The sequence below is a fragment of the Megascapheus bottae genome, chromosome 15 (genome assembly GCF_031878675.1).
Source record: "Megascapheus bottae isolate mThoBot1 chromosome 15, mThoBot2.hap1, whole genome shotgun sequence".
NCBI classification, from domain to species: Eukaryota; Metazoa; Chordata; class Mammalia; order Rodentia; family Geomyidae; genus Megascapheus; species Megascapheus bottae.
In genome coordinates, this window is record NC_143523.1 from 26,300,615 (window position 1) to 26,429,489 (window position 128,875).

The 128,875-nt window shown below is 38.5% G+C and overlaps 2 protein-coding genes and 1 pseudogene across 4 annotated transcripts; 2 read left to right on the forward strand and 1 right to left on the reverse strand.

The window, feature by feature from the left end:
* Positions 1-3,674: 3,674 nt before the first annotated feature.
* On the reverse strand, positions 3,675-29,576 carry LOC150054035 (cytochrome P450 2C9-like). The gene is made up of 5 exons (XM_090345524.1): positions 29,385-29,576; positions 27,652-27,814; positions 27,324-27,473; positions 25,008-25,168; positions 3,675-3,854 (listed from the first exon to the last, which is right to left on the reverse strand). Exons 1-5 carry the CDS (start codon positions 29,568-29,570, stop codon positions 3,675-3,677), a joined length of 840 nt encoding a protein of 279 aa, XP_090201650.1. The 5' UTR covers positions 29,571-29,576.
* Positions 29,577-41,943: 12,367 nt separating this feature from the next.
* Positions 41,944-66,032, forward strand: LOC150054036 (cytochrome P450 2C5-like; annotated as a pseudogene). The gene is made up of 9 exons (XR_016537817.1): positions 41,944-42,140; positions 43,436-43,598; positions 43,783-43,932; positions 49,026-49,186; positions 50,783-50,959; positions 53,946-54,093; positions 58,211-58,398; positions 61,643-61,784; positions 65,493-66,032. The product of XR_016537817.1 is annotated as a cytochrome P450 2C5-like (transcript).
* Positions 66,033-73,801: 7,769 nt separating this feature from the next.
* Positions 73,802-107,027, forward strand: LOC150054037 (cytochrome P450 2C19-like). 2 transcript variants are annotated; one of them, XM_090346213.1, is made up of 9 exons: positions 73,802-73,998; positions 75,489-75,651; positions 75,835-75,984; positions 78,592-78,752; positions 80,391-80,567; positions 83,559-83,706; positions 96,412-96,599; positions 100,174-100,315; positions 105,608-107,027. In XM_090346213.1, the coding sequence occupies exons 1-9, from the start codon at positions 73,831-73,833 to the stop codon at positions 105,787-105,789; spliced, it is 1,479 nt and encodes a 492-aa protein (XP_090202339.1). In that variant the 5' UTR covers positions 73,802-73,830; the 3' UTR covers positions 105,790-107,027. The 2 variants fall into 2 exon arrangements, with proteins under 2 accessions (XP_090202339.1, XP_090202338.1); XM_090346212.1 differs by lacking the exon at positions 80,391-80,567.
* Positions 107,028-128,875: the final 21,848 nt, after the last annotated feature.

Consider the following 128,875-nt stretch of genomic DNA (forward strand, 5'->3'; position numbering starts at 1 on the left):
CTTATTAAGAAAGTTTCGACCTGTGTCAAGGAGGCCTAGTGTATCTCCTATTCCTTCCTGTAAAGTTTTCAGTGTGTCAGCTTTTACCTCCTGCAATTTTTAAGCCATTATGTTAGGGTTTAAATGCACACACAATGTATACATAAATCAGTGAATAGTTTTTCATATTTATATACATAATGTGTGCTTGTTCAGGATATAAATTGTTTATATAGGATATAAATAGACATTGTGTGTGTTTTTAATATAAAATTGGGATTATTATAAAAGTATATTGAACAGATACTGGTGGCTCATGCCTATAATCCTAGCTACTAAGGAGGCTGAAATGGAAGGTTCATGGTTCTAAGTCAGCCTATACAGAAAGTCCATAAGATTCTCATCTGAAATTTATTAACAAGTGCCAGAAATGCTGTTGTGGCTTATATGATAAAATACTATCCTTGGGGGAAAAGCTCAGGGACAGTGCCTAGGCCCTGCATTAAGCGCCAGTGCCTACACCTCAGCCTCTGAAAAAGGATCTTGAAGAACTTATTTTCCTATTGAAAAATACAGTCAAACCCTCAAGATATGGAAAAATGGGATATGGTCATTTTATATTTGAATTAGCTAATACATAAAAATATAAAATGTATTTATGGAGCACCACATTTCTTTTTTTGGTGGAACTGGAGTTTGAACTGAGTATTCCACACTTGCTAGGCATACTTTGGTGGTGTTCTATCATTTGAAGCATACCGGTAGCCTGGGTTTTTGTTAGTAATTTTTCAGGTAGGGTGTCCTTAACTTTTCTGCTGGGGTTGCCTTCAACCTATAACCCTCCAGATCTCAGATTTCTGAGCAGTTGATAATATAGGCAAGAGTCACTGGCTCCAAGCTCCATGTTTGGTTTTAATAATGATATACATAATATTGAAATCAGGTAAGTATATATACATTTTATGGAACTTATAGTACTTTGTATATCATTTATCTATTGTAAGGCCTTCCAAATACCCTTCTTTGCATCGTGACGTGGAAGAGGAGAGTGGGAACAGTCATTGGGAATAAAGTAAATAATCTACAAAAGAGCCATCTAGTTTAATTTATCCAAAATAAAAGACTTTGGTCTATTAGTATTAAGTTAGATTCCAAAGGTTAGAGTTCAGAGCTTTATCAATTTAATGAGTGAACTCAAAAAGTTACTGTTTACTTATGTCCTGGAGAAAAAGTTCATCCATTAAAAAGTGTTTGCAATTTCCCAAGAATAAATATACCTAATGTTCATAACCCCATTTTAATCAATGGATACTGTAATTGTGAAACTCTTATCTATTTTGAATGTCAATGATTAGCATGAACACTGAAAAACAGTGAGAACTCAGAGTATCTATCTTGTTTGAAATGAATGTTTTAACTATGGGGTAGATTATGAGATGGTGGTGTACTGGATCTGATGTCACTTCTACAGCTTGTAGTAGTATATCCTTGCCCAAAAAAATGAACCTGAGGTCTGGGTTATAACAGAGGAATGATTTTTCTTTAGATAAAGGTAGATTGAAAGTAGCATTCAAATGTCTAGATGTATTCTTTTAGTGTGTGTGCTGAACCTGATTTGAACTCAGGGCCAGACCAGTGACCCTGAGCTTTTTTGCTCAAGGCTAGCACTCTACAACTTGAGCCACAGTTCTATTTCTGGAGTTTTTTGGTGGTTAATTAGAAGACAAGAGTCTCATGGATTTTGCTGCCCAGTTTGGCAGAGGGTAGCCTTAGCCTCTTGATTAGCTAGAATAGAGAGGAAAAGGAATAAGCTTCCCAGCTACCAAGTCTAACTAGGAGTCCAAACCAGGACCATGGCTAGCCATGCCTCACCTCCATCTGCCTCTGCATGGAGGGGACATAGCAGGCCAGAAATCCCAACTGGATGCTAGAACTTTGCCTCCCTGAAGATAGAAGTATTTTAAAAAATGAAGAATGACACAGAAAAATGGATCATCTAAAACTGGTATCAATTCGTCAGAAAACAGAAGACAAGACCAAGACAGAAACACAAAGACCTGCTGTGTAGGCATGATTCAGAGATCTGCCCTCTCAGTAACACCCGAAACTTTCTACAGTATGAAAGCCAGCTAGATAGGCCCTGATTTTAAATTTTAGTATTTCAAAAAATGAAGAAAAATATATGTTCAAAGTACATTACACATATATGAAACATTTTAAAATCTACAAGTGATGTACGCCAGTTAAAATAATAGAGCAGATGACTAGCAGTATAAAAACATACTTTCTTATCTGGTTTTCACTTGGAATCATCAATTGAGAAGACTACTTCCAACTTACACTAACACTAAATACATGAACACTAGCCGTTAGTGTTTATTCCTATCTAAGTTTGCACCTCTCACTATTTTCCTACAGGAGGAGCTGCTTCTGGATAACACTGTTATTCATTAAATCCACTCTCCAGATATGACAGGTGACATAGCCAAAGAGCTTTCCTACCATCTTCCCTTCTCTTTTCAAATGCTTGCTGTAATGTGGACAACATGGGTCTTTGGTTTCTTTCATTGCTTCCCTGAATTTTGAATAAAGTAGGACAATCCAAGAATGACTCCAGCAATAAAAAATCGTATTTATTATTGTGAACCTACAGAGAAATGAGTCTGAGATGTCATGTGGTAATCATTTTATGGTTTTGTGGCACTAGCATATTAGTAAATCAACATTGGGTAAGTACAGTATTAGCACTTGTGGTGTTGAATAAAACTGTTATAAATCATAGGGAACTGTAGGTATGATTGTGCAGTGACACAATTTGGAGAATGGGACTTCTGGATCTGGGGGCATAAGGGGGTTGTGAGAAGGGAGGTCAGGAAGGCATTCTTGACAGGGGGAGGTGGTGAGTGGGGTCTCAGAGGAAGGAACTGCAGATTGCTGCCCAGCTGGAGCCACACAGCAGAGCTCTTCTTCAGACTGGAATGAAGCAGACCTTGAATGGAGGTGGCAGGGAGGCAAACTTATTCAGAAATGGTGTGGTATCGAGGTCCTGGGGATCTGCCAGAGATTCCAGGTTGAAGTTCTGTAAAATGGAGGTCAGGAATATAAACAGCTCCATGTGGGCCAGGCCTTCTCCAACACAAATCTGCTTTCCTGAAATGTTGTTTAAAAAATAAAAATGAAAGCAGGAAATGAGTCATTGTATGTGTGAGCACATGGGGCACTGCATTTGTAACTGGCAATAGAAAGTGTCACTGTTCCCTCAATGAATTGCTGAATGCCTGGCAGGTGGATGCATGGAGAGGAGGAAAGCTGTACAGGCGTGTTGTGTTGAGACTTTATCTCCATCTCTGAGGCCTGTTCATCATTCTGGCTCAGTGGAAAGGGTTTGGGCCATGCATTCCTTGGGTTCCTTGCATACTGCTCTTATCACTGTGCAAGTGATTCGACTAGCCACCCCCATCCCGTCCCGTGTGCTTTCCTGCACTGGTCCCGCCCAGTACCTAAAAGTTTGCCCCTTAGTGATAGCACGATGGCTCTCTTCCTATTGGCTAGCTTCCCATTTCCCACCTTCTCTTTCCCCAACAATACATAACTAAGTGCCTGACGCAATAAAGGAGAGATCTGCTGCAGTTTCATGGCTGACACAGCTTCTGGCTCGGTGTGGTTTCTTCCCCGGTAATTGGGGGAGGGCTGGGTCATCGATAATTACCATCTTGCTCTGCTCCCAGGACTTCAGGCTGGCCCTGGGTGTCCCTCTCCATACCCGTGTTGCTCCACAGTACAACACAGGTGCACCGGCAAGGTGTAATAGTAACGATTACATCATTAAAAGTGTGTTGTTGTTTTGCTAAAAATCTGAGAAGGGCAGCACACACCTGAATTTCACCATAGGAGGCTAAGACGGAAAAATTTTCAGTTGGTAATCAAGTTGGGCTACATTTTGATGACACTCTCTTAAAAAATATTCAAAGGCAAACCATTCATTATTTTGACATTATAAATCCTTTTGTTTCTTAATTTTCCTGCTCTCTTTCTACCTCTTCTCTTTCTCTCTGTGCCAGGTTGGGCATTGCTGAATTATTATGTCAGTTACTCTAATATGTTCCCTGCTCAACATAGTTCTGGAAGACGATTTTCCTATAGTATTATTTTTTCCTGTGGTTGAGATGCGGGCTTAATACAGGTTGTCCTCAACCAGGAGGCCAACTCCCATCCCTTCTCTCTTAGTATTATCCCTGCTTATCAGGAAGACCTGTGACCATGTACTTGGCGATTCCTCCAAACTTATGGGTCTATGGAGTGACATACATGCAGGGGTGGAGGAATTAAACCTACCTTCGACTCTGAGTGGGATTCATCACACGGAGAGATAGTGATGAGAAACACTGCTTTTGAAGTCAACTCACAAGTCAGATCTGGACTTTGGCACATATTACCCATGTGGCTGTGTTATGCAAACAATCTGAGCCTTAGTTTCCTTATATATTAAATGGGGATACTAAGAAATACTTCATGAAGTGTTGGTGAGGGATTAAAATAATAATAGATTATTATTACAATTTTAATTAGAGTTTCATTATTCTATTTATAAAATTTTTGAGTTTTGGGTTTCTATGGCAAGCATATATGTTCTAGAGACACCTGTTTCTTTTCTAAGAAAAGACACTCATATTGGTCAATTGATCTTTTCCCTGAAAAATGGTCAGTGAATACTTTTTGTTGAATCTCTGTCTGGTTTGGGGATGAGGGTTATACTGGCTTGGTAGAATGAGTTTGGCAAAAGCCTTTGTTTTAAATTTCGTTGAAGAGCTTGAGGAGTATTGGTGTAAGCTCTACTTTGAAGACCTTATAAAATTCAGCTGTGAAGCCATCTGGCCATGGGCTTTTCTTAGGTGGAAGGTCTCTTATTGCCATTTCTATTTCAGTGTTTGAAATAGGCCTGTTTAGTTGGATTAGGTCTTCTTGGTTCAGTGTGGGTATGTTAATATTGGCTTTTCATTAATCATGTTTACTGTTTGCATGTGTATAGCACTTAGGGCACTCTCCTCTAGTTTTGCCATTGACTGCTCTATTGCCTGTTTATATTGAGTTGGAGATGCTATTCCTTGATTTGACATTTTTCTTGAGTTTCTTGTTCTGCCCATTTGAAAATGGGAGCAAGATTAATACTGCACTCGATTACAATTTTTCAGATATAACCAAGCTAGACCTCTTTAGCTGGCTGACAATAGATGTTCACAAACTAAGATTGGTATTATCACTCTCTCTTTCTTTTTGTGCACTTACAGACAAGTCTAATACCACCACTGATCACCGATTTTTGACCAAAACAATAAACACCTCAATCCAATCTCTTAAATACAATCTTGTATTTAAGACCCTCTGGACCTAGAGCATAATTGAACACCTAGTATTGCTCAACAACCATTAACTGTAGATCCATGCATTGTAAGAGTTGAAAGATGAACAGAGGACCAGCGATAGAAAAATAGTATGAAAGACAACAGGGAGGTAAGGAAAGAATAATGTAGGAGTGTAAGATTAATATAGTAATAAGAAAAGGGATATTGTAAGGATAACTGAGGTAAGGTGATAGACAGAATATTTGAGAACAAGTTTAGAAAAAAATAAGATAAAACTTATGAAGATAAGAAGAATGATAAGAAGAATATATAGAGAAAAGAGGGAGGTATATATAGGGGATTTCAATGATAAAATTTTTTCCATATATTTTTTATTGTAATTAATAGAAGGGTTACATGATATTTGCCAGATAGATGGTGCATTAATTCCCATACATTGATACCTTTTCACATGTCTTGGTCCCCATTTCCCTCCCCCCCACCCCTCATCTTGTTTTCCCCTGTTCCCTATCCAATTTCGGATAACCAAATATATCCGATATATCAGGTAACAAAGTGAGATAACAATTTGAGATAACCAAGGGACAGCAAAAGTGATGAGAGATAACAAAGTACCTTAAGAACAACAATAATTCATTATATGGCTTATGTTTACATCATATTTTAAATGACAAGTTTAACAAACAAGTGTTCAAGGAGGAAATCTCTAATTACAATCTCTGGAATTTAGTATTTAGAACTTAATCAAAATTAGGCTAAGGGTTTGTATGTCATAGGAACATATCAATTTATGAAATAAAATATTATGTCTATAGAGTCATAGGTTTTTATGTCTATATAGTTATGTTTGTATTTCCATTACCATGTCCATAGCTTTGGGTATGCAGTTATTGAGTCCTCGCTCTTGTACTCTTTGGATTTAATAGCCGCATATTAAGGATACCATGTGCCTTTTGTTCCTTAGGTCTTGACTTGTCTCACTCAACATGATTCGCTCTAGATTCATCCACTTCCCTGCGAATGCCATTATTTTATCTTGTCTGTTGGCTATGTAGAATTCCATTGTGTATATATACCACATTTTCTGTATCCATTCATCTGCAGTAGAGCATCTGGATTGTTTCCATCGCCTGGCTATTGTGAATAGTGCAGAGATGAACATAGCTGAGCAGGTGTCTTTATAATACCCTGGGTCATGCTGTTCAGGATAGATGCCCAGAAGTGGTATGGCGGGATCATAGGGAAGGGTAGGATTCCTTTTTCTCCACAACCCTGCCAGCAACTGTCATTGTCTGAGTTCAAAATCTTGGCCATTCTTGTTGGGGTAAGGTGGTATCTTAGGGTTGATTTTATTTGCATTTCCTTTATGACCATAGATGATGAACATTTTCTCATATGTTTTTCTGCCATTTTAATCTCTTCTTTTGATAAGTCTCTCTTTAGTTCCCTTGCCCAATTAGTGAATGGTTTATTGGGTTTTTGGGGGATTCGTTTCTTGAGTTCCCTGTAGTTACTAGATATTAAGCATTTGTCAGATGTATTGTTGGTGAATATCTTTTCCCAGTTGGTTGGCTGTCTTTCTACTTTGTCAACTATGTTTTTATCTGTACATAAACTTTTTATTTTTAGGTAGTCTCATTTATCGAGTCTCTCTCCGATCTGTTGTGACCCTGGGATTTTGTTCAGGAATCTGTTGCCTGTGCCTATGAGTTCCAGTGTCTCTCCTACTTTATCATGTAGCAGTTTCACGGTTTCCAGTCTGACATTGAGGTCTTTGATCCACTTTGAGTTAATGCTTGTGAGTGGCAAAAGGCTAGGGTCAATTTTTAGTTTTCTGCATGTGGCTGCCCAGTTTTACCAGCACCAATAATTGAATAGACTGTGTTTGTTCCACTGTATATCTTTGGCTCCTTTGTCAAATACAAGTTGCCTATAGGTATGTGGTTCTATTTCTGGTCTTCTATTCTGTTCCACTGATCTTCTAGTCTGTTTTTGTGCCAGTACCAAGCAGTTTTTGTTATTATGGCTCTATAGTAGAGTTTGAAGTCTAGTATTGTAATACCACCAACATTGCTCTTTTTGTCTAGAATTGTTTTGGCTATTCTAGGTCTTTTCTTGTTCCATATGAATCTTTGGATTATATCTTCAATTTCTGTAAAGAATGTCTTTGGGATTTTGATGGGGATTGCATTGAATTTGTATATCAATTTTGGCAGTATAGATATTTTCACTATGTTGATTCTCCCTAGCCATGAGCATGGGATGTCTTTCCATTCCCTAGTGTCCTCTTTAATTTCTTTCATTAGGCTTTTATAGTTTTCATTGAATAATTCATTTACATCTTTGGTTAAGTATATTCCTAAGTATTTTATTCTTTTGGGGGCTATTGCGAATGGGATCATTTTCTTGATTTGGCCTTCTGTTTGTGTATTGGTGTACAAGAAGGCTACTGATTTCTGAAGATTGATTTTGTATCCTGCCACTTTGCTAAAGTGGTTTATTAAATCTAGAAGTTTGGGAGTGGAGTTTGTTGGGTCACTCAAGTAGAGGATCGTGTTGTCTGTGAATAAGGATAGTTTAATTTCTTCTTTCCCTATGTGGATCCCTTTGATGTCCTTTTCTTGCCTTATTGCTCTGGCTAAGGGTTCCAGCACTATATTTAAGAGAAGTGGAGAGAGTGGACATCCCTGTCTAGTTCCTGATTTTAAGGTGAATGGTTCCATTCTTTCATCATTTAGTATAATACTGGCTGTAGGTTTTTCATATATGGCTTTCACTATTTTGAGGAATGTACCTCCTGTTCCTATTTTTTCTAGTGCTTTCAACATGAATGGATGTTGTATTTTGTCAAATGCCTTCTCCACGTCCAAAGAAATTATCATATGATTCTTATCCTTAACTCTATTTATATGATGTATTACATTGATTGATTTGCGAATGTTAAACCAGCCTTGCATCTGTGGGATGAAGCCTACTTGATCATAGTGTATGATTTTTTAAATTTGTTTCTGGATTCTGTTGACTAATATTTTATTGAGGAGTTTTGCGTCTGTCTTCATTAGAGAGATAGGTCTGTAGTTTTCTTTTTTTGTTGGGTCTTTCCCTGGTTTGGGGATGAGAGTAATATTAGCTTCATAAAATGAGTTTGGTGTTGCTCCTTCTGTTTCTATTTCTCGGAAGAGTTTCAAGAGTATAGGTGTTATTTCATCTTTAAATGTCTTGTAGAATCCCGCAGTGAATCCATCTGAACCTGGGCTTTTTTTTGGTTGGCATTTCCCTTATTGCTTCCACAATTTCGTTGTAAGAAATTGGTCTGTTCAGTTTGTTTACCTCATCATTGTTCAGTGTGGGTAGCCTATATTTATTTAAGAAATCATCCATTTCTACTAGATTTACTTGTTTCTTTGAATATAGGCCCTGGTAGTACCTATTCATTATGGACTGGATTTCTTGGGAATCGAATCAGTTGTGATTGTTCCCGTGGGGTCTCTAATCTTGTTTATTTGAGTCTCCCCTTTCCTTTTTTTGATTAATCTTGCCAAGGGTCTGTCTATTTTGTTGACTCTTTCAAAGAACCAACGTTTTGATTTATCAATTTTGTGTATAGTAAATCTTATTTCAATCTCTGAAATTTCTGATTTTATTTTTGTTTTTTCTGTCCTTGTAGCTGTTTTAGAATTAACTTTTTCTTGCTCCTCTAGGTGTTTCAGTTTTTTTAAGGTTATTTATGTGCTCTTCTTCTGTCTTTTTAATATGCACTCCTAGTGCGATAAATTTGCCTCTTTGAACTGCCTTTGCTGTGTCCCATAATTTCCTTTGTGATGTTTCTTGATTGTCATTACATTCAAGGAAGTTATTAATTTCATTTCTGATCTGATCTGTTACCCAGGAGTTATTCAGAAGTGTGTTGCTCAGTTTCCATGTGATTGAATGTTTTTTGACTTTGACTGCATTGTTCAGAATTATTCTGACTCCACTGTGGTCTGATAGAATGCATGGGATTATATCAGACCTCTTGTATCTGCTTAAGTTTTCTGTATGAACTATTATATGATCTATTTTGAAGTGTGTTCCATGTGCTGCTGAGAAAAATGTAAAACGTTTCGCCCTTGGGTGGAAGACTCTGTGTATATCTGTTAAGCCCAGCTGGGCTATGGTGTCATTTAAATCGATGGTGTCATTGCTTAACTTTTGTTGAGTTGACCTGTCATTTGTTGAGAGTGGTGTATTGAGGTCTCCCACAATGATAGTGTTTGAGTTTATCTTGTTCTGTAATTCTAAAAGAGTTTGTTTGACAAATTTGGGTGTTGGGGGAGTAGATGTTTATAACTGTAATATTATGGGCATGGATCATATCCTTTACTAATATATAATGGCTGTCTCTATCTTTATGTACTGATTTTACTGAGAAGTTAATTTTGTCAGAGATTAAGATTGCTACTCCTGCTTTTTTGCATTTGAGTGGAAAATTCATTTCCATCCTTTCACTTGGAATTTGTTTCTGTCTTTGGCAGTGAGGTGGGTCTCTTGGAGGCAACATAGGGATAGGTGATGTTTCTTAATCCAGTCTGCTGCTCTGTGTCTTTTGATTGGATTGTTCAGCCCGTTCACATTTAGGAAGATTATGGAGAAGTGGTCAGTGTTCATTGTCGTTATTTATTTTTACTTCTAGGTTTCTTTCTCTCTCTTTTTTCCCCTTTTGTGTTTAGTGAATTATAGATGTTTGCTTCTTGATGGGGGTTCTTGATGCCCTACAATTTGTTCTCGATTAATTAGTATTCTTTGTAACACTGGTTTAGTGTGCACGTATTCATAAAGCTTCTCTTTGGAGTGAAATATTCTTGTTTCTCCCTCAAATGTAAATGCTAGTTTTGCTGGATATATCAGTCTGGGTTGGCAGTTGTTGGTCTTCAGGACATCAATGATGTTTTTCCAAGCTTTTCTTGCATTTAGGGTTTGCATGGAGAGATCTGCTGTAATTCAAATTTTCTTCCCATTATAATATAGCTCCTTCATTGTTTTTGCAGCATTTAAGATCAATTCCTTGGTATTCACGTCTAGTGTCTTTACTATGATATGTCTAGATGAGTTCCTTCTAGGATCTTGCCTGTTTGGGGTCCTGAAACCTTCAATAATGTGAGTATTTTCCCTTTTGAAGTTGGGGAAGTTCTCTGCTATGATTTTGGTGAATAAAGGTTGAATACCTTTGTCCTGAAATTCGGCCCTCTCCTCAATCCTTATTATATGAATATTAGACTTCTTTGCTGTATCTGCCAGTTCCTGGAGCTCTTTCTGGTAGATTCTGACTGATTTTTCCAAGGTGGCGATTCTCTGTTCCAGCTCTTGTGTTTTGTCTTCCGTTTCTGATGTTCTATTCTTCATCTCTGTCAATCTGCTGCTTAATGCCTCCATTTTTGCTTGAAGTGTGGACACTGAGCTGATCATGTCTGCTGTGAGGGTATTAATCTTTTCTTCCATTTCTCTTTTGAATTCAAGGAGCTCTTTGGTGATTTCCTGCTTATGTTCCTGGAATTGTTTTTGGAGTTCTGTTTTAGTCTCTCCTTGAATAGGGTCATGTTTCGTGTCTCTTCAGGTGTCATTTCTTTGGATGGTGACATCTCTCTCGTCCCTTCACTCTTGTTACCTTTTGGGCTTTGCGTGGGACTTTGATTATTTATGTATGTCACAATTCGCCTTTGCACTCTCCTCGGCATCGAGAACTGTTGTTGTAGTTTGCTCTGTGTTCAGTAGGTAGCGGTCTTTACTTGGATTGGGACCGGTGGTTCTGGGAATATGTGAATACCTGTGGTTCTCAGCCAAATTGATTCCTATGCTGACTAGGTCAGAGTTTGCAATTTTTGCAGGTGTTTCGCCTGTTCCCAGAGGCTGTGTGCTGCTGCACAACTAGCTCTCAGCCTGACCAGTGGCCACACAGTGTGTTGTGGGATGGATCTGCGAGTTTCAGTCTCAGTGTGTTGGGCGGATGATTGGTTTTCCTGTGCTGCTTCTAGGGGCAGGCCCCCGGCCAAGGGTCTGGGGTTTGGGAGTTTTCAGGGGCCCTCAGCAGGACCAGCAGGTGTCCAGTCTGTTCCCAGGGGCGGGGGCCCAGCTGAGGATGTGGGCTCCAAGAGCGGAGCCGCACCTTTCTGATTCTCAGAAGGCAAGCATGGCTGCTGGTCGGCCCTTCAGTTCCCTGCTGCTTTGTCAGAGAGTCTGTCACTGTGGGGGGCCCCTCTGTGCTGTCTTGCTCAGGATTCCCAGCTAGAGGTTGCCCGGCTCGAGATTTGAGGGGGACAGAAGCTGGTTCCTATTTTCCCGCACACCCCACCCGCTGTTGTAAGGCAGAGTCTCAGCACCCCCCACTCTCCAGACCCAGTGGCCTGGGAGAGGAATCAGCTGGGTGGGTGGGAGCTGGGACACCTCCGCCTCCCCTGGTGGGGTGCTGGGTCTTGGCATAGCCTGCCTGTCAGTCTCCAGTCAGAGGCCTGGGAGAGGAACCTGGTGGGCAGGTGGGGGCTGGGACACCTCTGCCTCTCTTGGTGGGGTGCTGGGTCTTACTGCCGCCTGCCTGTCAGTTGCCAGTCATTGGCCTGGGGGAGGGGGCTGTTGGGGGAAGGGACAGGATTCTAAATTCCTTGCCCCCCTGCTCCTGCCAGTCTTTCTCGGCAGGGTGGAGGGGTCTGAGTTAAGTACTATTGCTTGGCACCAGCTCTGCTTTCCCAATGGGTTTGGGGACCCGCTGCGCTACTCACGCCTCTGCATTCGTCTGTGGGTGCTGCACAGTGTTGGAGAATCTTTCACTCCCCTTGGATCTCGGCTGCCGCTTGTGGTCCGCATCTGGGTTCCGCTGCTTGCTGTTCTGGTTCCTCATCTGGGTTCCACTGCTTCTGCGGCTTGCTGGCCCGGTCCTATGCTGGTTTCTGCGGGTCAGGGCTGCCCAGCCTGGTGCTCTCTGCCGCAGCTTTTCGTGGCTTGGAGCCAGCAGCGAGGGGGGGGGGTCCTCGTGTTCCGAATTCTTTGAGAAAGTTGGATGTGAGCTTTATCTGGATTTCTTTTCCAGTTTGAGTCCTTCTCCATTGCTTCTTGAGTTTGTTGTTGTGGATTTCTTAAGGTAATTGACTCATGGGACTCCCTGGTTCTCTCTTTTTTGTGAGAGAGAGCTAGGCAGCGTCCCTACTGTCTCAGCACCATCTTCCGCTCAATGATAAAATTTTTAAAAAGAAAAAATAAACAAAACCAAACAATGGCAACCAAAAAAAATGAAAGAAGAAAAAAGGTGGGGGGAGATTCCATACTACTGTGAGTTCTTACGATGCATTTATATTTGTCGAAATTCATCTTTGCGCTTTCTGTGGCATTGAAGACTGTTGCTGTATATTCACTCTGTGGTTGGTAGGTGGTGGAGGGTCATTTGCCTTGCCTCGCCTTGTCTCAGGTCTCCGCGGCCGCCTGAGCTGTCCACGCCAGGTCTGTGTGGGTTCCTGTGTCTGGATTCTGTCGCTTGCTGGCCTGGTCTGTGCTGGTTTCTGCGTCTGGATTCCGCTGCTTGCAGGCATAGCTTTTGGTCAGGACTTCCTGGCCTGGCGCCCTCCTTGGAGGCTTCTGCGGTTTAGAGCTGGCAGCGAGGCATGGGGAGGGGTCCTCATGTTTTGGATTCTTTGAGAATGTTGGATATAAGCTTTATCTGGATTTCTTTTTCAGTATTTCTCTGTTGCTTCTTGAATTTGTAGTTGTGGATTTCTTAAGGTAGTTGGCTCGTGGGATTCCCTGATTCTCTCCTTTTGTGGGAGAGAGCCAGGCTGGGTCCCTATTGTCTCAGCGCCATCTTCTGACCCCTTTTTATCAATTTTGATAAAATAAACTTGTACATTAATTTGGAAATAGAAACTAAACATAGCCTCTCCCTCCAAAAAATGACACCCTAAAACTAAAAGAATTTAAAGGGCAGAAAAAATTGGAAAATCCACAGTGGCAGACCAAGGCCATTCTTGCATGGATGTATACTCCAAAATTTCCCATAACACAGTCTCTTGGGCAGCCAACTGTGAGATTTTGCAGCTCTATCATTGGTGTGGAGGAGCAGAATGCCACAGTGAACCCAGAAACTCAGGCTGCTATGGAGGCTCTCAGAGAAGAAACAAGCCCACCTTGGGAAATACGCAGCCTCTGAACTTCATGTCATGGGTCACTGCATGGGGTAGGTTCATGGTTATGAGACTGATGGATCTCTTGACCTCATGCAGCACTGCATCTGTGTAGGGCATGTGGCTCCTGTCCTGCATACAGGGGCTCTGGGTGCCTGCCAATCACTTGGTCAATCTCTTCCTTTTCTTTAGCTAGTTGAGATACAAATAAGAAATGGTGAGGTAGGAGGAAAGTGAAACTTGGGTCACAGTCATTCAGTGCTATATAAAGCATTGTAATGTATCTCTACAAGATTGGAGGTTAAAAAATAAATATATGTGTGCATATACACACATCACATTCCTACTGAGCAATGCTATAATGCATTAATATAGCCATAGAGTTTAACTACTTGCTTAAAAAAATTGCAAAAGGCGAAGAGTGTGGCCTAGTGGTAGAGTGCTTTTCTAGCATGCAGAAAGCCCTGGGTTCAATTCTTTGGTATCACATCCACAGAAAATGCCAGAAGTGGTGCTGTGGCTCAAGTGGTAGAGTGATAGCATTGAGAAAGATCAAGGACAGTGCCCAGGACCTGAGTTCAAGCACCAGGATTGTCCAAAAAAAATGCTTAATGTACATGTAGTATATTTTATACATTGAAGTAAAATGCCTTTATATAATATATGAGAAGTATAAGAAATATATTTTCATATGTACTACATATTTGCAATACTGTGTTATGATAGAACAATATAAAAATGGAATAAACTATTAACAATAAAGTAATATTTGAGGGAAACAATGATTTTCACTTATATCTCCATATTTCACTGTTCTCCACAAATATGAATGGAAATTCATGTGCCAGACAATAATATAAATGAATCTAAGGCAACAGTATAGCTTTTAAGATGTTAATAAAAGGAAGTGGCACTGTGGCTCAAGGGGGAGGGCAGTAGTAGCCTTGAGCTGAAGAGCTCAGGGACAATGCCCAGGCCTAGAGTTCAAGTCCCATGACTGATTAAAAAAAAAGATGTTAAAACTATTTATATTTTGTTCTAATTCAGAAAATTTTGGTATATATATAGCAAAATATATAATATATTCATCATATATTTTATCATAAAATATGTTAAAATCTGAATTTACCATAACTTTTTTCAGTCTCTATTAATATGCAGAACAAGTGATGTGTCTTTAAAAAAGTTTTTAGTTTTGTGACTGTTGTTGTCAATGTACTGTGTGAAGCTATTTCCTTTTTCTGCTTTTCCCCTTAAGGTTTATCTCATGTTGTTACTGTTGGTACTTGGTATATTCTTTATGTGTTTACTTGTGTATTTGAAAAAGGGAAGGGAAAAACAAGATGAGTGAGATGGAGTGTGGGGGGAGGGAAAGTAGGAGAAAAACATGGGAAGAAGTAACAATGATTAAGAAGTAATGTACCCATTACCTGATGAATGTAAATGCAACCCCTATTTATATTACCCCAACAATCAAATAAAATTTAAAAAGTAAATTAAGTTAAGCCCCACGACCACCAACAGCAACGAAAAATAAAACAAACAAATAAATAAAGTTAAAATTAAAAAATGTTTAGCTTCTGTAGATGATGTGAGTAGAAGTAAGTGTGCACTTCAAAATATAAAGAAAAAATAACAATATGGATTAAAGTATAGGGTGTTATAATGATCAAGATGAATGGTAGCTCAAGAATTGATGTGTTAAATTGAAACCCCTTCATATAAATACTTAATAATAATAAAAAAAGAAAATATATTGTGTGCATTTGTGGAAGTATCAGCATTAAATGCTTTTGCACAGTCAATGTACAGTAATAAAAATTCAGAAAAAATGATAGCACTCACAGAAAACTACGAAATAACTATTCATTATTTTTATTTTTTAATTGTGGTCATTTAAACATTATACAAATAGTATGTGTCTTTGTGTATGGTGTATGCATATCAGCAATATGCACTAATGCTATCCAACTGGTTTCTAATGATAGTCATATTGGACATCACAGAATCTGCTACTGAAATGGCAAAGGATGTAGGTAGCAAGTTAAATAGAAAGCCCTTAGAGTGGGAGATCTTCACTAGCCATACAGCAGACAAGGTCCTCATATCTAAAATATATCTAAAGCCAAAAAATTGAATCTCTCCAAAACAAATCTTCAAAGAAACAACCATCCCATTAAGAGGTGGGCTAACGACTTAAAGAGAGACTTCTCTGAAGAGGAAATAAGAATGGCTTATAGACTCATGAAGAAATGATCAACATTTCTGGCCATAAAAGCAATACAAATAAAAAACTTTGAGATTCCACCTCATTCCAGTTAGAATGGCCATGATCAAGAAATCTAATAACAACAGATGATGGTTGGGATTTGGCCAGGAGGGATCACTACTACACTGTTGGTGGGAGTGTAAACTTGTTTAACTACTATGGAAAGCAGTATGGCAGTTCCTCAAAAGACTAAACATAGAGCTATGATCCAGCAATTCCACTCCTTGGCATTTATGCAAATATCCAGAAACAAGGATATACTAAAGCCACTAGCACAATGATATTCATTGCAGCATAATTTACCATAGTGAAGGTATGGAACCAACCCAGATGCCCCTCAGGAGATGGATGACTGGATCAAGAAGATGTGGTACTTATACACAATGGAATTCTATGCTGCCATCAGAAAGAATGACATCACTGCATTCCTAAGGAAATAGAAAGACGGGAAAAAATATCATATTAAGTGAAGTAAGCCAGACCCAAAGGAACATAGGCTCAATGGTTTCCCTCATTTGTAATAATTAGTACACATCTAGAACTCTCCTAGCAGAGGATTACAGTACCTCAAAACTTAGGTACATAAGGTCATATAAGGTGAGTCTAAATGAAAGGATTGCTAGGATATGGAAACAAGAACTTTATCTTTTGTGATTGTTCTTAATATACTATGTTATTTCTCTTCTCTTTTTTTGTTCTAATGGTTAATCTCATATTCTTACTCTATCTGACTTTGTTACATGGTATATTGTATATACGTTTATTTGTTTATTTGAAATAGGAAAGGGAAGGGGGGAAACAAGATGATTGGGAGGGGGTCAGGAGGGAAATGGGGAAAAAACATGAGAGGGGGTAGCAATGTGTGAGAAGTAATGCACCTATTACCTGACAAATGTAACTGTAACCCCACTATACATTATCCAAACAATGAAAGAAATGAATCTGCTCCTGAAAATTATCTTCATATTAGTAAACAATTATTCTTTCTTTTACCTTTTCTTTTTTTCTGGCCTTGGGGCTTGAATTCAGGGCCTGGACCCCTGTCCTAATGCCACTAACACTTGAACCATTGAACCAGTTCTAACTTTTTCTGAGTAGTTTATTGGAGATGAGTCTCATGGATTTTCCTGCCTGGGCTGGCTTCAAATCTCAATCCTCAGATCTCAGCCTACTGAGTAGGTAGAAGAATAGGCGTGAGCCAGTGGGGCCAGGTGCCCAGGTGATTATTTAATCATTTTTAGAAAATATTTATTGATTTCCTAGTATGTGAGTTCAAAATGTGCATTCACATCTCCATTTCATACATGTAGGCAAGTCTGCAAATAGATGCAGAGATACACACACACACACACACACACACACACACACACAAACACACTCACACTTCCCCTCACTTCATTACCAACAATATACTAGGTATAATATTTGAGTATTTAAACCAACAGTCATAGTTTCAATCATTTTGGCTACAGAAAGTTTGTTCTCTGGGTGGAAACTAGGATTGTCGGGGTTTTTAGTCTTCCATCCTTCCCGACCTGTAAGAGGGATAGAGAGAACACGCCCCAGCCAGGAAGAGCCAAGAAAGGAGAGGGAAGACTGACGGCCCCCACCCAACCCTCCCTCGCTGGAGGACAATCAGTCCTGTCAGGGAGACCAGTCAAGACAGGAACTTGTTTATTAAGGAAATACATTCAGCTAATAGAGGATGAAGGAGCCTATCAGCACAAAGGTGGGCAGGGTGGGGAGAGGTAGGTAAAGAAGGGGAAAGTGTTCCAGGCCTATCCCAAAGGTAGGCTTATTTTACATCACAAGCCACAGCCACGCCTTCCAACCGGGCGATTGGCAGGTTGGGTCCCAAAACCAGAAAATGAGCACTGGGCCAAGAGTTAGGCCTCCTTTTACAGCATAGGTTTCCATTTCCCTGATGTGATGTGCCCCACATAGGATTACTTTTCATTTATTTTACTTCTTTCATATCAGTTTATGGTTTTCGATTTCTTGAGTTAGAATTTTTTGCAAATGTACAAGTAGGTACTTAAAACTTCTAGCAGTAGTAAGTGGGAAATTGGAGATTCTTGACCATTCTGCTTCATTCACAGCGGCCTCAGTGACAGTCTCAGTGTAACCTATCACCTTTCTTTCCCAGATTTGGTGTCCATGATTTTCTTTGACTTGGTTTTAGGTAACTAAATGAAATGTATTATGCCATATTTTGTGCCAAAATAGAAAATGGGATATAAAATTTGTGGTTTATATGGAAGTCTAATTCTCCTACCTTCTTCATCATACACAGGTAGTAGTTACTCTTAAGAAATCTGATGCAATGCATAGCAACTTTTTGCAAGTTGTGATGATCTTTCTAATGTTAGTGGTCTAGAATGCTACAACTTTATATTGAGTGAATGCTTTTATTCTGCTGGACCTTTGGAGAAAATTTTCTATTAAATTGGTAAAATATGGAGGTTCTTACAATTCTTCACGCTGGAGGTAGTACATGGCTGATAAATTTGAGAAAATGAATCAGATAAAAATTTGTGCATCACAAACAACAAAAGGGCTTAGTCGGACCTTTTGTCTTAATGTTTCACCATCTTTACTCAAAATTTCTGAGTATACAGATTCCAGTATTCAAATTTCTCTTGACAGAGAGCCTTTGTTTTCATCATATGAATGGAGCTGTGGTGGGAATTTGAGCATGGAGAATCTGTTTGCTAATTTTTTTTTACTATCTTTTTTGGCATTTGTTATTTCTAAGTAGGAAATTTTCTGGGAATTTTAGAGACATGGCTTGGTTTTTCTGCCCTCAGAACATTTCTTGTTGCAACAGTTCCATGAAAGCATCATGTGTCTGGCTCAGTTATTTCATCACTATCATCTCTACTCTGAGTCTTAGAATTTTTGTGAAGACTTCTTATCTGTTTCCTCTTCTCTCTTTTTTTGTCCTCAGAGGCTTTATTCTCATTTAAAATCATTTTATCATTATTTCCTAAATCCTAACACAATATTTCCACAAGTAAAACTCTTTGAATGGAAAGCAATGTTGTAAAAGAAAAACATTATGGATGCCTTTGTAAAATTTTTACTTTATCAGTGGCAAATCTAGAGGAGAGTCTTCCAAATGCTACACAAATGCAAATTGATAAACATCATTAATGAAAAGTGTGAAAACATAAAGAAAGAGATAAGGGAGGAAGCCACAACTAAACAAGAGGAAACCATAAACAAGGTGATATGTGAAAAAGGGGAAGCTATAAAGGAGGCCATAATAAAGGTTTTTCAAAAAAAAATGGATGAATTCATAGAATCCACCAACAAAACGGTGACCGAACTCCAACAAATGTCCAAAGAGAATAAAGCTACTGAGCTAACCACTCAAATGGAAATCAAGGAGTTAAAGAAATCCATACATGATCTAAAACAAGAGATGCAAGGCATCAAAAATGAGTGAGTAGAAGCAAGAGAGATGAAGAATAAAGTAGATAGCTTTGATAGCATGTTAGGCAATGCAGAAGAGAGAATTGTCAGGGTTGAAGATAATTTAGTCATTATAGAGAAAGAATGGAAAATGAGTCAAACCAATTCTAGGAAATATGAGAGAACGCTACAGGAGGTTCAAGATACAATTAGGAAGCCTAATTTAAGGCTAATTGGTATTGAGGAGGGTCTAGAGAAAGAGGTCAATGGTATTGGAAATATACTTCAGGAAATCATCTCAGAGAACTTCCCAAATATTCAGAAGGGCAGGCCCATCCAGATACAAGAAGCTTTTAGAACCCCAAATAGACCTGACCAGAAAAGGACATCCCACTGCCACATTATAATCCGAACTGAATCAATAGAGACCAAAGATAGGATCCTAAAAGCAGCCAGGGATAAGAGAACAATCACCTATAATGGCAAACCAATCAGAATAACCATAGATTTCTCAGCAGAGACCATGCAAGCAAGAAGAGATAGGAAGCATATATGTCATGCCCTTAAGTCAAATAACTACCAATAAAGAATACTGTACCCAGCTAAGCTCTCATTCATAACTGAGGGAACAATAAAAACATTTGATTCCAGAGAAAAGCTGCATCATTATGTAGCAACAAAACCAACGTAACAGAAAATTCTCAAAGATGCTCTACACAAAGAAAACCAACACAAATGTAATACAGAGAAAGACATGGCACCTAAAACTTATAACATCTAAATACCAGAAAAACTACCAAGACACAGGCCCTAATGAAAGCTTGTAAAAATGGCAAGAACTAATAAATATTTCTCAATCCTGACTCTCAATATCAATGGACTTAACTCTCCAATTAAATGACATAGATTATCTAGTTGGATCAAAAAGCAAGATTCATCATTCTGCTGGCTTCAAGAGACACATCTTACCCAAAAAACAAACATTTTTTGAAAGTGAGAGGTTGGAATGAACTCTATCAAGCTAACGGCCTGCCCCCATAAACAACCTGGAGTTGCCATCCTCGTATCAGATAAAATAGACTTCAAACTAAAATTAGTGAGAAAAGACAAAGAAGGTTACTACATACTACTAAAGGGATCTTTCATCCAGGAGGACATAACCATCCTAAATATCTACACACCTAATCCGGAGCACTGAACTTCATCAAGCAAACTTTACTTTAACTGAAACCATACATAGATTGAAACACAGTGATTGTTGGTGACTTCAACACACCAATCTCAACTATGGACGGATCAACAAGGCAAAAACTCAACAGAGAAACCTTAGAATTGAACAACTATATAGACCAACTAGATCTAACAGACATCTGTAGATTATTCAACTCAGCAACATCACAATATACATTTTTTTCAGCAGCACATGGAACATTTTCCAAAATAGACCACATTTTAGGCCATAAAACAAACCTGGACAGATTCAGAAACACTGAAATTATTGCCTGTACTCTCTCAGACCACAAGGGCATCAAATTGGAACTGAACACAAACCTCCACCAACTAAAATTTTGTAACTCATGGAGATTGAACAACACATTGTTGAATCACCAATGGGTCATCGAGGCGATTAGAACAGAAATCCAACAGTTTATGAAATTTAACAAAAAGGAGCACACAAAATACCAGTTCCTTTGGGACATGGCAAAGGCAGTACTCACAGGAAAATTTATAGCTCTGAGTGCCTACAATAACAAATTGGAAAAATGGCAAACCAACAACTTAATGTGTCACCTTAAGCTCCTGGAAAAAGAGCAACAAACCAACCCTAATCCCAGTAGAAGAAAGCAAATTATTAAAATCAAAGCAGAATTAAATGAATTGGAGTCCAAAAAAACTATAGAAAGAATCTACAAAACAAGGAGGCGGTTCTTTGAAAGAATTAACAAAATTTACAAACACTTAGCAAATCTTACCAAAAAACGAAGGGAGCATACCGAAATAAACAAAATCACAGATGAAAATGGTATTATCACGACAGAAATTACCAAGATCCGGAGTATTATGAGGGAATTATGGCAATAAGAGACCTTCCACCAAAAAAGCCCAGGGCCAGATGGATTCACAGCTGAATTCTATAAGGTCTTCAAAGCAGAGCTCACCCAATACTCCTTAAGCTCTTCAATGAAATTGAAAATGAAGGTTCTTTACCAAACTCATTCTATGAAGCCAGTATAACCCTCATCCCCAAACCAGACAGAGATTTATCAAAGAAAGAGAACTATAGACCCATTTTTTTCGATGAACATCGATGCAAAACTTCTCAACAAAATACTGGCCAACCATGTACAACAACTCATCAAAAAAATTATACACTATGATCAAACTGGATTCATCACAGGGAGGCAAAACTTGTTCAACCTATGCAAATCAATTAATATAATTCAGCACATCAACAGGAGCAAGGACAAAAATTACATGATTGTCTCAATAGATGCACAAAAGGCTTTTGACAAGATCCAACACCCTTCCCCCATGCTAAAAGATCTGGAGAAACTAGGAATCCATGGAACATTCCTCAATATAATAAAGGCTGTGTATGACAAACCCACAGCTAGTATTATACTTAATGGCGAAAAGCTAAAGCCATTCCCTCTAAAATCAGGAATGAGACAAGGATGCCCACTCTCTCCACTCCTCTTTAACATAGTATTAGAATTCCTAGCCTGTTCAATAAGGCAAGAAGCAAGCATAAAGTGAATCCAAATTGGGAAAGAGGAAGTAAAACTTTCCCTCTTTGCAGATGACATGATTCTGTATTTAAAGAACCCTATAGACTCTACTCCCAAGCTCCTTGAGCTGATTCAAAACTTTGGAAGGGTAGCAGGGTATAAAATTAACCCTCAAAAATCAACTGCCTTCCTCTATGCCAACAGTGAGAAGAATGAGGCAACAATCAGAAAAGCAAATCCATTTTCAATAGTCTCAAATAAATTAAAGTACCTAGGAATTATCTTAACTAAGAATGTAAAGGACATTTGTGATGAAAACTTTAAAACCCTGAAAAAGGAAATTAAAGCAGAACTGAGGAAATGGAAAAACCTCCCACGCTCCTGGATTGGAAGAATCAACATCGTGAAAATGACAATCTTGCCAAGGGCTATCTACAAATTCAACGCAATACCCATCGATATCCCAATGGCATTCTTTAAAGAAATAGAAGAGCAATGCAAAATTTCATATGGAATAATAAAAGACCCCGTATAGCAAAAACACTTCTTAGCAGAAAGAACAGCACAGGAGGAATTTCAATACCAAACTTTAGACTCTATTATAGAGCTATAGTGACCAAAACAGCTTGGTACTGGCACAAGAACAGGCCTGAAGACCAATAGAATAGAACTGAGGACCCAGATATTAAACCACAGACCTATTGCCACCTAATCTTTGACAAGGGAGCCAAAAAAACAGAATGGAAGAAAGATAGCCTCTTCAACAAGTGGTACTGGCAGAACTGGTTAAGCACCTGAGAAAACTAATGTTGGATCCTTCTTTGTCACCCTGCACTGGAATTAACTCCACATGGATCAAAGACCTCGAGGTAAAAGCCAAGACGCCAACCTAGATGTCTCTCAGTTGATGAATGGATTAACAAGGTGTGGTATTTGTACACAATGTAATTCTATGCTGCTGTGAGAAAGAATGACATTGCCCCATTTGTAAGGAAATGGAAAGACTTAGAAAAAATCATACTAAGGGAAGTAAGCCAGACTCAAAGGAACTTAGGCTCAATGGTTTCCCTCATTTGTCATAATCAGTAGAAACCTTGGGCTCTCCTAGCAGAGATTTGCAATAAAGCAAAACCTTGATACATAAGGCCATACAGTATGATGCTGAATGAAACGACCTCTAGGATATAGAAACAAAAGCCATATAATGAATGATTGTTGTCCTTAATGTACTATGTTATCTCTCATCTCTTTTGCTGTCCCTTGGTTATCTCATATTGTTACAGTATCTCACTTTGTTACCTGATATATTGGGTATATTTGAAATATTGGGTATATTTGAAATATTTGATATATTGGGTTATTTGAAATTGGATAGGGAAAGGGGAAAACAACATGAGGGGTGGGGGTAGAGGAAATGGGGATCAAGACATGTGAAAGGGTATCAGTGTATGTGAATTAATGCACCTTCTAGCTGGCAAATATCATGTAACCCTTCTATCAATTACAATAAAAATATATGAAAAAAATATATTTGTATATACATAGTATACACACACACACACACACATATATATATATATATATATATATATATAATGTGTAAATAGAAATGTTATATGGATTCCATGTTGAAGTGAAATACTTTTCTTTGGCCTGTCCTATGGCTTCAATTCATGGCCTGGGCTCTGTCTCTGAGCCACATTGTGTTAAAGACTAGTGCTCTAGACTAGAGTCACAGTGTCACTTCTGCCTTTTTCTGAATAGTTTATGTAAGAGACTGGAGTCTTGCTAACTTTCCTGTCTGGGCCAGTTTTGAACTGTGATCCTCAGATCTCAGCCTACTGAGCAGCTAGGATTACAAGCATAAGTCACTGGTGCTCAGCTTGAAGGGAAATTCTGATGAAACATATAAAGTGAAAGGGGTTCAGGGATTCTCTAAAACTCAGCCTCAGGGCTGATCATCTAGCTGACTTCTCCATAATCACACAGTCGTTAGTTTTTACAGAGTGTAGGGCATGCCAAACCAGTACAAGGGAAAACCTTGTGAGGATGCTTCTATACAAAATAACTCATTCTCTAGGTCACAGCAGAATCAGCAAACTGACTCTATTCAATGATTCCTATTAGCTTCCATTGTCTCAAATATGCTTCCTCTGTGAGGAAAAATACTTCTGCCCAGTTATAGCATGAACATGAGATGTCTGATTGGAAAACAAATCTGTGGGAAATGTACGCTTTCACTTGGACCTGGATATCCACTGATCTACTTAGGCATCTTTATGGAACTGAACAAAGCAATTTATAGAAAAATCCCTTTGGGATTTAATAAGAAATATCAAATTAATTGCTTGAGTTCATTAGCTTGAGTCAATCTTGTATTTTCACTATTTTCATAGGTATAAAATATTGGCTGAGACATCCTTTTCAGATGTTTATATAATTTTTTTCTTTCACTTCTATTAGCATCAGTTACTTATCAAAGGCTTTCATTTTTGACATGTAAGTATATAAATGAAATGCATGTTTCTTTTTGGTGCTCGTACTAGGATTTCAAACCAAGGCCTCAGGTTCTTATTTTGCTTTCTTATGGCTGGTGCTTTAGTACTTGAGTTCCATTTCCTAGCCTCCTTTTTTGCTGAATATTTGGGAAATGGAGTCTGGCAGACTTCTCTGCCCTGGCTGGCTTCAATCCTGATCTCTTGAGTGATTTTAGTCATTAGCCAACAAGTCCTTGCCATATACTATATCTAGATGAGACTCAGCTCCTCGACTACTCTCTCTCATCCTTCCCTTCACTGCTTCCCAGTCCAATTCCAGGAAGCTTTATTGTTCCATTTTGAACAGAAAATGAACTAGATCTCTGTTTCTAAACCTGTAGTAATTATCAACTCAATGGTGATCACGAATCTTAATATAAAATAGGAAATTTTCAAACTAGTATAAAAATATAATAGGTAAAACACTGGAACAAGTTGGCATAGGCAGGAACATCTTACATGGCACTCAATGATTCTTTAGGTAGAAATGTCATGTTCAGGTATTCACCTTCCCTGTTGAAAAAAATAAAAAGGCAAGTATTTATTTAGGAAGAAAAGGGGGTTGGCTTAACCTGTAGCCTTGCTGAGCTCAGAATTGTGGAATTCTCATTCAATTTCTCCATCAAGTTAAGGAAGGTCTGGTCTTTATAATCAAAACGATTCCGGAAAACAATGAAGCAGATCACATTGCAGGGAGCACAGCCCAAGATGAAGCTGGGGTCATGGGGTGAGCCTGAAGAGTTAGAAACAAATGTAGTATATATATGAAACACTTAGCCTTTGCTATTTTTACCAATTTATATTATTGTTTTACTTACAAATTCCTCTAAAAGCCAAATTATTCAATCTGAATAAACTGGCCTATCATTTTACCTGAAGCCTGACTTGGATAGTACAAACTAACTAGCAAAATAATATCAGTTCATACTAATTGACTCTATAGGCTAAATCTTCCAGTCACAGATGTAGGCTATTTTGTAAAAATATACCTAAGTGAACCATTCTGAGTGGTAATACATCTGTTTGCCAAGCCAATAGATAACCCAGCACTAAGAAAGGGAGAGATTATCACTTAAATGTAGCTTCTTGAATCATCAATGGAGAAAAAGTAAAGTGTGTTTGTACTCGAGTTCAAACATTAGAAGGAACCAAATTAAAAGCAGAATGCATTCATGTTATTTGAAGAAAAAATTGATGAAATAAAAAATAATGAAAACATAACATTAATAAATGTAAGCCTTCTTATTCATTTCAGTATTTAAAAGTGAATTTCCCCTCCTTTAGAATAGTAAGTCTTATCAAACACCAAATTTAATTTATGGACAAGGCTAGATCTTTTGAATTTGGGGATGGATACTATGTTACATATGGTTTATTTGTCTATCTCTGAGATTCTATCATTTGACAGATAAATATTAAAAGGAATTATTTTTTGCATTGTCTGAAAAGTGATCGTCATAGGCAAATGATGAATGTGTAAATTGTTACTGAGTTTACTTCAGAGACCCTAAAATGTCATGAATCAAAGGCATTATGTATTGGTGTGGGTCATTTGCTTTATAGAATAGGTTCCATGCATGAGATTACTTAATGATTGGAATGAGTCTAAGCTCTCAGAAAAAGCTTTATTTTAACTATGAAAGGGGTGCTATTTGGGAAGTTATTTGAGATTTTCTGTGACCACATGTGTGTGTCATTCACAGGCTAGGTCTGGTTTTCAATCTTATATCCTATTGAAAGAATCAACTTTAAAAGCCAGATCATTTAGAATCCAAACAGAGTGGAGTTGGCTATAGGAGTAATTACTATAAGATTTTATCATAAAATGTAATTAAACATGAAGAAAAGTGAAAGACTAAACTGATAATTAAGCTGATACTAAGACTGGAGATAGTATTAATTGTAATAGATGAAATCTAACTAATGAAATAATTTAATAAATTTGTATATTTTGCAGGTTCATGATAGAGCACATAACCACTCAAAATGTTTAAATCAGGGGCTGAGAATTTGGCCTAGTGGTAGAGTGCTTGCCTAGTATGCACGAAGACCTGGGTTCAATTCCTCAGCACCACATACACAGAAAAAGCCAGAAGTGTTGTGGCTCAAGTGGTAGAGCGCTATCCTTGAGAAAGGCCAAGGACAGTGCTCAGGCCCTGAACTCAAGCCCCAACACTTGCACATACATAAAAAGTTTAAATCAAAATTCTAATAGCTAATTTGATACATGGAGATTGTACTAAGCTCACAGAGAAATAATTTTTGCTGTGAATTATATCGTCAATAAAAAATAAAGTCCTATATTATATCACACCATGACAGTCCAAAATTACAGGCATGGATATTGAAAAAAATCACTGAAACGTCAAAGAAAATGAGCATACCATATAGTGACATCTGTGTGGGGGTCTAGGGAGGGTTGATAGGATCATTTCCACTCTGTAATGAGTCTCATGTAAAGATGATACTAGTTACCTGGAATTATATTAGGAGGGAAGCATTATTACTTGTCTTCTGAAAAGGAATTCAAAACATCCATATACCATTTAGTAGTTCCTCACTATAATGCTTGCTACCACTGAGACTGAAATCTGAGGGTTGTGGTTGGAAGCAAGCCCAGGAACCTAAACTCTGCAAATCTAGGATACCTATAGTAAAACACTAGAAAAAAAAATCCACACATGTAGCTCAAATGGTAGAGCAACAGCCATGAGGTAAGTAAGAGTTTAAAGCCCAGAGTTCAAACCCCAGTATCAGTGTAAAATAGCAAAGAATATTTACATTCATGATTTCAGATGTGAAAACTAAAGAATCTACATCTGGACAGAAGGGAATTAATGGAACCTTCTATATCCCTGTGTAAAGTAGACATGTAAAGCAGCTCCCACCCTTGGTTGTCCTCAACTCCTCCACCAGACAGTAGGCTTCCTCTTGCACACGCTCTTCAATGCTCCTCTTCTCCATCCCAAAGTTCCGCAAGGTCATGAGAGAGAAGCGCCTCATCTCTTTCCATGTGTGTCCTTTGCTAAACACAACTCCTATATGAGGGGAGGCAGAAACATGGAGGAGAACACAAGCAAGGAAGAGCAAGCCAGCAGATGGCAACCAAAAGGATGGGCAAGGTAGACAGAAGAGTCCTTGAGGCGTCTTACTCCATCCTCTTTATCACCACATTCCCATTATACAACTATCATATACACACATATGTACACAAACCAAGACCTTTATTAAGTTTTTCAGACACAGGGAACCTGCCTCTTCCAGAGAACTCCTTCCCATGGTCAATCAGAGCTTCCTTCACTGCTTCATATCCATACAACACCACAGTGGGCTTCATGCCCAAATACAGAGTGAACATGGGGCCATAGACTTTGGACAACTGGAAATGAGAAGGAAAAAAAAACTAGCAAATGAAGTCACCATTTGCTCCTCAAATGGATCCTGGGAAAAAGTGAAGCCATTGGATTTTTTTGTTGGTTTTTTTTTTTTTTGCCAGTCCTGGGCTTAAGCTCAGGGCCTGAGCACTCTCCTTGGATTTTTCTCAAGGCTGGCACTCTACCACTGGAGCCTCAGCCACATCTGGCTTTTTCTAAGTATGTGGTACCAAGGAATCGAACCCGGGTCTCCATGCATGCTAGGCCCGCACTCTACCACTAGGCCAAACTCCCGGCCCCCATTGTTGTATTTTTATAAATGCTTCCTTATTTTTCCAACACAGTGTCAAACACTTCCAAAGGACATTTCTTATAGCTGTCATATAGAGATGGCCTACAATGTGCCATGCAGTAGACCAGGCATTACACACCCTTGTAATTCATCCTTACATCAAATCACACAGCAGGCATGTCAGGTTTCACAAAGAAAAACAGGTCTACAGATTCTAAATTCATTTCTAGAGCTCCATGGATAATGAATAGAAGACATGTAGTTGAGCCTCTGCTTATTGAATGTTCTGTGTTTCAGGAAATGTGTGTTTCTCCTTTGCACACCTAATAAATTTCCAGATTACTGCTTCTGGATAACCTGTGAAGCTCTTACTGAGGAGAATCTCACTTTCTGAGACAAGAAGAGAAAGTGGCATTTTGAAGTCAGCACAGGTGCTTCTATAGTCAGGTGCAGTTGAGATTTATTGACATTAGAAACAGAGGGTGGGCCCCACAGAGGCTGCCCCAGCACATGAGACATCTTCCTAAACCATTTCTCACCAGCAGCATTCTTGGCCAATGATAAAACTTTTTATGTAAAAATCCGAGTGGATTCTAACACTATCAGTATTCCCCTGAATGGTCTTATTTATGTTATCTCATCTTGACAGATATTTTCTTTCAACCCTCCACAACTTTTCAGAGAAGTTAACATTCATGATGATTTTGAATCAAAATCTACAGCTTATATGCTACAAGTTATTTTTTGATCAGTCGTGGATCTTGGATCCTGGGTCTGGATGCTGTCCCTGAGCTGCTCAGCTCAAGACTACGTTCCTTTCCCTGGAGCCACAGAGCTACTTCCAGTTCTCTAGTGGTTAATTGGAAATAAGAGTCTCCATCTTCAGTACCCTGGGTGGCTTTGAACCACGATCCTCAGATCTCAGTCTCCTGAATATTTAGGATTGCAGACAATGAGTTACCATACCTGGCAAAAATTTTTGAGTTGAATTTTTTGTCACAAAACTTTCCTTAGCGAAGATCTTCAGAAAAAAAAGACCATAAATACAGCTGTTAAATTACGATGGGGAAAACAATCCACAATATTTTCCAATTTTGTGACTGCAACTGAAATGGACAATAATCCACTATTATAATACATTACTTCATTTCATGATTAACTTACAAACTGGAGAAATCACAGGCATATAAGACTTTATACAGGATTTTGCTTTATGATTATTATACTATAATACCTTCAGCAGTAGATTTAAAACATGGTTTAATTTCTCTCTTGTCAGAAACCATTGGCAAAACATAAAGAAAGATTAAAGATTTAGTGATGTCTTTAATATGAACCTGCAGGATTTTTCCAATGATTGGGGAAGGGGTGGGGCCAGGAGGGAGCTTCCTTCTCCCAGAGTTCTGTCTCCATATGGAAAAGAGAAGCAGACAGGAGAGACCCAGCACCAAGACAGCTACTGGATCCATGGAGGTCTTCTCTCCTTGCTGAGAGTTCTGTGAGCTTGCAGCGCAGAACTTTCATAATGCTTCCTGAGAATCTAGTGGGCAACTTTTTAATGTATTAGTGATGAATTAGGTAGACACACTTTCCTATACTGATTAGACTTTGCCCTGGTGATAGAGATAAAGATGGAATGGTCAGTACACATGTTCCTTTTCCCAGAGGGCACATGGGAGATTGTGGTTCATTTGCACTTGTTGGAGATGAAAAAATTGCTATTTAAAATACAAATATACATGCTTTCAAAGCATATCCATGATTGAGAAGTACTGAAGTCAATGAGTTCATATATAAGAGCATTACTTCAAAAATGGTTTTCCTTTCATTCATTTAAAAATTATCCTTATAACCAAGAAACACAACAACTTAGAGAAAGGCTGCATAAGTGGGACTGCATTAAACTGCAGAGCTTTTGTATGGCAAAGGACATAGCTAGTAAATTAATTAGGAATCCTACAGAATGGGCGAAGATCTTCACTAACCATACAACAAAGGCCTCATATCTAAAATATATCAACAGCTCAAAAAAATTGAATCACTCCAAAACTAATCTCTAAAGAAACAACCATCCCATTAAAAGATGGGCCAAAGACTTAAAGAGAGTCTTCTCTGAAGAAGAAACAAAAATGGCCTATAGACACATGAAGAAATGCTCAACATCTCTGGTCATAAAAGAAATGCAAATCAAAACAACTCTAAGATTCCACCTCACTCCAGTTAGAATGGCCAGGATCAAGAAAAGTAATAACAACAGATGCTGGAGGGGATTTGGCCAGGAGGGATCACTACTTACACTGTTGGTGGAAGTTCAAACTCATTCAACCCCTATGGAAAGCAGTATGGCAGTTCCTCAAAAGACTAAACATAGAGCTCCCCTATATCCCAGTAATTCCACTACTTGGCATTTACCCAATAGTTCAGAAACAAGGACAGACTAAATGCACTAGCACAGGGATATTCATTTCAGCACTATTTACCACAGCAAAGATATGGAACCAACCCAGATGTCCCTCAGTTGATGAATGGATCAACAAGATGTGGTATTTATACACAATGGAATTCTATGCTGCAGTCAGAAAGAACAATATTGCTCCATTTGTGAGGAAATGGAAAGACTTAGAGAAAATCCTATTAAGTGAAATAAGCCAGACTCAAAGGAACATAGGCTCAATGGTTTCCCTCATTTGTCATAATCAGTAGAAACCTTGCGCTTTCCTAACAGAGATTTACAATAGAACAAAAATCTAGAGGCATTAGGCCAAATAGTACGACACTAAATGTAAGGTCCTCCATGATAAGGAAACAAAAGCTATATAATGAGTGTTTGTTGTCCTTAATATACTATGTTATCTCTCATGTCTTTTGCCATCCCTTGGTTATCTCATATTGTTACCATATTTCACCTTGTTATCTGATATATATTATATGTGCTTAATCGGTTATTTGAAATTGGATAGGGAATGGGGGAAATCAATATAAATGGAGGAAGGGTGGGAGGGAAATGGGGACCACTCATGAGAAAGGGTATCAATGTCTGTGAAGTTGTGCACCTTCTATCTGATGAATATAATGTAACCCTTCTATTAATCACAATAAAAATTATAAAAAATGACAACATTTAAGTAGAAAGAAAGAGAAATCTCTTCTGCCAATCATAAATGAAACGAAGATCACCACCACCACCAGTTGTATTTTACGCCTCCTCCATCCTCCTGGTTGCAAGTGTAAAAAATCAGCAAAGCAAAATTATATGCATAAGAATTGGTCTAGTGAATTTACCCAAATGTCTAGAAACAAGCACATACTAAAGCCACTAGTACAGTGATGTTCCCTGCAGCATTATTTACCCTAGTGAAGATATGGAACCAACCCAGATGCCCCTCAGTAGATGGATGACTGGATGAAGATGATGTGGCATATACACACAATGGAATTCTATGGTGCCATCAGAAAGAATGACATTAAAGTTAGAATTCATGACCCTGTTTTGATGTTACTGTGAACAAGTAAGAAAACTTGAAATGTAATTTAGCCAACCGGGAGTGATGTATGAATTTCTGATTCTGCATTTGAGTACTATTCTTCACTTTTTTGTGTGCCAGTCCTAGGGCTGGAGCTCAGAGTCTAAGCACTGTTTTGGGGCATTTTCCTCAAAGTTAGCACTCTGCCACTTGAGCACAGCACCACTTCTGGCTTTTTCTATGTATGTGGTAATGAGGAATCGAACCCAGGTATTTGTGCATGCCAGGCAAGCACTCTACCACTAGGCCAAACTCCCGGCTTATTTTTCACTTTTTGAGTATTCTTTCTCCCCAAGAACACAAAAATCACAGAAATCATCTTCTTTTCTATTATTTTTCTATATTCCACATATTTTTACAGTCAATTTAAATGATGAGGGCAAGAACCTAAAGTCATTTTCCTACAAATCTGTAGACTATGTGCAAAATGTACACCTTAAACATGATGGCAATTCTTTTCCTTTTCTTTCATCTTGAAATATTAAAATCAAACTAACTTCTTATTCTATTTCCTCCTCCATCTGATGAGAACTACACCTTCAGACAAGTTGCAATTATAACTTCATTCTATGTAGATATGTATATCTGGACCTATATGTGTACACAGACACAGATCCATATATTACACATATTCTTTATAGTTATGGCTTAATAAATATAATTCCTTACAGAATTCTTTAGAGCATCAGTTTATCAACTTTGGGAATTTTTTTCAACTTTGGGAATTTTAAAATATCATAAAGTATTAGAAACAAGTAAGTGGATCACCATAGTTCTCTTTTAAATGATTTTTTTTACTAAGTTAATATGAAACTGAATGTAGAAGATATCTACATGTAGATTGAAAAATGGGTTTCCAATTATACTCACTATCATAATCCATGTTTTTAAAATACAAGTACTATTGCAGATTATTTTGTATGGGAATGTGTTTTATTATTATGTCACTTCAATATTCTTTTTATAATAAATAAAGGTAAAATGAAAAAAGAAAAGGAATACTTTACAGCCAGCATGTAGTTCCTTAGTTTTGTATGACATGTTGTTGGGCTGCTAAACTACATGCCAGAGAAACCATGAAGATTATAAAAATATGAGATAGGATTTTTGGTGGGACCTGGGGCTTGAAGTCTGGGCCCGGTCTTTGAGTTTCTTTAGCTCAATGTGAGCATTCCACTACCACCGCATGGCACCAGCACCAATTCTGAATTTTTTTTTGTCTTGTTAGTTTGTATTTAGGAGGGTTAGGGAAGGCACACAGCAGGTAGACCCAGGATGAACAAAAACAACACGGATACACGTTATATAGAAAATGAAGTATATATCATATGGGTGGAAACAGGAAGGAAAAATGGGAGAATGATGGAGGGGGAGATATGGTTCCAAAAGAATTGTACCTGCTTCATGTAACTGTTACCCATCTGTATATCAACTATACCAATTCTGAATTTGTGAGTAGTTTTTAGAGGTAAGTGTCTCAAAAACATTCCTACCTGGGATGCTTCAAATCCAAACCCTCTCATTTCAGCCTTCTGAGTATCTGGGATTACATGTGTGATCCACAAGCACCCAGCACGATATGAGTTTTTACATATTTTAAGTTAATTTCAACTAGCATATTAAAATGTTGTGTAAACATGTCATATTTCAAGATGCATGAAGTTCCCATTAGATTAAGCATATTCATAGCTTTACATTTTATAATTTTTGGGGGGTTATACCATTCACAGTGATTTCTTGTATCTATGGAAAATAGACATAATATAATCATAACCAAGTTCATCTACTTTGTATTAGACATTACTGGTTTTTATCCAGGGTTTATTTTGTGGAATTGTAGAGGAACTTGAGCTCAGGGTTTGGGTTAGTGTCCCTACATTTTTTGGTTCAAGTGTAGTGTCACTGGCTTTTTGGTTGTTAATTGGGCTGAGAGTATATGATACAAGCACCCAGACTCGTGTGCACACACATACACACACAAAGAAGAAATAAGAAGGTAATGAGGTGTCATTGCTCACTATTTTCCATATATATTCTAATCATATGTTATATTCTCACACCTAATTCTTTTTTTTCCAGTCCTGGGGCATGAACTCAGAGCCTGAGCACTGTCCTTGGGCTTCTCAAGGCCCAAGGTCTTTCTGTGTATGTGGTTCCAGGAAATTGAACCCAGGTCTTTGTGCATGCTAGACAAGCATTCTACCACTAGGCCAAACTCCCAGTCTCTCACACCTATTTTTTTCCCCTGTCAATCGAGAGGCTTAATCTTTAAGCCTAGTCGCTGTCCCTAAGCTCTTCAGCTCAAGGCTACCAACACCTTACCCCTGGGCCTGGGCACTGTCCCTGAGCTCTTCAGCTCAATGCTACCACCTACCCTTGAGGCAAGCCTCATTTCTCGTTTTCATTTTCGGGAGGTTAATTGGAGATAAGAATCTTAGGTCTTTTTGTGCCCAGGCTGATTTGATCATTGATCCTCAGATCTCAGCCTCCTGAGTAGCTAGGATTAGAGGCATGAGACACCGCGTCTGGTGTGTTGCTCTTAATGTACTATGTAAAGTTATTTCTTTTCTCATTTTTCCCCTTTATGGGTAACCTCATGTAATTACTATATCTGACTTTTTTACCTGGTATATTATATATGTTTATTTGTTTATTTGAAATAGGGAAGGGGAAAACTAGAGGATTGGGAGGGGGTTTGGGCAGGGAAAAGGCAACAGAAACATGAGAAGGGGTATCACGTGACCATACACTCATTACCTAAGGAGTGTAACCTTAACCACTCTAAACACTATCCAGAAAATAAAATTAAATAAGAATAAAAATGATAAAAAAGAATATAATGTAAACATCTGAGAAGGATGTCTAAGCCTATAATTTACTCCTACTTTAAAAAAAAAGTATAAATAAGGCTGGGCCCTAGAGTCTCACACCTGTAATCCTAGCTACTCTGGAGGCTGAGTTCTGTGGATCTCAGTTCCAAGCCAGCCCAGGCACCAAAGTCCATGATATTCTTATCTCCAGTTAAGAACCAGAAAACCAGAAGTGATGTGGCTCTAGAGGTCAAGAACAGCACCCAGGCCCTGAGTTCAAGCCCCTCAAATCACCATGAAAAAATGAGAGAGAGTGAAAGAAATAGAAAAAAAAAGTAAATATACAATTCAATCCACCTAATGAACTCAAGCAATTACTTTGGTATTTTCCATTAAATCCCAAAGGGATATTCCGATCAACTTCTTTGTGAAAACTTCCATTTCCCACAGGTTTGTTTTCCATTCAGATATCTCATGTTCATACTATTATTGGGCAGAAGAATTTTTTCTCAGAGAGGAAGCATATTTGGGACAATGGAAGCTACGAGGAACCACTAAATACAGTCAGAGAATTTGCTGATTCCTCTGTGACCTAGAGGACAATGCAGCCTGGATAGAAATGACAAAACTGAACTATGAAACATCCTCACAAGGCTTTCCCTTGTACTGATTTGGCATGCTCTAAACTTACTTAGGAAGGAAAGGAAAGAAAGAATGGAAGGAAGGAAGGAAGGAAGTAATAAAGAAAGAAAGAAATTAAGATGGATCTGGGGGTCTAGTTGGTGCCATGTTGGCATCATGGCAGATGATGAGAACTATCCAAAAACTCTTTGAGATGACACTCATTTTCCAGCCCTGCCCTTTGGTAATATGAGTGTCTGAATTCCTAGTAGCAGCTGGAACTGCTAGACCTATACCAGGAACTTAAGAGACTCTTTGAACTATCCTGTGTCCCTGCCTCACCCCTGCTGGCATTGTGCCATGCCTTATGTCTCCTGACTCTCCCTGGGTCTCCATGGTATCCCTCTCCAACTCTCCATTACAGTGGATCTGGTTTGTTGACATTGTTTTCCTGCTCTTTCTTTACTACATATCTGATTCAGTTTCCTCACAGTCTAAGTAAATAAGTTAGTTGAGAATGTAGAATTTTCATCAACCTTCTTGACTCAAATGACTAACTTTAATACCTTCCAGGCATGTACATACTTGTATTTTTAATGACCAAACATGGACACTGCCAAGTAAAATGATGTAACTTCCAAGTGTGCCCTAAACAGAAGGATAAATCTGAGAACGTTTTGTCACTTATTTCTGTGAGATATTAAAGTACATCAAACAGGTTTAATCAGTTGTTTATTGAATTTTTAAAATTGTATTTTATTGTCCGGGTAACATACAGAAAGGTTACAGGTACCTTCGTCAGATAGTAGGGACATTACTTCTTGAATATTAACACCATTTCTCATGTTTTTCATCCACTTTCCCTCCTCCAACCCCTCCCAATCATCTTGTTTTCCCCCTTCTGTTTCCTATTTCAAATACACAAATAAACATATGTACAAAATACCAGGTAACAAAGTCAGACACAGTAACAACATGACATTAACTATATGGGGAAAAAAAGAGAAAAGAAATAACTTCACATAGTACATTAAGAACAATAACCACAACAATTCTCCTCTGCTAAGAGAATCCTAGATGTGTACTGATTATTGCAAATGAGCGAAACCATATTCCCTCATTTACGTGCATTTGGGTAAATGTCCAGGAGTGGGATTGCTGGATCATAGGGGAGCTCTATGTTTAGTCTTCGGAGGAATCGCCATACTGTTTTCCAGAGTGGTTGAATGAGTTTACACTCCCACCAACAGTGTAGTAGCATTCCCTTCTGACCAGATCCCTTCCACCCTCAGTTATTAGATTTCTTAAAAATGGCCATGCACACTGGTGTGAGGTGGAATCTCAAAGTTGTTTTGATTTGCATTTCTTTTCTGGCCAGTGATATTGAGCATTGTTCCATAAGTCTATGGACCATTCTTATTTCCTCTACAGAGAAGTCTCTCTTTAGGTCTTTAGCCCACCTATTAATGAGATGGTTTTTTTATTAAAGAAATTATTAATGTTCCATAGAATTTTCAATAATGACTCTAATACATTCTATTTGCATCAACAAAAAATGAATGTTTTTATGGACTTTTTTATTGGCTTACATTAGATATACAGGGGGATAGTGCATTGTTTCATTTCCACATAGGTTTATGTCAAATTCTAATCATTGTCATCCCTTCCGTCACTTTCAACAAGTTTCATTATTCTATCCCTTGACTTGCAGATGTGGAATGCTGTTTAGCTCAGGAAGGTTTGCTACAGAGAATGCTTTCCCTTACATATTCCCTTTTGTTGGGCCTGAGTTGCTACCCCAAACATGCAGTTCTTTCCTTTGAAAGTTTTGTACAGGGCTGGGAATGTGGCTTAGTGTTAGAGTGCTTGCCTAACTTGCATAAAGCCCTGGATTTGATTCCTCGGTATCATATAACCAGAAAATAACAGAAGTGGTGCTGTGGCTTTAAGGGCTAGCCTTGAGCAAAAGATGCTCAGGGTCAGTGCCCAGACCCTGAGTTCAAGCCCCAGGACTGACAAAAAAAAAGCTTTGTACAAGTTGTATTCTGGGCTGCAGGCCGTTGGGCCAGAAGTCCACCTGCAGTGGCTGGCTTTGTGATCAAGTACCCTTATTTGACCTCTCAAAATGTGGCTTCTCTGTCACAATTTAATTTCTGTATAACATTTGGAGGCCCCAGAAAGTACCCAGTGCTCCCAGTAAGGGGGGCACCTGTGTTCCTTGAAGCCACTGGGAGGCTGCCTATATGAGCCAGTTGCCAAGGGACAGGAGACTGCAATGGGAAGGCACAGTCTGAGACATTTCTGAGGGCCTGTTGGCTTTCCACCACTCAGACAGCCAGATCATGGCCACAACATTTCTTTGGAGTCACTCAGCAGAATAACTTTCTGGTTTTCTCTGTTTTCTGATTAGTATTCCTTTTGTTCTGTGGATTGGTCCCTCTGGAACAGTTGGGGTGGGGAGTACATACTTATAAGACCCACCATCAGGCTGTCAAGTTTATTGATCACACAGATGGTTTTGGGTTCTGCTGAGGTAGGATATCTCAGAATCAAGTTTGCCCAGTTGTCTCTCCTTCTCTAGAAAGTTTTGAGACCTGCTGAGATGAATGATCTCTGGATCAGTCCTACCCATCAGGCTTCAGTGGTTGTGTTTCTGTTTGATCTTGTCTTGTTCTCTTTAGCATTGGTACCAGTTTGTAATGTGCATCCTTGTTTCTGTGTCATGATTTTTTCTTTCTTAGACATCTTTGGGGGGGTTCATTAAATTTCCAATGTTCAGCTGGGGTCACAGGCCCCCTGACTTGACAAGTTTTTGCAATGCCTGAATTAATTGAAAGTCCAATATGGTTTTATTTTTTCTCAGAAATTGTATATATTTTTAGTTTGTGTAAATAATTTTAATTGTATTTTATTGTCCAGATATGTATAGAGGGACTATATTTACATCTGTTAGTTACAACCCCATTGATTGGATCACCTGTATCATTAGAATGTTATTGCTGTTTCTTTGGGGAACTGTGACTTTGTGATTTCCAGTGCAACTCTCAGCTTCATGATTTATTACTAACCTGGTTTCCATATTGACATCTGTGCTACATGATAACAAGGAATGTCCCAACCCAGAAATGTTTGACCTTGGCCACTTTGTAGATAAGAATTGCAACTTCAAGAGGAGTGACTACTTCATGTCTTTCTCAACAGGTAATCAGCTACCGTTAGTCCACTTGCCTGTGTAACAACCAATCCGAATTCCACCCAACAATCATATTCTCTGAGGCAGATGTAGGCACAGGAATAAATATTGTAAAAGTTATATACCAAGAGTAACTACACTCTTGTGTTTTTGTTTCTATAGGAAAATGGATTTGTGAACGAGAGGGTTTGAACCAAATGCATGTTTTCATTCCTGATTACCATTTAACAAAACTTTATACTTAAACCTCTGGTTGACCTGAAGACCTCAACACCATCCCAGTGGCCAAGGGATTTGCTTCCCTGATACCCTCATACCAATTCTGCTTCATTCCTGTCTGGGGAGGTGCACTGTCTGTCTGATGCTGTGTGAGCGCTTCCTCTCAGACACTGGCTGTCTTCTTCACCCATGCAGGATGCCTTTCCTTCCCTCAGCACTCCTGCCACCTCCTGTGCCCAAGATCCAGGAAACCTATGCACCACTCTGTAGAGTTTGTGGGGGCCCACTACACAAACACACCTGCTATTCCTCATGTGTTCCTACAGTTGTTTTGACTGTGCCAATTTCCAGTACACAGCTACAGCTGTGTGCTTAGTATGTTATCACTGAAAAAAATACCAACATGATTCACAGATGCTATTTTGGAGTCAATTCTGCTCTGCTGTGGTCTTGATAATAAGTATTCTTGATGGTTCTGATCATTCTCAGATTTTCCTTTCCTCTGTCAAGGAAGATGAAAGAAACTGGAAATGCAAAGAAGCTGCTATTTGACACAGATATAAGCACAGAGAATTTAAGGTGGGGATGGTAAAAGATAGAATCAGCTGAGTGTCACCCCGAGTTTCTGGTGGTTTTAATTCATACCAGAGTGATAATTCTTAGAAGATCTAGTCTGTAGGGAATAGAATAGGAATGAGTGATGGGAAGGAGAATACATACAGTAAATTTAGAATTCATGGCTCTGTGTTGATGTTACCATGAACAAGTAAGACTCCTTGAAATGTAAGTTAGCCAATGTAAAGCAATGTGTGAATTTATGCTTCTATATTTCTGAATGTTTTTCTTCACTTTTTTTTGAATATTCTTCTTTCTCCCTAAGGAGACATAGTCCACACAAAACATACCATTTTCTTCATTCTACATATTGTTTTATATTCAGTCAGTCAGTATTTCCAGAAAGCAGGTTAGAGGAATCCAAAGATGCAATGATATGGTCAGCCAGATTGTACTTGCAAGATTGACATTTCTTTTCTTTCTATCTTTTGTAAGTCATGGGGCTTGAATTCTGGGCCTGGACACTGTCCCTGAGCTCTTCGGCACAAGGTTATTACCATAACCAAGGGCCTGGGTGCTGTCCCTGAGCTCTTCAGCTCAAGGGTCCTGTCCTATCCCCTGAGCCACACCACCACTCCTGGTTTCCTAGTGGATGATTGGAGATAAGAATCTCACGGACTTTAGTGCCTGGGCTGTCTTTGAATCGTCATCCTCAGATTTCAACCTCCTGAGTATCTAGGATTACAGGCATGAGCCACTGAGCCCTACTCAACAAAATGTTTTTAAATTTAGACTACTTGACACCAACAGTTGTTCATATCTTTGTAAGATTAAAAGTTCATGTGGTGAAAAGAAAAGTTCAGCAGAAAGCGGAGAAACACAAAAGGGACAACTATTTCTCCAGTCATAAAAATGTGCTATTTTCCCACCAAAATACTGAGATTGTTTCATTGAAAATTAGGTGGTATGATTGTTTTTGTATCTAGAAATATTTGGGCCAGGCTGCAGGTTACTATTTATTTCTTTTGACAGAATGTGTTTACCAGAATCTGACATGAATAAAACTCTACAGGTTATAAATTCAGACTTGTCTAACCTCCATATTAATTATTAACTCAATGGGTATTTATTTGAATGTCACAGATTAAGAAAATAATCAAGTATTTAGCCATAGTACATAGTCAGCAAGTTATGTGCAAACATAGTTGAACTGAATGTTTTCCTCAGGGCAAAGGGTGTAAGATGAAGTAAACTTGTGTTTTAGCCTTAGCTCTACAAGCTAGAATCATATGTCCTCAATATCTAAGACTCAAGTTGCTAATCCCTAGTTGGAAACTGTTTTACTTTAGAGAAAAGAATACTGAAACAATACACATGATGATTATAGTAGGCATATAAGATCTCCAAAGTTCCATATACCCGCACAGAAACTTGTAACTGGATGTTAACAAGTCTTAAATTTCCATACCATTGACAATAAGAGGCCAAGTACAGCTGCTCAGGTCTGTCAGGTCTGGAGGCAATTGGCACTTAGGAGGCAAAGATTCAGAGGACTGCAATGTAAGGCCAACTTGAGCAAATAGCAAAGCCCTGCCTCAACAATCAAGCCAGGCTTGCTGGTTCATGCTTTTAGTTTTACCTTTGGTGGGGGGCTAGGTGGGGAGACTATATTCCAAGATAGCTTTAGGAAAAATAAATTGAAGACTGTTTTTAAAGGAATAGCTGAAGAAAGGACAGACATATAGGTCAAGGGTTATAGCACCTTGCAGTACCAAGTGTAAGGCTTTGAGTTGAATCTCTAGTACCACCACTATTAAAATTTTAAACTACCCGTGGGACTCAATTTAGAACAAATCTAACATCCTAAGTAACATACTTTTATATAAACATTAATTTTCTAACCACTGTGTTATTTCAATAGTATTTGAACCTTTCAGTTTTGCACTCTGTGGTAGATTTGTAATTGAGTGTAAACATTGTTGTGATCCATTCTTGATTATCTGTGCATATTTAAGTAATGCTTGTTCTAAATACTGCCCTTCATTACTGTATTTTTATTGGTATCAATTAGTTATACAGTAGGACATTCATGCAAACATCATACATGTTTCATTTCCTTTAAATGAGAGACCAAAATCAGCATAACAACTTTTCTGGTTTTGTACGTAAAGTAGAGAACGCATCAGTCCTCATACCTCACCACAGAATCACATGGCAGGGCTTTCCATGTATATATGGAGTTCCAAAAATGTATGACTGATGGCAGGTATATTCTATCTAGGTACAAATAAAAATAGGTGAGTCTACTAACTGTTTGAAGAGTCCAAATACTTAGAACAGATCTCAAAATATTATATACAGCGAATGACATGTTTAAATATTCATTTCAAAAAACATTTAGAATAATCACACATTCATAACTTCCCCATTATTCACTAATCTGAGAATCGATATATACTCTTCATCTGACTTTTGTAAGTCCTTTATACATCACATTTATAAAAATAAGTTGATTTTTGCATCATCAATGTTAGTAAATTCTTTAATAAAGAAATAATAATAATTTGAAAAATGCATGAAAGGAAAACCATTTCTGGAGTAATGCTCCTTTGTAGGATGTCGTTAACTTTAGTACTTCTCAATCATGGCTGTGCATTGACAGCCATGGATGTTTGTATTTTAAGGATCAATATTTGATCACCATCAAGTACAACTAAACCATAATCTCCCGTGTGACCTCTTGAAAGAGGGACATGTGTACAGGTCATTCCACCTTTATCTCTATCATCAGGACAAAGTCTAATCAGAAGAGACAGGAATGTGTGTCTACCTAATTCATTACTAATGCAATATGCATTATTAAAAGTTGCCCACTATATAATGCTTAGGAAGCATTATAAAAGGTGTACATTAAGCTCACGGGACTCTAGGAAAGAAGAGAAGACCTCCATGGATCCAGTAGTTGTCCTGGTGCTGGGTCTCTCCTGTCTGCTTCTCTTTTCCTTATGGAGAGAGAACTCTGGGAGAAGGAAGCTCCCTCCTGGCCCCACCCCTTTCCTAATCATTGGAAATATCCTGCAGGTTGATATTAAAGACATCAGCAAATCTTTAAGCAATGTAAGTACTCTTCACGGTCTGCCAGTGGTTTCTGACAAGAGAAAAATTAAACCATATTTTAAATCTACTCATGAGGGTGCAATAATATAATTGATTCTTATAATGTAAAACTACTGTATAAAGTTTTATAGGCCTATGACTTTTCTACTTTGTTTTTTAATCATGGAATGAAATAATGTATTATGAATGGGTTATTGCCCATTGTAGTCTGTTACAAAATTGCCAATGTTATGGATTGTTCTCCCCATCTCAGTTCAAAAGATACCTTTTTAACAGATCAATTAAAAAAACATGTAGCATACCAGACATGGATTTTGATTCAGAAGTTTCCTGAAGGTGAATTTCTCTGAGAACTTATGGAGGATTGTGAAGATGAGAAAACATAAGACCCCTTTGAGGTCAGAATCTCCTCGGATTTTTGCATAAAAAGTTTTTTTCTGTGGCCAGGAATGCTGCTGGGTGAGAAATGGTGTAGGAAGATGTTTCCTATACTGGGACAGCCTCTGTAAGCCCACCCACTGTTTTTAATGCAAGCAGATCCCAACTGCACTTGGCTTTAGAAGCACCTATGCTGACTTAAAAATGCCAGTTCTCTTTTTTGCCCCAGGAAGTGAGATACTCAGCATAAGAGCTTCGCAGGTTTCATGAGACATTTATCTGGCTATTTATTTTTTTGGGTGGTAGAGAATCAAACATTTCTCAATCATGGAATATCCAATTAGCAGATGCTCAACTATGAATATTCTCTTTATTATTCATGGGGCTGTAGAAATAGATTTAGAGTCCACAGACCTCTATTTCTTTCTTTATGAAACATGATGTACCTACTGTGTATTTTGATTTGAGGATGAATTATAACCGAGTATCATCTGCCGGATCCATCACTTGGCATACCACAGGCCATCTCCAAGTGACAGCTCTAGCAATGTTCTGTGTAATGTATAGATTTTGGAAGAATTTGAAGCTGTGCTGGCAATAAGAAGAAACATAAAGATACAGTGATATGGGCTTGGGAGTTTGGTCTAGTGATAGAGTACTTGTCTAGCATGCATGAAGACCTGGATTCTAAAACCTCAGTACCACATACCTAGAAAAAAGCCAGAAGTGGTACTGTGGATCACATGGTAGAGTTCTAGCCTTGAGGAAACCCCAAGGACAGTGCTCAGGCCCTGAGCCCAAGCCCAGGACTGGCAAAAAATAAAAAATACAGTGATGGTATCACTTTTGCTGAGGTTCCCTCTGAGGAAGAAATGGTGACTTCAATTGCCTGTTTTAGTTTTCCTTCTCATTTCCAGTTTTCTGAAGTCTATGGCCCTGTGTTCACTCTGTATTTGGGTATGAAACCCACTGTGGTGTTGTATGGATATGAAGCAGTGAAGGAAGCCCTGATTGACCATGGGGAGGAGTTCTCTGGAAGAGGCAGGGTCCCAGTAGCTGAAAAAGTGAATAGAGGCTTGGGTAAGTATACATATGCATGTGTGGGTGTGTGTATTTGTGTGCTGGGCAGAGAATGTGTTGATAAGGAAGATGGAAAAAGCAGCTGAACTTTGGTCAGAGTTTTGCAATCCCTGTGGTTCTTCTCTATTGGTTTGTTCTTCCTTAGTTTTGGTCTGCATCCATGTTTCTGCTTCCCTTCTTCTAGGAATTGTGTTTAGCAATGGAAACAGATGGAAAGACATGAGGCACTTCTCCCTCATGACCTTGCGGAATTTTGGCATGGGTAAGAAGAGCATTGAAGGGCGTGTGCAAAAGGAAGCCCGCTGCCTGGTGGAGGAGTTGAGAAAAACCAATGGTTGGTGCTTCTTTACATCTCTATTTTACACAGGGATAGAAACAGCTCCATCAATTGCCTTCTGTCTGAGATATGGGTTCTTTTTGTTTCCACATCAGAAATCATGAATGGGATGTTTCTTTTCTTTCCTGATGCTGATAACGAATGAGGGCTGAAGTCTGGGCTTTAAACCTTTGCACAGCTCATGGCTGGTGCTCTACCATTTGATCTATACCTTCAGCTTTTCTTCTGGTGAATTATTATAGGCATCATTGATTGACACTGATTTGGGTGTGTGGTCTTGTTCACAACCAAAATTCACAGATTTTAGTCTCCTGAGTAGCTGGGACTATAGTCACAAAGCACATCTGTGCTTGGCTAAATACATGTTTTCATTTTCTTCTCTGAAGTCTTAAGGAATCACGCAGCCCTTTTAGTCATTAGAGGAGAGAGAAAGCCATCTAACTGAACAGGTGGTAATGACCTATTGACACTCAGAGACCCCCACACACAGATGAACTACATGGTTACTCATTTTCTTTTATTTTAATGCATAGTGGGGTTACAGTTATATTCACCAGATAGCAGATGCATTATTTCTCACATATTGATACCCCTTCCCTTATTTTTGTCCCATTTCCCTCTCCCCACCCAGTCCCCTCATCTATTTTCCCCTCCTATTTCAAATAAACAAATAAATGTATATAGAATATACCAGGTAATCTTAGCGTTGTTTTGATTTGCATTTCTTTTATGACTAGAGATGTTGAGCATTTCTTCATGTGTCTATAGGCCATTTTTGTTTCTTCTTCAGAGAAGACTCTCTTTAAGTCTTTGGCCCATTTTTTAATGGGATGATTGTTACTTTGGAGATTAGTTTGGGAGTGATTCAATTTTTTGAGCTGTTGATATATTTTAGATATGAGGCCTTTGTCCGTTGTGTGGTTGGTGAAGATCTTCTCCCACTCTGTAGCCTTCCTAATTAATTTACTAGCTATGTCCTTTGCCATACAAAAGCTCTGCAGTTTAATGCAGTCCCACTTACCCAGCCTTTCTCTGATTTGTTGTGATTCTTGGTCCTTATTAAGAAAGTTTCGACCTGTGCCAAGGAGGCCTAGTGTATCTCCTATTCCTTCTTGTAAAGTTTTCAGTCTGTCAGCTTTTACCTCCAGGTCTTTGATCCATTTGGAGTTAATTCTAGTGCATGGTGACAAAGAAGGATCCAACTTTAGTTTTCTGCAGGTGCTTAACCAGTTCTGCCAGCACAACTTGTTGAAGAGGCTATCTTTCTTCCATTCTATTTTTTTGGCTCCCTTGTCAAAGATTAGGTGGCCATAGGTCTGTGGTTTAATATCTGGGTCCTCAGTTCTATTCCATTGGTCTCCAGGCCTCTTCTTGTGCCAGTACCAAGCTGTTTTGATAATTATTGTTCTGAAATAGAGTCTAAACTTTGGTATTGAAATTCCTCCAGCGCTGTTCTTTCTGCTAAGAAGTGTTTTTGCTATATGGGGTCTTTTATTATTCCATATAAAATTTTGGATCGCCTCTTCTACTTCTTTAAAGAATGACATTGGGATATTGATGGGTATTGCATTGAATTTGTAGATAGCCCTTGGCAAGATTGTCATTTTCACGATGTTGATTCTTCCAATTCAGGAGCATGGGAGGTTTTTCCTTTTCCTTAGTTCTGCTTTAATTTCCTTTTTCGGGGTTTTAAAGTTTTCCTCAAAAAGGTCCTTTACATTCTTAGTTAAGCTAATTCCTAGGTACTTTATTTTCTTTAAGGCTATTGCAAAAGGAGTTGCTTTCCTGATTATTGCCTCGTTCCTCTCACTTTTGGCGTAGAGGAAGGCAGTTGATTTTTGAGGGTTAATTTTATAGCCTGCTACCCTTCCAAAGTTTTGAATCAGCTCAAGGAGCTTGGGAGTAGAGTCTATAGGATTCTTTAAATACAGAATCATGTCATCTGCAAAGAGGGATAGTTTTACTTCCTCTTTCCCTATTTGGATTCCCTTTATGCTTGCTTCTTGCCTTATTGCATTGGCTAGGAATTCTAATACTATGTTAAAGAGGAGTGGAGAGAGTGGGCATCCTTGTCTCATTCCTGATTTTAGAGGGAATGGCTTTAGCTTTTCCCCATTAGGTATAATACTAGCTGTGGGTTTCCACAGCTGTGGGATTCCACCTCACTCCAGTTAGAATGGCCAGGATCAGGAAAACTAATAACAACAGATGCTGGAGGGGATGTGGCCAGAAGGATCACTACTACACTGTTGGTGGGAGTGCAAACTCGTTCAACCATTATGGAAAGCAGTATGGCAGTACCTCAAAAGGCTAAACATAGAGCTTCCCTATGACCCAGCAATTCCACTACTTGGCATTTACCCAACCATACAGAAACTAGGGCATACTAAATCCACTAGCACAACAATGTTCATTGCAGCATTATTCACCATAGCAAAGATATGGAACCAACCTAAATGTCCCTCAGTTGATGAATGAATCCACAAGATGTGGTATTTGTACACAATGGAATTCTATGCTGCTGTCAGAAAAAATGACATTGCCCCATTTGTTAGGAAATGGAAAGACTTAGAAAAAATCATATTAAGTGAAGTAAGCCAGACTCAAAGGAACCTCGGCTCAAAGGTTTCCCTCATTCATCATAACCAGAAGAAACCTTGGGCTCTAATAGCAAAGATTTGCAATAGAGCAAAAACTTGATACATAAGGCCATATAGTATGAAGCTAATTGAATGGACCTCTAGGATATTGAAACAAAAGCCATATAACAAATGATTGCTGTCCTTAAGGTGCTATGTTATCTCTCATCTCTTTTGCTGTTCCTTTGTTATCTCATATTGTCACAATATCTCACTTTGTTATCTGATATATTGGATACATTTGTATTGGTTACTTGAAATTGGACAGGGAAGGGGGGAAAACCAAGAGGGGGGGTGGGACGGAGGGTAATGGGGACCAAGACACATGGAAGGGTATCAATGTATGTGAATTAATGCACCTTCTATCTGGCAAATATCATGTAACCCTTCTATTAATTACAATAAAAATATATGAAAAAAAGAAAAAAAAGAAATCATATCACTTAGGAGATAGAATGCATGCATGGGCTTTTGGGGAAATTTAAGAATATGTGATCAGCTTTAAAATTTTTTCCAAGGGATAGCCTTGGCATTGTCAAACATGGAAGATTTTCTTCTTCTTTTTTTATTAAACAATTTATTAACATTGATTTTTGCATCATATTTCAAATGATGCATTTAACAAACAAGTATTCAAGAAGGGAACCTCTATATATACAATCACTGACACTTAGTAAAATCTAAGGGTTTGTATATCATAGATACATATTAACCTATGTAATAAAGCATATGCCTATAGAGTAAAAAAAAAAGAATATATCAGGTAAGAAAGTCAGATGTAACAATATGAGATTAACCAAGGGCAACGCTAGCAAAGGGAGAAGCAGTACATTAAGAGCAACAGTCACTTATAATTAAGCTCTTGTTTTCATGTCCTGGAGGTCTATTAATTTGGCCTCATCCTATATGGCCTTATGTATCTAGGGTTTGATGGTTGTTCATCTTCATTGGCATTTCAGGAATTCCTCAGTAACCATGCTGTTAATTTTGCATTGTCATGGTGTTGAGTTACATATGATTTTATTTCTTTTAGTGTCTCTCAATATAATTCACATCAAAACTTATTTCCTTGCAAGCATCTTACAGTTTCTACAGATCAACATTAGTTATTGCTACTTATCCTGTAATTTTGAGTTTTGTTTCACATATTGAATAAGTGTACTATGTCATGAATCTATAAAATACACAATTATTTTTTCAATGACTTGATTAGATTTCAACTACCAAAATTCTTTCTTCATTTTTCTCTTATTATATCCAGGGGCAGTTGTCAGTTTTGCCTATCACATTTCTGCATGTTTATTGGGTTTTATGTTAAAAATCTCATTAAAGACTCCTAGTACCTACTGCACTCACCTATTAACTGCCAGTCACAATGGATGTGATTGTCTGCTTGGATTCTAAATGAGCTGGCCTTTAAAATTCATTCTTCCAAATAAAATGAAGGACTGAAAATTAAACATAGCCTGTGACTGAAACATGTTCAGTCATAGATAATGTCCACAACTTTTTAAGTAACTATCCCCTTCATAGTTAAAATAAAGGTCTTTTTGACAGCTTAGTCAAACTTAAGTCATTAAGTAACCTACCTACATGTAACCAACTCAGTGACCATTCTATAATGCAAACGAATCAAACCAGGACACAATGCCTTTAATTCATGATATTTTAGGGTCAATGAAGTAGACTCAGTGGCAATTTATATATTCATTTTTTGTCATAGCAATTTCACTGTTTGGAGAATGGACAAAATAGTCCTTTTCAAGATTTATCTGTTGATGGACAGAACCACAGAGATAGACATATTTGAAAAATATTATATCTTATTCATCCCCAACTCCCCAAAGTTCATCCTTGTTCATAAATTAAATTTGGTGTTTGATTAGGCTTACTGTCTATTTATTTCCTGAGAATAAATTCACTTGTAAATACTAAATTGAAAAAGAAAATTCCCATTTATAAATTTTAAATTTCATTTGCCTTACTGGACATTTTCATTTAATGAAGGGGTAATTATTTTTCCCCACATATAGCATGAATGCATTCTGCTTTTTGCTTTAATTCCTTCTAGTATGTGATCTGTAGTACATCACTCTTTACTTTCTCTCCATTGATGATTCAAAAAAGGTACATTTACATGAGTATCTCTTCCTTTCTCTCTCAGTGCTGTGTAGTCTATTTAATTTGCAAACAGGTATAGTATCACTCAGAATGCTTGACTCTTAGGTATATTTTTCCCAAATAGCATACAGCTGAGATTGCAAGACTAGTCGTATACCTATAGGTAAATTCAACTAGTTTGTACTATCGCAGTCATGCTTCAGGGAAAGTGATAGGCCAGTTTAATTGCAACAAGGTGTTTGGCTCTTAGAGGAATTTATAAGTAAAACAGTAGAGATGACAAAGGCTAAGTATTTCATATGAATATCTCATTTGTTTCCAACTCTTCAGGATCCCCCTGTGACCCCACCTTCATCCATGGCTCAGCTCCCTGCAGTGTGATCTGCTCCATTGTTTTCAAGAATCGTTTTGATTATAAAGACCAGACCTTCCTTAATTTGTTGTAGAAATTGGATGACAATGCCAGGATTATCAGCTCACCATGGATACAGGTGAAGCCAAGATATTCCCTTCCTAAGAAAACACTTGTCTTTCTTTCCCCAACCAACCAAACTTAAAGAGCTCATAGTAAGGTCAACACCCAGCCATGATAGTGCTACCTAAAGAGCCATAGAGTGCTAATCAGGAAGTTCCTGCCAATGCCACAGTGTTCTAGTGTTTTTCCTATTCTAGTTTTGTAATAGCTTCAAACTTTGCCATTTTATGTTAAGACTCTTTATCAATGTTGAGTTGATATTACTATAGGGCAAGGGAGAGGGACGTAATTTATTTTCTGCAGCTCCAAAATGGAACAATGATGCTTTTTGGAATTGTCCCAGGAAGCAGGGAAGGGAAGGCTGAGGGAGAGCAGCAGGGGAGCTGAATATATCTGGATATATTTTATGGCCGGGCCCTGTTGACTCCTGCCTAAAATGCTAATTACTCAGGAGACTGAGACCTGCAAGATGAGGGTTGGAGGCAACCAGGGCAAAGGAGTCTGCCAGACTCCATTTCCCCAATATCCAGCAAAAAAACATGGGAGGACATGGAGCTCACACAGCATAATGCCAACCATGAGCAAGAAAGCCAAGCAAGAGCCTGAGTCCCTGAGGATAATCCCTGGTAATGCCACCAAAAGGAAATATACATTTCATTTACATAGGGGCATGTCAAAACGAAAGCCTAAGACAACTAACTGATGCTAAGAAAAAGGAAAAAAAAGGTTACAAGCTTCTGAGAAGGATGTCTAAGCCTATAGTTTACCCCTACTTAAAAAAGCATAAATATAGGATGAAATCCACCTAGTGAACTCAAGCTATTAATTTGATATTTCTCATTAAATCCCAAAGGCATATTGCTCTAAATTCCTCTGTTCCATTCCACAAAGATGCCTAGTGGATCAGAGGATATCCAGGTCCTTAGTGAAAGCTTACATTTCCCACTGGGTTATTTTCCAATCTCATATCTCCTATTCATGTCATTACTGGGCAAAAGTATTTTTCCTCGCAGGGAAGCCTGTTTGTTACAACAGAAATTACTAGGAATCACTGAGTAGAGTCAGAGCTTTTGCTGATTCTGCTGTAACTAGAGGACAAGGTAGCCTGGGTAGAAATGATGAAATTGAACTATAATACATCCTCACAGTGTTTTCCCTTGTATTGATTTGGCTGCTCTAAACTATTCAATAATTAATAATTATAATAATTCAGTTACATGCTCTAAAATGAGATTGAGCTTTTGGACCTCCTTGAACCCCTGTAACCCTAGCTACTCAAGAGGCTGAGATCTGAGGATCATGTTTCTAAGCAATCCAAGAGAGGAAGTTTGCGAGACAGTTGTTTCTATATAAACCACTCTGAAAAAGGCAGAAGTGGCCCTGTGTCTCAAGAGACAGAATACAAGCCTTGAGAGAGGCTCAGCACAGAGCCCAGGCCTTGAGTTTAAGTCCCAGGACTAGCCATAGAAAAAAATTTCCTTTAGGATGAAACCATATAACATTTCTATTTACAATGATCTTCTCTATCACATATTATATATGTGCTAAATATATGTATATAATATGTATATACAAACATTTTTATTTAATAAATTTTTGTTTTTACTTTTAGATCTACAACCTGTTCCCTGATGTCATTCATTATCTACCAGGGATTCATAAAAGAATACTGAAAAATAGTTCTTATATGCACAATTATATTTGGGAGCAAATAAAAGACCATGAAGGATCACTGGATGTTAACAATCCAAGAGACCTCATTGACTGCTTCCTGATTAAAATGAAACAGGTATAATGTTAAAAATCTGCACAATTATCTGAATCTTTGAGCATTCTGTGAACAATGAATAGCTGTGTTATGAGAGATGATTAATCAAGCAGACCAGTAATGTCTTAAATAATAAGTTATCACTCATGTAAAAGTGTATGCAGTAATCATCTCAAGAAACTTAAAATTAATTTATTTAAAAATCTAGGCCGGCATGGTCGCTCACACCTGTAATCCTAGCTATTCAGGAGGCTGAGATCTGAGGGTCAAGATTCAAAGCCAGCCCGGATCTAAAGGCAGAGACTCTTATATCCAATCAACCACTAGAAAATTGGAAGTGGCTCTGTGCTTGAAGGATACAGTGGTAGCCTTGAGCTTAAGAGCTCAGGTACAGTGCACAGGCCCAGACTCCAAGTCCCATGATCAACAGCAAAACAGAATCTAAATAATGAGATGTTCAATGCACTAGAAACAGCAGAAATAGAAACACTTGCCATGCAAAGTATTGTGTAATAGAATAAAATATCTAATTAGGATGGACTTTCTACATATTCTGTAAGATAGAATTGGATTTGAGGAAATAATTCTGAAATGATCCTTAATTAGTCATGATTCATCATTCTCAAAATGTTTTTACCTTGTGTATTAAGATATATCTATAAACACGTGTTATAGTATTATACTTTTTGCCTATTTATTTATTTTTGCCAGTCCTGTGGTTTGAACTCAGGGCCTGAACACTGTCCTTGAGCTTTTTCAAGGCTAGTACTCTACCACTTGAGCCACAGCACCACTTCCAGCTTTTTACTATGTATGAGATACTGAAGAATGGAATCCGGTCTTTGGGCATGCTAGGCAAGTACTCTACCACTAGGCCAAACTCCAGGCCCTTCACCTATTTACGAGCAAATTAATTTGTTAATGGTGTCTCTTGTGATATTATACTTGCACATAATATAGTTTAGTCAGCTTCCCTACTCACTTTATGATAACCATCTGCTCTTTTCTCTTGGTATGTAGAGTTTCATTATGCTCTTTCACATAACCATATGATGAATGTATTATATATGTATCATAGGTGTACAGTAATTTCATAGATGATTACATGGTATACATATACATAAATATGATGTGCTGAAATCAACTAAGTAATGTTGATTCATTAGTTGTTCCCATGGGCAGTATTATAAAATAGTTATGACAATGCAGTGTGAAATTACAGAAAATTCTGATTACAAATTCAATCCTCTCCTTCCTCCAATTGCACCCTTCTTAGGTTGGTTTTTCACAATTTACATCTTTAATACATTGGATATTCATAACATTCATCTATGATTTTTACTTCCTGTATTTCCTTTAAAAATGTACATGAACTAAAAAGAGGTTGAATATAAAAGTATAATGAACATTCATATTTATCTATGGGGTTCTATTTACCAAGGATATGTATTTATTGATAAGGTATTGATTTGTTGTTCAATGCTCCTTAATTTCTACTTGCAAGCTGACTCCCCTTAGCATTTCTTGTATGGTATTGCTATTCATGAGAGATTCTTTTTCCATTTTACCCCAGGAGTATTAATTTTCCCTGCATGATGGTAGGATATGAGACAATATTAGTATTTTAGTCTATGACAGGGAATCCTTTCCACTGCTTAGATTTTCATTCATTTTTTCCCAGCGTTTACACAGCCTCTATTATCTTAGATAATGTTCCCTGCAACTAGTAAATCTCCAAATTAATTTAGAAAGGTGGAAGTTTTCATGTTGGTCTTTGAGCACGCTAGAGTACTTTTACCTTAACATTGCAGAGTAAATGTAACTTGATGATCATAGAAAAGTATGTAAAGTCGAAGCTACCATAGCATGACTTGAACTTAGAAAATATGTGAAAATCATAGCATCAAAGGAGATGACTCTTTTTCTAGCAGTACAAGTTTTGAGGTGTTCAGTTTATTTTAATTATTTTAGTACTTAATATCAGGCCCACCATAGTTCATCTGGAGATTATAAAAGCGAGATAGATTTAATGCTGTCCCAGAGACAAGGTAGAAAATGATGTATTTAATGATTTTCTCCTTCAACATTTAAAACTGCAACTTTGTTGACAGCTTAATGTTGCACCGTCTTCTGAGTTCTTGGTCACTGCATTATCCATTCTCTCCTTTATGTCAATGACAAGTTAATGTGACCATTTTTTTTTGCCAGTCCTGGGGTTTGAACTCGGGACCTGAGCACTGTCTTTGGGCTTTCACAAGGCTAGAGCTCTAGCACTTGAGCCACAGCACCCCTTCCAGCTATGGAAGAATGGAACCCAGGCCTTCTTGCGTGCTAGGCAAGCACTCTACCATCAGGCCAACGTCCTTGTCCAATGTGAACATGTTTGTCCTCATGGTTTAGAGTCTCTTCAGCTCATGCATCTTTGACACAATAACTTAAATTGCGATGAGTTCATACTTGTAATCCTAGCTAATCTAGAGGCTGAGATCAGAGGCTCAATGTTTGAAGCCAGCCCGGGCACAAAATTCTCTGGTACTCTTATCTCCAGGTAACAAGGAAGAAGGGGGAAATGGAGTCCTGGTTCAAGTGGTTTCCCACTGGCCTTGAGCAAAAAAGCTCAAGGACAACACCCAAGAGGTGTTGAGGTGAGTCCCTGGGACAAAAACTTCATCAACAAAAAAGTTTACTTGCAGATTCTTACTATAGACCTGTAATATCTATGTGTCTAATTTTCATACTTCTAAAAATTCATTTCCTGCCTCTTTAAAAATCAGAGAAAATGTAGGTATTAGCGGCTTAAGTGAAATCCAGAGTCACTGCACCATATTGGTTAGAGTAGGGATCACACAATACTCCAGGATCTTTAGGTGCAAATAGTGTCACCCCTGCTGTGTCATTGTTCATTTCTCTTAGTCCTTTGCTCTCCAGGTTCCTATGAGATACTGTAGCTGCACTGTAATCACAGGTGCTGGTGAATAATGTATCATATAATTGTATCCAATCTTAGGAGCAGGAAAATCACAAGGAGCCACTGGAATATACAAGTGAAAATTTGACAATTCTTACAAATGATTTATTTGGTGCTGGGACAGAAACAACGAGCACAACCCTGAGATACTCCCTGTTGCTCCTGATGAAGCATCCCCATGTCACAGGTAGGTGAATTTCAGGTAAACTTGAAAGGCACACTGATGATAAAATAACTGATCCAGACACATGTTGTTTTCACTTAAATGCAGCAAGAAAAGTTCTGAGGGAAGAAAATCCAAGCCATGTCTCTAAAATTCCCATAAAAATTCCTATTTAGAAATAACAAGTGTTGGGATAAGGAGAGTAGCTTAGTAGTAGCGTGCTTGCCTTGCATATAGGAAGCCCTGGGACACCAGCATGTATGTCATTTGCATGTCAATAGGTATGTCTCACAAAACAACATCCCATGTCAGCTGAAATAAGAGAGAACAAGACAGTAGGGAAAGCAGTAAGACTCTGGCCTGGTGTGTGGAATTTATGACGGGTAACTACTGAAAAACAACTCCAGCATAAATTGACATAAAATTATATATGGATTTTAGACCAAATATTTCATTTTTCATTTTTTTTCTCTCCTTCCTTCCTTCCTTCCTTCCTTCCTTCCTTCCTTCCTTCCTTCCTTCCTTCCTTCCTTCCTTCCTTGCTTCCTTTTTTCTAAATAGCCAAGTCCTTCTATATCTATACTTTTGCACATTCTCACAATTCTAATGCTGCTATAGGCCACAAAGAACATTTTTCACTAATATAACAGTGGAAGTCATGGAAATTAATGAGGGTGTCTGAGATAAATTCCATACTGGGACATTTTCTAAAAGCAGAGACTGATTGTAAGGGTATTGAGTCAGAAAGTATACCTGAAGGAATATTATGAATTCAGTAGTAGTATTTCATAAAAGTCATGTTTGATAAAGTTAGAATTTCCCAAGGTCATCTATATAATTATTTTTTTTGCCAGTCCTGGGGCTTAAACTCAGGGCCTAAACATTGTCTTTGAGCTTTCTCAAGGCTAGTGCTCTACCACTAGAACCGCAACAACACTCCCAGCTTTATTTCTCTATGTATGTGGTACCAAGGAATCAAATCCGGGTCTTTTTGCATGCTAGGTAAGCACTCTACCACTAGGCCAAACTCCTGGCCCAAGGTCATCTATATAATTTTTATCTTTACAATGTTATTTTACATTTGAAGACTTATACTTGAGGGAAGACTGTGCTAGAACGTAGGAAATAATGATGCAATAACTGGAAATGGGAATAAGCCCTCTAAGGACAAAAAGGAGAATAATAAATAAATAAGAGTATTTCAAAACTCTGACACTCAGAGTAGATACAGTGGTGATGAAATAACTGATCCAGACACATGATGTTTTCATTTAAATGCAGCAAGAAAAGTTCTGAGGGAAGAAAACCCAAGTCATGTCTCTAAAATTCCCATAAAATTTCCTATTTAGAAATAACAAGTGTTGGGATAAGGAGCGAGGCTTAGTGGTAGAGTGTTTGCCTTGCATGCAGGAAGCCCTGGGAGGAATTCCTTAGGACCACATACACAGAAAAAATGCTGAAAGCCGTGCTGTGGCTCAAGTGGTAGAGCACTAGCCTTGAGAAAGCCAAAGGACTGTGGCCAGGCCCTAACTTCAAGGCCCTGAACTTGTGAACTGGTAAGGAAAAAAAAAAAGAAATAGCAAGTGTCGAAGAAGACAGGAAATAATTCATCAAATAGACTCTCCATGCTCAAATTCTTACCACACTTCCATCCATCAGGTGGAAAGAAACGCTCTCTCTCCAGAGAAGCCTGTGAACCTGGGAAAGTCCTTACTCAGAAATTTTGGGTAAAGATGAAGGGTCCAGCAAATACCTCATATTGCTTATGATACAGGATTTTTTTTTTTTTTGCCAGTCCTGGGGCTTGAACTTGGAGACTGACAACTGTCTTTAAGCTTTCTCAACACTAGTACTCTACCACTTGAACCACAACACCACTTGTCCCTTTTTCTGTCTAACTGATACTAAGGCATTGAACCTAGGGTTTTGTGCATTCTAAGCACGCACTCTACCAAGAGGCCAAACAGCCAAGTTGCACAGATTGTTATCTAACTTTTATTTCCTGAAATTCATCAATAATGTATATCATCCAGAGAAAATAAATGTAAGAATCTCCATAATTTTCCAATTAAATAAAAAAATTTTGGCAAGTGTCTAGCTGAATAAAGGAAATTAAAGAATACATTCAGAATAAGGTTGATGCATTCCAAGAACACTGGGATTGGAAAGATCATCATAACTTTCATAGAGACACAACTAGGTCATATGTAAAGAGAGATGGAGATTGCATCACTGTTCTTTGTGTGTGTCGGGGTGGGGGTGTCATGGGGCTGAACGTGGTCTGGGTGCTATCCCTGAGCTCTTCAGTTCAAGGCAACCACCCTCCCCTTGAGCCAAGCCCCACTTCCTCTTTCTAGAGGTTAATTGGAGATAAGACTCTCAAGTCCTTTTGGGCTGGTGCTGGATGGCTTTGATCCTTGATCCTCAGATCTGAGGCTCCTGAGTAGCTAGGATTACAGGTGTGAGCCACCACACCAAGCTTGCGTCAGAATTCTTAAGAGTAACTTGCTATCTGTGTATTGATAAAAAAAATGTGGGAAAATTAAGGTTCCAAATCAGCCACAAACTTTCTACTTGACTTTCTCTTTTGGCATAATGCATTTCATTCAGTTATCTAAAACCAAGTCAGAGAAAATTATGGGCTCCAGAAACTGGGAAAGAAAGGTCAAGGGCTCCTCTTAGACTGCCTCTGAGGTTGCTAGGAGCTCAACTTAACAAACACCCTAAGCGCAACAAACCAGAAGTGAATGATGCAAGCACAGAGCTGAGACACTGTGAATGAAGTAGAAATGGCTGAGAGTTTCAGATTTCCCACTTATTTCCCACTTGCTATTGTTAGACATTTTAAACACCCATTTGTGCATGCTAGGCCAGCACTGTACCACTAGATCATACACCTGACTCCACCCAACACATCAGGCTTTGAGATATAATTCATCTTTCATCAGTGTACTTTCATACATATATTAACTTACAATTTCTAATTTTTTTCGCCAGTCTTGGGCCTTGAATTCAGGGCCTGAACACTGTCCATGGGCTTTTTCCTCAAGGCTGGCGTTGTATCCCTTGAGCCACAGCACCATTTCTGGCTTTTTTCTATGTATGTGTTACTGAGAAATTGAACCCAGGTCTTCTTGCATGCTAGGCAAGCATCTACCACTAGGCCAAACTCCCAGTCCACATTGTTTAGTTCTTGAAATATAGTTTTACTTCTATTCATATCTACTATAGATGCTAAGCTATTTTCTATGACACATCAGATTTTCTGTAAATTGAAAGACATTGAAAATACCTACTGTAGCCGGGAGTTTGGCCTAGTGGTAGAGTGCTTGCCTAGCATGCACGAAGACCCGAGTTCGATTCCTTGGTACCACATACTTAGAAAAAGCCAGAAGTGGTACTGAGGCTCAAGTGGTAGAGTTCTAGCCTTGAGAAAAATGCAAGGACAGTCCATAGGCCCTGAGATTAAGCACAGGACTGGCCAAAAAAAGAAAAAAGAAAAAGAAAATACCTACTGTAAAATAACCATTTTTATATTTCATGGAAAAACATAAGTCTGTTATCATATATTGTGCTATCTATATGCAAAAGTATTTCTGAATTAGAACAAAATTGGATTTTTTAGCATCATAAAATTCATGCTGTTGTCTTAGATACATTTATACTAATGGCTAGTTCATATTCATATTTGTAGAGATTAGTGAATTATGAAGATAATTGTGTCATCAAAAATATACTTTTATTGTAAATAATTTATTCCCCTTATTTTGTAATGTTTTATTATACACAGTACTGTAATCATGGAGTATCTATGATAATATACTTCTTATATATTATATAAATTCATTTTATTTCAGTATATAAAGTATGTTACATGTTCATTAATAGTTTTTTTAGTTTTTGGTGTTTGTTATTTCTTACGAAGAAGCTAAACTCTATGGCAATATTAGTGAATTAGAAGGCTACTTAGCAAGAGAGTAATGTGTTTATGTGCCTCAATGTAAGTATTCCATGGATGATGTATTTTTTTAACCTCAACTCTTGTTGAGATACATTATCACACTTTATGTAGGACTGAATTACCGTGATCAGTGTGTCACTTTCCTCCTATCTCACCATTCCTTATTTGTGTCTCAACCAGCTAAAGTGAAGGAAGAGATTGACCAAGTGATTGGCAGGCATCGGAGCCCCTGCATGCAGGACAGGAGCCGCATGCCCTACACGGATGCAGTGCTGCATGAGGTCCAGAGATACATCAGCATCATACCGATGAACCTGCCCCATGCAGTGACCCGTGACGTGAAGTTCAGAGGCTACGTTATTCCCAAGGTGGGCTTGTTTCTTCTCTGTGAGCCTCCATAGGAGCCTGAGTTTCTGGGTTCACTGCGGGATTCTGCTCCTCCACACCAATGAGAGAGCTGCAGAAATCTCACAGTTGGCTGCCCAGGAGACTTTGTGTTATGGGAAGTTTGGGGGTTATATATCCATGCAAGAATAGTCTTGGTATCTGGTACTGTGAATTTTCCAATTTCGTTTTGTCCCTTAAATTATTTTTGTTTTGACATGGCTGTGGTTCACGCCTGTAATCCTAGCTACTCAGGAGCTGAGATTTGAGGATCGAGGTTCAAACCAGCAAGGACATTACAAAGCCTGGAGACTCTTATCTCCAATTAATCATTAGAAAATGGGAAGTGGTTTGTAATAATTAGTACAAAACTTGACTGTACTAGCAGAGGATTACAATAGCTCAAAACCTAGATATATAAGGCCATATAGAATGAGGCTAAATGAAAGAACCTCCAGGAAATGGAAACAAGACCTATATAATGCGTGAATGTTGTTCTTAATGTACTATGTCATTTCTCCCTTTTGTTGTCCCTTGGTTATTCTCATATTGTCACAGTATCTTACCTTTTAATCCGGTATATTGTATATATGTTTACTTGTTTATTTGAAATAAGAAAAGGAAGGGGGAAATGGGGAAAAAACATGAGAAGGGGTATCAATGTGTGTGAAATAATTCTTCTTCTATGGAGGCAAATAAAACTGCAGTCCCTCTATTAATTATAATTAACGCAAGTTAAAAAAAAGAAAAGAAAAGAAAATGGGGAGTGTGGGAAGTGGGAACTGTGTGGCAGCAGCCTGGAGCTGAAAAGTTGAGGGACAGCGCCCAGTCCCAGAGTTCAAGCCCCATGACCCACAAAAAATATTTCCTTTTGTTTTTCGGCCTTCTTTTTGCTCTTCCTTCTTCCTTTTTTGTTCTACATTTAGTTTTTGTATTTCCGAGGTTATTTTTGTCCATTTCTCAACATGCTCTGCTGGGATGTTTCTTATGCCTATAGAAAAATTATAGATACATTGGGGGAAATGGTACCTTTATTTCATCAATTCATGTATAAGTCATACTATACTTCCAATTTATCTGTGCTTTACTTTATTTTCCAAGTAATATTTTGTTTTCAATAAAATTGCTTACAAATATATTCATAGACTTTCTCAAAACACTGACGGTTTCAGCTGTTATTTATTTTTTTTGTTGGACGTGGGACTTGAAATCATGGCTTGTGTGCTATCACTAAGCTCATTAGCTCAAAGCTAGTACTCTACCACGTTGGGCCACAGTACCATTACCAGTTTTCTGGTAGTTAAGTGGAGATAAGAGACTCATGGACTTTCCTGTGTGGGCTGGCCTCAAACCACAAGCCACAGACCTCAGACAACCAAGGAACTAGGATTACAATCATGAGCCACCAGTGCCTGGGGTGACTGTTACTATTTTTATGGTGCCTTTCTTATATATAGATACATAATATATAGACTATGATATATAGAAACATAATTGCTTTAATCATTCTGATGAACTCAAAGTAAGTAAATTTATACAATTTATTCGTCATTGCTAATGATTTATCTGTAAAATTGTTTAGATTTTTAGAGTGCATTATATCTGGGATAATTTTTTTATGTTATGCTTTTTTTGTGTCCATAGTTTTGATTTGCTGAATTTTTGCACTGGCAGCCACGGTGGTATAAAACAAAATTTGTGGTGATGATGATCTCAGTTTCATTTCTGATTGGCAGGAGAAATTTCAAGCTTGATATTTCAGTATCAGGCTTTATATTGAATGGATTTTGGTAATTTCTTTAAGCAACATAGGGAGCAGATGCAATCACTTTATTCTAGATGAGTTGATTCCATTGCTTTATGTCCTCCTTGCTTTTGAGTTTTCTGCTGTTGAGAAATCTGGTGTTATGCTGATGGGCTTCCCATCATAGATGACAAGTTGCTATCCTTTTGCAGCTCTCAGTATTTTTTAATTTTTAGGAATATTTAATTTTAAACTACAATATGTCATGGAGTGATTCTTTTCTGATATGGCCTGTTTGCTGTCCTAACAGCCTCCTGTACCAGGACTGCTACAGACTTAGGAAATATTCTCCTATTATTTTATTGAATATGTTTTCTATTCATTTATCATGGGCCTCTTCTCCTTTCATCAGGGCTATATTTCATCAGTTTGATCTTTCAAGTTTCCTAGGTGGACTTGTTTGTTCTTGTCATAATTCTTTTCACCTAGTTCTTCATCTGATATTTCTAATATATCTATTTTGTCCTTGACCTTGATATGATATTTTCAATTTGCTCCACTGTTTTCCCTTGTATTTTTTGGTTTACATAGTTTTTCATTTCCAAAATATTAGTTTAATTCTTTTTTAAGTTTTCTGTATCTTTACTGGGCTCCTCATTTGAATATTACATTTTTCCTTACTATATTCAGCTATTTATTTGAACCATTTTCAAATTCTCTGATTGTGATAATGTACTTTGTTATTAAAATCATTATACTTGTAATCATGCACTGTATTCTTTGGCTTGCCAACATTTTTCATGTCTATAGCCATAGAATTTCTTTTTTTTTTTTTTTTTTTGCCAGTCCTGGGCTTGAGCTCAGGGCCTGAGCACTGTCCTTGGACTTTCTCAAGGCTAGAGCTCTGCCACTTGAGTCTCAGCACCACTTCCAGCGTTTTTGTATGTATGTAGTACCGAGGAATCGAACCCTGGTCTTCGCGCATGCTAGGCAAGCACTTTAACCACTAGGCCAAACTCCAGGCCCCATCCATAGAATTTCTTGAACATTGGAGATACTTGCATTTTCCAGATTTTAGTGTTGCTATTTATTTGATCTGAAGCCCAATCATTGCCAGAATATCTTCACCATCTGTAGACCAGAAAATTGAACTAAGTGATTTTCACTGTGTCTGTAACCTTTGTGACTGTTTTGTTTTATGCTGGTCATGGAACTCTGACCACGCTACAAATTTGAGACATAGAGCCACTCTGCTTTTCTGGGGGTTAACTGCAGATAAAAGTCTCACTCACAAACTTTTCTGCCCAAATTCACCTTGAACTACAATCCTCAGATCTCAACTTCCTTAGTAGCTAGGTTTTCCAGTTTGAGCCATTGACACCTATACATACATACATACACACACACACACACACACACACACACACACACACACACACACACACAAGAGCTTAGCTTCTTTATCCTGTGTGTGTTGTTTCCAGGGCACAACCATATTGACATCACTGACATCCGTGCTGCATGACCACAAGGAATTCCCCAACCCAGAAATATTTGACCCCGGACATTTTCTGGATGAAAGTGGGAACTTTAAGAAAAGTGATTACTTCATGCCGTTTTCAACAGGTAATACAATTTTATTTCCATATCTCAAGATCTCTCTGGGGGTCGGGTTCATTTGGCACTCATGTGTTGCCTCCTTTGGGGCTGGCATAACTGTACTTAGCTCATGATTAGTAGCAGCTTTTGATGGCCCATGAACTTTTTCCCTGTTCGTGATATATCCTCATGGCTTCACCAGAACGCAGTGGGGCTTCAGTTAGTCTGTGTTTTTCTTCCTAGAAGAGCAAGGAAAATCATAGAGCCTTTGCAGTCTTTCCTTGCATATGTCATAAAGATATGTTCCTAAAAAGTGAGCCTCATTCAGATTGCCTTCATTTACCATCAGAAATGATATCTCATCAGTGGGTCCCTCTCAAGTCTTTATGTGGCATTTGTCACCCCCCCTCTCCCCCGGTTCCTCTATAGCAAGCAAAGTCTCCCAAAACTCAGCTAAGAGCACTAAGGGCAGCAGGAAGAAAACAATCATAGTCTATAAGACAACAGGATTTGTTGGTGTGGTAGTAATAACCAATTTATCACTTTCTCCTACTCCAATATAGAACAGGACATGGAGTAAGCAACATTTTAAGATATCTGAGGTAATTCAAAGGAGACTGAGTGTAGACAGAAGACAGAGAAGAGCATTTTTAAAGAAAGTCATGATCCACAGAGCAGAACATTTGCTCTCCACCTAGTGAGTGGGAAACTGCTTCATCTTAGGGACATATCTGGAACCTGTGGAGGATCCCAGAGCACTCTGCTATTCTTTTGATCCAGGACATGTGTCTTAGATATTGAATCTCCACACCTGCAGTGTTGTGTGTCTGGACAGGGAGCAGCCTGCCTTCTCTGATGCTCTGATTTTCAGTCTTTTCTTTGTCTGTTTGTTGATAAGAAGGCTTGAAATCAGGGCTTGGTTACTTTCACTCACCTTTGTTTCTTAGAGTCACAGCCCTACTTTTGGTCTTTTGGTATTTAATTGAAGATAGAGTGCCATAGACTTTCTTTCCCCTGTTGACTTTGAATCATGGTTTTCAGATCTTAGTCTCCTGAGCAGCTAGGATTGGAAGCCTGAGCCACTGGTCCCCTGCTAAGGTTGTGACCTTTGATATCTGCTTTGTATAGATACCATGGGCAAAGGCAGTGGTCTCTCTTCAAGTATTCACTTGTTTCCCCCATGCTATGGACATGGTATTGGAAATATAAACACAACTACATAAACATGAAAATTTATGACTCTATAGACACAATGTTTTATTACATAGATTAATATGTATCTCTGACATACAAATCCTCAGCCCGTGATTGCATGTAGAAATTCCCTTCTGGAATACTTGTTTGTTAAATACATCATTTGAAATATTATGTAAAGATCAATGTTAATAAATTCTTTAATAAAAAATTCACTTGTTTCATATAAAGGGAAACATTTTAAATGAGAAAATTACTCTTTCAGATGATTTTGTACATCAGTGAAAATCTGAATATGGTATTTGAGAAACTGAATGAAGACCAATTGTATCAAAAGGATTTTAATGATATAAAACCTTAACTTGTGGACTAATAAAGGCTTATAAAATGGAGAGTTGGGCGGTATATTAAAATGTAAAAAGTCTGCCCTGAACATGTTTCTGGGTACAGGTTACATGAGTAATATGAATGTGTTCTCTTACAGAAACATAGATGTCCCTGAATAGATGAAGTTTAGAATAAAATCCTGAAGTTCTGGGCCAGGGTGCATAGCCTAGTGGTAGAGTGTTCTCCTAGCATACATGAAGCCCTGGGTTCCATTCCTTGGTACCACATACTCAGAAAACGCCAGAAGTGGTGCTGTAGCTCAAGTGACAGAGCACTAGCCTTGAACAAAATGTGTCCAAGGACCATGCCCAGGCTCTGAGCACAAGCCCAGGGCTGGCAAAAAAAAAAAATCCTGAAGTTCAAATCTGTATAAATAGAATAATGAATTGTCCATTAAAATTGTAATACAGGGCTGAGAGTTTGGCCTAGTGGTAGAGTGCTTGCCTAGCATGCAGGAAGACCTGGGTTCGATTCCTCAGTATCATATACAGAGAAAAAAGCCGGAAGTGGTGCTGAGGCTCAAGTGGTAGAGTTCTAGCCTTGAGAAAGTCCAAGGACAGTGCTCAGGCCCTGAGCTTAAGCCCAGGACTGATAAAAAATTGTAATACACCAGAAATCTATTATTATTTTAATCTATCCCCAACACTTCATGAAGAAATGATTATTTTTTCTTTTTTCCCATATATTTTTATTGTAATTAATAGAAGGGTTACATTATATTCGCCAGATAGAAGGTGCATTACTTCACAGACATTCATACCCATTCTCATGTCTTGGTCACCATTTCCCTCCCCCTTCCCCTATCCTTCATCTTGTTTTTCTCCCTTACCTATCCTATTTCAAATATCCAAATAAGCGTATATACAATATATCAGATAACAAGGTGAAATACTGTAACAATATGAGATAACTAAGGGAGAGCAAAAGAGATGAGAGATAACATAGTACATTAAGGACAACAATCACTCGTTATATGGCTTTTGTTTTTGTATCCTAGAGGTCCTTTCATTTAACGGCATACTATATGGCTGTATGTATCTAGCATTTGCTCTATTGTTAATCCCTGCTAGGAGAGCCCAAGATTTCTACTAATTGTGACAAATGAGGGAAACCATTGAGCCTATGTTTCATGAAGAAATTATTAACACCTCTGTTACTACATGCATAAACGAAGGCTCAGCTAGTTTGAATAACTCAGGCACATGGATAGTAAGTGACATAGTCAACATTTGACTTCTGAATTGACCTCAACAGCAGTGTTTCTCTCTGGTATTTTTATGTGTGATGAATCTCACTTGAGATGCACCTAGGGTAGTTCTGATTCTTCTGACCCTGTTTATGTCACTCCATAGTCCCAAAATTTGAAAGAAATCCCGAAGTACATGGTCACAGGTCTTCCTGATAAACAGAGATAATACTGAGAGAGAAGGAATGGGAGTCAGGCTCCTGGTTGAGGACAACCTTCATTAGGCCCTCATCTCAACTACAGGGAAAAGTATTATTAGAAGCGTCATTGTCCTCCAGAATTTATGATCCCTCTCTGTAGCAGGAAACATATTAGAATAACTGACATAATAATTCAGCAACCCCATATAATGAGAAAGAGAAAAGGCAAAAAGATAAAAGGAGGGTCTATCATGTAGAAATAATGAAATGATTACAGGAAGATAGTAATCTGGTTTTTTTTAAATATATTTTGGTTTTGTATGGCTTGCCTTTTGATTTTTCTTCTACAAAGTTGTCTTCAAAACTTAGCATAAACTGATTACTGAAGGCTTTTTCTGAGCCTTCTACCATTCTTGCCTAGCACCAACTCCAGAGCTAGGAAGACGTTGACCCCCAACAGGTATTACACCTTTTAACCCACTTGCTGTACCCCGCTCACGATTTTTCTATCTTAGGTTTCCTGTGGTGAAATTACAGGTATTGTGAACAATTAGTAAACTTTCAATGCTGTGTTGGTTAATATTAAACATTACACATGCACCTGTACAGCTTTCCTCCTCTCCATGCGTCCACTCGCCTGCCATTCATTCAGTAATTCACTGAGGGAACACTGACACTTTTTTTTGCCAGTTACAAATGCAGTGCTTCATGTGCTTACACATACAACGACTCATTTCCTGATTTCATTTTATTTTTTAAACATTTCAGGCAAGCGGATTTGTGTTGGAGAAGGCCTGGCCCGCATGGAGCTGTTTATATTCCTGACCTCCATTTTGCAGAACTTCAACCTGGAATCTCTGCAGGATCCACAGGACCTCCATACCACGCCAGTACTGAAGGGGTTTATCTCAGTGCCACCTTCATACCAGCTCTGCTTCATTCCAGTCTGAAGAAGAGCTCTGCTCTGTGGCTCTAGCTGGGCAGTAATCTCTAGTTCCCCCTTCTGTCCCCCACCCATCACCTTCCCCTGTCAGGAATGCCTTCTTGTCCTCCCTTCTCACATCTCCCTTATGCCCCCAGATCCAAAAGTCCCATTCTCTATATGGAGAGTCTCCTGTGTCACTGCACAATCCTATTTACAGTCCCCTATGACTTATAACAGCTTTATTCACCACCCCACATGCTCATATTTATCCAACACTGCATTACTAAAGTGCTAGTATCACAAAACCATAAAATGATTACCATGTGACATCTCAGACTCACTTCTCTGTATATTCTTAATAATAAATACTATTTTTCATTCCTGAGGTCATTATTAGACTTTCCTACTTCGTTCACAATCCAGGGAGCAATGGAACAAATTGGAGGCCTCTATTGTCCACATGACCCTGAGCACTGAGAACTTGAAGGGGAAGATGGGAGGAGAGCTCTTGGTTAAGTCACCTGTCAAATCTGGAGATATGGATTTAATGAATAACAGCAATGTCCAGAGCAGCTTCTCCTGTAGGAAAATGCCATGAAGTACAGACTTACAGAGGAATAAACATTAAAGACTGACATTCATGTCTTTACTTAGGTATTAGTGTAAATAAAAAAAATACCTGCAGCTCAAGAAATTAAAATCCTCAAAAACAAATTCCCCAAGTAACAGCCACCCCATTGCAAAGCTGGATAAAGACTTTAAGAGATACTTCTTTGAAGAGCAAATACAAATGGCAAAGAGACACATGAAGAAATGTTCAACATCCCTGAACATAAAGAAATACAAATGAAAACAACACTGACATTCTATCTCACCCCTGTCAGAATGTCCATTATCAAGAAATCTAATAACAATAGATACTGGGGGGAAGGTAGCCAGAAGGGAATGCTACTACACTATTGGTAGGAATGTGAACTTGTTTGACCACTCTAGAAAGCAGTACAGAGATACTGTGGGTTCACTGTAGTCACAATTGGTTGTTAATTGGGCTCAGAAGCCCTAAGGACACAATGGAGCCCAATCACTGAGCCTCTGGCTGGCACAGTCAGTACTGAGGGAGAACAAAGTCAGACGGATGAGTTGACTTAACTTCAAGTCTTCTGATGCACCAACTCTAACCAAGTCTTCGTGATAATTGATGGTAGAATACAAAAGGATAAATGAATAAAGATCAAGAGAAGATTTTCACAAATAGAAGAAAGTAATGTTTGACACATCTACCTAGTCATTTGGTTACCATCTTACCTTGTCACCACCTCCTCATTCATTCCTTGATTTAAAAAAGATTTTAAAATTCAGACTACTTGGTGTCAATGGTCATTCATATCTTTATAAGAGGAAAATTTTGTGTGGCTTTCTCATTTCAGAAGTAAGCGGGTGAGGCTTAGAAAGGACATCAATTTCTCCAGGCATAAAAAGATGTTACTTTCCCACCAAAGCTACTGAGCTCCTTTCGTGGTGTGGCTTTTCTTGCCCTAGAGCTATGTGGGTCAGGCAGCAGGTTACTACTCATTTCATTCTACAAAATGTGCTTACCAGCATCAGGAGTCAATAAAAGTCTTCATGTAGACTTTTCTGAGCTCTAAATTAATTAGTAACTAAATGTCTGTTTAAGGTCACTGATTAAGAACAAAATCAAGCATTTAGCCATAGTAAACAGTCGGCAATTTATCATTTAATTTAGAGGTCAGAAAATTCCACATGTAGACAAAATGTCAAAATACTTAGAAAAGATCTTGAAGTGTTGCATAGAGGAAAAGACGTGTTTAAGTACTCATTTCAAAGAACACACAGAATATATACAAATTCATAAGTTTCTGTCACTAATCTGAGAATCAAGAAATGTATTTTTTCTCTAAACATCAGCTTTATAATGAATGAAAGGAAAACCAAGTAATGTTCTTATATATGAACTCATCGACTTTAGAATGCACATATATATGTACACTCACCGAGACTTTTATTAACTTTTTTCAGACACTGGGAACCTGCCTCTTCCAGAGAACTCCTCCCCATGGTCAATCAGAGCTTCCTTCACTGCTTCATATCCATACAACACCACAGTGGGCTTCATGCCCAAATACAGAGTGAACACGGGGCCATAGACTTTGGAAAACTGGAAATGAGAAGGAAAAACAAAACTAGGAAATAAAGTCACCATTTGCTCCTCAAAGGGAGCCTGGGCAAAAATGAAGCCAATGTGGTTTGTTGTTTTTTTTTTTAAATGCTTCTTTATTTTTCCAACACAACTTCAAAAACTTCCAAAGGACATTTCTTACAGCTGTCACATAGAGATGGCCTATAATGTGCCATGCAGTAGACCAGGCATTACACACCCTTGTAATTCATCCTTACATCAAATCACACAGCAGGCATGTCAGGTTTCACAAAGAAAAACAGGTCTACAGATTCTAAATTCATTTCTAGAGCCCTGTGGATAATGAATAGAAGACATGTAGCTGAGCCTCTGCTCATTGAGCGTTCCATGCTTGAGAAATGTGTGATTCTCCTTTGCACACCAAATGAATATCCAGATGACTGCCTGTGGATGACCTGTGAAGCTCTTACTGTGGAGAATCTCACTTTCTGAGACAAGAAGAGAAAGTGGCATTTTGAAGTCAGCACAGGTGCTTCTATAGTCAGGTGCAGTTGGGATTTATTGACATTAGAAACAGAGGGTGGGCCCCACAGAGGCTGCCCCAGCACATGAGACATCTTCCTAAACCATTTCTCACCAGCAGCATTCTTGGCCAATGATAAAACTTTTTATGCAAAAATCCAAGTGGATTCTAACATTATCAGTATTCCCCTAAATGGTCTTATTTATTTATGTTATCTCATCTTGACAGATATTTCCTTTCAATCCTCCACAACTTCTCAGAGAAGTTAACTTTCATGATGATTCTGAATCAAAATGCATGTCTAATATGCTACAAGAAGGTTTTTTTGGTCAGTCGTGGATCTTGGATCCTGGGTCTGGATTCTGTCCCTGAGCTGTTCAGCACAAGACTACGGCCATTTCCCTGGAGCCACAGAGCTACTTCCAGTTCTCTAGTGGTTAATTGGAAATAAAAATCTCTCCATCTTCAGTACCCTGGGTGGCTCTGAACCACGATCCTCAGATCTCAGCCTCCTGAATATTTAGGATTGCAGACAATGAGTCACCACACTTTGCAAAAATTTTGAGTTGAATTTATAGTCACAAAACTTTCCTTAGTGATGATCTTCAGAATAAAAAGACTTACATTCCTTAGTTACAACCCCATTAATTGCATCGTCTGTATCATTAAAATGTTATTGCTACTTCTGTGTGGGGAAACTAGGACTATGTTATTTCTAGTGCAACTCTCAGCTTCATGATTTATTACTAACCTGGTTTTCCATATTGACATCTGTGCTACATGATAACAAGGAATGCCCCAACCCAGAAATGTTTGACCTTGGCCACTTTGTAGATAAGAGTTGCAACTTCAAGAGGAGTGACTACTTCATGTCTTTCTCAACAGGTAATTGGCTACCATTAGTCCACTTGCCTGTGTAACAACCAATCCAAAGTCCACCCAACAATCATATTCTGTGGGGCAGATGCTGGCACAGAATAAATATTGCAAAAGTTGCATACCAGGAGTAACTACACTCTTGTGTTTTTGTTTCTATAGGAAAATGGATTTGTATACGAGAGGGTCTGAACCAAATGCATCTGTTTTCATTCCTGATTACCATTTAACAAAACTTTATACTTAAACCTCTGGTTGACCTGAAGACCTCAACACCATCAAGTGGCCAAGGGATTTGCTTCCCTGATTCCCTTGTCCCAGTTCTGCTTCATTCCTGTCTGGGGAGGCGCACTGTCTGTCTGATGCTGTGTGAGCACTTCCTCTCAGACACTGGCTGTCTTCTTCACCCATGCAGGATGCCTTTCCTTCCCTCAGCACTCCTGTCACCTCCTGTGCCCAAGACCCAGGAAACCTATACACCACAAATACACCTGCTATTCCTCATGTGTTCCTACAGTTGTTTTGACTGTGCCAATTTCCAGTGCACAGTTACAGGTGTGTGGTTAGTATGTTTTCACTGAAAAAGTACCAACATGATTCACACATGCTATTTTGGAGTCAATTCTGCTCTTCTGTGGCCTTGATAATAAGCGTTCTTTATGATTCCGATCATTCTCAGATTTTCCTTTCCTCTGTCAAGGAAGATGGCAGAAATTAGAAATGCAAAGAAGCTGCTATCTGACATAGTCGAAAGCATAGAGAATTTAAGATGGGGAGGTTAAAAGATTGAATCAGCTGGGTGTCACCCAAACTTCCTGGTGGTTTTAATTCATACCAGAGTGATAATTCTTAGAAGGAGATCTAGTCTGTAGGGAATAGAATAGGAATGAGTGATGGGAAGGAGAATACATACAGTAAATTTAGAATTCACGGCTCTGTTTTGATGTTACCATAAACAAGTAAGACTCCTTGAAATGTAAGTTAGGAAATATAAAACAATGTGTGAATTTCTGCTTCTATATTTCTGAATGTCTTTCTTCACTTTTTTTAAATATTCTTCTTTTCTCCCTGAGGAGACATAAACCACACAAAACATACCATTTTCTTCATTCTACATATTGTTTTATATTCAATCAGTCAGTATTTCCAAAAAGCAGATTAGAGGAATCCAAAGATGCAATGATATGGTCAGCCAAACTGTACTGGCAAGATTTACATTTTTTTCTTTCTTTCTCTACTTTCTTTCTTTCCTTCTTTCTTTCTTCCTTCCTTCCTTGCTTCCTTTCTTTCTTTCATCATGGGGCTTGAATTCTGGGCCTGGAGACTGTGTCTGGGCTCTTCAGCACAAGTTTATCGCCGCCTGGGTGCTGTCCCTGAGATCTTCAGCTCAAGGTACTGCTCTGTCCCTTGAGTCACAGCAACACTCCTGGTTTTCTAGTGGCTGATTGGAGATAAACGACTGATGAACTTTAGTGCTTGGGCTGGCTTTGAACCATCATCCTTAGATCTTAGCCTCCTGAGTAGCTAGGATTACAGGTGTGAGCCACCATGCCTGGCAAGACTGACATTACTAGCCACGTACTAAACATGCCTCTTACACAAACCTTAAAACCATGGTGGAGATTTGTGGCAGTAGCTTTGATGTGAAAGCCTGGCTTCTCTAAAGAGAAATGTGTTATTGCTCCTCAGTCTCAGGAGTAATGATTAAGGGCAATCTGCTGAGTTAGTCCAAGACTTGGAAAAAAATCAGTATAGCTCAGGGAATCTTCGGCTAGCTCGCAACACTATTTGAACTATGACCAGAAGAGTTGATGGTGGGCAGAGAGAAGGCCTGACATGAACCCCAGTGGAATTTCAGCAGCTCCAGCAGTGAAGGGTGCTTCAGTGGTCAGAATGTCAAAGGTTACAGAGGAGTCTAAGCCCTGAACCTATGGCTGGCACAATCAGTATTGAGGAAGAACAAAGTCAGAGGGATGAGAAGAGCTGACTTACTTTCAAGTCTTCTGATGCACAGACACTAACCACATCTTTGTGATAATGGATGGTAGAATACAAAAGGGATAGAGGAATATTGGCCAAGAGAAGATGTTCACAAATAGAAGAAAGTAACCTTTGAGTAATCCACCAAGTCATTCGGCTACAATCTTACCTTACCCTCTTGCCCTCTGCTCATTCCATAGGAAAAAAGAAATGTTTATTTTTTGGGCACGGGTGTGGTCATGGGGCTTGAACTCTGGATCTGGATTCTGTCACTGAGCTCTTCAGCTCAAGGCTACTGCCCTATCCTTGAGCCATTGCCCCACTTCCCATTTTCTAGTGTTTAATTGGAGATAAGAGTCTCGCAGCTTTGTATTGTCCAGGCTGACTTTCAACCTTCTTTTTGCAGATCTCAGTCTCCTGAGTAGCTAGGATTACAGGCATGAGCCACTGGGCCCTACTCAAAAAGATGTTTTCAAATTTAGATTACTTGATGTCAACAGTTGTTCATATCTTTGTAAGAGAAAAAGTTCATGTGGTGAGATGAAAAAGTTCATTTGAGAAGAAGAAAAGTTCAGCAGAAAGCAGAGAAACACAAAAGGGACAACTATTTCTCCAGTCATAAAAATGTGCTATTTTCCCACCAAAAATACTGAGTTTCTTTCACTGAAAATGAGGTGGTGTGATTTTTTTGCATTAAGAGGTATTTGGGTCAGGCAGCAGGTTGCTATTTATTTCTCTTGACAAAATGTATTAACCAGAATCAGGGGTGACTAAAATTCCACAGGTTATAAATTCAGACTTGTCTAATATCCATATTAATTATTAACTCAGTGGGTATTTATTTGAATGTCACTGATTAAGAAAATAATCAAGTATTTAGCCATAGTACATAGTCAGCAAATTATTTGCAAACATAGTTGAACTGATTGTTTTCCTTAAGGCAAAGGGTATAATATGTAGTAAACTTGTGTGTTAACCTTAGCTCTACAAACTAGAATCATATCTTTCATTAATGTCCTCAATATCTAATACTCAAGTTGCTAATCCCTAGTTGGGAACCATTTTACTGTACAGAAAGAAAACTGAGACAATACACATGATTATAGGCGCATAGGATCTCCAAATTTCCATATACCCACAAGGAAACTTGTAACTGGATGTTAACAAGTCTTAAATTTCCATCCCAATGACGATAAGAGGCCAAGTACAGCTGCTCAGGTCTATTAGGTCTGGAGGCAATTGACCCTTAGGAGGCAAAGATTCAGAGGACTGCAATGTAAGGCCAACTTGAGCAAATAGCAAAGCCCTGCCTCAACAATCAAGCCAGGCTTGCTGGTTCATGCTCTTAGTTTACCTTTGGTGGGGATAGGTGGAAAGACTATATTCCAGGATAGCTTTAGGAAAAATAAATTGAAGACTGTTTTTAAAGGAATAGCTGAAGAAAGGTCAGACATATACGTCAAGGGTTATAGAACCTTGCAGTACCAAGTATAAGGCTTTGAGTTGAATCTCTAGTATCAATACTATTAAAATTTTAAACTACCCGTGGGAGGAATTTAGAACAAATTTAACGTCGTAAGCATGTTGCTTTTATATAAATATTAATTTTCTAGCCACTGTGTTATTTCAATAATATTTGAACCTTTCAGTTTTGCATTCTGTGGTAGATTTGTAATTTAGTGTAAACATTGTTGTGATCCATTCTTGATTATCTGTGCATATTTAAGTAATGCTTGTTCTAAATACTGCCCTTCGTTACTGTATTTTTTTATTGGAATCAATTAGTTATACAATAGGACATTCATGCAAACATCATATACGTTTCATTTCCTTTAAATGAGAGACCAAAATCAGCATAACGACTTGTGTGGTTTTGGAGGTAAAGTAGAGAATACATCAGTCCTCACACCTCACCACGGAATCACACGGCAGGGCTTTCCATATGTATATGGAGTTCCAAAAATGTATGACTAATGGCACGTATATTCCATCTAGGTAGAAATAAAAATAGGCGACTCTACTAACTGTTTGAAGAGTCCAAGTACTTAGAACAGATCTCAAAATATTATATACAACAAACAACATGTTTAAATATTCATTTCAAAGAACATTCAGAATATCCACACATTCATAACTTTCCAATTGCTCACTAATCTGAGAATTACTCTTCAGCTGACTTTTGTAACACCTTTATAAAATGCCTTTATAATAATAATTTGATTTTAACATCATCAATGTTAGTAAATTCTTTAATAAAAATAATAATAATTTGAAAAATGCATGAAAAGAAAATCATTTCTGGAGCAATGCTCTTTTGCAGGAAGTTATTGACTTTAGCAGGTCTCACTCATGGCTGTACATTGACAGCTATGGACATTTGTATTTTAGGGAGCAATATTTGATCACTAGCAAGTACAACTAAACCATAATCTCCCGTGTGACCTCTTGAAAGAGGGACATGTGTACAGGTCATTCCACCTTTATCTCTATCATCAGGACAAAGTCTAATCAGAAGAGATAAGAAAGTGTGTCCACCTAATTCATCACTAATGCATTAAAGAGTTGGCCACTAGATTCTCAGGAAGCATTATAAAAGGTCTGCACTACAAGCTCACAGGACTCTCAGCAAGGAGAGAAGACCTCCATGGATCCAGTAGTTGTCCTGGTGCTGGGTCTCTCCTGTCTGCTTCTCTTTTCCATATGGAGACAGAACTCTGGGAGAAGGAAGCTCCCTCCTGGCCCCACCCCTTTCCCAATCATAGGAAATATCCTGCAGATTGATATTGGAAACATCACTAAATCCATAAGCAATGTAAGTACTCTTCATGATCCCCTGTGGTCTCTAACAAGAGAGAAATTAAGCCATATTTTAAACCTACTGATGAGAGTGCAATAAAATGATTGATTCTTATAAGTTAAAACTCTTGTATAAAGGTTTATATGTGTGTGACATTTCCAAATTGTGTTTTAATTATGAAATGAAGTAATGTATTAGAAGAGTTTGTTATTGTCCATTGTAGTCTCAGTCACAAAATTGCAAATGTTGTGGATTGTTCTCCCCATCTCACTTCAAAAGAAATGTTTTTTTAACATGTGATTTTACCTGACATTTTATTTTATTTTATTCCCTCTTTTTTCATATATTTTTATTGTAATTAATAGAAGGGTTACATGATATTTGCCAGATAGATGGTGCATTAATTCCCATACATTGATACCCTTTCAGAAATGTTTTTTAAAATGAAAAATCTTGTTAAGTAATGCATTGAGATTAATAGCTCAATTAATGATTCATATAGCATACCAGACATAGATTTTAGTTCAGAAGCTTTCTGAAAGTGAACTTCTCTGAGAACTTATGGAGGATTGTGAAGATGAGAAATCCCTTTGAGGAATATTGATGGTGTCAGAATCTCCTTGGATTTTTGCACAAAAAGTTTTTTCTGGAGCTAGGAATGCTGCCGGGTGAGAAATGGTTTAGGAAGATGTTTCATGTACTGGGGCAGCCTCTGTAACCCCACCCACTGTTTTTAATGCAAGTAGATCCCAACTGCACTTGGCTGTAGGAGCACCTATGCCGAATTAAAAATGCCAGTTCTCTTATTTGCCCCAGGAAGTGAGATTCTCAATAGTAAGAGCTTCTCAGGGTTTCCTTAGACGTTAATCTGCCTATTCTTTTTTATGTGTGTGATGGTGTGATGGAGAATCAAACATTTTTGAAGCATGGAATGTCCAATAAGCATATGCTCAACTATGAGTATTCTCTTTTAATATTCTTGGGGCTGGAGAAATAGATTTAGAATCGAAGGACCTCTATTTCTTTCTTTATGAAACATGATGTGCCTGCTGTGTAGATGATTTGAGGATGAATGATAATAGTGTATCAACTGCCTGATCCATTGCATAGCACACTGTAGGCCATCTCTAAGTGACATCTGTAGCAAATGTTCTGTGTCATTTATAGATCTTGGAAGTTTTTGAAGAAGTTGTGTTGGCAAGAAAGAGAAGCATAAACATACAGTGATGGGGGGCTGGGAGTTTGGCCTAGTTGTAGAGTGCTTGACTAGCATGCGTGAAAAACTGGGCTCAATACCTCAGTTCCACAAACATAGAAAAAGCCAGAAATGTTGGTATGAATCAAGGGTAGCCTCTATCCTTGAGGACAGTGCTCAGGCCCTGAGCCCAAGCCCAGGACTGGCAAAAAATAAAAAGTACAGAGATGGCATCACTTTTGATGAGGCTCCCTCTGAGGAAGAAATGGTGACTTCAATTGCCTGTTTTATTTTTCCTTCTCATTTCCAGTTATCCAAAGTCTATGGCCCTGTGTTCACTCTGTATTTGGGCAAGAAGCCTAGTGTGGTGTTGTATGGATATGAAGCCGTGAAGGAAGCCCTGATTGATAATGGGGAGGAATTCTCTGGAAGAGCCAGGTTCCCACTAACTGAAAAAGTGAATAGAGGCTTTGGTAAGTATATGCATGCATATGTGGTGTGTATATTTGTGTTCTGGGCAGAGGATGTGTTGATAAGGAAGATGGAAAAACCATCTGAACTTTAGTCAGAGTGTTGCAATCCCTGTGGCTCTTCTCTGTTGCTTTCCTCTTCCTTGCGTTTGGTCTCTATCCATATTTCTGCTTCCCTTCCTCTAGGAATTGTGTTTAGCAATGGGAACAGATGGAAAGAGATGAGGCGCTTCTCTCTCATGACCTTGCGGAACTTTGGCATGGGTAAGAAGAGCATTGAAGAGCGTGTGCAAGAGGAAGCCCGCTGCCTGGTGGAAGAGTTGAGGAAAACCAATGGTTGGTGCTTCTTTACATCTCTATTTTACACAAGGATATAAACAGCTCCATCAATTGCCTTCTGTATGAGATACGGGTTCTTTTTGTTTCCACATCAGAAATCATGAATGGGATGTTTCTTTTCTTTCCTGATGCTGATAATGAATGAGGGCTGACGTCTGGGCTTTTAACCTTTGCACAGCTCATGGCTGGTGCTCTACCATTTTAGCTACAGCTTCAGCTTTTCTTCTGGTGAATTATAGGCATCATTGATTGGCACTAATTTGGGTGCACAGGCTTGTTCACAACAAAAATTCACAGATTTTAGTCTTCTGAGTAGCTGGGACTATAGTCACAAAGCACATCAGTGCTTGGCTAAATACATGTTTCATTTTCTTCTCTGAAGTCTTAAGGAATCATACAGCCATTTTAGTGATTACAGGAGAGCGAGCCATCTATTTGAACAGGTGGTAATGACCTATTGTCACTCAGACACCCACACACACAGATGCAACTACATGGTTGCTCATTTTCTTTTTAATTTAATTAAAGTTAATTTTAATGTATAGGGCGGTTACGGTTATATTCGCCAGAGAGAAGGTAAACTGCTTCTCACATATTGATACACCTTCTCATGATTTTGTCTGCATTTCCCTCTCCCAGTCTCCTCCCCTCATCTTTTTTCCTCTCCTATTTCAAATAAAAAAATAAACATATATAGAATATACCAGGTAAGAAAGCCAAATACTGTTACAATATGAGATTAACCAAAGGGCAACACTAGCGATGAGAAATGCATAGTATATTAAGAGCAACAGTCACTCATAATTAAGCTCTTGTTTCCATGTCCTGGAAGTCCATTAGTTGGCATCATTGTATATGGCCTTATGTACCTACGGTTTGATGGTTGCTCATTTTCATTGGCATTTCAGGGATTCCTCAGTAACCATGCTGGTAATTTTGGACTGTCATGTTGTTCAGCAACATATGATTTTATTTCATTTACTGCCTCTCAATGTAATTCACATCAATACTTATTTCTCTGCAAGGATCATACAGTTGCAACAGATCAACATTAGTTATTTCTTCTTATCCTGTACTTTTAAGTTTTGTTTCACATATTTTGAATAACTGTTCTATGTTATGAATCTGTAAAATACACAATTATTTTATCAGTGAGGTGATTAGATTTCAACAACTGAAATTCTTTCTTCAGTCTTCTCTTATTATATCGTGGTTCAGTTGTCAGTTTTGCCTATCACGTTTCTGCATGTTTATTGGGTTTTATGTTAAAAATCTCAGTAAAGGGGCTGGGAATTTGGCCTAGTGGTTAAAGTGCTTGCCTAGCATACACGAAGACCCGGGTTCGATTCCTCAGTACCACATATATAGAAAAAAGCCGGAAGTGGTGCTGAGGCTCAAGCGGTAGAGCTCTAGCCTTGAGAAAGTCCAAGGACAGTGCTCAGCCCTGAGCTCAAGCCCAGGACTGGCAAAAAAAAAAAAATCTCAGTAAAGACTCCTATCATCCGCGGTACTCACATATTAACTGCTAGTCACAATGGATGTGATTGTCTGCTTGGATTCTAAATGAGCCTGCATTTAAAATTCATTTTTCAAAAAAAAGTAAAGTATTGAAAATCAAACATAACCTGTGATTGACACATGTGTAGTCATAGAAAATCTCCACAACTTCCTAAGTAACTATCCCCTTCATAGTTAAAATAAAGCTCTTTTTGACAGCTTAGTCAAATTTAAGTCACTAAGTAACCTACCTACATGTAACCAACTCAGTGACCATTCTATAATGCAATCGACTCAAACCAGGTCTCACAATGCCTTTAATTCATGATATTTCAGAGCCTATGAAGTAGACTCAGTGGCAATTTATATATTCATTATTTTGTCATAACACTTTTACTGTCCAGAGAATGGACAAAATATCCATTTTCAAGATTTATCTGTTAAATGATGGACAGACCACAGAGATAGACACATTTGAAAATTATAGCATATTATTATTCATCCCCAAAGTTCATCCTTGACCAAAAATTAAATTTGGTGATTGATCAGGCTTGCTGTCTATTTCATGAGGATAAATTCACTTTTAAATACAGAATAAAAAAAGATCTCATTTATGAATTTTACACTTCCTTTGCCTTACCTGACATTTTCATTTAATAAAGGGGTTATTATTTTTCCCACAAATAACATGAATGCATTCTGCCTTTTGCTTTGATTCCTTCTAGTATTTGAACAGTAGTAAATCACTCTTTGTTTTCTCTGCATTGATGATTCAAAAAAGGTACATTTACATGACGATCTCTTCCTCTCTCTCTCTCTCAGTGCTGGTTAGTATCAAATCTGCAAACAGGTATATTATCACTCAGAATGCTTGACTATTAGGAATACTTTTCTCAATTAGCATAGAGCTGGGATTGCACGACTAATGCTATGCCTATATGTAAAGTCAATTAGTTTGTTCTATCCCAGTCATGCTTCAGGGAAATTGATGGGCCCGTTTAATTGCAAGTGGATGTTTGGCTGTTAGAGGAATTAATAAGTACAGCAATAGAGATGACAAAGACTAAGTATTTCACATGAATATCTCATTTGTTTCTAACTCTTCAGGTTCCCCCTGTGACCCTACATTCATCCTGGGCTCAGCTCCCTGCAATGTGATCTGCTCCATTGTTTTCAAGAATCGTTTTGATTATAAAGACCAGAACTTCCTTAACTTGTTGCAGAAATTGGATGAAAATGTCAAGATTCTCAGCTCACCATGGATGAAGGTGAGGCCAAGATATTTTCTTCCGAAGAAAACACTTGTTTTTTTTCCTCAACCAACTAAACTTAAAGAGCTCATAGTAAGGTCAACACTCGGCAATGACAGTGCTACCTAAAGAGCCATAGAGTGCTATTCAGGAAGTTCCTGCCTATGCCACAGTGTTCTAGTGTTTTTCTTATTCTAGTTTTGTAGTAGCTTCAAACTTTGCCATTTTATGTTAAGACTCTTTATCAATGTTGAGTTGATATTACTATAGGGCAAGAGAGAGGGATGTAATTTATTTTATGCTGTTCCAAAATGGAACAATGATGCTTGTTGGAATTGCTCTGGGAAGCAGGGAAGGGAGGCTGAGGGAGAGCAGCAAGGGAGCTGAATATATCTGGATATATTGTATGCCCAGGCGCTGTTGATTCCTGCCTAAAATGCTAGTTACTCAGGAGACTGAGACCTGGAAGATGAGGATTGGAGCCAGCCAGAGCAGAGACTCTGCCAGACTTCATTTACCCAATATCCATCAAAAAACCAGGGCAGGAAATGTAGCTCATGCAGCAGATCACCAGCCATGAGCAAGAAAGCTAAGCAAGAGCCTGAGCCCCTGAGGAAAATCCCTGGTAATGCCACCAAAAGAAATATACATTTCATTTACATAGTGGCATGTCAAAAAGAAAGCTTATGACAACTAAATGATGGTAAGAAAAAGGACAAAAAGGTTATAAGCTTCTGAGAAGGATATCTAAGCCTATAGTTTACTCCTAATTTAAAAAGCATAAATATAGGATGAAATCCACCTAATGAACTCAAGCTATTAATTTGCTATTTCTCATTAAATCCCAAAGGCATATTGCTATAAATTCCTCTGTTCCATTCCACAAAGATGCCTAGTGGATCAGAGGATTTCCAGGTCTTTAGTGAAAGCTTATATTTCCCACTGGTTTATTTTCCAATCTGATATCTCCTGTTCATGCCATTACTGGGCAAAAGAATTTTCCTTGCAGAGGAAGCCTGTTTGTTACAATGGGAGTTACTAGGAATCACTGAGCAGAGTCAGAGCCTTTGCTGATTCTGCTGTAACCTAGAGGACAATGCAGCCTGGGAAGAAATGACAAAATTGAGCTACAAAACATGCTCACAATGTTTTCCTTTGTATGGATTTGGCCACCCTAAACTCTCCACAAAATAATAATCATAATAATTCAATTACATGCTCTAGAATGAGATTGAGGTTTTGGGCCTCCTCGAATCCCTCTCACTTTATAAGTTCCATCAAAATTTCCCTTCAATATGGGACTGTAACCCTAGCTACTCAGGAGCCTAAGATCTGAGGAATGTGTTTCTGAGCAATCCAAGAAGGAAAGTTCGTGAGACACTTATTCCTAAATAAACTACTCAGAAAAAGGCAGAAGTGACCCTGTGTCTCAAGTGATACAGTACAATCCTTGAGATAGCCTTAGGCCAAAGCCCAGGTCTTGAGTTCAAGTCCCAGGACTGGCCAAAGAAAAAATTTCCTTTAGGATGAAGCCATATAACATTTCTACTTACAGCCATGTTTTCTATCACATATTATATATATATATATGCTATATTTATGTACATATGTATATACAAACATTTTTATTTAATAAATTATTGTTTTTACTTTTAGATCTACAACCTATTCCCTGATGTCATTCATTATCTACCAGGGAGTCATAAAAGAATTTTGAAAAATTTTGCTTTCATTCACAATTATATTTTGGGGCAAATAAAAGACCATGAACAATCACTGGATATTAACAATCCAAGAGACCTCATTGACTGCTTCCTGATTAAAAGGAAACAGGTAAAATGTTAAAAATCTGCACAATTATCTGAATCCTTGAGCATTCATTGAACAATGAGTAGCTGGTGTTATGAGAATGTTTAAACAATCAGACCAGTAATGTCTGAAAAAATAAGTTATCGCTCCTGTAATGGGGTCTGCAGTAAACATCTCAGAAAACTTAAAATTAATTAGAATATTTCCTCTTTTCTTTATATAAAATTCAAAACTTGGCATGGTGGCTCACATCTGCAATCCTAGCTATTAAGGAGCCTGAGATCTGAGGATCTCATTCAAAACTAGCCAAGAGACTCTTATTCCCAATCAACCACTAGAAAATCGGAAGTGGCGTTGTGCCTCAAAGGTAGGGCAATAGCCTTATGCTGAAATCCTCAGGGACAGTGCCCAGTCCCAGAGTCCAAGTTTCAGGATAAATAGGAAAACAGAATCTAAATAATGAGATGGTCAATGCACTAGAAACAACAGAAATAGAAACACTTGTCATTTCCCTGGTGTATTAAGATACATCTCTATACACGTATTCTATTTTTATACTTTTTGTCTATTTATTTATTTATTCATTTTTTTTTCAGTCCTGTGGCTTGAGCTCAGGGACTGAACTCTGTCCTTGGGCTTTCTCAAGCCTAGTACTCTACCTCTAAAGCCACAGTACTACTTCCAGTTTTTTTACTGTGTATGAGGAATGGAATCTAGGCCTTCATGCATGCTAGGCAAGCACGCTACAACTAGACCAAACTCCGGGCCCTTCACATGTTTATGAGCAAATTAATTTGTTAATGGTGCACATAATATATTTTAGTCAGCTTCACCACTCTTAGTATGTTTACCATCTGCTCTTTTCTCTTGGTATGTAGAGTTTCATTATGATCTTTCACATAACCATATAATGAATGTATTATATATATAGCATAGGTGTACAATAATTTCATAGACAAGGAATGGATGGTAAATATATATATATATACACACATAAATATGATGTGCTGAACTCAACTAAATAATGTTGATTCCTTGTTTGTTCCCATGGGCAATATTACAAAATATTTATGACAATGCAGTGTGAAATTACAAAAAATTCTGATTATACATTCAACCCTCTCCTTCCTTCAATTGCACGTGCTTAGGTTGATTTTTCACAATTTACATCTTTAATACATTGGATATTCATAACATTCATCCATGATTTTTACTTCCCGTATTTCCTCTAAAAATGTACATAAACTAAACAGAGGATGAATACAAAATAGAGTATCATTACCATTCATATTTATCTATGGGGTTCTATTTAACAAGGATATGTATTTATTGATATGGTATTGATTTGTTGTTCAATGTCTTTAGTTTCTACTTGCAAGCTGACTCCCCTTAGCATTTCTTGTATGGTATTGCTATTCATGAGAGATTCTTTTCCCATTTTACCCCAGGAGTATTAATTTTCCCTGCATGATGGTAGGATATGAGACAAAATTAGTATTTTAATCCATGACAGGGAATCCTTTCCACTGCTTAGATTTTCATTCATTTTTTCCCAGCGCTTATACAGTCTATATTATATTAGATCATGTTTCCCGCAACTAGTAAATCTCCAAATTCATTTAGAAAGGTGGAAGTTTTCATATTGGTGTTTGAGCACGCTAGAGTACTTTTACCTTAACATTGCAGAGTAATGTAACTTGATGATCATAGAAAAGTATGTAAAGTCGATGCTACCATAGCATAGTTTGATAAACTTAGAAAATATGTGACATTGATAGTGTTAAAGGAGATGGCTCTTTTCCTAGAAAGTACAAGTTTTGTTTATTTTAATTACTTTAGTACATAATATGAGAACAACCACAAGTCATCTGGAGATTATGAAAGCGTGATGGATTTAATGCTGTCCAGGGACAAGTTAGAAAACGATGTATTTAATGATTTCCTCATTCAACATTTAAAACTGCAACTTTGGTGACAGCTTAATGTTGCACCATCTTCTCAGTCCTTGGTCACTCCATTATCCATTCTCTCCTTTATGTCAATGACAAGCTAATGTGACCATTTTTTTTCACCCCTTGGGACTTGGACTCGAGGCCTGAGCAATGTTTTTGGGCTTTCTCAAGTCTAGGGCTCTACACTTGTGCCACAGAACCCCTTCCATCTATGGAGGTATCGAACCCAAGCCTTCATGCATGCTAGGCAAGCACTCTACCACCAGGCCAACAACCTGGTCCAGTGTGGGCATGCTTGTTCTCATGGTTTAGAGTCTCTTCAGCTAATGCACTCCTATTCATTGTTTCCCAAGTTCTCTTCACTCGGCCACTTGGATCTTAAGTCATGCCTACTGCCTGGCAAGCCTAGGTTTTGTGCCTTTTGGTATATTTAGCATTTTAAAAACTTGACACAATAACTTAAATTGCAATGAGTTCATACTTGGAATCCTAGCTACTGTAGAGGCTGAGATCTGAGGTTTAATGTCTGAAGCCAGCCTGGGCACAAAAGTCTCTGGGACTCTTATGACTGGTTAACGAGCAAAAAGGGGGAAATGGAGTCCTGGTTCAAGTGCTATCCCACTAGCCTTGAGCAAAAAGCTCAAGGACAACACCCAAGACCTGAGGTGAGTCCCTGGGACAAAAACTTTATCAACAAAAATGTTTACTTTTTTTACTTTTACTTTTACTTTTTACTTTAGACTTGTAATATCTAGGTGTCTAATTTTCGTACTTCTAAAAATCCATTTCCTTCCTCTTTAAAAATCAGAGAAAATGTAGGTATTAGTGGCTTAAGTGAGAGGTGAGTTTCATGATCTGAAATCCAGAGTCACTGCACCATATTGGTTAGAGTAGGGATCACACAATACCCCCTGGATCTTTAGGTGGAAATAGTGTCACTCCTGTTGTGTCATTGTTCATATCTCTTAGTCCTTTGCTCTCTAGGTTCCTATGAGATACTATAGATGCACTGTAATCACAGGTGCTGGTGAATAATATATCATATAATTGTATCCAATCTTAGGAGCAGGAAAATCACAAGGAGCCACTGGAATATACGAGTGAAAATTTGACATTTCTTACAAATGACTTATTTGGTGCTGGGACAGAAACAACAAGCACAACCCTGAGATACTCCCTGCTGCTCCTGATGAAGCATCCCCATGTCACAGGTAGGTGAATTTCAAGTAAACATGGGTAAGGTGCATGTCATTAGGTATGTCTGACAAAACAACATCCCATGTCAGCTGAAATCAGAGAGAAGAGAGGAAAACAAGGCAGTAGGGAAAGCAGTAAGACTCTGGCCTGGTGTCTGGAATTTATGGTAGGTAACTACTGGAAAACAATTCCAGCATAAATATCTGTTTTTCTTTTCTTTTTTCTTTCTTTCCTTTTCATTCTCTTTTATTTTTATTTTATAATAGTTAAGTCATTCTATATACTTTTGCTCATTCTCCCAATTCTACTGCTGCCCCAGGCCAAAGAGAACATTTTTCACTAATGCAACAGTAGAAGTCATAGAAATTAATGAGAGTGACTGAGATAAATTCCATTCTGGGACATTTTCTAAAAACATTTTCTAAAAAAGAGAATAATTATAAGGGTATTATTGAGGCAAAAGTATACCTGAAGATACGAATTCAGTGGTATTAATCCATAAAAGTTATGTTTGATAAAGTTAAAATTTCACAAGGTCATCTATATAATTTTTATCTTTACAATGTTATTTTAATTTGAAGACATTCTTTTTTTTAATAATTTTTATTGTGATTAATAGAAGGGTTATATTGTATTCACCAGATAGAAGGTACATAACTTCACAAACATTGATACCCTTTCTCATGATATGGTCCCCATTTCCCTCCCACCCTCCATTCGCTTATCTTGATTTCCCCCCTTCCCTATCCAATTTCAAATAGTCAATTAAGCACATATAAAAATATATCAGATAACAAGGTGAAATATCCTAACAATATGAGATAACCAAAGGATAGCAAAAGAGATGAGAGATAACATAGTACATTAAGGACAACAGTCACTCATTATATGGCTTTTGTTTCCTTATCATGGAAGTCCTTACATTTAGTGTCATACTATTTGGCCTAATGTCTCTAGATTTTGTTCTATTGTAAATCTCTGCTAGGAGAGCCCAAGGTTTTTACTGATTATGACAAATGAGGGAGACTTTTGGGCCTATGTTCCTTTGAGTCTGGCTTACTTCACTTAATAGGATTTTTTCTAAGTCTTTTCATTTCCTTACAAATGGGGCGATATCATTCTTTCTGACAGCAGCATAGAATTCCATTGTGTACAAATACCACAACTTGTTGATCCACTCATCAACTGAGGGACATCTGGGTTGGTTCCATATCTTTGCTATGGTAAATAGTGCTGCAATGAACATCATTGTGCTAGTGGATTTACTATGTCCTTGGACGGTTGGGTAAATGCCAAGTGGTGGAATTTCTGTGTCATAGGGGAGTTCTATGTTTGGTCTTTTGAGGAACTGCCATACTGCTTTCCATAGTGGTTGAATGAGTTTGCACTCCCACCAACAGTGTAGTAGTGATCCCTCCTGGCCACATTCCCTCCAGCATCTATTATTATTCGTTTTCCTGATCCTGGCCATTCTAACTGGAGTGAGGTGGAATCTTGGAGTTGTTTTGATTTGCATTTCTTTTATGACCAGAGATGTTGAGCATTTCTTCATGTGTCTATAGGCCATTTTTGTTTCTTCTTCAGAGAAGACTCTCTTTAAGTCTTTGGCCCATCTTTTAATGGGATGGTTGTTTCTTTGGAGATTAGTTTTGGAGTGATTCAATTTTTTTGAGGTGTTGATATATTTTAGATATGAGACCTTTGTCCATTGTGTGGTTGGTGAAGATCTTCCCCCACTCTGTAGGCTTTTTAGTTAATTTGCTAGCTATGTCCTTTGCCATACAGAAGCTCTGAAGTTTAATGCAGTCCCACTTATCCACCTAAAGACTTATTCTTGAGGGAAGACTGTGCTAGAACTAAGGAAATAATGATGAAATAACTGGAAATGGGAATAAGCACTCTAAGGACAAAAAAGAGAATAATAAACAAATACCAAAACTCTGACACTCAGAGTAGATACAGTGGTGATGAAATAACTGATGCAGACACTTGATGTTTTCACCTAAATGCAGCAAGAAAAGTTCTGAGGGAAGAAAACCCCAGCCATGTCTCTAAAATTCCCATAAAATTTCCTATTTAGAAATAACAAGTGTCGGGATAAATAGCATGGCTTAGTGGTAGAGTGCTTGCCTCGCATGCAGTATGCCTTGGGAGGGATTTCTCAGTACCACATATATAGAAAAAAAGCTGAAAGTGGTTCTGTGGCTCAAGTGGTAGAGCACTAGCCTTGAGAAAGCCCAAGGACTATGGCTAGGCCCTAAGTTCAAGGCTCAGAAATGGTAAGGAAAAAAAAGAAATAATTAGCAAATGTCAAAAAAGATAGGAAAATGTTCTTCAAATAGACTCTCCATGCTCAAATTCTTACCACATTTCCATTCACCAGGCTAAAAGAAATGCTCACTCTCCAGAGAATCTAGGAAACTGGGATAGTCCTTACTGAACAATTTTGGGAAAAACCCTGAAGTGTGAAGATGAAGGGTCCAGCAAAGACCTCATGTTGTTTATTATGTAGAAACAATTTTGCCAGTCCTGGGTCTTGAACTTAGACCTTGGAACTGTCCTTAAGCTCTCTCAACAGTAGTACTGTACCACTTGAACCACAATTTCACTTTTTGATTTTTCTGACTACGTGGTACAAAGGAACAGAACCCAGGCCTTTGTGCATTCTAAGCAAGTACTCTACTACTAGGCCAAACCTCATAGTTTATGGTAAAATATGTGCCAAATCTCTTATAATATTTTGTGTTATATATGGTGCAAAAATATATCTGAATTAGAACAAAATGAATACATTTTACTAGCATTATAAATATGATATTGTTGTCTTAGATACATTTATACTGAGGCCTAGTTGATGAATTACCATTCATATTTGTGGAGATTAGGGAATTCTGGAAACATAAGTGAAGATAACTGTGTCATCAAAAATATGCATTTACTGCAAATAACTTATTCCCCTTATTTTGTGATGTTTTATTATAACACAATAGTATAATTATGGGGTATCTATGATAATATACTTCTTATACATTATATAAAGTCATTTTACTTCAATATATAAAGTATGTTACATGTGAATGAATAGATTTTCAGCTTTTGGAGTTGTTTTATTAAAGAATTTCTCATTGAATTTTACATCATATTTCAAGTGTTTAACAAACAAGTATTCAAGAAGGGAATCTCTATATGTAATCTCGGACACATAGATATTACAGCATAATTAAAATGAAGCTGTGGGTTTGTATTAATCTATATAATAAACCCTATATAGAGAGAGTATATATGCCATCATAGATTTTTCTGTCTATGAAGTTATATTTATATCTCCAAGACCATGTCCATAATCTTGGGTACCCGAAAAGTGAGTAGTTGTTCTTGTACTGATTGGATATAATATGCACATATCAAGGAGACCATGCCCCTCTTGTTCCTTTGGTCTTCATCTATCCCATTCAACATGATTTGCTCTAGTTTCATCCACTTCCCAGCAAATATCATATTTGGTTTTAATCATTTTTTTATATTTTTATTGTAATTAATATAAGGATTACATGATATTTGCCATATAGAAGGTACATTAATTCACATACATTGATACCCTTTCACATGTCTTGGTACCCTTTACCCTCCCCCCCACACCCTCATCTTGGTTTTCCCCCCTTCCCTATCAAATTTCAAATAACCAAATACAAATAAATTCAATATATCAGATAACAAAGTGAGGTACTGTAACAATATGAGATAACCAAGGGACAGCAAAGGAGATGAGAGATAACATAGTACCTTAAGAACAACAATCATTTGTTATATGGCTTTTGTTTCAATATCCTAGAGGTCCTTTCAATTAGCTTCATACTATATGGCCTTATGTATCAAGGTTTTGCTCTATTGCAGATCTCTGCTAGTAGAGCCCAAGGTTTCTACTGATTATGACAAATGAGGGAAACCATTGAGCCTAAGTTCCTTTGAGTCTGGCTTACTTCACTTAATATGATTTTTTCTAAGTCTTTCCGTTTCCTAACAAATTGGGCGATGTCATTCTTTCTGACAGCAGCATAGAATTCCATTGTGTACAAATACCAAAACTTGTTGATCCACTCATCAACTGAGGGACATCTAGGTTGGTTCCATATCTTTGCTATGGTGAACAGTGCTGCAGTGAACATTGTTGTGCTAGTGGATTTAGTATGCCCTAGTTTCTGGATGGTTGGGTAAATGCCAAGTAGTGAAATTGCTGGGTCATAGGGGAGTTCTATGTTTAGCCTTCTGAGGCACTGCCAAACTGCTTTCCATAGTGGTTGAATGAGTTTGCACTCCCACCAACAGTGTAGTAGTGATCCCTCCTGGCCACATCCCCTCCAGCATCTGTTATTATTCGTTTTCCTGATCCTGGCCATTCTAACTGGAGTGAGGTGGAATCTTAGAGTTGTTTTGATTTGCATTTCTTTTATGACCAGAGATGCTGAGCATTTCTTCATGTGTCTATAGGCCATTTTTGTTTCTTCTTCAGAGAAGACTCTCTTTAAGTCTTTGGCCCATTTTTTAATGGGATGGTTGTTACTTTGGAGGTTAGTTTGGGAGTGATTCAATTTTTTGAGTTGTTGATATATTTTAGATATGAGGCCTTTGTCTGTTGTTTGGTTGGTGAAGATCTTCTCCCACTCTGTAGGCTTCCTAATTAATTTACTAGCTATGTCCTTTGCCATACAAAAGCTCTGCAGTTTAATGCAGTCCCACTTACCCAGCCTTTCTCTGATTTGTTGTGATTCTTGGTCCTTCTTAAGAAAGTTTCGACCTCTGCCAAGGAGGCCTAGTGTATCTCCTATTCCTTCTTGTAAAGTTTTCAGTCTGTCAGCTTTTACCTCGAGGTCTTTGATCCATTTGGAGTTAAATCTAGTGCAGGGTGACAACGAAGGATCCAACTTTACTTTTCTGCAGGTGCTTAACCAGTTCTGCCAGCACAACTTGTTGAAGAGGCTGTCTTTCTTCCATTCTATTTTTTTGGCTCCCTTGTCAAAGATTAGGTGGCCATAGGTCTGTGGTTTAATATCTGGATCCTCAGTTCTATTCCATTGGTCTTCAGGCCTGTTCTTGTGCCAGTACCAAGCTGTTTTGATAATTATTGCCCTGTAATAGAGTCTAAAGTTTGGAATTGAAATTCCTCCAGCGCTGTTCTTTCTGCTAAGAAGTGTTTTTGCTATACGGGGTCTTTTATTATTCCATATGAAATTTTGAATTGCCTCTTCTATTTTTTTAAAGAATGCCATTGGGATATTGATGGGTATTGCGTTGAATTTGTAGATACCCCTTGGCAAGATTGTCATTTTCACGATGTTGATTCTTCCAATCCAGGAGCATGGGAGGTTTTTCCATTTCCTTAGTTCTGCTTTAATTTCCTTTTTCAGGGTTTTAAAGTTTTCATCAAAAAGGTCCTTTACATTCTTAGTTAAGCTAACTCCTAGGTACTTTATTTTCTTTGAGGCTATTGCAAAAGGAGTTGCTTTCCTGATTATTGCCTCGTTCCTCTCACTGTTGGCGTAAAGGAAGGCAGTTGATTTTTGAGGGTTGATTTTATATCCTGCTACCCTTCCAAAGTTTTGAATCAGCTCAAGGAGCTTGGGAGTACAGTCTATAGGATTCTTTAAATACAGAATCATGTAATCTACAAAGAGGGATAGTTTTACTTTCTCTTTCCCTACTTGGATCCCCTTTATGCTTGCTTCTTGCCTTATTGCACTGGCTAGGAATTCTAATCCTATGGTAAAGAGGAGCGGAGAGAGTGTGCATCCTTGTCTTGTTCCTGATTTTAGAGGGAATGGCTTTAGATTTTCACCATTAAGTGTAATACTAGCAGTGGGTTTGTCATACACAGCCTTTATTATATTGAGGAATGTTCCATGGATTCCTAGTTTCTCCAGAGCTTTTAACATAAAGGGGTGTTGGATCTTGTCAAATGCCCTTTCTGCATCTATTGATAAAATCATGTGAGTTTTGTCCTTGCTCCTGTTGATGTGTTGAATTATATTAATTGATTTGTGTATGTTGAACCAGCTTTGCCTCCCTGTGATGAATCCAGTTTGAACATAGTGTATAATTTTTTGATGAGTTGTTTAGACGGTTGGCCGGTATTTTGTTGAGAAGTTTTGCATCGATGTTCATCAAAGAAATAGGTCTATAGTTCTCTTTCTTTGATGAATCTCTGTCTGGTTTGGGGATCAGGGTTATACTGGCTTCATAGAATGAGTTTGGTAAGGAACCTTCATTTTCAATTTCTTTGAAGAGCTTGCGGAGTATTGGTGTGAGCTCTGCTTATAGAATTCAGCTGTGAATCCATCTGGCCCTGGACTTTTCTTGGGTGGAAGTTCTCTAAATGCCATTTCTATTTCAGAGCTTGAAATAGGCCTGTTGAGTTGGGTTAGTTCTTCTTGGTTCAGTGTGGGTATGTTAATATTGGCTAGGAGTTCATCCTCAAATTCATTCTCAAATTTGTTGGCATAAAGGTTTGAGAAGTATTCCCTCATGATATTCTGGATCTTGGTAATTTCTGTCGTGATATTACCATTTTCATCTGCGATTTTGTTTATTTCGATATGCTCCCTTCTTTTTTTGGTAAGATTTGCTAAGGGTTTGTCAATTTTGTTAATGCTTTCAAAGAACCAACTCCTTGTTTTGTTGATTCTTTCTTTAGTTTTTTTGGATTTCAAATCATTTAATTCTGCTTTGATTTTAATAATTTGCTTTCTTCTACTGGGATTAGGGTTTGTTTGTTGCTCTTTTTCCAGGAGCTTAAGATGAGACATTAACTTGTTGGTTTGCGATTTTTCCAACTTGTTGTTGTAGGCACTCAGCGCTATAAATTTTCCTCTGAGTACTGCCTTTGCTGTGTCCCAAAGGAGTTGGTATATTGTGTGCTCCTTACTGTTAAGGGTCTGGGGTTTGAGAGTTTCCAGGGGCTCTCAGCAGGACCAGCAGGAGACCCCTCTGTTCCCAGGGGCGGGGCCCAGCTGAGGTCCTGGGCTCCGCGGGTGGAGCCTCGCCTTTCTGATTCTCAGAAGGGGAGCTTGGCTGCTGGTTGGCCCTTCAGATCCCTGCTGTGTTTCCACTGCTTTGTCAGAGAGTCTGTGACTGTGGGGGGCCCCGTGGTGCTGTCTTGCTCAGGATTCCCAGCTGGAGGATGCCCCGCTCAAGAATTGAGGGGGGGGGAGTTGCTGGCTCCTATTTTCCCGCACACCCTACCCGCTGTTGTAAGGCAGGGTCCCAGCGCCCTCCACTCTCCAGATCCAGTGGCCTGGGAGAGCAGCCTGGTGGGCGGGTGGGAGCTGGGACAGCTCTGCCTCCCCTGGTGGGGTGCTGAGTCTTAGGGTCTGCCTGCCTGTCAGTCTCCAGTCAGAGGGCTGGGAGTTGAGCCCATTGAGCGGGTGGGAGTTGGGACAGCTCCGCTTCCCTTGGTGGGGTGCTGGGTCTTAGCACGGCCCACCTGTCAATCTTCAGTCAATGGTCTGAGTGAGGGGGCTGTTGAGGGAAGGGACAGGATTCTAAATTCCTTGCCCCCCTGCTCCTGCCAGTCTTTCTCGGGTGGGGTGGAGGGGTCTGAGTTAAGTTCTATTGCTTGGCACCCGCTCTGCTTTCCCTATGTGTTTGGGGATGCGCTGTGCTACTCACACCTCTGCGTTCTGTCTGTAGGTGCTCCATGGTGGTTGGGAGTCTTTCACTCCCCTCGGGTCTCCCCCGCCACCTGTGTTCCGTGTCTGGGTTCCACTGCTTGCTGTTCTGGTTCTGCGTCTGGGTTCCACTGCTTCCGTGGCTTGCTGGCCCGGTCCTGTGCTGGTTTCTGCACCGGTTGGGCTCCCGGCCCGGCGCCCTCCGGCGCCCTCTGCCGCCACTTTTCGCAGCTTGGAGCTGGCGGGAGGGGTGGGGGAGGGATCCTCGTGTTCTGAATTCTTTGAGAAAGTTGGATGTAAGCTTTATCTGCATTTCTTTTCCGGTTTGAGTCCTTCTCCGTTGCTTTTTGAGTTTGTTGTGGATTTCTTAAGGTAATTGGCTCATGGGATTCCCTGGTTCTCTCTTTTTGTGAGAGAGAGCTAGGCAGTGTCCCTATTGTCTCCGTGCCATCTTCCTTCCCCCTCCCTGGTTTTAATCATTTTAAGGAATGTACATGCTATTCCTATTTTTTTCTAGTGCTTTCAACATGAGTGGATGCTGTATTTTGGCAAATGCCTTCTCAGTAACCAGAGAGATTATCATATGATTCTTACCCTTAGCTCTATTGATATGATGTATCACATTAATTGATTTGTGAATGTTAAACAGCCTTACATCTGTGGGATCAAGCCTACTTGATCATAGTGTATAATTATTAAAATTGTTTCTGGATTCTGTTGGCTAGTATTTTATTGAGGAATTTTACATCTGTGTTTATTAGAGAGATTGGTCTGTAGTTCTCTTTTTCTGTTGGGTCTTTCCTTGGTTTGAGGGTGAGTGTAATATTAGCTTCATAAAATGAGTTTGGTATGGCTCCTTCTGCATCTATTTTCTCAGAAGACTTTCAAGAGTATAGGTATTAATTCATCTTTAAAAGTCTTGCAGAATTTTGTAGTGAAACCATCAGGACCTGGTCCATTTTGGTTGTCATGTCTCTGATTGCTTCTGCTATCTCCTTGTATGAGATTGGTTTCTTCAGTTGACATCTCTCCTTGGTTCAATGTGGGTAGCTTATGTTTATTTACTTAAAAAATCATCCATTTCTATTACATTTTCCTATTTCTTTGAATATAGACCCTGGAACTAGTTATTCAAAATAGACTGAATTTCTTCAATATCAGTCATATTTGTTCCTGTAGGATCTCTAATCTTCTTTATTTGAGTGAGTCTCCTCTCCCATTTTTTTTTTATTAATCCTGCCAGGGACTGTGCATTTTGCTGACTCTTTCAAAGAACCAAGTTTTTGATTTATTACTTTTATGTATAGTATGTCTTATTTCAATCTCTGATATATCTGATTTTATTTTTTATCTTTGTCTTTCTAGTTGTTTTCAAGTCAAATTTTTCTTCCTCCTTTAGGTGCTTCAATTTCTTCTTTAGGTTGTTTATATGAGCTTCTTCTGTCTTTTTATTATGGGCTCCTAGTTTGATAAATTTGCTCGTTAAGACTGCTTTTGCCGTGTTCTGTAGGTTCCTTTTTAATGTATCTTGATTTTCATTACATTCAAGAAAGATTTGAATTTCTCTTTGATTTGTTCTATAACCCAGGAGTTATTCAGAACTGTTTTATTCAGGTTTCAACTGTTTGAATATTTTTTACCCTTTACTATGTCATTTAGAACTAGTCTGATTCCACTGTGGTCAGATAAAATGCAGGGGATTATATCAGTGTTCTTGTATCTGCTTAAGTTTTCTGTATGAACTATTATATGATTTATTTTGGAGTCTGTTCCATGTGCTGCTGAGAAAAATGGATAAAGCTTTGCCGTTGGGTGGAAGAATCTGTGTATATGTGTTAAGCCCAGTTATTCTGTGGTGTCATTTAAGTCAGAGGTGTTTTTGCTTATCTTTTGCTGAACTGATCTGTCTTTTGATGAGAGTGCCATATTGAAATTTCACACAATGACTGTGTTTCAGTCTATCTTGTCCTGTAACTCTAAGAGAGTTTGCTTGACATACTTCGGTGCTTCCATGTTGGGGGAGTTAATGTTTATAACTGTAATATTCTGGTTATGAACTGATCCCTTTACTAATATGTAGTGGCCATCTTTATCTTTATGTACTGATTTTACTGAGAAGTTAATTTTGTCAGAGATTAAGACTGATACTACTGCTTCTTTGCTCGGTGCATTGGAGTGGAAAATTCTTTTCCATTCCTTCACTAGGAGTTTGTATCTGTCACTAGCAGTGAGGTGGGTCTGTTGGAAATAGCCTACTAATGGGTCTTGTTTCTTAAGCCAATCTGCTGTCATGTGTCTTTTGATTGGATTGTTCAGCTGGTTCATATTTAGGGGAATCATGGAGAAGTGGTTCACATCCTTGGCCATTATTTATTTTTTCCTTTTGTGTTTCTCTCTCTCTCTCTCTCTCTCTCTCTCTCTCTCTCTCTCTCTCTCTCTCTCTCTCTCTCTCTCTCCTCTCTCTCTCTCTTTCTCCTCTTTCTCTCTCTCTTTTGGTTTGTGTGTAGTGATTTATAGGTGATAGCTTCTTGATGGGGATTCTTGCTGGTCTGCTCTTTGTTCCTGACTATTTAATATTGTTTTTGGAATTCTGCTTTGATCTCTTTAGTCATGTCCACAATCATCTCCTTGAAGAGTCTCGTGTCTTTTTTTTGGACTTCTCTCACCCTTTCACTTTTGTCTCCTTTCAGGATTTGTCTTGGAGTTTGATGATTTATAAATTTCGTGATTTGTCTCTGTGATTTTCGCATTGGGAGTTCAGGGCTTGCTCACTACTGTTGTAGGTTTGTGCTGTGGTCACTAGAAGGAGATGGTGTTTGCTTGATTTGCAGCTGGTGGTTCTCTCTGGGTTATCTGTATATGTGTGGTTCACAGCCCAGTTGATTCTGTTGCTGCCTTCAGGTAGGTGGGTCCAGGTGTGGATCTGTGTTTTTGGTTTTTGGTGTTTTTGGTGTCAGGAGGAGTGGACAGCTGATATCGCTTAGTGGCTCACAGTTATCTGTGTGAGCATTTGGGCTAGATAGAGCCTCTGCTGGAGCTTGTTCACCCTGTTCTCAGCAGCAGGGACTAGCTGTTGATGGGCACATCACAAGCCCGCCTATTCCAAATGGTGAATGGCACTTGCTCTTTGAGTGTGTGCATGGACCTCAGCTGCGTAGCACAACTGTGATTGACTTGTACACCTGGTGACCAGTAGAAAGCCCGCTGTATATGCTCTCTTTTGGTGTTTCTGCCCTTAGGTGGGTGTGTTCTCAGTACTCATGGGGATGTGTCCTCAATTCTTAATAGGAATGAGCTGCTATTGCTGACATGCAGCTGCTTCTCAGTGGAGACACGTAGTTGCTGTCTGTGCCCACGCTTGTGAGTTAAATATCACCGCTGTAGTGGGGTGGAGTGTCCTCCAGATCCTGGGTCTGAGAACACAGACTTTGTGGATGTGCCCACAAGTTGTGCTCCTAGGTCTCAGCTAGTACAATTGGTGCTGGTTTGCCCTCCCTGATCCCAGTGGCCAGACCCACAGTAGGGTGGAGCTGTGCAGTCCTGGTTCTCCAAATGTGAGCTAGGCCCTTGCTATTCTGCCCTGCAGTTCCCTGCTGTGTTGTGCGGTTGCTATCTCTGCACTGTCTGTGGTTCCATACTAGGGCAGAGTGCACCCCTGATTTCCCTGGGATGTACAGGGTGGGTCGGTTGTTTGCCTCCCCTGTGGTGTTAGCTGATGTCTGTGTTGTCTGTCCAGGCTGTGTGAGATTCCTGTGTCTGGATTCTGCAGCTGGCTGGAATTCAGGGGTTCCTGGCCCTGGCCCATGTGGAGGCTGTGTGGGGAGGGGTGGAGGAGGGGTCTTTGCATTTTTATTCTGTGATAACTGTGGTTATAAGCTTTATCTGTGTTTCTTTCCCAGTTGAATTCTCTTTGGCTTCTTAAATTTGTATTGTTGATTTCTAAGTATCGTTGGCTCTTGGGATTCCCTAATTCTCTCTTTTCTTGGGAGACAGCTAGGCTGCGTCCCTATTCATTCCATCTTTGTCCTGCCTGCTTTTCTATTTTTTTTTTGCCAGTCCTGGGCTTGGGCTCAGGGCCTGAGCACTGTCCTTGGACTTTCTCAAGGCTAGAGCTCTACCACTTGAGCCACAGCACCACTTCTGGCTTTTTGCTATGTATGTGGCACTGAGGAATCGAACCCAGGTCTTCGTGCATGCTAGGCAAGCCCTCTACCAGTAGGCCAAATTCCTGGCCCCTGCTTTTCTATTTTTTAAGAAGAAGATAAACTCAGCCAGGCTCCATGGCTCATGCTTGTAATCCTAGCTATTCAGGAGAATGAGAGCTGAGGATCAAGGTTCAAAGCCAGCCCAGGCACAAAATGAGTTGAGATTTTGAATACAATTAACTCAGAAAGGAGGGCTTGGCTCAGAGTAGGGCCATAGCCTTGAGCTGAAGACCTCAGGGACAGTGCCCAGGCTGAGTTCAAGCCCCATGACCCAGAAGAAAGAAGAAGAAGAAGAAGAAGAAGAAGAAGAAGAAGAAGAAGAAGAAGAAGAAGAAGAAGAAGAAGAAGGAGAAGAAGAAGAAGGAGAAGAAGAAGAAGAAGAAGAAGAAGAAGAAGAAGAAGAAGAAGAAGAAGAAAGGAGGAGGAGGAGTAAGAGTAAGAGTAAGATGATGGAGGAGGAAGAGGAGGAGGACGAGGAGGACGAGGTCAAGGACGAGCAGGGGGGAGGAGGACGAGGAGGAGGAGGAGGAGAAGGAGGAGAAGAAGAAGAAGGAGGAAGAGGAGGAGGAGGAGGAGGAGGAGGAGGAGGAGAAGGAGGAGGAGGAGGAGGAGGAGGAGGAGGAGGAGGAGGAGGAGGAGGAGGCAGCTAAACTCTATGGCACTACTAAGAAATTATAAGGCTACTTAGGAAGTGTTTACATGCTTCCATGTAAGGATTCTGTGGGATATATATGTGTATTTAAACCTGAAATCTTGTTCAGATATATTATCAAACTTTATTTAGCAATGAATTACTGTGATCAATTTGTCACTTTCCTCCTATCTCACCATTCCTTATTTGTGTCTCAACCAGCTAAAGTGAAGGAAGAGATTGACCAAGTGATTGGCAGTCACCGGAGCCCCTGCATGCAGGACAGGAGCCTCATGCCTTACACGGATGCAGTGCTGCATGAGGTCCAGAGATACATTGATCTCATACCCATGAATGTATCCCATGCAGTGACCCGTGATGTGAAGTTCAGAGGCTACTTCATTCCCAAGGTGGGCTTGTTTCTTCTCTGGGAGCCTCCGTAGCAGCCTGAGTTTCTGGGTTCACTGTGGGATTCTGCTCCTCCACACCACAGTCTCACAGTTGGCTGCCCAGGAGACTTTGTGTTATGGGAAGTTTGGGGGTTATATATCGATGCAAGAAGAGCTCTGGAATCTGAAACTGTGAATTTTCCAATTTTGTTTTTCCCTTAAATGCTTTTTCTTTTTGGGTCTTCTTTTTCTTCCTTAGTTGCTTTTTCCTAATTTTGGGGGACTCTACTTAGTTTTTGTATTTCCAAATGAACATACAACCTTATTTTTATCCACTTCCCAATGTGCTCTGCTGGGATGTTTATTATGCCTATAGAAAAATTATAGATACGTTGGGGGTAAATGTTACCTTGGTGTCATCAGTTCATGAGTGAGTCATACTATACTTCCAATTTATCTATGCTTTACTTTATTTTCCAAGTAATACTTTGTTTTCAATAAAATTGATTACCAATATATTCATAGACTTTCTCAAAACACCAACAGTTTCAACTATTATTATTATATTCCTTTGTTGAATGTGGGACTTGATCATGGCTTGTGTGCTGTCACTAGCTCAAAGTAGTACTCTACCACGTTGGGCCACAGTACCATTACCAGTTTTCTGGTAGTTAAGTGGAGATAAGAGACTCATGGACTTTCCTGTGTGGGCTGGCCTCAAGCCACAAGCCACAGACCTCAGACAACCAAGTAGCAAGGATTACAGTCATGAGCCACCAGTGCCTGGGTTGATTGTTAGTATTTTTATGATGCCTTTGATATCCATTTTACCTGATACAGAGAAACAATTTCTTTAATCATTCTGAAGACCTCAAAGTAAGTAACATAAAATTTGCTAATCACTGCTAATGATTCACCTGTAGAATTGTTTAGATTTTTAGGGTGCATAATACCTGGGATAATATTTTTGTGTGTGTGAATCATGGGGCTTGAACTCAGCCTGGGCACTGTCCCTGAGCTCTTTAGCTCAAGACTACTGTCCCACTCTTGAGCCAAGCTCCACTTACCATTTTCTAGAGGTTAAATGAAGATAAGAATCACTGGTCCTTTTGTGCCTGGGCTGTTTGAACCGTGATCCTCAGATCTGAGGCTCCAGAGTAGCTAGGATTACAGATATGAGTCACCACACCCAGCTGGGATAATATTTTTTTTAAACAATCCTGGGCTGGAATTCAGGGCTAGAGCTCTACCACTTGAACCACAGCACCACTTGTAGCTTTTTTTTTCTATGCATGTGGTACCAAGGAATTGAACCCGGGTTTTCATGCCTGCTAGGCAAGTGCTCTACCACTAGGCCAAACTCCTAGCTGCTGGGATAGTATTTTTATGCTATGCTTTTCTTTGTCCATAATTTTGATATGCTGGATTTTTGTAATGGCAGCCAGGGTGGTATAAAACAAACTTTGTGGTGATGGTGATGTCAGTTTCATTATTGATTTACAAAAGAAATATCAACCTTGATATTTCAATATAAAGTTCTATATCTTAAGTGGATTTTAGTGTTTTTTAAAAAAATAACATTAGGTAAATTTACCCACTCTTCTTATTTATTATGAATTTTAACATAAATATGTTTATATTTTGAATCAGTTCTATTCTCTTTAATAATTAGGCTTTTCTCTAAAATTTTTTATAAAGATGATGTGCAGAGAAGTTACAGTTACATAAGTCAGGGAGAGTACTTACTTCTTGGTAATGTCAGCCCTTTCCTAGCTCTCTCCTACATTTTCCTTGCCAGCCCCAGCCACAAGTTGTATAGTTTATTTACAACATAGTGTCTGGTGAGTACCACTGATGCATTTGCTCAACCTTTCTCCCTCCATTTCTGTACCTCCCACCTTATAGTCCCAAAGTAAGGTGAATGATCAAACAGAAAAATAGAGAAAAGAAAACTAAAACAGCAGAAAAAAAAAACTTGCGTTCATTTCCTGTAGTTTATTCCAATAAATATTGCTTTATATGATCAGATGCTCACAAACACTTTGTCTTTGTTTCCTTTCCTAAAAGCATCTTCCTGTGGTCTCACTGTGTGTGAAAGCTTAGGATTCTTTTTATATGTTGAAATTTGTAAGCATGGTGCTGGCTTAGGCAGAACATGTGCTAAAATTGGAACAATTTCAGAAGGTCAGCACCATCCTTGCATGAGAATTTGTGAAACATTCCAGAATGTTATCAGAATGAAAACTAGGACATTGAAGTTTTGAGTGGGGACACATGGGACAGAGGAACAGAAGGAGAACGAGTGAGCAAATGCAGTCACTGTCTTCTAGATGGCAGGACTTCACTTCCTATTGCTTTATGTCCTCCTTGCTTTTGAGTTTTCTGCTGTTGCAAAATTTGCTGTTATACTGATGGGCTTCCCACCATAGACAACTAGTTGCTTTTCTTTTGCAGCTCTCGGTGCTCTTTAATTTTTATGAATATTTAATTTTAAACTATAATACATCGTGGAGAAATTCTTTTTTGATATGGTCTGTTTGCTGTCCTAAAGGCTTCATGTACCAGGAGTGCTCATGACTTAGGAAATGTTGATTTCTTTTATTGATTTTGATTTCTGTTCCTTTATCATGGGCCTCTTCTTCTTCCATTATGGCTATATATCCTCAGTTTGATCTTTCAAATTTCCTAGGTAAACTTGTTTGTTCTTGTTGTAGTTCTTTACTTTTTACCTAATTTTTCATTTGATGTTTCTCATATATCTATTTTGTCCTTGATCTTTGATATGATTTTTACAGTTTGGTCCACTGTTTTCCACTTTTTTTGAATTGGTTTTAAAACCAGGTGTGGTGGATCACACTTGTAATCCTAGCTACTTAGGAGGCTAAGATCTGAGGATCAAGGTTCAAAGCCAGCCTGAGCATAAAAGGACCTGAGACTCTTATCTCCAATTAACCTCTAGAAAATGGGAAGTGGGGCTTGGCTCAAGGGTATGGGAGTATCCTTACGTTGAAGAGCTCAGGGACATTGCCCAGGCACAGGAATAGGGTAGTAGCCTTGAGCTGAAGAGCTCAGAGATAGCGCCCAGTCCCAATTCAAGCCCCTTGATCATTCCCACCAAAAATTGGTTTTACATTTCTATCCAGTTCTAAAATTTTACTTTAACTCTTTCTTAGGGTTTTTGTGTCTTTACTGAACTCCTCATTCAAATACTGCATTGTTTTCCTTACTGCATTCACCTGCTTATTTGACTCTTCTTCAGATTCTCTCATTTTCAATAATGTACTTTGTTATTGAAATCATTATACTTGTAATCATGCTTTCAGTTCTTTAGCTCTCTTCAACATTTTTTAAAGTCTATAGCCATGGAATTGTTAAATTTTGCAGATACTTGCACAGACTTTTCTGCCCAAGTTGGCTTTGAACTGCAATCCTCAGGTCTCAGCTTCCTGAGTACCTAGGTTTTGTGGTTTGATCCACAGGCTCCCATATACATATATCTATATATATGTATATGTTTATATGTATATATATATACATGTATGAACACAAATTCACAGACAGTGTAGCTTCTTTAACCTGTGTGTGTTGTGTCCAGGGCACAACCATATTGACATCACTGACATCGGTGCTGCATGACCACAAGGAATTCCCCAACCCAGAAATATTTGACCCTGGACATTTTCTGGATGAAAATGGGAAGTTTAAGAAAAGTGATTACTTCATGCCGTTTTCAACAGGTAATGTAATTTTATTTCCATATCTTTGAGGGTTGGGTTCATTTGGCACTTATGTGGTGCCTCCTTTGGGCATAATTGTACTTAGCTCATGATTAGTAGCAGCACTTTGATGGCTCATGAACTTTTCCCTGTTCATGATATATCCTCATGGCTAGACTAGAGTAGTGGGGCTTCAGTTAGTCTGTGTTTTTCTTCATAGTTGAGTAAGGAAAAGCATAGAGCCTTTGCAGTCTTTCTTTGCATATGTCATAATGATATGTTCCTAAAAAGTGAGCCTCATTCAAACTGCCTTCATTTACCATCAGAAAAGATATCTCATCAGGGGTCTCTCCTAGGTCTTTTTGTGGCATTTGTCACTGTCAGGTTCTCTATAGCATGCAAGATCTCCAAAAACTCAGAGAAGAACACTGATGGCAGCAAGAGAAAACAGCCACAAATTACAAGACAGCAGGATTTGTGAGGGGGAGTATTAGCCAAATTATTGCTTTCTCCTACTTTAATATTAAACATAAAATGGAGTAAGGAACATTAAGAAAATTGCAGGAATTCAAAAGGGATTAAGACTAGCTGGTAGACAGAGCTCAGCATTTTTCAAAATGTCATAAACCATATAGCAGAACATTTGCTCTCAACCCAGATTGTCAAAACTGTCACATATTCTTAGAGACATATGTAAAATGTGTGGCAAATATCTTTTTTTTTTGCCAGAACTGGGGCTTGATCTCAGGGCCAGAACACTATTCTTGGGCTTTCCTCAAGCCTACCACTCTACCACTTGAGCCACAGCACGACTTCCTGCTTTTTCTTTGATGTATGTGGTACCGAGGAATCAAACCCAGATCTTCATGCATGCTAAGAAAGCACCCTACCACTAGGCCAAAATCCCAGCCCATGTGTGGCAAATACATTACAAAGATCCCAGAGAACTCTGCTCTTCTTTCATGTGTCTTGGATATTGTATCTACACAGCTGCAGTATGTATGCTATGTGTCTGGATATGCAGTAGCCTTTCTTCTCGGAAGCTGTGACTTTTGTCTGTTTACCTGTCTGTCTGTCGTTTGTATATTTGTTGATAGTAGGGCTTGAACTCAGGGCTTGGGCCCTGTTCGCGACCTGTGTTGCTTAAGACTACTGCTCTGCTCTTAAGACCAAAGCTCTACTTCTGCTTTTGGATTTTTGGTTGTTGGGGTTTTTTTTTTTTTTTTTTTTTTTTTTTGGCATTTACTTAAAGATGAAAGTGTCCCACACTCTATTACCCTTAGCTGACTTGGAATCAAGGTCCTGAGAACGTAGTCCCTGAGCAGCTAGGATTGGAAGCCTGATACTCTGACACCCGCTAATGTTGCCTTGGTATCTGCTTAGATGTCATGGGGATAGGCAATGATCACGCTTCATGTGGCTATAGGCCTTTCTTATTTCTTCTTCAGAGAAGACTCTCTTTAAGTCTTTGGCCCATCTTTTAATGGGATGGTTGTTTCTTTGGAGATTAGTTTTTGAGTGATTCAATTTTTTGAGCTGTTGATATATTTTAGATATGAGGCCTTTGTCCTTTGTATGGTTAGTGAAATCTCCCATTCTGTAGGCTTCCTAATTAATTTACAAAAGCTCTGCAGTTTAATGCAGTCCCACTTACCCAGCCTTTCTCTGATTTGTTGTAATTCTTACTCCTTATTAAGAAAGTTTTGACCTGTGCCAAGGAGGCCTAGTGTGTCTCCTATTCCTTCTTGTAAAGTTTTTACTGTGTCAGCTTTTACCTTGAGGTCTTTGATCCATTTGGAGTTAATCCTGGTACAGGGTAACAAAGAGGGATCCAACTTTAGTTTTCTGCAGGTGCTTAACCAGTTCTGCCAGCACCACTTGTTGAAGAGGCTGTCTTTCTTCCATTCTATTTTTTTGGCTCCCTTGTCAAAGATTAGGTGGCCATAGGTCTGTGGTTTAATATCTGGGTCCTCAATTCTATTCCATTGTTCTTCAGGCCTGTTCTTGGAAGCACTGAATTTGATATCATATTTCAAATGTCATGTTTAAGAAATAAGTATTCAAGAAGAGAATCTCTATATGCAATCAGTGGCACATAGATTTTAGAACATATGAAGCTGAAGGTTTTTATGTCATAGATACATATTAATCTATATGACAAAACATTATGTCTATAGAGTATAGATACCATAATACATTTTTCTGTCTATATAATTATGTTTATATCTCCATATGTCCATAACCTTGGGTACCTAAATATATGTATCACATTTTTTGCCTCCATTCATCTGTAGTTTGGCATCTGGTTTGTTTCCATTGCTTGGCAATTGTGAATAGTGCAGAGATGAACATAGCTGAACAGGTGTCCTTATTGTATCCTGCACTACGATGTTCAGGTTAGATGTCCAGGAGTGGTATGGTGGGGATTGTGGAAGGTCTATTTTAAGATTTTTAAGAAACTTCCAAATTGCCTTCCAGAGTGGCTGAACTAGGTTACATTCCTACTCAGCAGTTCAGTAAGTTTCCCCTTTCTCCACATCCCTACCAACATTTGTTGTTGTCTGAGTTCAGAATATTGGTCATTCTAGTTGGGGAAAGGTAGTATCTTAGGGTTGTTTTTATATGCATTTTTTATGACCATGGATGATGAGCATTTTCTCTCTTTTCTTTTTTTTGCCATTTTAACCTCTTCTTTGGATAATTCTCTCTTAAGTTCCCTTCCCCATTTAGTGATTGGTTTGTTGTGTTTGAGGGAGTGGATTAGTTTCTTGAGTTCCCTGTAGTTACTGGATATTAATCATTTGTCTGAGGTATTCTGGTAAATATATTTTCCTAGTTGGTTGGTTGTCTTTCTGCTTCTGTAGCTATGCTTCATTCTGTGCAGAAACCTTTAATTTTTAGGTAGTCCCCTTTGTTGAGTCTCTCCAATTCATTGTGACCCTGGGACTCTGTTCAGGAAAGTTTTGCATATTGCTATGACTTCCAGTGTAACTCCGACTGTATCATGTAACAGATTCAAGTTTTCAGATCTGATATTGAGGTTGTTGATCCACTTTGAGTTATTGCTTGTGAATTGCGAAAGGCTAGGATCAATTTTTAGTTTTCTGCATGTGGCTGCCCAGTTTTACCAGCACCAATAAATTGAATAGACTGTGTTTGTTTACACTCTGTATCTCTGAATTGTTTTTGAATATAAGTTGACTATAGGGATGTGGTTCCATTGATCTTCTGGTCTATTTTTGTGCCAATACCATGCTGTTTTTGTTATTATGGCTCTAAAGTAGAGTTTAAAGTCTCATATGGTAATACCACCTGCATTTCTCTTTTTTTTGTGCCTGTTGTGGGGCTTGAACTCAGGGCCTAAGCACAGAACTTGGACTTTTCTCAAGGCTAGAGCTCTACCACTTGAACCACAGCACCACTTCCAGCGTTTTTCTATTTAAGTGGTAACAAGGAATGGAACTTGACCCTTCATGAATGCTAGACTGTCACTTTACCACTAGGCCAAACTCCCAGCCCTGCATTGCTTTTTTTTGCCTAGAATTTCTTTGGCTATCTAGGCCTTTGTTTTTCCATATGAACCTTTGGATTATATTTTCTATTTCAGTAAAGAATTTCCTTGGGATTTTGATGTAGCTTGAATTGAACTTGTATATCAGTTTTGGCAATATGGCCGTTTTCACTATATTGTCTGTTCCTACACATGAGAATGGGATGTCTTTCCATCTCCTGGTGTCCAATTTAATTTCTTTCATTAAGCCTTTATGGTTTTCATTAAATATTCCATTACATTATAAATATTTTATTCTTCTGGGGCCTATTTTAAATGGGATCATTTTCTTGATTTCTCCTTCTGTGTGTGTATTGTTGGCATACAGAAAAGCTACTCATTTTTGAAAGTTGATTTTTTTATACTGCCACTTTGCTAAAGTGGTTTATTAATTTCTAGGAGTTTGGGAGTGCAGCTTTTTGGGTCACTCAGGTAGAGGATCATGTCATCAGTGACTAAGAATAGTTTGATTTCTCTTCTTTCCCTATGTGGATTCCTTTGATATCCTTTTCTTGCCTTCTTGCTCTGGTTAGGCATTCCAGCACTATATTGAAGAGAAGTGGAGACAGTGGGCATCCCTGTCTAGATCCTGATTTTAATGTAAATGGTTCTAGTCTTTCTTCATTTAATATGATATTGGCTGTAGGTTTGTCAAATATGGTTGGAATTAAGGAATGTACCTCCTATTCCTATTTTTGCTAGTGCTTTCAACATGAATGGATGGTGTATTTTGTCAAATACCTTCTCATCATCCACAGAAATTATCATATGATTCTTAACCTTAGATTGATTGATACGATGTTTTACATTAATTGATTTGTGAATATTAATCCAGCCTTACATCTGTAGATTGAAGCCTACTTGATCATTGTGTATAATTTTTAAAATTTGTTTCTGGATTCTGTTGATAGTATTATATTGAGAAGTTTTCCATTTGTCCTTTTTAGAAAGATTGCTCAGTAGTTCTCTTACTTTGTTGGGTCTTTTCATGCTTTGGGGATGAATGTGACATTAGCTTCATAGAATCAGTTTGGTATGGCTCCTTCTGCTTCTGTTTTCTTGGAAGAATTTCAAGTGTATAAGTATTAATTCATCTTTAAAAGTCTTGTAAAATTCCATAGTGGAATGTCTGGACCTGGGCACTTTCGGTTGGCACGTCTCTGATTTCTTCTGCTATCTCATTGTATGAAATTGGTTTATTCAGTTGACTTACTGTTTCTTAGTTCAATGTGGGTAGCCTATGTTTCTTTTCCCATTTTAATTCTTCTCCATTAATTCTTAAATTTGTAGTTGTTGATTTCTTAAGTACTTGGCTCCTGGGATTTTCCAATTCTCTCTTTTTGTGGGAGAGAGCTCAGCCTGGTCCCTGTTGTTTTGGCACCATCTTCTTTCTCCTGTTTTTCCTTTAAATATAATTAGGTTTTGTATGGTTTGCCTTTGGATTTTTCTTTTAAAATTTGTGTCTTCAAAACGCAGTAAGAGCTGAATACCAACTCAGGATACTTCTGTCTTAGGCTTCCTGTGGTGGAATTACAGGTGTGCTGAAGAAATAACAAACTTTCCATGATGTATTCATTAACATTACACCTTGCTCATGCACCTGTACAGCTTTCCTCCTATCTGTGCATCCCCCTGCCTTGCATTTGGTAATTCACTGAGGGAACATTGACACTTTCTTTTGCCATTTACAAATACAGTGCCTCATGTGCTCACACCTACAAGGAGTCATTTCCTACTTTCTTTTTATTTTTTAAACATTTCAGGCAAGCGGATTTGTGTTGGAGAAGGCCTGGCCCGCATGGAGCTGTTTTTATTCCTCACCTCCATTTTACAGAACTTCAACCTGAAATCTCTGGTAGATCCCCAGGACCTCAATACCACACCAGTTCTGAATGGGTTTGCCTCCCTGCCACCTCCATTCAAGGTCTGCTTCATTCCAGTCTGAAGAAGCTGTGTGGCTCCATCTGGGCAGCAATCTGCAGTTCCTTCCTCTGTGCCCCTACTCACCACCTTCCCCTCTCAGGAATGCCTTCCTGTCCTCCCTTCTCATGTCTCCGCTCTCTCCCTAGATCCAGAAGACCCATTCTCCATATGGAGAGTTTATTGTGTCACTGCACAATCATACCTACAGTTCTATGAGCTTTAAAACAGCTGGTCTTCCTGAATTGTTCCAATTTTAGGATGTATGCTGCCTTAGCCAGAACCATGCTTCCAACTTTAAAAAAAATTGTAAAGAAAAATCCTAAGCATTCTCACACTGTGTACCCAGAGGTGGCTACAAGCATAAAGGTATCATGTCATTGTCATGTCATTTATTAGAATGGACTCCAGGAAATGAAAACAAGAATGGGTAACAATATTTGAGATGTAATGTACTCACTCACTCACTAACTTACACATGTAATTATATCCCTGCTTTACATGACCATAATAATAAAATTTATTAAAACCCCTGAAAATGTGGCATGTATACACATGTTACACATGCAACTATATCCAGTTATACATAATTATAAGATTTACAAAAAAAAAGAAAATGGGGCATATATACACAATGCAGATCTATGTTGCCGTGAAAAAGAGTGCCATCACCCCATTTATAAGGAAATGGAAAATCTTGGAAAAAAGCATGTTGAGTGAAGTAAGCCAGAAACAAAAAACACAAGTTGCATGGTTTCCCTCATTTGTAACACCTGGTATATGTGTAGGACTTTCCTAGCGGAGGATCACAGTAGTTCAGTAGCCATGTTCATATCACTATATAAGGTGTGCTAGGGAATATGAACTGCAGCACATGGAAGAAAGAGGTTTTGTTGTGTGTATACATGTTTTTTAATGTACTAGTGAAGTTATTTCTTTTATCTTTCATTTTCCCCTTGTGTCTTATCCCTTGTTGTCACAGTATGTGATCTTGGTACCCTCTGTATTGCATAGATTTATTTAAATTGGGGCAGGCAAAGTTAACAACAAAATGGCAAGATGAAGGAGGAAGGATGAACTAGTGTAATAGTGATACAACAATATTGTGGAAAGGAACTTTACAACTTGGTGGAAAGGTGAGGGTTGGGCGGAAGGAACATGGGAAGGGTAACAATATTTGAGAAGAAATGTACTTACTACCTTACATATGTAACTGTAACTCCTCTGTTTATTACCCTGACAATAAAATTAAATAGAAAAGAAGTGAAATCTCTTCTGCCAATCATAAATGAAACCAAGATCGCCACCACTACCATTTTTGTTTTATGCCTTCTCCATCCTCCTGGTTGCAAGTGCAAAAAATCAGCAAAGCAAAAAAGGAACCCTACTGCACTGCAGGTGGGATTGTAAACTAGTTCAGCCACTCTGGAAAGCAGTGTGGAGGTTCCTTAAAGAACTGAAAATTGACCTTCCCTATGATCCCGCCATACCACTTCTGGGCATCTATCCTGAACAGCATGACCCAGGATATTATAAAGACACCTGCTCAGCTATGTTCATCTCTGCACTATTCACAATAGCCAGGCGATGGAAACAACCCAGATGCCCTACTGCAGATGAATGGATACAGAAAATGTGGTATATATACACAATGGAATTCTACATAGCCAACAGACAAGATAAAATAATGGCATTCGCAGGGAAGTTGATGAATCTAGAGCGAATCATGTTGAGTAAGACAAATCAAGACCTAAGGAACAAAAGGCGCATGGTATCCTTAATATGCGGTTATTAAATCCAAAGTGTACAAGAGCGAGGACTCAATAACTGCATACCCAAAGCAATGGATATGGTAATGGAAATACAAACATAACTATATAGACAAAAAACCTATGACTCTATAATCATAATGTTTTATTTCATAAACTGATATGTTTCTATGACATACAAACCGTTAGCCTAATTTTGATTAAGTTCTAAAGACTAAGTCCCAGAGAATGTAATTAGAGATTCCCTCCTTGAACAATTGTTTGTTAAACTTGTCATTTAAAATATGATGTAAACATAAGCCATATAATTAATGATTGTTGTTCTTAAGGTACTATGTTATCTCTCATCACTTCTACTGTCCCTTGGTTATCTCGTATTGTTACACTATCTCACTTTGTTACCTGATATATTGGATATATTTGTATTTGGTTATCTGAAATTGGATAGGGAACGGGGGAAAACAAGATGAGGGGTGGGGGAGGGGGGAAGGGAAATGGGGACCATGATATGTGAAAGGGTATCAATGTGTGGGAATTAAGGCACCATTTATCTGGCAAATGTCATGTAACCCTTCTATTAATTACAATAAAAATATATTTAAAAAATCAGCAAAGCAAAATTATAGACATAAGAATTCGCCCAGTGAATTTGCCCAACTGTTCAGAGACAAGCACATACTAAAGCCACTTGCACAATGATGTTCATTGCAGCATTTTTTACCATTGTGAAGATATGGAACCAACCCAGATGCCCCTCAGTAGATGGATGACTGGATCAAGGAGATGTGTTACTTATATGAAATGGAATTATATGCTGCCATAAGAAAGAATGGCATAACCCCATTCATAAGGAAATAGAAAGACTTGGGGGAAAAAACATATTATGTGAAGTAAGCCAGACCCAGAGGAACATAGGCTCAAAGGTTTCCCTCATTTGTAATAATTAGTACACATCTGGGACTCTCCTAGCAGAGGATTACAATAGCTCAAAACCTAGGTACATAGGCCCTATAGGGTGAGACTCGGTAAAAGGAACTCTAGGATATGGAAACAAGAGCTTTATCTTGTGTGATTACTGTTCTTAATGTACTATGTTCTTTCTCTTCTCTTTTTTTGGCCTTTAATCTTATATCGTTATTGTATTTGACTTTGTTACCTGGTATGCTGTATATGTTTGTTTATTTGAAAGGAAGGGGGGAAACAAGATGATTGGGAGGAAGTGGGAGAGGGAAATGGGAACAAAAACATGAGAGGGGGTATCAATGTGTGACAAGTAATGCACCTAATACCTGACGAATGTAACTGTAACCGTCTATACATTCTCCACACACACACACACACACACACACACACACACACACACACACAAACACGGATTGACTGAGTGGCCAATGGATTTGCTTCCCTGTCACCCTGATTCCAGTTCTACTTCATTCTTGTCTCAGGAAGCCCACCCTCTGTCTGATATTATGTGGGCACTTCCTCTCAGGCCCTGGCTGCCTTCTTCACCCATGCCTGATGCCTTTTCTCCCCTCAGTATTCACATCTCTTCCACTGCTCAAGATCCAGGAAATACATTCAACCCTTTGTACAGTTTGTAGGGCCCACTGCACAAACATACCTGTTATTTGTCATGTTCTTACAGATGTTTTGACCATGCCAATTTCCAGTGCATAGCTACAGCTGAGTGGTTAGTATGTTATCACTGAAAAAAACAACAAAATGAATCACAGATGCTATTTTGGAGTCATTTCTCCTCTGCTACGTTCTTGATAATAAGCATTCTTGATGATTCTGACCATTCTCAGACTTTCCTTTCCCCAGTCAGGGAAGATGAAAGAAACCAGAAATGCAAAGAATCTGCTTTCCTATGAAGTAATAAGCAAAGGGAATGTAAGGGGAGGATGGTAAAAGAATCAGCTGAGTGTCATTCTGAGTTTCTGGAGGCTTTAATTCTTAGAAGGAGATCCAGCTTGTAGGGAAATAGAAAAGGAAGGAAAATACATTAAAGTTAGAATTCATGACCCTGTTTTGATGTTACTATGAATAAGTAAGAAAACTTGAAATGTAATTTAGCCAACCGGGAGTGAGTGATGTGTGAATTTATGCTTCTGCAGTTGAGTACTATTCTTCACAGTATTTTGTGTCAGTCCTAGGGCTGGAGCTCAGGGTCTAAGCACTGTTTTGGGGCTTTTTCCTCAAAGCTAGCACTCTGCCACTTGAGCACAGCACCACTTCTGTCTTTTTCTCTGTATGTGGTAATGAGGAATCGAACCCTGGTATTTGTGCATGCCAGGCAAGCACTCTACCACTAGGCCAAACTATTGGCCTATTCTTCACTTTTTGAGTATTCTTTCTCCCCAAGAACACAGAAATCATCTTCTTTTCTATTATTTTTCTACATTCTACATATTTTTAGTCAATCTAAATGTTAAGGGCAAGACCTGAAGTCATTATCCTACAAATCTGCACACTATGTGCAAAATGTACACCTAAAACATGATAGCAATTCTTTTCCTTTGCTTTCACTTTGAAATATTAAAATCAAACTAACTTCTCATTCTATTTCCTGCTCTGTCCGATGAGAACAACACTTTCAGACAATTTGTACTTGAAACTACTTTGTTTGTGGGTATGTGTATCTGGACCTACATGTGTATACAGACACAGACCCATATATTAGACATTCTTTAGAGTTACAGTTTTATAAATATAATTCCTTACAGAAGCGTTTATAGCATTATTTTATCAACTGTTGGAAATTTAAAATATCATAAAGTATCAGGAACAAATTAGCGGATTACCATAGTTTTATTTTAAAGGACGTTTTAACTAAGTTAATATGAAATTGAATGTAGAAGATATCTACATGTAGATTGAAAACTGGATTTCCAATTATACTCACTATCATAATCCATGTTTTTAAAATTCAAGTACTATTGCAGATTATTTTTATGGGAATGTGTTTTATTGTTATGTTACTTTAACATTGTTTTATAATAAATATAGGTAAAGTAAAAAAGAATACTTAACAGCCAGCATGTAGTACCTTAATTTTGTACAACATGTTCTTGGGCTGCTACACTACATTCCAGAAAAACCTTGAAGATTATAAAAATATGAGATAGGATTTTTGGTGGGGACCTGTCCTTGAACTCTGGGCCCTGTCTCTGTGCTCTTTTGCTCAAGGAGAGCACTCCAGTGCCAGCACATGGCGCCAGCACCAATTCTGAATTGTTTTTGTCTTGTTAGTTTGTATTTAGGAGAGTTAAGGAAGGCACACAGCAGGTAGACCCTGGATGAAGAAAAACAACAGGGATACTCATTATACAGTATATAGAAAATGAACTATATATCCTATAGGTGGGAAGAGGAAAGTAAGAATGGGAGAGTGGAGGAGGAGAAATTTTTCCAAAAGAATTGTACCTGATTAATATAACTGCAGTCCTTCTGTATATCAACTATATACCAATTCAGAATTTTTGAGTAGTTTGTTAGAGGTAAGAGCCTCAAAAACTTTCCTACCTGGGATGCTTTAAACCCAAACCCTCCCATTTCAGCCTTCTGAGTAGCTTGGATTACATGTGTGATCCACAAGCATCCAGTACGATATGAGTTTTTACATATTTTAAGTAAATTTCAACTATTATATTAAAATGTTGTGTAAACACATCATATTTCAAGATGCATGAAGTTCCCATTAGATTAAGCATATTTGTAGCCTTACATTTTTTATTAAAAATTTATTAACATTGATTTTTACATCATATTTCAAATGACGTGTTTAACAAAAATGTATTCAAGAAGGGAATCTCTATATACAATCACTGGCACTTAGATTTTAGAACAATCAAAATTAGGCTAAGGGTTTGCATATCATAGATACATAATAATTTATGTAATAAAACATTGTGTCTATAGAGTCATAAGTTTATATGTCTATGTGGTTGTGTTTATATTTCCAGTACCATGTCCATAGCATTGAGTATGCAACTTTTGAGTCCTTGCTCTTGTACTGTTTGGATCTAATACCCACATATTAAGGATACCATGCGCCTTTTGTTCCTTTGGTCTCGACTTGTTTCACTCAACATCATTCGCTCTAGATTCATCCACTTCCCTGCGAATGCCATTATTTTATCTTGTCTGTTGGCTATGAAAATTCCATTGTATATATATATATATATATATATATATATATATATATATATATATATACATTTTCTGTATCCATTCATCTGCAGTAGGGCATCTGGACTGTTTCCATCACCTGGCTATTGTGAATAGTGCAGAAATGAACATAGCTGAGCAGGTGTCCTCATCATATCTTGGGTTATGATGTTCAGGGTAGATGCCCAGAAGTGGTATGGAGGGGTCGTAGGGAAGGTCAATTTTAAGTTCTTTAAGAAACCTCCACCTGCTTTCCAGAGGGGATGAACTAATTTACAATCTCACCAGCAGTGCAGTAGGGTTCCTTTTTCTCTACAACCCTGCCAGCATCTGTCATTATTTGAGTTCAAAATCTTGGCCATTTTTCTTGAGCTAAGGTGGTATCTTAGGGTTGATTTTATGTGCATTTCCTTTATGACCATAGATGATGAGAATTTTCTCATATGCTTTTCTGCCACTTTAACCTCTTTGGTCAAGTCTCTCTTTAGTTCCCTTGCCCATTTAGTGAATGGTTTGTTGGGTTTCAGGCGGGGCATGGGATTAGTTTCTTGGGTTCCCTGTAGATACTGGATATTAGGTATTTGTCACATGTATTATTGGTAAATATCTTTTCCCAGTTGGTTGGCTGTCTCTGCTTTTGTGGTAAACTTACATTTTTATAATTTTTTTTGGGGGGGGGTTATACCATTCAATGATTTCTTCTCTCTTTGTAAAATAGACACTATATAATCATAACCAAGTTTATCTACTTTTTATTAGACATTATGGGTGTTTTTCTAGGGTTTGTTTTGTGGAACTGTAGAGGAACTGGAACTCAGGGTTTGGGTTAGTGTCCTTATATTTTTTGGTTCAAGGGTAGTGTCATTGGCTTTTTGGTTGTTAATTGGGCTGAGAGTATATGATACAAGCACCCAGACTCATGGGCACACATATACACACAAAAAAAAGAAATGAGAAGTAAAAGGGGTGTCATTGCTCACTATTTTCAATATATATTCCACACATATGTTATATTCTCACAACTAATTCTTTTTTTTCCCAGTCCTGGAGCATGAACTCAGGGCCTGAGCACTGTCCTTGGGCTTCTCAAGGCCAAAGGTATACCACTTGTTTCATACCACCACTTCTGGCTTTTTCTATGTATATGGTATCAGGGAATTGAACCCAGGTCCTCGTGCATGTTAGGCAAGCATTCTACTACTAAGCAAAACTCCCAGTCTCTCACACTTATTTTTTTTTCTATTAGTTATGGGGCTTGAACTTTAAGCCTAGGCGCTGGCCCTAAGCTCTTCAGCTCAAGGTTACCAACACCCTACCCCTGGGCCTGGGCACTGTCCCTGAGCTCTTCAGCTCAAGGCTACTGCCTACCCTTGAGCCAAGCCTCACTGCTCAATTTCTAGAGGTTAATTGGAGATAAGAGTCTCAGGTCTTTTTGTGCCCAGGCACAAATGGGATCATTTTCTTGATTTGGCCTTCTGTTTGTGTTCTTGGTGTACAAGGAGGCTACTCACTTCTGAAGGTTAATTTTCTAGCCTGCCACTTTGCTAAAGTGGTTTATTAATTCAAGGAGTTTGGGAGTGCAACTTATTGGGTCACTCAAGTAGAGGCTCATGTCATCTACAAATAGGGATAGTTTAATTTCTTCTTTCCCTTTGTAGATCCCTTTGATGTCCTTCTCTTGCCTCATTGCTCTGGCTAAGAGTTCCACCACTATATTGAAGAGAAGTAGAGAGAGTGGGCATCCCTGTCTAGTTTCCTATTTTAAAGTAAATGGTTCCAGTCTTTCTCCATTTAGTATAATACTGGTTGTAGGTTTGTCAAATATGGCTTTAATTATTTTAAGGACTGTACTTCTTATTCCTATTTTTTCTAGTGCTTTCAACATGAATGGATGTTGTATATTGTCAAATGCATTCTCTGCGACTAGAGAAGTTTTCATATGATTCTTATCCTTAGCTCTATTGAGGAAGGAAGGAAGGCATGAAGGAAGGAAGGAAGGTAGGAAGGAGGGAGAGAGGGAGAAAAGAGAAAAGAAAAGAAATTTTACCCATTCCAACAATAAAAATTTTGTGATTCTAGGAATCAATCCAAAACTTTGAGTGTATTAAGCAAGCATTCTATTATGGAGCTACAATTCTAGCACTCTGATTGCTGAGACAGGACATAGTAATTAGAATATAGGTGTGATTGATTCACTGATACCTGTCCATCTTATTATTGTTAATAGGGAAAATTGTTTTATTTTAGTATATATATTTATAAAAGATTTATTTTTCTGGCAATATAGCAAACTGGATTATCTGAATAATGTCTTATTTTTAAACACATGTCCAAGACCATTAGATAAACTATAAAATATCCTTTGTAAATGAGTAAGTGAAAGAAAAGAGAAAAATTAAGGAAGGAAGAATCTGAAAACAAACCAGCAAGAAGGGTAATATTTATGCTGTCATTTAAACCGCACTATTATGATCCCCTAAAATTAAAATCTTTAAAGTAGTAAATAAGTCTCAGTGAAAGAAAAATTTCAATAATTCTATCCCTTGGTAAATGTAACTGACATGGAACCCTATTTCTTTCTTTCTTTTTCTTTTTCCTTCCTTTCTTCCTTCCTTGCTTCCTTTTCTTTTTTCCTTTTTTCTTTTTTTTGGTAGGTCCTGGCTTGAACTCAGGGCTAGAGTGCTGTCCCTGAGATTTTTTTGCCAAGTGATTTACCACTTGAACAATAGCTCCACTTCTGGCTTCTTAGTGGTTACATAGAGATAGGAGCCTCATGGACTTTCCAGCCTGTTAGCTTTGAATAATGATCTTAGATATAAGACTTTTGAACAGATAGGATTACAGGTGTGCACCACTGGGCTCCTGGGCTGCATATGGAGAAGAATTTGAGATGAGTCTTCTTGTAGAAAATACTATTCCTAAAAAAGCACTTATACTATGATCCTACATGTAAATTATGCACGTGTATTATTAGGGGCAATAGTAGCAATGCACTGAACAGTCTTACCCAATCCTATTCATCTGCCAAAATGCCATGAAATCCATTTTCCCAAAGCATCTGGACAAAAGAATATACACTATGTCAAAATTCTAATATAAGTATGTCCTGAATTAGTAACAGATTATTTTTCTAAAAGCACACTCTAGGACAATTATGATGACACTTACATTCATACTATATATTGTGACAACTATAGGAAGTTATTTTTCAATAGTATAAAAAATCCAGTTGCTGGTGGCTCACACCTGTAATCCTAGATTCAGAAGGATGATATACAAGGATCCAGGTTCAAAACCAGCACAAGAATGGAAATATAGGAAATTCTAATCTACAATTAACCACCAGAAAACCAGAAGTGACACTGTGACTCAAAGTGGTAGACTCTAGCCTTGAGCAAATGAGCTCAGGGGCAGTGCCCAGACCCCAAGCTCAAGGCCTACCACTGACAAAACATAATAAATTAAAAAGCCATAAAAAGTATTGGAAATCTAATAAGATAATTTTCACCTTAAAAATACATTCAACAGGGACAAGGAGTTTGGCCTAGTGGTAAGAGTGCTTGCCTAGCATGCACGAAAACCTGGGTTCCATTCCTCGGTACCACATATATAGATATAAACTGGAAATGGTGCTGTGGCTCCAGTGATAGACCCCTAGCCTGGAGAAGGACCAAGGACAGTGCTCAGGCCCTGAGTTCACAGCTCAGGACTTGCAAATAATAATAACAATAATAATAATAATAATAATAATAATAATTTTAAAAATAAAAACAAAAATTCATTCAACAAATCATTCAATTGAATATATAGAAATATTTCTCATATATAATAACAAGAAGTTGCAATACATTCGTTGTGATTCTTAGACATCACAGAAAGAAATCAATACACTGTAGTAAACCTAAGAGGTCATTACCTTAAGCCATTCCATGCCTTCTACCTGGTACCATCTCATTACACCTGTGAAGTGATTTGGTTGTTGGAAGGGAACTGGCTGTCCATTATATTTTTGAAAAGGATCAAAAAACAATTTAGCATTCTGCCTAACAATAAGGCAGAGTTTGAAACTTCCTAGGTAAAGATCCGGAATCACAATAGATCACAAACTGGATAAATAGGATTGCATCAAACCAAAGTTTCTGCATGCCAAAAGATATAGATAGCAAGAAAAACAGAAAGCCCATGGGATGGGTTAAGTTTTTTTTACTAGCTATGCATCAGACAAGGGCCTCATATCTAAAATATATTTAGAGCTCAAAAATTCAAACCTGGAGTTGGAAGATGGCGCCGAGACAATAGGGACCCAGCCTAGCTCTCTCCCACAAAAAGAGAGAATCAGGGAATCCCACGAGGCAACTACCTTAAGAAATCCACAACTACAAATTCAAGAAGCAACAGAGAAATACAAAAATTGGAAAAGAAATCCAGATAAAGCTTATATCCAACATTCTCTTCTATGATCAAGTACGCTTCATCCCACAGATGCAAGGCTGGTTTAAAACTCATAAATCAGTTAATGTAATACATCATATCAAAAGATCTAAGCATAAGAATTATATGAAAACTTCTCTAGATGCAGAGAAGGCATTTGACAAAATACAACACCCATTCATGTTGAAAGCACTAGGAAAAAATAGGAATAAGAAGTAAATTCCTTAAAATAATTAAAGCCATATTTGACAAACCTACAACCAGTATTATACTAAATGGAGAAAGACTGGAACCATTTACATTAAAATCAGACACTAGACAGGGATGCCCACTTTCTCTACTTCTCTTCAATGTAGTGGTGAAACCCTTAGCCAGAGCAAGAAGGCAAGAGAAGGACATCAAAGGGATCTACATAGGGAAAGAAGAAATTAAACTATCCCTGTTCGCAGATGACACGATCCTCTACCTGAGTGACCCAATAAGCTCCACTCCCAAATTCACAGAATTAATAAGCAAATTCAGCAAACTGGCAGGATACAAAATTAACCTTCAGAATTCAGTAGCCTTCTTGTACACCAACAATACACAAACAGAAGGCCAAATCAAGAAAATGATTTCATTTGTACTAGCCCCCAAAGAATAAAATACTTAGGAATTAAATTAACCAAAGATGTAAAGCTACTATTTAACGAAAACTAGGGACAGTGCCCAGGCTGAGTTGAAGCTCCATGACCCACAAGAAGAAGGAGAAGAAGAAGGAGAAGAAGAAGAAGAAGAAGAAGAAGAAGAAGAAGAAGAAGAAGAAGAAGAAGAAGAAGAAGAAGAAGAAGAAGAAGGTGGTGGTGGTAAACTCTATGACACTATTAAGAAATTATAAGGCTACTTAGCAAGTGTTTACATGCTTCCATGTACGAATTTTGTGGGCATATATATATATATATATATATATATATATTGAATCTTGTTGAGATACATTATCATACTTTATGTAGCAATGAATTACCGTGATCAGTGTGTCACTTTCCTCCTATTTCACCATTCCTTATTTGTGTCTCAACCAGCTAAAGTGAAGGAAGAGATTGACCAAGTGATTGGCAGGCACTGGAGCCCCTGCATGCAGGACAGGAGCCACATGCCCTACATGGATGCAGTGCTGCATGAGGTCCAGAGATACATTGATCTCTTACCCATGAACCTGCCCCATGAAGTGTCCCATGACCTGAAGTTCAGAGGCTACTTCATTCCCAAGGTGGGCTTGTTTCTTCTCTGTGAGCCTCTATAGGAGCCTGAGTTTCTGGGTTCATTGTGGGATTCTACTCCTCCACACCACATGAGAGAGCTGCAAAATCTCACAGTTGCCTTCCCAGGAGACTGTGTTATGGGAAGTCTGGTGGCTTATATATCCATTCAAGAAGAGCTCTGGAATCAGGAACTGTGAATTTTCCAATTTTGTTTTCTCCTTTAAATGCTTTTTCATTTTTGGATCTTCTTTTTCTTCCTTTGTTCCATTTTCCTATTTTGGGGAGACTCTACTTAGTTTTTGTATTTCCAAATGAACATACAAGCTTATTTTTATCCACTTCCCAACGTGCTCTGCTAGGATGTTTATTATGCCTATAGAAAAATTATAGATACATTGGGGGGAAATGTTACCTTGGTTTCATCAGTTTGTGAATAAGTCATACTATACTTCCAATTTATCTATGCTTTCCTTTATTTACCAAGTAATACTTTGTTTTCAATAAAATTGCTTACAATATATTCATACACTTTCTCTTAACACCAATGGTTTCAACTATTATTATTTTCTTCTTTTGTTGGATGTGGGACTTGAAATAATGGCTTGTGTGCTGTCACTAGCTCAAAGTAGTACTCTACCACTTTGGGCCATATTACCATTACTAGTTTTCTGGTAGTTAAGTGGAGATAAGAGACTCATGGGCTTTTCTGAGTGAGCTGGCCTCAAACCACATGCCAGAGATCTCAGACAACCAAATAGCTAGGATTAAAGTCATGAGCCAGCAGTGCCTGCGTTGATTGTTATAATATTTAGGGTGCCTTTGATATCCTTGGTACCTGATGCAGAGAAACATAATTTCTTTCATCATTCTGATGACCTCAAAGTAAGTAAACTTATAAAATTTGCTAATGATTGCTAATGATTCACCCGTAGAATTGTTTAGATTTTTAGCGTGCATAATACTTGGGATAATATATTTTTGTGTGTAGATTATGGGGCTTGAATTCAGCCTGGGCACTGTCACTGAGCACTTTAGCTCAATACTACTGCCCTACCTTTGAGCCAAGCTCCACTTACAATTTTCCACAGGTTAAGTAATTCTATGAGTCTCAGGTCCTTTCGTGCCTGGGCTATTTGAACCGTGATCCTCATATCTGAGTCTTCAGAGTAGCTAGGATTATAGATATGCACCACCACACCCAGCTCGGATAATATTTTTCATTTTTTGCTAGAGCTCAACCACTTGAGCCAAAGCACCACTTCTATCTTTTTTTTCTATGCATGCGGTACCAAGGATTGAACCCGGGTTTTCATGTGTGCTAGGCAAGCCTTTTCCCATTAGGCCAAACTCCCAGCTGCTGGGATAATATTTTTATGCTATGCTTTTCTTTTGTCTATAATTTTTTTTTATTAAAGTATTTATTAACATTGATTTTTACATCATATTTCAAATGACATGTTTAACAAACATCTTGTACTTTGTCAAATGACTTCTCTGCATCCAGAGAAATTATCATGTGATTTTTTATCCTTGGCTCTATTGATGTGATGTATTACCTTGATTGATCTGTGAATGTTAAACCAGCCTTGCATCTGTGGGATGAAGCCTACTTGATTGTAGTGTATAATTTTTTAAATTGTTTCTGGATTCTGTTGGCTAATATTTTATTGAGGAGTTTTGCGTTTGTCTTCATTAGAGAGATAGGTCTGTAGTTCTCTTTTTTTGTTGGGTCTTTCCCTGGTTTGGGGATGAGAGTAATGTTGGCTTCATAAAAAGAGTTTGGTATTGCTCCTTCTGCTTCTATTTCTCAGAAGAGTTTCAAGAGTATAGGTGTTACTTCATCTTTAAACGTCTTGTAGAATTCCACAGTGAAACTATCTGCACCTGGGCTCTCTTTCACTGGCATTTCCCTGATTGTTTCCAAAATGTCATTGTAAGAGATTGGTTTGTTCAATTTGTTTACCTCATCGTTGTTCAGTGTGAGTAGCTTATATTTAAGAAATCATCCATTTCTACTAGATTTTCTTGTTTCTTTGAATATAGGCCCTGATAGTACTTATTCATTATGGTCTTAATTTCTTAGGTATCAGTTGTGATTGTTCCGATGAGGTCTCTAATCCTGTTTATTTGAGTCTCCCCTCTCCTTTTTTTGATTAAACTTGCCAGGGGTCTGTCTATTTTGTTGACTCTTTCAAAGAACCAACTTTTTGATTTATTAATTTTGTGTATAGTAGATCTTATTTCAATCTCTGGTATTTCTGATTTTATTTTTGTTATTTCTGTCCTTCTAGTTGTTTTAGAATTGTCTTTTTCTTGCTCCTCTATGTGTTTCAGATTCTTTTTTAGGTTGTTTACATGCTCTTCTTTTGTCTTTTTAATATGCACTCCTAGTGTGATAAATTTGCCCCTTAGAACTACCTTTGCTGCGTTCCATAAGTTCCTTTGTGATGTCTCTTGATTGTCATTACATTCAAGGAAATTTTGAATTTCTTTTCTGATCTGATCTGCAACCCAGGAGTTATTCAGAAGTGTGTTGTTCAGCTTCCAAGTGTTTGAATTCTTTTGAATTTGACTGCATTGTTCAGAATTAGTCTGACTCCACTGTCGTCAGATAGCATGCATGGGATCATATCAGTCTTCTTGTATCTGCTTAAGTTTCCTGTATGAACTATTACATGATCTATTTTGGAGTGTGTTCCATGTACTGCTGAGAAAAATGTAAAAAGTTTCACCATTGGTTGGAAGACTCTGCGTATATCTGTTAAGCCCAGCTGGGCTATGCTGTCATTTAAATCAATGGTGTCTTTGCTTAACTTTTGTTGAGTTGACCTGTCATTCAGTGAGAGTGGCATATTGAGGTCTCCCACCATGATTGTGTTTGAGTCTATCTTGTTCTGCAATTCTAGTAGAGTTTGTTTGATGTATTTGGTGCTCCCATGTTGAGGGAGTAAATGTTTATCACTGTAATATTGTGATTATGGTGTCTATATCTTTATGTACTGATTTTACTGGGAAGTTAATTTTGTTGGAGATTAAGATTGCTACTCCTGCTTTTCACTTGGAATTTGTTTCTGTCTTTGGCAGTGAGGTGGGTCTCTTGGAGGGAACATATGGGTGGGTCGTGTTTCTTAATCCAGTCCGCTGCTCTGTGTCTTTGATTAGATTGTTCAGCCCATTCACATTTAGGGAAATTATGGATAAGTGGTCAGTGTCCATTGTCATTATTTATTTTTACTTCTAAATTTCTTTCTCTCTCTTTTTTCCCCTTTTGTGTTTAGTGAATTATAGGTAATTGCTTGTTGATGGGGGTTCTTGATGTTCTGCTAGTTTTTCTTTATTAACTAATATATTTTAATGCTGGTTTAGTGTGCACATATTCAAATAGCTTCTCTTTGGAGTGATATATTCTTGTTTCTCCCTCAAATGTTAATGCTAGTTTTGCTGGATACATCAGTCTGGGTTGGCAGTTGTTGGTCTTCAGGTTGTTGGTCTTGCATTTAGGGTTTGCATGGAGAGGTGTGCTGTAATTATAATTTTTTCCCGTTGTAGTATAGCTCTTTCTTTGTTTTAGCAGTATTTAAGATCAATTCCTTTCTATTTGGGTCTAGTGTCTTTAATATGATGTGTCTAGATGAGTTCCTTCTAGGATCTTGCATGTTTGGAATCCTGAAACCTTCAATAATGTGAGTATTTTCCCTTTTGAGGTTGGGGAAGTTCTCTGCCATGATTTTGGTGAATAAGGGTTGCATTCCTCTGTCCTGGAATTCGGTCCCTTCATCAATCCCTATTATACGAGGATTAGATTAATTCGCTGCGTCTGCCAGGTCCTGGAGTTCTCTTTGGTCAATTCTGACTGATTTCTCCAGACTGATGATTTTCTCTGTTCCAGCTCTTATCTTCCGATCTTGGTGTCCTATTCTCCATCTCAGGCAATCTATTGCTTAATGAATACATTTTTGCTTGAATTGTGGACATTGTTCTGCTCATGTCTGCTGAGAGAGTATTAATCTTTGCTTCCATTTCTCTTTTGAATTTGAGGAGCTCTTTGGTAATTTCCTGCTTATGTTCCTGGAATTGTTATTGTAATTATGCTTTAATTTCTTTGGTTATGTCCACAATCATCTCCTTGAATAGAGTCATATTTCTTGTCTCTTCAGGTGTCTCTTGTCTCCTGGCTCTTGTTTCCTTTTGGGCTTTATGCGGGACTTCGGTTATTTATATATGTCATAATACATCATTGTGCTTCCGAGGCATCGATGACTGTTGTTGTAGGTTCGCTCTGTGGTCAGTAGGTGGCGGTCTTTACTTGGTTTGGGCCTGGTGGTTCTGGGAATCTGTATACTTGTGGTTCTCGGTCAGATTGGTTCTGCTGCTGACTAGGTCAGATTTTGTAGCTTTTACAGGTGTTCGGACTGTTCCCAGAGGCTGGTGCCACTGCATGGCTTGCTCTCAGCCCAACCAGTGGCCCCTCAGTAGGGCGTAGGATGGAGATGTACACTTCATTCTCAGCAAATGGCTTATTTGCCTGCCCTGTTCCCAGGTGCGGGGGCTCAGTTGAGGGCCTGGGGTTTGGGATATTGGTATTGGCCCCATTCCCAGGGGTTGGGCCCAGCCAAGGATGTGGGCTCCTCGCCTTTCTGGCTCTCAGGGGTGGAGCTCTACCCCTGCTGGTCTTCCCTTTAGTTCCCTGCTATGTTTCAGCCACTTTGGCAAAGAGTCTGTCTGTGACTCCATGGGGGGGCCCCTTTGGGGCTGTCTTGCTGGAGACTCCCAGCAGGAGGGCACCCCACTCTTGGCTCTGGTTTGGGTCAGTCAGATGTTGGCTCCCAGACTCCGTGCACCCTCACCCACTGTTGGAAGGCAGCATCTCAGCACCGCTCAATCTCCAGTTTCACTGGCCTGGAAGAGGATGCTGTTTGGCAGGTCAGAGCAGGGACACCTCCACCCCCTTTCTTTGGGTGCTGGGTCTTAGCGCCCACCTGCCTGTCAGTCTCCAGTTAATGGCCTCAGGGAGGGGGCTGTTGGGGGAAGGGACAAGATTCTGGATTCCTTGCCCCCCTGCAATTGCCAGACTTTCTTGGGTTGTGTGGGAGGGGTCTGGGTTAAGTTCTGTAACTCGCCGCTAGCTCTGCTTTCCCGATGGGTTTGGAGTAACCCGCTGGGCTACTTACCAACAGGGTTTGATGTGAGCTGCTCCACGGTGTTGTTGGGTCATTTGCTTCCCCTCTGATCTCCGCCGCCATCTGTACTGCCCGCGCCTGGTCTGTGTGGGGTTCCTGCATCTTGATTCTGCCACTTGCTGGCGTTGCTATAGTTCTGGGCTTCCCGGGCCCGGAGCCCTCAGCCGCTGCTTTCCAATGCTTGAAATTTTGAAGAAAAGAGGATTTCAAAAATGTCTGATAATTCATGTATTCAGACCAAATCCCATCTCTCTGTGAAGCCAGTAGAAAAAGCACTAAGAAGAGGTAATACGTTAGTGGAACATTTTATGTCCAATTAATAAGAAAGCCAATGTGAGAAAGAGAAGGTTAACTTAGGAATTGGAGGAAATAACATGAAAAGCGGATCCGACAGTACGTGAGTTGAAAAAGTAAAAAGCAGCAGCAGAAAACACAATACAGAATTTTTGGGTGTAAACCAAAGTTCTTACTCCAACATCCTTCCAAGATAAAGAAACAAAAGAAAAAACATTAAAGAAATGGTGACTGAGTGTCACAGTGCACATTTCTAATCTGATTTCAAGAGTCAAAACTAGGAGAATAACAGTGCAAGACTAGCCTGGGGAAAAAGAAAGTTTATATAAACAATAATTAAAGAAAATGAATAGTGGAATGGTTCAAGTGTTAGAGCATATGCTTGAAAATTGAGGCCTTGGGGTCAATTCCAGTACTGCAGAAAGCAACCAAGCAAGCAAGCTAACTAGCCAGCCTGACAGACAGACAGAAAGACAGACAGATAAATGGAGAAGAAAGAAAGAAAGAAAGAAAGAAAGAAAGAAAGAAAGAAAGAAAGAAAGAAAGAAAGAAAGAAAGAAAAGAAGCAGAAAGAAAGAAAGAAAGAAAGAAAGAAAGAAAGAAAAGAGAGAGACAGAGAAAGAGAAATGAGGGAAGTTAGAAGAATGGAAGAAAGAAAAAAAGGACAGGAGAAAGAAGGAAGGAAGAAAGAAGAAAGAAGAACAAGAAAGAAAGAGGAAAATAGAATGGAAAAATAAGCAAAGAAGAAAGGAAGAAGAAGGAAAATGAATGAAAGGGGAAGGAAAGAGAAGGGAGGAGAAGGGAGACATTTTTCTCAATGTTTAAAATGATGCATTTCCTGGAACCGGGAGTTTGGCTTAGTGGTAGAGTGCTTGCCTAGCTTGCACGATGACCTGGGTTCGATTCCTCGGTACCACATACATAGAAAAAAACTGGAAGTGGTGCTGAGGCTCAAGTGGTAGAGCTCTAGCCTTGAGAAAATCCAAGGACAGTGCTCAGGCCCTGAGCTCAAGCCCGGGACTGGCAAAAAAAAAATGATGTATTTCCTCCTGAGGGAGAAAATGCACATAAATTTCAGTAAAATCCAAATACTCATTTATTTCAGCATAGTTGGCCTTTGAGGATTCTGAGGTACTATTGTACATAGTTGTCAACTAAATAATGTTTCATAAAATTCAGAATTTTATCCATCACTTAGGCCAAGTTTCTATTGCTGTAACATAATCAAGAAATGAAATTCTACTCAGTTTCTTTTTTGCTGTGACCTCTGGAGTGAAATAGCTGTGATCAATTGATCAATATGCTTTATGTATAACAAACTCATAAATTAACATACATAGATCCTAACTAAGGGTGATATGGCTTAAAGTGTTCTGGCTTTGAGAATAAGAAACTTGTTAAGTTCCTATATCCCATGTTGCATAAATATTAAAGTGTTCTAATATATCAGAAACTATATTATTTTAGCCCAGCATATTGATCATGATTTGGGAAGCATCGATACTGTAAGTTTACATGTGTATCATTACCAGTTAAAAATCTGATTTTCAACTTTTCTCATTATTCCAAAGAGAGAATTCCAATGCAGTCATGTAGATCCAAACAAGTCATCAGATTGACTTTGAGAATGATTTACATAGTAGATTAATAGTGATGACCATAGTAGGAAAATAAACACCATAAATTTCTGACACACAATTCAAAAGAGGACAGCAAAATGACTTATATGTAATTCTAGATACTTGGGAGACAGAGATAGGAATGGTGCACTTAAGGAGCCAGCACAGGCAAAACACTAGTACAATCCTATCTCAAAATTAAGGCGAGCAAAATAGGGAATGTTTATAATCCCAGAGCTCAAGAGGCTGGATACACAGCCTGGATACAGGCTGGATACCCTCCCTGTTCTACATGAGCTCACATGAGAGATTTGGCTGCTCCTGAAATGTTCCCAAGGGCACCAGAAGTGAGGAGAGCAATCACTAGGGGTCAGTGAGAAAGCAGCACCCACCATCGGTTTTCCTCAACTCCTCCACAAGGCAGCGGGCTTCCTCTTGAACTTTGTCCTCAATGCTCTTCTTTTCCCTCCCAAAATTCCGCAGGGTCAAGAGTGAGAAACGTCTCATCTCTTTCCATCTCTTTCCATCACTAAAAATGATTCCTAGAAGAAGGAGTAGCAGAAACTGAGAGGGAGAGCCCAGGTCAGACAGGGGAAGGTGAAAGCCACACACATCTCTGGGTTCTTTGTCTTTGTCACTGTGCCCACTTTCCAGTATGCAAATGTTCTCACACACAGGCACACTTACCATGCCCTTTAGAGAACTGGTCTACTGCTGGAAGTGTGCCTTTTCCAGAAAACTCCTCTCCATGATCAATCAAGGCTTCCTTCACAGCTTCATATCCATGCAGCATCATGGTGGACTTCATACCAAAATACAGAGTGAACACGGGGCCATAGACTTTAGCTAACTGTAAATGGGAAGGAAAGCCCAAATATTAGACCAAATATTGGTCTATTTCAAACAGATGTTATTATTAGAAGGTCTATGCTCTTAGTCTAGGACACAGACTAAGACCATACATGAATACAGTGGTAAGCTTGATAGCTGGCACTCTATGAGCAGCCAGCAATGTGCTGTGTACCTGCTGATACAACTGGTACACAGATTGGTCTATACACTAATATGCTCAATGAGCATATTTATCATGTTTCATAGTAGTCAATAGTATATCACATTTCATAGTGAATGTAGCTGTGTTCTGAGAAGTCAAAAGTCATTCCCAATGTCTCTTGACTATTGAATAGAAGATTAAGATTTGAACCTCTGCTTATTCAACATTTGATGCTTCACCAATTTATTGTTCCTTCAGGCTCCTGTTGAAGTGGTTGCACACATCACAACTGCTTCAGGACAAACTATGACACTGTGGTTGTGAAAGAGCCTAGCTCTGAAGCCCTACCAATAGTAACAGTTTGAGACAACAGGTGACTTTCACTGCCCAGTCAAGTTTGGAATATACTATATAAAACAAACACAGGGAGCAGGTCTCCCAGAGGCAGCCCAGGACATGAAACATCACTTGGAAGAATAATTTTTTCCATCTTGCATCATCTGTGCTCCTGACAATGTTTTTGTTCAAATACAGTTAGATACCATCCATCAAGTATGCCCTAACTCATTGCCTTTCAACAATTTCTTATGCTTTTTCACATTTATAGGCAATTCCTTGGCATTAAGCGTAAGTTAAGTTTTCATAAAGGTTTAACTTTCAATCAACAACAATAAAACACAACCCACACAGAGATGATACATGACTTAATGAATAAAATGTCTAATGAAAACACTTTTTTGCCCTTGACTTTCAGCCCCAAATCATGCACAGTTACTGTAAAACTAATAAGGAGAGAAGCATTCACAAGTTTGGTTATTCTTTCCTTTTGATAATTAGCACAGAAGATTTAAATTTTGTTCTATTGAAAAAAATTCAGTATTCATTCCATGGTTTTTAGCCAAAGGAAAATTGTAAAAGATTAGTGGTGAATCAAAGTTTACAGAAAGCCTTTTTCTTTGCAATTATTTATTACAGTATTGGAGCAGTATATTCTACCTATAATGACCTGAGAGTATTGCTATCGCATTTGTTCACCCTTTGTTCTTTGTCTCATCATTTTCTTGTTACAAGAAATGTACTCATTATCTCACCTGTGTAACTGTAGCCACTCTGAACATCACCTTGACAATAAAATTAAATTAAAAAAAGTCACATTCTAAAAAGCCCCTACATTCTCAGCTAACTTACCAGTGGGAAATTTATGATTTTATGGATATTCTGTAGGCTCTATGAATTGTGAATTTAAAAATGTTTCTTTGCCATTTGAAACATGTGGAGAGTTCTCAATAATGAAAGACTTTCAACTGATTGGTTTACTCATTGATTTTTTTTTGGACATGTGTCTTGAACTCTTGGCCTGGGAACTGTCACTGAGCTCTTCAGCTCAAGGCTACCACCCTACCCCTTGAGAAAATATGGGTTAATTTCTGAGTTTTTAGTTCTATTCCATTGGTCCTCAGGCCAGTTCTTGTGCCAGTACCAAGCTGCCTTTTTTTCTTTATTACTATAGCTCTGTCATACAGTCTGAAGTTTGGTATTGATATTCCTCCAATGCTGTTTTTTATGCTAAAGATTTTTTAACTGTATGGAGTCATTTACTCTTCCATATGCATTTTTTGACTGCTTCCTCTATTTTATTAAAGAGTGAGGTTGGGATTTTGATGAGTATTTTATGGAGTTTGTAGATAGCCTTTGGCAGGATCACCATTTTCACGATGTTAATCCTTCTCATCCAGGAGCTTGGGAGGATTTTCTACTTCCTTAGTTCTGCTTTAACTTCCTTTTACTGGCTTTTAAAGATTTCCCCATAGAGGTCCTTTACTTCCTTGGTTAAGATAATTCCTATCTTTTTAGGCTATAGCAGGATTTGCTTTTCTGGTTTCTGCCTCACTCTTCTTTTTGTTGGCATACAGAAAAGCCATTGATGTTTGAATGTTAATTTTATGCCCTGCTACTTTGCCGAAATTTAAAATCAGCTTGAGTAGCTTGGGAGTGGAGTATATAGAGTTCTTTAAATAAAGAATCATGTCATCTGCAAAGAGGGAAAGCTACACTTCCTGTTTCCCTATTTGGATCCCCTTTATGCTTGCTTCTTGCCTTATTGCTCTGGCATTGAATTTTAATGCTATGTTAAAGAGGATATACTATGTTAAAGAGGAGTGGAGCAAGTGGGCATCCTTGTCTCATTCCTGATGATAGAGGAAATAGCTTCAGCTTTTCACCATGAAGCATGATGCTAGCTGTGTTTGTCATACACAGACGTTATTATACTGAGGAATGTTCCCTGGATAGTAGGAATGTTACTAGTTTCTCCAGAGCTTTTAGCATAAAGTGGTGCTAGAACTTATCAAGTGCTTTTACTGCATCTATTGTTATGATCCTGTGGTTCTTGTCCTAGTTCTTGCTGATGTAATTAATTATATTAATTGACTTGTGAATATTGAACCAGCTTTGCATCCTGTTTGATGATAGTGTATTGTTGCTCCTCTCCGGGGCATCAACACAGGAATGGGGAGGGACACACAGGGCCAGCCTGTAGTCCCCCGGGAGCCGAGCGAGATGGTAGGTGTCGAAGACCCAGCCCTCCCCCAATCACCGGGGAAGAAAAAACCCACGCTGAGTCAGAAGCAGTGTTAACCATGAGAGCGCATCAGATCTCTCTGCTGATCTCTGCTGATCTCATGTTCTCCGATGCTCTCATGCTCTCATGCCTTTATTGCGTCAGACAATTAGTTATATACTGTTGGGGTAGGAGAAGGTGGGAACTGGGAAGCTAGCCAATAGGAAGAGGGCCTCTGTGCTACCACTAAGGGTCTGGGTGGGGCTTTCAGGTACTGGGCAGGACAGGTGTAGGAAAGCTCGTGAGACCTGAGCTGCTGCCAGACCCGCGAAACTGCAGGGGGTTCAATTGAGTCACGTAAACAGAGATGCCTCAAGAGAAGTATGCAAAAGACTGAATGTCTGGTCAAAGCCCTTTAATTGCAGCTGAGCCAGAATCAGGCCTCAGAGATGGAGGTCAGGCCCCAACAGTGTATAACTTTTTTGATGAGTTGTTGAAGTTGATTAGCCAGTATTTTGGTGAAAAGTTTTACATTGATGTTCAACAAAGAAATGGGTCTATAGTTCTTTTCCTTTAATGAGTCTCCCTGTGTGATTTTGGGAGGAGGATTATGCTAGCTTCATAAAAATGAGTTTGGTAGAGACCTTTCAGTTTCAATTTTATTGAAGAGTTTGAGAAGCATTGGTGTGAGTTCTGCTTTGAAGACTTGTAGAATTCAGCTGTGAATCTATTAGGTCCTAGGTTTTTCTCTGATGGGAGGTTTCTTATTGCCATTTCTATTTTATTACTTGAAAAGGGTCTTTTGAGTTTTTTTTTTGATCTAGGTCATCTTGGTTTTGTTTGGTTATATCAA

Excerpts from the sequence above, each read along its gene's own strand:
- LOC150054035 (XM_090345524.1), bottom strand. The coding sequence starts at position 29,570 with ATGGATCCAGTAGCTGTCTTGGTGCTGGGTCTCTCCTGTCTGCTTCTC. Across the intron at positions 27,474-27,651 it reads AAAACTTAATAAAGGTCTTG|GAGTTGTGTTTAGCAAAGGA; the intron begins GTTTGTGTACAT and ends CCCCTCATATAG. Across the intron at positions 25,169-27,323 it reads GGAGTTGAGGACAACCAAGG|GCTCACCCCATGACCCCAGC; the intron begins GTGGGAGCTGCT and ends CTAACTCTTCAG.
- LOC150054037 (XM_090346213.1), top strand. The coding sequence starts at position 73,831 with ATGGATCCAGTAGTTGTCCTGGTGCTGGGTCTCTCCTGTCTGCTTCTC. Across the intron at positions 73,999-75,488 it reads TCACTAAATCCATAAGCAAT|TTATCCAAAGTCTATGGCCC; the intron begins GTAAGTACTCTT and ends TCTCATTTCCAG. Across the intron at positions 75,652-75,834 it reads AAAAGTGAATAGAGGCTTTG|GAATTGTGTTTAGCAATGGG; the intron begins GTAAGTATATGC and ends CCCTTCCTCTAG.